The sequence below is a fragment of the Urtica dioica genome, chromosome 8, assembly GCF_054948205.1.
Source record: "Urtica dioica subsp. dioica isolate 48M chromosome 8, U.dioica_male_clone48M_v1_H2, whole genome shotgun sequence".
NCBI lineage: Eukaryota > Viridiplantae > Streptophyta > Magnoliopsida > Rosales > Urticaceae > Urtica > Urtica dioica.
The window spans coordinates 6,204,819-6,348,997 of NC_142763.1; the positions used below are offsets into that span (position 1 = coordinate 6,204,819).

Sequence of the window (144,179 nt, forward strand, 5' to 3'; positions counted from 1 at the left end):
CCTCCGGAGGGAGCGGAGAGACTCTCCGCCTTAGATGGCAGTGACTCGTCTTATGAGCTCGAGTCCCATTCCCCTCTTTTTTGTGATGGACTAACGGCCTTATCGCCCCTTTTTTGTATGTGAATTTGGGCAAACTTTTATTCGTCAGGATTTTTCCTTTTGATGGCGCGGTCGGTTGTGCGTCTCTCAAGACCCGTTGTGTTTTTTGCGGGCCCCGATTTTGGGTATAACTTTGGCGAATGGGCATTTTCCCTTTTTGCACTATAAGCTGTATGGGCTATCGTATAGTATATGTAATCCCTACGTCTCTTTTACTTGTTGTGTTTGCGATTTTCCTTCTCTGTGTAATTATGTGATGGAAAACGTCTTCGCCGTTTTTTTTTTATATTTTTTATATATATATTTTTTTATCCCCTGTTCAGCGTCCTCGTCTAGCCGAGCTGGTCACCCGCTAGTCGAGCTCGTCACGTCGTCTAGTCGAGTTCGTCTCTCGTCTGGTCGAGCTCGTCTCTCGTCTAGTTGAGCTAGTCTCCAGCTAGTCGAGCTCGTCACCTCGTCTAGTCGAGCTGGTCACCCGTTAGTCGAGCTTGTCTCCTTATCTAGTCGAGCTCGTCATGCAGTTCGTGATGAGCTGGAATGACTTCGACACTTCGCCCAAACGTCTCCCTCTTTTTCTTTTTCTTTTTTGTAGCCGCGGGAATGGTTTGTGTAACCCCCTCAGTCGAGCTTGTGAAGCCGAGGTCGAGCTCATGAGGTCGAGGTCGAGCTGAGGCCGAGGTCGAGCTCATGAGGCCGAGGTCGAGCTGAGGCCGAGGTCGAGCTGAGGCCGAGGTCGAGCTGAGGCCGAGGTCGAGCTCGTGAGGCCGAGGTCGAGCTCGTGAGGCCGAGGTCAAGCTCATGAGGCCGAGGTCGAGCTCGTGAGGCCGAGGTTGAGCTGAGGCCGAGGTCGAGCTGAGGCCAAGGTCGAACTCATGAGGCCGAGGTCGAGCTCATAAGGCCGAGGTCGAGCTCGTGAGGCCGAGGTCGAGCTCGTGAGGCCGAGGTCGAGCTCGTGAGGCTGAGGTCGAACTCATGAGGCCGGGGTCGAGCTCGTGAGGCCGAGGTCGAGCTGAGGCCGAGGTCGAGCTCGTGAGGCCGAGGTCAAGCTCGTGAGGCCGAGGTCGAATTCATGAGGCCGAGGTCGAGCTCGTGAGGCCGAGGTCGAGCTCGTGAGGCCGAGGTCGAGCTGATGCAGAGGTCGAGCTGAGGCCGAGGTCGAGCTCGTGTGGCCGAGGTCGAACTCATGAGGCCGTCTAGTCGAGCTCGTCATGCAGTTCGTGATGAGCTGGAATGACTTCGACACTTCGCCCAAACGTCTCCCTCTTTTTCTTTTTCTTTTTTGTAGCCGCGGGAATGGTTTGTGTAACCCCCTCAGCCGAGCTTGTGAAGCCGAGGTCGAGCTCATGAGGTCGAGGTCGAGCTGAGGCCGAGGTCGAGCTCATGAGGCCGAGGTCGAGCTGAGGCCGAGGTCGAGCTCGTGAGGCCGAGGTCGAGCTCGTGAGGCCGAGGTCGAGCTCGTGAGGCCGAGGTTGAGCTGAGGCCGAGGTCGAGCTGAGGCCAAGGTCGAACTCATGAGGCCGAGGTCGAGCTCATAAGGCCGAGGTCGAGCTCGTGAGGCCGAGGTCGAGCTCGTGAGGCCGAGGTCGAGCTCGTGAGGCCGAGGTCGAGCTCGTGAGGCTGAGGTCGAGCTCATGAGGCCGAGGTCGAGCTGAGGCCGAGGTCGAGCTCGTGAGGCCGAGGTCAAGCTCGTGAGGCCGAGGTCGAATTCATGAGGCCGAGGTCGAGCTCGTGAGGCCGAGGTCGAGCTCGTGAGGCCGAGGTCGAGCTCGTGAGGCCGAGGTCGAGCTGATGCAGAGGTCGAGCTGAGGCCGAGGTCGAGCTCGTGTGGCCGAGGTCGAACTCATGAGGCCGTCGAACTCGCTTGGGGGTCGAGTTCGCTTGGAGGTCGGTCGGGGACTTGGTGGCGCAAGCCCCCTCATCTCGGGTCGCACGGAGTTGATACGTTCGGGGTTTCAACGTTGCGAAACCCCATTTCTCGAACTCCGTGGACGCAGTTGAGGTCGGTCGGGGACTTGGTGGCGCAAGCCCCATCATCTCGGGTCGCACGGAGTTGATACGTTCGGGGTTTCAACGTCGCGAAACCCCATTTCTCGGACTCCGTGGATGCAGTTGAGGTCGGTCGGTGGCTTGGTGGCGCAAGCCCCCTCATCTCGGGTCGCACGGAGTTGATACGTTCGGGGTTTCAACGTCGCGAAACCCCATTTCTCGGACTCCGTGGACGCAGTTGAGATCGGTCGGGGGCTTGGTGGCGCAAGCCCCCTCATCTCGGGTCGCACGGAGTTGATACGTTCGGGGTTTCAACATTGCGAAACCCCATTTCTCGGACTCCGTGGACGCTTTGAGGTGCGTTTGGGGCTCGATGCTGCGATTGCTATGTCTGTATTCCTGCATTTTCACATGTATGCATATATATATGTATATGTGTATATATATATATATATATATATATATATATATATATATATATATATATATATTTTTTTTTAAATTTTTTTTTGCGTTTTGCATGGTGCCTTGGTGTTTGTCTTACTCTATTAACCCCCCAGTTTTTATGCAGTTTTGTTTAAATTGTATGAAAAGTTAGGAGCTAAAGATTTGCAAACTGAATGCGAATTTCGACTTCATTCATTAATTGGGCGCATGACCTGCTTTTGAAAATTTCAACGTTCATTGGGGCCGGTGGCCGCTTTTGGAAAACTAAAAATTTGAAAGGACTTGATTCGTTTGTTCAGGTTTCGTTGCTTGCTAACCTTCAGGTGCCTTGGCGCCCCGGCCTATTGGTAGTACTGGCGGAGATGCTCCGCGTTCCACGGGTGTCTAATCTCCTTGACGTCCATCTCGTCGAGGTGGTAAGTTCCGTCGTGTACCACCTTTCGAATTCGGTAAGGCCCTTCCCAGTTCGGCCCGAGTACCCCTGCTCCGCGAACCTGGGTGTTTTGGAACACCCTCCTTAGGACGAGGCTTCCTTCGGCGAAACGACGGATTTTGACCCTTGAGTTGTAGTGCTTCTCAACGACCCTCTTCTGTGCGGCCATGCGGGTGAACGCTTCAGCTCTCATTTCCTCGATCACGTCGAGCTCCATTCGGAGGGCTTCGTTGTTGCTGTCTTCGTCGAAGGTCTCTGTCCGAAATGACGGCGCCTCGATCTCAACGGGGATGACGGCTTCGACCCCGTAAATGAGGGAGAAAGGCGTTTCGCCTGTGGCGGTCCGCGTGGTTGTCCGGTAAGCCCACAACACAAGGGGGAGCTCGTCGGCCCATGCGCCTTTCTTTTCTTCCAGCTTCTTTTTCAAAGTCTCCTTGATCGTCTTGTTCACGGCCTCAACTTGGCCGTTTGCCTGTGGGTGGCGTGGTGAGGAGAAGGTCTTGCTGATCTTCAATTGTTCGCATATCCTTCGGACCATTGCGTTGTCGAACTGGCTGCCGTTGTCGGTGACAATCGAGGCGGGGATGCCGTGGCGGCATATGATCGATTTCCACATAAAGCTTGTAGTGTTTGCTTCGGTTATTGTGGCCAGAGGCTCTGCCTCCACCCATTTCGTGAAGTAATCGATGGCGACTATCGCCCAGACTCGCTGGCCATACGCCATTGGGAGTTTGCCTATGAGGTCCACCCCCCACTTCGCGAATGGACGTGCCACGAGGATCGGGCACAACGGGGCCGGGGCCTGTCTCGGAATATGCGAGAATCTTTGGCACTTGTCGCATTTTTGTGCCCAACTGAACGCGTCTTTCTTCATCGTTGGCCAGAAGTAGCCTTGCTTGAGTGCCTTCAAGGTCAGGGATTGACCTGAGGAGTGATTCCCGCAAATTCCTTCATGGATTTCCCTCAAGACGTAGTCGGCTTCGGCCTCGTCCAGGCATCGGAGGAGCGGTTGCGAATACCCTCTCTTATAGAGTGTGGATCCTCGCCATACATATTTGTGTGCATGATACTTCACCTTCTTAGCTTCAGCCTGGTCGGTGGGGAGGACGCCATCGCGGAGGTATCCGATGATCGGCGTCATCCAGTTCGGCTGGGGTTCTTCTTCCATCAGGTTCACTTCTTCCTTGGTGATGGACGGGAGCTTTAAGGTCTCGACAAGTACCTTGCCTAACTCCTCGTTGTCGCAGCCAGAGGCCATCCTGGCCAGTGCGTCGGCCTCAGCGTTTGTACCCCTGGGGACCTGCACGATCTCGTACCAGGAGATTGCCTCCAGTCGGAGCTTGGTTTCCTCCAGGTACGCCGCCATGTTCTCTTCCTTTGCATGGTACTCTCCCTTGACTTGGTTGACGATGAGGAGCGAGTCGCAGTGGATTTTAAGGTTTTCGACCCCGAGCTTCCTGCCTATGTCGAGTCCGGCTAGGAGGGCTTCCTATTCGGCCTCGTTGTTCGAGGTTTTGAATTGGAAGTGGATGGCGTACTTGAGCTTTTCTCCATCCGGGTTGACGAAGACGATCCCTGCCCCTGACCCACGGACATTGGACGCTCCGTCCACGTGCAGGTTCCAGACCGGCCCATCGGGGGCGGCCTTCCTTTTCTTTTTCGGACCTTTGTCTCCCGCGGTTTCTTCTTCTTGCTTGTCTCCCTCGTCTTTGCCCAGATCCACATTGTAAGTGAATTCGGCGATGAAGTCGGCGACGGCCTGTCCCTTAATTGCGGCCATCGGCTGGAACTCCACCCCGTATTCTCCTAGCTCCTGGGACCATACGGCCATCCTCGTTGAGGTGCCCTTCTGCAGAGCTTTCTTGACTGGGTATTCGGTCCTCACTATGACTTGGTGTGCTTGGAAATATGGTCGAAGCTTCCTTGCGGACATCGCCAGAGCAAGGGAGAGCTTCTCTATCTCCGGGTATCGTGTCTCAGCGTCCAGGAGCGCCTTTCTTACATAATACACGGGCCATTGTATCTTCTCTTCTTCTCGGACGAGGACAGCGCTGACCGCCCTCGTCGACACAGAGAGGTACAGGCAGATGGTCTCGCCGTCCTTGGGCTTCGCTAGGAGCGGTGGCGTGGCGAAGTATGTCTTCAAGTCCTGGAATGCGGTTTCGCATTCGTCGGTCCACTTAAAGTCGGCTCCTCCTTTGATGGCTCGGAAGAAAGGCTGACATCGGTCGGTGGCCTTGGAGACGAACCGACTCAGCGCGGCCACGCGTCTAGTGAGGCTTTGGACTTCCTTTGCCTTGGTTGGGGACCTCATGTCCAGTAGTGCCTGTATTTTTTCGGGGTTGGCTTCGATGCCTCGCCGGTTGACGATAAATCCCAGGAACTTCCCTGACTGTACACCGAACGCGCACTTGTTCGGGTTCAACTTCATCTTGTACTTTCGGAGAAGGGCGAAGGTCTCCTCCAGGTCTTTGACGTGGTCAGGTGCCTCGAGGCTTTTAACGAGCATGTCGTCGACATAGACCTCCATCGTCTTCCCGATTTGCTTGGCGAACATTTGGTTTACCAAGCGCTGATAAGTGGCTCCGGCGTTCTTCAGCCCGAACGGCATTACCTGGTAACAGAATAGGCCTCGATCGGTGGTGAAAGTGGTCTTTAGCTCGTCCGGTCCGTACATTCTGATTTGATTGTATCCCGAGTAGGCGTCCATGAAACTCAAGAGCTCGTGCCCTGCGGTGGAATCGACCAGCTGATCGATCATTGGCAGGGGGAAGCAGTCCTTCGGGCAAGCCTTGTTGAGGTCGGTGTAGTCGATACAGATTCGCCACTTCCCGTTCGACTTTTTTACCATGACCACGTTAGAGACCCAACTAGGGAACTTGGCTTCGCGGACGAATCCGGCGGTGATTAGCTTCTCGACCTCCTCGTTGATCGCGAGATACCTTTCGGGGTTGAACGATCTTCTTTTTTGGACTTTTCCCTTCTCTCCAAGGAGTACGTTGAGCCTGTGGGTGATAATCTCCGGGTCGATCCCCGGCATGTCTGCGTGTGTCCACGCAAAGACGTCTTTGTGTTCTTGGAGGAACGCTCCGAGTCGATCTTTTAGTTCGGCTGGCAGGTGTGCTCCGATCATGACGACCTGTTCGGGGTTGGCTTCGTCGAGTATCACAGGTACGAGGTCGCTCGACGCCTCTACTTTTTTGGAGTCGTCTTCTTCTCGCGGATCCAGGTCCTCGAGTGTTTGTGCCTTGCCGATCTCGCCTGGGAGGAAGTCATATGACACTCACCATGGCGTCGCCTTTCCTGACGCGGGATCCTTGGACGTGGCATGCCCTAGAGTCGGCTTGGCTTCCTCGCATCGCCCATACTCCCTTGGGTGTCGGGAATTTCATGAGGAGGTGATATGTTGAGGTGACCGCGCGCAGCCTGTTGAGCGTTGGTCGCCCTATGATGACATTGTGAGCGGAAGGTCGGTCCACAATTAGGAAGTCCACCAGGCGCGTGACCTGGGCTCCCCCCTCCTGTCCGAACGTGACCGGGAGGCTTATGGAACCTTCCGTGTAAACGCACTCTCCTGCAAACCCGAAGAGCGGGGTCTTGATCGGGGTTGGACGAACTTCTCCAAGGTCCATCCGGTCGAGGGCGGCTTTGAAATACGATGTCGGCCGAGCTCCCGTTGTCAATGAGAATCCTCTTCACCATATTGTTTGCTACTTGCGCCTTGACAACGATGGCGTCGTTGTGTGGGTGCATCACCTGGTGGGCCTCTTCCTCGGTGAAGTGGATTGTTTCGTATGGCGTAATCGGGCATGCGCTCTGGGTGAGGTTGACATGGTGGGAGGGACCCTCTCCGTTCGCTGCTCGCGCATATTTCCTTCGTTCGCGCGCAGTATCTCCCATTTCTGGCCCTCCGAAGATAGTGGTCACCAAGTTGAGCGGGGCGTTGGCTACGTTACCTCGGGTGTTGTTGTTGTTGCTTCCACCTGCGACAACTTCTTTTCCACGTTCCTGCCGCCTATCGTTTTGGGGAACCTGTCTCCTTGGCGCGGGGTCTGGATTGGCGACCATGGCCATCACGAACTCCTTCAGCTCGCCATTTTGGATGTGACTTTCGATCTGCTTCTTGAGCTCAAAGCATTCGGCGGTGAGGTGACCGTGGTCTTTGTGGAAACGGCAGTACTTGTTCTTGTTGCGCTTTGATGGGTGCATCGTCATGGGTCGGGGCTCGGTGAACATGTCCCCGTGTAGGGCCAAAATTCGATCCGGCGTAGCTTTGAGTGGCGTGAAGTCGACGTTCCTCTGGAACTTCTCGACCAACAGGGGTCTCTGTCTTGGCGGGGGTCGGACGCTTGAAGCCGCGGCGTTGGCGCCCTGGCTCTTCTTTCTTCGTTGGTCGTTGTTGACCTCATCCTCGTCCCTGCGCCGGTTCCCCCTCTCGCGGATCCTCCGACTTTCGTAGTACTCCTCGACGGAGATGTGCTGGGTAGCTTGGGAGATGAGCTCTGTCATCGTAGCGGGCCGCTGCTTCACCAGTGATGTTAGAAGGTCGCCAGCCCGTAGACCGTCGATGAAGGCATAGACAGCGTCGCCGTCCTCGTAATCGTCCACCTTGTTGGACTCCTCGATGAACCGGTTGAGGTAGTGTTGGAGCGTCTCGGAGCTGCCCTGTTTGATTGTTAGGAGGTATGATTTTTCCTTTCTCCGGACCCGTGAGGCGGAGAAGCGAGTGAGGAACCTTTCCTGGAGGTCTTCGAACGATTGTACGGACCCTCGCCCGAGCCTTTGGAACCACTCGAACGCGGTACTGGTGAGGGTGAGACAGAACGCCTGGCACATCGTCGATGGGGACTGTCCCGCCATCCTCATGTTGGTCTGGTACTGGTGGATGTGGTAAAGATGGTCTGTGCTTCCGTCATAGAGCGGCATGGTGGGCGGACGGAAGCTCCCCCCGGTGTCGTTAGCGAGGACGTGTGCCGCGAATGGCGAAGCCATGCCCTCGATCATGCTTCTCACCAAGGGGGTTCTTGTCCGGGCTGCCTGTAACTCTCGGATTTCCTCTCTCAACACGTGGAACATGTTAGTTACTTCATCATTTCCGGCATGTATGGCGGTAGGCGCAAATCTGGTGGTACGCTCTCTTTCGTTTGATGCTTGATCGATCAGAGTGACATGTGCCGCAGGCGGCGTTCCCGTAATTGGAGGGGCGACTTCTTGTGGTTCGCCTGTTTCGGGGACGGCTTGGCGCCCCGGGATCTCCCACCGAGAGTTGAGGTGACGTCGTAGATCCACGTTGGGCCCTAAGCGTCCTGGTGACCCCGTACGTCACGGCGGAGGAGATCTTCTGACGTCTCCGCTATCTGCTACCTCTTCTCCTTGGCCCAGTCTATCGAGAGCAGACCTTCGCGATTCGGCTCCGGTTCCTGCAACGGAGCGGGCGGCCTGAGGGATACTGACGCGTTGTGGGTCGGTGCCTAAGTTCTGCGGTCCATGTTGATCTAGCCCCCGAGCGGTTCTTCATTCTGCCCGGTGGTGGCGGTCGATGTCTCGAATACTTGGGTCAGGGTCGCCGTCTTGTCTGCCTTCGATGTTCGCATTTTGCGTTTGCCCTTGTTCGCGCCTTTGACCCCCAGAGTTAGCGTTCTGCGGGCGCCCTTCTCTCGCATGGGCGTGTAAAGTCATGACCCTTTCTTCTCGATCTCTAGCGAACTCGCTTGCTAGTAGAAAAAGACTGTTCTCGAGGCGCTCCATGCGGTCGTCTCGTTCGACGAAGACAGTGTCGAGGGCGGGACTTCTAACGCCGGTGGTATTTGGGTGTGGTAGAGGCGCGGCGCCTGTTGCCGGGACGACGCTTGGCGGCGAGGTTTCTTGACCGTGCCTAGCTTGAGTTCGGGCCCGTGTGTGAAGTGCTACGCTCTCCGCCTGTTGAGGGGCGCTGCTCCCAGAAACGGCGATGCGGTTGGACATCTTGCAGGAGATTTTTGCCGGAGGAATCTTCCGGTTACGATGATTTGGCGGATTAGTCCTCCGGTCTTGAGACTTCCGGTGGAGGATTTCTTTTGGTTTTGAAAAGAGAAGATCTACCAGGGAGTCTTGTGATGGTCCCGTGGAGGAAGGTGGATTTGCCGGTGGAGAACTCGTGGTTGTTTTCGAGACCCCCTCCTTCTAGCGCCAAAATGTTAAGCCATTTTTTGGGTATAACATTCGAGGACACGTGGCGTGCCTGGAATAGTCACGTGCCTAATATGGGGTCGGCCCAAATTACTTTTCGAGAGTCCAATGAGCTCAAGGAAGTTCGGGACAAAGCCCAAAGCGTCCAGGAGCTTTAGAGGGTCTCAGAATCGTAAAGAGGGAAACGATGCTTTGTCTTCTTTTTCGTCGGGAACGAGTTCTTCATCTTAGATTCCTGGCCTGGAGGTCGAGCTCGCCTGGGGGGTCGAGCTCGTCTAGAGAGTCGAGCTCGCCTGGAAGATTGAGCTCGGCTGAAGGTCGAGCTCGGCTGGGGGTCGAGCTCGCCTTGAGGTCGCCCTTATCTGGGGGTTGAGCTCGGCTGGGGGGTCGAGCTCGGCTGGAGGTCGAGCTCGCCTTGAGGTCGCCCCGCCTGGAGGGAGCTCGCCTGGGGGGGTCGAGCTCGCCTAGAGGTCGCCCCTACATGGGGGTTGAGCTCGCCTGGAAGATTGAGCTCGGTTGAAGGTCGAGCTCGCCTGGAGATCGCCCCTGCTGGAAGTGAGCTCGCCTGGGGGGGTCGAGCTCGGCTGGAGGTCGAGCTCGCCTTGAGATCGCCCCTGCCTGGAGGGTGAGCTCGCCTTGAGGTCGCCCTGCCTGGGGGGTCGAGCTCGCCTGGAGGTCGTCCCTGCCTGGGGGATGAGCTCGCCTGGGGGGTCGAGCTCGGCTAGAGGTCGAGCTCGCCTGGAGATCGCCCTTCCTGGAGGTTGAGCTCGCCTGGGGGTCGAACTCGGCTGGAGGTCGAGCTCGCCTGGAGATCGCCCCTGCTGGGAGAGTGAGCTCGCCTGGAAGGTTGAGCTCGCCTGGGGGTCGAGCTCGCCTGGGGGTCGATCCTGGCTGGAGGTCGAGCTCGTCTGGAGAGTCGAGCTCGCCTAGTGATCGCCCCTGCCTGGAGAGAGAGCTCGCCTTTGGGGTCGAGCTCGGCTGGAGGTCGAGCTCGCCTTGAAATCGCCCCTGCCTGGGGGTGAGCTCGCCTGGAGGTCGCCCTGCCTGGAGGGAGCTCGCCTGGGGGGGTCGTGACCGTGCTCCTCGTGAGGTGCATACGTACCCGCCTTGCGGGATCAGGTCATGACGTAGTTCATGGGATTCTTGGTTCAGGCTCTATTCCAAAGTGGGGAGTGGAATCTTTTTGAGGTTTAGAGAGTTCTTGGGTTCGGAATGAATCCTGGACCTTTTCCCCCTTTAGCTCGGCTGGAGTACCGAGTTTGGAGTCCTCTTGAGTTGGGAGAGTATTTGGCTGAGTGAGTTCTGGGATTGAGAGTCTCTGGGGTTTTTTGAGAGCTTTTGAGTTCGGGGGATCCTTTTTTTGTTCCTTTGAGTTGAGAATGAGTGTATTATTTATAGGAAAAGAAACCGGTGCTTGATGCTTGGTTGATGCTTGATTGAAGCTTGGTTGGCGCTTGGTTTTTGCTTGGTCGGTGCTTGATTGAAGCTTGGTCGGTGCTTGATTGAAGCTTGGTCGGCGCTTGGTTTTTGCTTGATTGAAGCTTGGTTGAAGCTTGGTTTTTGCTTGGTTTGAAGCTTGGTTTTTGCTTGGTTGAAGCTTGGTTGGCGGCTTTGGTTGAAGCTTGGTTTTTGGCTTTGTTGAAGCTTGGTTGGCGGCTTTGGTCGAAGCTTGGTTTTTTGCTTTGTTGAAGCTCGGTTTCTGGCTTTGGTTGAAGCTTGGTTTCTGGCTTTGGTCATGCGTGTTTGACTTAAACTGTCCTTTTATATCGTAACGTCGTTTTTGCAATTGGGGTGTCGTTTTTACCATAGGAAAAAGACGGCATAACAGTCTTATATCTATATTTCCCTTATCTTCGCTTATTAAGCAAAAATTATAAGTAGATGGCTGGAGGATTAATTATCAAACAGAAGGAAAAAGTTTCGTAACATATCAGATATTTTTATCTTCAAATATCATTGATTAAAGGATTCAAAATTAAGTTTGAACTTATTTGAACCCTGATTGAGTCCATAAGGAAAGAGGTCTTCAGGTATTTATTTTTAATGAATAAGTCACTTAGTATGATGATGACACATCTTCTGCCAATGTACAGGTAAATGAAAAACGCTTAAACTGTCTCTCCTTGGATTTCAAGATAATATAAGTAGTGTCACTTTCCAAGCCAAGTTTGAATTAACCATGGGCCCGTTTGGTTCAGTTTTTCAGGGCCTGTTTTTGCTTTTTGAAAAAACCAAATTGAATATGAGCGTTTGGTGAAAGCGGCTTTTCCTAAAAATTTCAAAATCGTTTTTCATATTTGTACATAACTGTCGAAAGCTACAATTCTTAGCTTTTGCTAAAAGCGATTAAACATCTTGAACCACAATTACTGAAATGTCCTCAGAATTTAATCCCCGAAATTATTTCCTAATAATCCTCTAACAAACAGAACTTACTGACCAAGGCTGCGTTTGTTTTACCAGAACAATTGGTAAACGAATATCTGCTTAAATTTCTCAACAGAATAAAAAATAATTGTATAAATAAATTAACAGATTATCAGAAAATACAAACAGTTTCGAATACAAAAATGAAAACCCGTAACTACTTACGTATTCCATCACTCTGTTCATTAAGCTGGGGAGGGGAAAAATCTGAGAAGAAATTTTTCAAGGTTAGTCTATTTTTTTTGTTTGTTTTTCCAAATAATCTTAGTAGAATTTTAATAAACTGGACACTTTTTATTTCTCGGTTTGAAGACATAAAACATACCTATTTTTCGGTATCAATAGACGTCATCGAGTCAGCCCGGCCGTTCGTCCGTTTCTCCGCCCGCTCCGCGTCGCCGACCACCTCGGCGCCTGGTCACCCTTTTTGTATCGCAAACCCTCTCTTCTGATACTCTAATTCCGAGCTTAGCTCAATGGCTTGAGAAACAAAAAAAAAACAGATCAAAACCCTAATAACAATCCCGATTAGAAATCGATGGCGCTACAAATCAAAACCCTAATAAATTAATCCCGGATTTGAACTCAAACCAGAAACATATCAAAACCCTGAAACCCCTAAAATCAAAAACCTAGAAATCCCCTAAACCAGGAAACCCAGAAATCAAATACCCCACACTTAAAAATCAGCTCAACGATTTGAAGAACAAGCTAGAGCACAACGGATTTGAAGAAATAAATCAGCTAAACCCTCATTTTCCCGGCGATGTAGGCTCGCTAGCTCGCTCTCTGTCTCTCTAAAAAAAATGTCGCGAGGTTTTGGATGTGGGGAAACAGAAAAGAAAAGTAACTTCGGTTAAAGACTCATCTGTATACTTCGGTTATAAAGCGGTGCATGTGTTAAAAAATTAACTCCGGTTATAAATTAACTCATCTGTATACTTATATGTTATATCCCAAATTATTGTATTATTAATTTATTATATATTAGTCAAAACAATAATATAGTTCATTTGGTAGTAATATAATTATATAGATATAAATAAATTTTAAATGTATCTGCCCTATATCATTTGGTAGAAGGAAAAAAGTTGTATATTTTTCTTTCTTTATGGAATTTATGAATGTATTTTTTAATAGAGTAAAACTATTTTTTTCCAATCTTACTAGTTTATTTTCATAGCAATTACTTTGAGTGACCTATTTTCATTTAAAGCTTAGAAAATCCTTATGATTTTATTAACTTTATATATTAATTAGGTCTGTCAATTTTTAATTAACAGCTTCAATTGATAGTTTTATTTACATTATATACATACATAGCTCTCCATAATATTAATGCATAGCTCATTATTTTTCCTTCTTTTGTTTACCCTTTTTCTAAGTATATATTTTCTTTAATATTATAATGCGAAAATACGTGCGAAGATATTTATGTAGTACAAATAACTATTTTTTAAATATTATTTTATTGCTTTAGTAAAAATTTATTTGAATTTAATGTATACTTGTAGATGACTGAAAATCAAGATACACGACCTCGAACAAAAGCAGTATGGGATAATGATGCGGTTGAAATCTTATGCGATGTCTGTATTGCGGAGATTGAAGCTGGAAATCGACCGGGAACAAGCTTCACCAAAGTTGGATGGGAGAATATGGTGAAAAATATTTCCGAGAAAACACAGAGGGGATATGATAAAGCTCAATTGAAAAATAAGCTGGAGTTACTGAAAGGTGAATGGAAGCTCTGGAAGCAATTGATCGGAAAAGAAACTGGCCTTGGATGGAATGATAACAATAATACTGTTGACGCAAGCGAAGAGTGGTGGCGTAGTAAAATAAAGGTTTGTATCGAAAATCAAATCAATTTACAAACTTAAAATTTATATTATAACTAAGATACCACTTTTTTGTAGGAGAATAAAAAATTCGGAAAATTTCGCAAAGAAGGCATTTCTCCCGATTTCGAAGATAAACTGGATACGATGTTCAAAGATATAGTTGCAACTGGAGCGTATGCATTTTCTTCTACAACTAACCCTCGTCATTACGGTGGTAATGAGGCATTTCCTAGTGCTGACAACTTAGAAGAAAGAAGTGATGAATCGGAGGATCCTGTATGTCAGCCGAATCCTCAAAAGAGTTTGAATAACAACAACAAAAATCCCCTAGACATCAATAATTTTCCAAAGTTTAAAAAGGCTGGTGGACAGAGCAAAGTTAGTGGAGCGGCTAAATTATCTTCTCAAATCGAGCGTCTTGTGAAGGCAACAGAAGAGCGTAGCGACACCGTATACGTAGTACGCAAAGAGATGCCTGGTACTAGTATCGCTGAAGTAATGGAAGTTGTTTTGTCACTGCCTGGTATTGTAATCGGAGATCCAACGTGGCTTTTTGCGACCAAACTATTTCAGAGTCGCGAGAAGAGAGAGATGTTTGCAACGATGAAAGATCCACATATTCAAAGTTGTTGGCTCACTTACGAGTATGGTCTACTTTATGGCTCTAATCCAGGAGCAGCTCCAAATATTTCGCGCGTTTGAATTTTTAATCAATTGTATTGAATAAGTGTTCTTATACGAGAACAACATTCATTGTTTTGCATTTGTTGTTTATTTTGTTTTACTATAATAATCAAACAATACGAGAATGTTAGTCTCGTTTATATTCCTTGGTTACTTATTTTTTTTAGCATAAATAATGTTTACATTGAATGTTATTTAATCTTATGATATCACATATTCGTTTTCAGGAACAAATGGATACCACATCAGATGATGAGTTTGACATTGTTGCCAAAAAGGAACATAACGAACACAGTGTTCTTATACGGAAAATTGCTCATTTGATGCAAATTTATTATGATACATACATACATAAAGTTCCTTGTATGGATTAAAAAAAAAACGGGGCATATTTTTCTTCAAGAGATATTGAGGGGAAACAGAATTCGGTGCCAACGACTGTTCAGAATGGAAAAAGAGGTTTTCACAAGTTTGTGCAATAACTTGGAAACAAGTTACGGTTTCAAAGGTTCAAGACTACGGTTTCAAAGGTTCAAGACATATGACTGCATTGGAGATTTTAGGAATGACTCTAATGATTCTAGGACATGGTCTAGGAAACCGGTTAGTGCAAGAGATGTTTCAACATTCTGGTGAGACGATATGTCGATATTTTTCGGAGACGTTGGATATTTTATGTCTCATGGGAGCCGATGTCATAAAACCTGCTGATCCAGAATTTAAGAGTACTCTCAAAGAAATAGCAAACGATCCAAGATATATGCCACATTTTAAGGTATTATACTCATATTTTTGTTATTTATTTTCATCGATACTCTGTATAAATTAATTGAGATATATATTTTTTTTTAAGGATTGCATTGGTGCTATAGATGGTGTTCATGTTCCAGCTTCTTTACCTCAAGCAGATCAAATACCGTTTATCGGTAGAAAGAAGATTCCTACTCAAAATGTTATGGCTGTATGTGATTTCAATATGAAATTCACTTTTGTGTATGCTGGTTGGGAAGGTAGCGCTCATGATTCAAGGGTATTCTCTGCCGCTCTTCGTGATACTGAGATTAACTTTCCAAAACCTTCAGAAGGTATGACTTTTTTTTTAATAGCTTTGTCTTGTATACAGTTTAAACTAAATCATTATATTCAACTTGATATGTCACAAGAAAGTATTATCTGGTTGACGCTGGTTATCCTAATTTGCCTGGATATCTTGGTCCGTATAAAGGTCAAACATACCATCTGGAGCATTTTCGTGCAAGAAGAACTCAACCTACTACAAGCAAAGAAATCTTCAATCGTGCACATTCTTCTCTGAGAAGCGTCATCGAGCGGAGCTTTGGAGTGTGGAAAAAAAGATGGAGAATCCTGAATGTCATGCCGAGTTATCCATTCAAAAATCAAGTAAAAATAATTATCGCAACTATGGCACTGCATAGCTATATTCGAATGCATGCAAGACAAGAGATGGATTTTGAAATATTCGACGAGACAGAGGGCGATGGCGAGGGGGATGAAAACGACACAACTGGAGATCAAGATGAAGATTGTCAGACTTCTTCGAGTAGTATGGACAAGTTAAGAGATGAGATTGCTGCAAGTTTAGTAGAAACGATAAATTTGTAGTTTACATTTTTGTCAATAATTAAAAAACTTTATATTAAAAATAAAATAAAATTGTTTCGTTCATATTTTTCTAGTTTGTAATTATAATTCATATATATGCATATAAATAAGCATATAAATAATTATTATTTAATTTATAAGACCATGTCTATTTTAGTCTTTTGACCATAATATATTTATTTTACCAAACGCTAAATCAGCTTTTGTTACCAGCAACAACTGTTTTATAAACAGTTTACCAAACACCTGTCAGTTTAAAAAAAAACAGTTTTTTTTTTAAAACAGAAACTAAAAGCACTTTTTAAAAAAACAAAGCTGTGTCAAACGGTGCCCATACCCCAAATCTAGATGTTATTAGGCTATACTCAATTATGGGATTATAAAAATAATTCTATAACATTTTTATTTTTTATTACCAGCCCAAAAAACTTCATTGAAACTGGGTACCTATTTTTTTTTTTAACTTTTTACATATTAAAGCCCACCTTTTAACTTAATTTTAAACAACCTTATCGGCTACCACAACAAGCCTATTGTTTTGCCCTTAATTTTAAATTTATGAAATTAGCCGCAAATCATCTTTAACCTACCATCAACTATATTAAAACTCTACGCCCAATTTATATGTTACTGAAGATTTTTAGCTCACACCCATCTTCACCAACTTTCAAATACCTAATCCTTAACAACCAAGTCATAAATAATTCTCTTTACTACTCGAGGTAGAATGATCGAATCTGAATCTCACACATTTACTTATGTATACTTACTCTGAACCAACAATTTAGTACCAATACACAATTATTTTTTACTTTCTTCTGCAGACACCCTAAACATCTTCATAATCATTATGCTCATGGGGTTCACGGGAATTTAATAAACTTTTGGTAATCAGAATTCCATATTCCTACTTTATTTCTTTACTTATTTATATAATATTTTTACCTTATTACTTTATTCCACATTCTGCTTATGTATATTTTTTTTTTAATTTTTGGCAATATATACACTTTTCTTTTAATAAAAAAAGACTTCTCTTTGTTCCTTTGTATCTCCCGATCTATATGGAATGCAAGGAATAAAAGGATCTTTGTAAACATTAAGAAAGGCCCTTACTAGATTACCTCGTGGACGTCAAATTTTCTTCTTGAATTTCAGTCTGCCCAACCCAGACGCTCATCTTCTGTTAGCTTGCCGAGTGGTCCTGACCACAAACAGGACCGCTCCCAAGCAAAATGGGTACCCCCAAGTTGCGACCTCTACAAGCTCAAGATGCCTCAATTCCAAAATCTTCTAACTTTATTGGAGTTTGAGCTGTTATTCGCAACTCTTCTGGACTGATTATGGCTGCATTGGCTCAAAATCTCCCAGGCAAATTCACGACCAAAGAAGCTGAAGCTCTCGCTCTCCGCTACGGCATATCTTGGGCTTTGGACGTGTTTCTCGCCTATCCACTTTGTGGAGTCAGATGCTAAGACGGTGGTGCAAGCTTTGGAAAGGAAAACTTTTTTCAAGATTGAGTTTGGTTCCATTTTGTCTGATGTATCTAGTTTATTGTCTAACTTTCCAGGAGTAAAGTTGTCTCAGTTTTATAGGGAAGCCAACTTGGCAGCCCATGGGTTAGCAACTTACGCTCTTTCCATGAGTCTGCAATTAATCAGGAACGTTTGTGATTAATAATAGATTTCTACTTTTCAAAAAAAAAAAATCCTTAAAATATCGCTCAAATATTTTGATTCCATGAATGTTGATTATTGTTGGGCTCTCTAAATATATAGACATATGAAAATTCATATTTTGTAATATAGTCAATCTTTGATAAATTTTAAATAAATAGATGCAAAATTTTATTAATAAAATAGAAAATACATTAATAGTCGTAAATATTCGTTAATAATTATAAATAACCATTACACTCAAATGAAATAAATGAAATGCTTAAAACGTCCAAACAATGATACATCACTATAATAGCACTATTTATTTAAAATTTATAAAAAATCGACTATTTAGCAAATCTCTAAATTTTGATGGCTTAATTATTCAATTAATTGATTATTCTTTGCGTTTAGGAAATCCGGAATTTATTATTATAAGCTTCAGATTTATAGGATACGGCAGCATCTCTAATCTTACTCCATAGTTTATTTTTGGTTATTTTAACTAAAAAAAAACTACTGTAAAGAGTCATATATTTCCTCAAAAAAAAAAAAAAGAGTCATATACGCTTTCTACTTCAATTAACATTTATTATTTTAAAATTTTATCTATCTATCTCGCCTTTACCACACTCATAATTATAATTAAAGCAATATTAAAAAAGATTAGCGAGTGCTCTCTATTACAAAAAGAATAGATAAACACCCTATATTAGGGAGAGCTCTCAATTTTATTTTCAAGTTTGTAAAAAAAAAAATAACTGCCATTTAAAAGCGTGTGTATTCTATTTTATTTTTAGCAAGTAATTTTTGAAAAGTCTTGGAGAAGAAGTTTGAGATTGGGAATATCATCAAAGCCGATATCACGGATACAGCCGTCGTTGGATTAAAAAAACGTTGCCTTTAATCTAACGGTCTAAATCTCACGCGATTAGCAGAAATCCCAACGGTATGATTTATGATGTTATATATACGGACAGTCCACCCAAACTCACCCGCGTTTCTCAATCTAGGGTTTTGTCATTCTTCATCAATTGTCCCTCTTTTTCCCATCGCCGGAAAGGCCGCCGCAAGGCCAATCGTCACCGTCGAAGAAAGCTCTGCTCGACACCGCGATTCTTCCATCCATCGGCTTTCTTTGGGGATTTCGGATTAGTTCTGTACCCTCTCAGGAACTGTATGTTTTTTTACTGATAAGGTTCGCAACATGGATTCGCAATTGTTTTCTTTCTTGTCTTGTCAACGTCGAAGAATAATTATCATACCAAGATCATAACTATTTATTTTCTCGTTCTCACAGCTTTCTCCTCTGGTGTACGGGAACGGCATGGACGGGCGGTCTAGGGTTTGCGACAACATCGGTATGTAACCTTTCCTTTTTCTTTGAACACAAAGAATGATCCTTTTGATTTTGGAGCTCAGAGTATCAACAGTGAATTTTTTAATTTTTTTTTTCTTATTCTTATTTTGAAAATTGTGGTATGGGCTTCAAAAACCTTTTTTCGCACTAAAACATACGAACGTTCATACACAAAGTAGAATACTACGGCCACAAAGATCGTTACGATGTGTCCCTAGAATTCCATGGTGAGTCTCTTGCTTTGTTGCTGTCCCGACCGCCCTTACGGAATCTATGCACACTGTTATCATCACCGTTGTGGCCATCTATGTATGCTCTTCTACATGCGTTGTGAGCAGAGCCTACTCTTTGGCGGTGATGATGCGGAAGAGCATCGTTGCAGAGACACCGTGGCGGTCGGGTCAGCGACGTCAGTGACTCATTCTGGAATTGTTGGTTGGTCTGTATTTTTATATTTGAGAAACCCCTTTCTTAAGTAAATTGTTCTCTTTTTAACTACTGTTTAGCATATTTTAGATGCTTGGTCATGATAGCCTTAAGGGTCGCTGCACACTGTTATCATCACCGTTGCCGTTGTGCTCTTTTACATGTGTTATGAGGAGAGCAGATCGGAGGTGGTGGAGATGTGGAAGAGCAGAGTTTTGAAGGCACCGCGTGGAGGTGATCGGGCAAGCGCAAGAATTTTTTAAAACTTTTTTAATCTTCAAAAACCTCCTTTAAATCTGAAAAAGCTCTATTTTTTCTACAGTTTTTAAGAGGGCCTTGAACTTTTATCTATCCACCATTATTTTCAATCTTATTTAAAAAAAAAATTATGGTCTATGGCTTTTTAAACCCGTCTGAGCCATTATGCATATAGAAACTCGTCTCTTGCAAAACTTGCCTGGTCATGATCGCCTTAAGGGTCGGTGCACACTGTTATCATCACCGTTGAGGCTCTTTTCTACATGTGTTGTGAGGAAAGTGGAAGCGGAGGCGGTGATGATGCGAAGGGCAGTGTTGTAGCGTACCATAGGGGCGATCGAGCCAGCGCATCGATTTTTTAAAATATTTTTATCTATAAAAACCTTTTTTAATCTGAAAATGCTCTATGAAAAAATTTGCTCACTATTAATTACGCATTATCTTCAACAGCCCCCCAAAATTAATGGGTTTTACAAAGCAAACTAAAGGATCTTTTACCATGATAAGCTCTCAAAAATTTGTTCACTAAACAATATGTATAATGTTTTCTTTACTTTCTTTAATCCGGTCTAACTTTGTCTATTCTTTTTTTACTTTCTGCCTCTCTCTCTGTATAACCACCACGGCCATGGGTTCATGATGATCTACACCAAGTTGGCCAACTCACTTCCAAAGAAGGCTCTGTTCGACATCGTGATTCATCCATTTATCGCCTTTCTTTGGGGTTTCGGATTCATTATCTACCCACTCAGCAACTATATGCATTTTGAGGCTTTGGCTGGTAAGCTTCGCAACATGGGTATGTAATTGATTTCTTTCTTGTCTTGTTAACTTCAAAGAATAATTATCATTCAATGATCATATGTATTTCCTTTTTCGTTCTCACAGCTTTATCCTGTTGAACGTATTTAGAGGCTTTTCATTAGTTTTCCATATCTATCAGAATTTCCTTTTCCTTTTTTTCGGATGTGCGCTTTTATTTTAGAAGTTTTGGTCCGTCTGTATAGGGCTTCAAAAAACATCTCCCTCTAAAGAATTCGAGCCTTCATACATAAAAGTAACATTGCCACAGCTATAAAGGTCGTCACGATGTGTCCATGAAATCCCCATCAAATTCGCAATGGGTCTCCCGCGTAGCTGACCTGACCGTTTCCACGGTTTAGGGCCATCTCAATTTCAATACTCAAATTTGGTTTTGGTGGGGTAGGTTTTTTTTTTTTTTTTTTTTTTTTTTTTTTGGTGATGGATTTATTTGTACATGTTGTTAATTATACAGATGATAGCAAGAAGCATACTTCAGTGGCTTCAACATGAGACGGAGGCAAAAAGAGATTAGCAGCAATGTTCTGGTGATGACTGCCTGGCTGCGAATCGAGAAGGAGATGGCCAAATGATTTTTGGGTTTTTTTTTTTTTTAATATCGTTTATTCATATAGTTAATGTGCTGTGTTATATTGTAATCTTAACCACTGGTTGATGATATGCAGAAAGGCAACTTCAAATGCACGTACAAGGTAAGAAGAGATTAGCACCGTTCTGGTTGTGACTGTCCAGCAGCGAGCTGAGAACGAGATGGCCAGATTTCAGTGTCGGTTTGTGAGCTGCAGAGGTTGAAAACTAAATTCGACTAGTGAGTTTGGTTTATCTTTTTTAATCTTTGGTTAATCTTATGGTTGCTGTGTTGTCTTGTATTGTACTCGCTTGTTGATGATCGTTTTTGTCTTCTCTATCCCATGTGCAATGGATGCTCGAGATGGGTTCGTGATTTGATACAAAACTCTATAAAGTCAGTATCTAAATTGAACAACGTGGAACGTTCAGTGGGCTTCTTCTGTCCAACTAATTGCTCAGGGTAATCCCTTACCTTTGATACTTCAGTTTTCGTGAATACTTTACAGGGCTGTTTTTTTATATGCTATTATTGTGTGCGTGTGTTTTCCTTCATTTTCTTTTTTTTCCTTCTTCGGTAAAGGAAACTATTATTCATGGTAAAGGACAAAAGGTTTCTGAAAGAATGAAACATTGTTTTCGGTTACAATAAAAGAGTTTACTCACAGCAGTCCAACAGGTCTAGAGCCATGCTTTCCGTGGGAGTGACATCATGGATTGGGTATGTAGTTGTTTTTATCCGTTTACTGTGAATTTTCTTCAGTTTCTTCATCTTTTTATCTTACCTTTTCTTGTCTTGATGTAATGTCTTCTTTTCCAGATGTTCTCCATTATATCATGTAATTGCTCCTATCTTGCTTCTCTGAGCATTTAGGACTTAACCTAAATGGAAATCAAAACTTCACTCTTTTTATGTTGTTTCATGTTATTTAGCTCTACTCCTTAGTTTGACCACATTCTTGGAATTCGATGAATAGTCATATACAAAATCTACATCAAATAATGTGAATGTGCATGAAAGCAATGGAAATACATCTATATAATGTGGTGTGCATGAAGGTTTATGTAACAACCTAATTGTTTTTATTGACATAGACTTGCTAGGAAAGTAAGAAGGGTTTTTGATTTGCTGATTTTTTTGCAATGTCATTTTGATCTGTGTAGTTGTATTGTTTAGTTCAATGGTTTATTTCCCATTATCTCATAGCTTAACTATCGCTTACATCAAAATGTATGTGCACATATTATGCTTCCCGTGTTGCTTTTTCATAGATTAATTTCTTGGTTATCAGCAACGTGAGCTATGGCCTTTTTTCTTTTTTCTTGTCTTCATGTAACTGCTTTTTTCCTAGTCAATGGGGTTAGTCTTTATGTTCTTCTCTCAGACAATGTCAAGGAGTCCCCTTGCCAACATAAAAATTTATGGTACGTGTTCCATTTGTTTGATCATTTAAGGATTTATGATTGCTTAATTTTTACTTGGAATTTTTTTAGGTGTAATATTATTGAAGGACGGTGCTGATTGTCCTCGCTGTGACGTTAAGGGAAAAAGAGATATGCTTCTGGTGATATTTTTCTTCTGGAATTGCTTTTCTGGTCAGGAGTAGATGGATTTTAACGAAGCCTAATTTAGAAAAAAATAATTTATATGCACTTCTTGTTACTTTTCCGTTTTCTCCTGCTGATTTTGATACTCTAGAACGCTGATTTTTTTATCAGGAACTTTGTTTTGATTGTCTTTCTGGAGACACAGGACACATCTTTTGAGATATGGTAATTTTAGAATAGATAAGGCAGTGGTCGTAGGAGTACCATAGCTCGGTAGATTCAATCTGGTTTTCTATCTTCTGTTCTTTTTATTTTTCAATTTCATGTTAGCAAGGTACTATGTTGATATGAGTTTTTTCTTTCTTTCCATCAATGTGTAGGTATCCCAATATGGGCATGGAACAGAAGGGGATGGGAGAGAGGGTGTAAGGGAAAGGGAACGATGTCATTTGGGGGCATTTAAGTAAGGTGTAATATAATTAGAGCGATTCTGTTAAACCGTAAATGTCACTTATTTATATATTTATTTAACTGAAATTTTTGTCACTTAAAGAAAAACATAGCCACGAGGCTGATAAGGATGGATAAGATGACAAAAGTCCGAAGAATGCAAGCGAAATATATGAATCTGGGTCCTCAGTCAAAGACACAGATCCGAATTCCAGGGAACTACAAGCAAAAAATTATTTGGAGGTAAGAACCAAATTTAGTGTTTATGGGTGGTGAGGAATGTGTTGTTGAGCATCAGGCATTATTTGCACAATTTCTCTTTTACTTTTCTTTTTCTTTCTTTTTGTCTCTTGTTCTAGACCCTTTCTGTAAATATCCTTTGGAAGATTGAGGTCTAGGACTGTAGGGTCAGCCGAGTTCAAATGGCATGAAGAAGCTTTAGAAATTGGTACTCAGCTAAATTGTATTTTGTTTCTTGTTCTATACTCTCTGTGTCTTATTTTCTTAACTATGTTTTGGATTATAACGAACTGTCTTGCACATCCACTTAACGTCTATGTGTAATATATTTGTGCAATTGCTGTGGAATTGTCTAGGAAAGTTACTTAGGGTTTTGATATGCTCTTCTTTTCATAATTTTTCGATGTAAAATATTAATATTATCCCTTCTAATTAGTAGATATATGATGGTACCTTTGAAGTTACCTTTTAATTTGTAGTTTTACTACTGAATGTGTTAAAAGTCTCTTCTAATACATGTCTTGTTATTACTATTTTGAATGTTGCTTCTTTTTTTAATGCCAGCAGTTATAAAGCATCGACATTTGCACGTTTTTTCTTGTTGCATGATTTCACTTTTGCGCATAACAATTTGATTTTCAGCCAACCTTTTTTCACAAGTTTATTCTTTGCAAATTTGACTTTGATTTTTAAGGTAGTGAGTAGAGGAAATAAATTTTACTTTGATGTTCTTCTTATATCTTTAGCAGCCGAGAGTCATTTTTGACAGACTATGTATGTAAAGTAACAACGTGTGACTTCTGAGTAAGTTTTTTATATTATTTATTTATTTATATTTATCGAAGCATATTCTGGATATTCTGAGTAAGCCATTTTCAAGATGTACTGCCCTGCATATTCTGGTCCTCCAGAGCTGCAAAGAGGAAGCTCAAAGCATGCATGTCATTTTGCAAGTCTCTAAATTGGGCTATGAAGCGCAAATCATCTTCTTTTGTCTTTTATGTCTGTCACTCATAAGGCAAAGAACAGATCACAGATGGGTTGGGAAAACGATTTCTTAGTGTCAGTAAGATAGATTCTTGCATTTCCTCTGCTATGTCGTACATATACTTTTTTATTTTTTTTAATAGAAACTATTTTATATCAATAGTTAAAGGTGTCTGGCAATTCCCAAGAACACTTGTATACACCAATGGCGAACCAGGTTAGGTCGTACATATACCGAGTCATAAATAGAGAGTAAGTTTTTCATTTTGCAACTCCGTGTCTTTTTTCTTCTTCTTTAGAACTTGCCTGAAATTCACCATTACTTTGGAAATCGTTGTCATTATGGTCTAGGTTGTCAATGTCTGCCAAGAAGGTCGTGTTTCTGTGTAGCTGCTGCTTTTCTCGGTCAATGGAGATGGCCGTCATATTTATGGTATGTGTTTGATTGGTTTGACCGTTTAACGATTTATGCCAAGAAGGTCTTGTATTTTCTTTATTTGGATATTTTAGGGCTAATATTACTGACGGACATTATTGATCTTCCTCGCCTGGAGGTTAAGGGCAAAAGAGTTCTGCTTTTGGCAATAAATTTTCTCCCTTTTGTGGATTGGTGTTTTGCTCGGTTATAGGTGGATCTCTGTTACTGGTCTGGTGTAGAATTATTTTGAAGGAAGGTGGAAAAAAATACCTTAAACAGTCTCTTAATTTCTAGTCCGGTTTCCTTTATGTTGATTTTGATATTCTGGAGGAAAAATTGGGCACCATGTTTGAGGTATGGTACTTTGTGAATAGATGAGGCAATTGTCGTGGGACTACCATTGTCAAGCTGGTTTTCAATTTCCTTTTAACAGAAAGTACTAGTGCTATGTAGATCTGATTTATATTCCCACTTTTTAATTTCTTTCTTTCTTTTTTTCAATCCAACCAGGTATCCCAATTTGTGCTTGGAAGTGCAAATCCTCCGGCGAAGAAAAGACCAATAATGGATTGTGAAACTATTCCAAAGGTTCAGCCACAGAGTCTTATGCCTTGTAACTTCCATTGTATGTTGTCTATCCGAAGAAAAGAAGCAGAAATTTTTTTTATTGCAGAAAAGCATCAAGACCTATTCAATGGCTTCATTCATAATGCACTTGCTCCAAATGTGGATTCTGGGTCCTATTTCCCTTGGCTTGCTGACACCATTCGTCGCCGCCGCTGAGCCGTCTTTGGGGGACATTATATCCATCAAATTTTCTCGAGATGGCCATTTTTCAAGTTCACCGAGGTTCAAGTTGGCACTTACCACCAATTATGCAGGTACTTTTGCTTTGCTGTTTTTTTTTTTTTTGAAACAAGAATGGTTATATTAACAGGCTGAAAGCCACTTTACAAAAAGGGAGTGCAAAACGCACTCCAGACCAAATCTTAACCTCCCACAACAAACCTTTGCTGTTTTTTTATCATTCAGGATTGTATTATCTCTCTCTAGTGTTTTAGTCTACTTGTCTGCCTTGTGAGCGAGAAGATCTAGTCAAAGGGTTTAGTTGTCCAAACACGTGATTCTTGGAATTGGGGACAAAGGTTTCCATATCCTTAAAATTGTCTCTTCGTTGAGCAATCTAACTATTTCCTTCTGAGTTAGATAATATTGATTAGGAAACGGTTACAAGGCTTTGTTAGTTCTAACAATAATTAGTACTATTCTTCTGTGGTTGTTGCCACCAGGACACTTTCCTTCACTTCACTATTCCTTCAGTTGGAGTGCGATGGTTTCTGTCTGAGACTTGTCAAAAATTAAAATCTTCACTATCCTTATGTAGGCAGTTTCTCTTTACCTTTCTCTTTCTAATCTTCCTTTGTTTTCTACGTTTTCTAACTATTTGCCTGCTATTTTTATTTGGAAGACTGTGTTCTAGGCAGGGGCAGAGACTGAAACTTAAATTAGTGGGGTTTGAGAATCAAAATAAAACTTCCGTGGATAAAAATAAAATATAAAATTTTGGTGTAACAAAATGCTCAAACTAAAAAGGAATTGAAAATAATTTTTCATACAAATTTTTGGTATGGAACTTGATGTAAAACCTCATCTTGCTGTAATTTACAAATTTTTGGTCGGCTTCATGTCCATGAAAAACCTCAACAAGAGTGTTTCCATATCCATAAAAATTGTCTCTTCCTGGAGGTAGACAGTCGATTCTTAGTTTTTTAATTGAAAGGGGACTAAACCATCTGTACAAGACTTATAATCCTTTGGTATAAGATAATATTGATTTGGAAACAGTTACAAGGCTTTGTTTGTTCAAACAATAATTAGTATTATTCTTCTGTGGTTATTCAATTTTCTGCCACCTTTTTATTCTTGGTTCATTCTTTCCAATCATTCCTTTGTCTTTCAAGGCCAGTGAGTGACTGGAGATCTGTAGAAATAAATTCAGTTAATGATCATTCTGCTTACGTTATGTCGCCGTTAACGTTCCATTATTAATATTCAGTACATTTTTCATGACTTTTTTTTTTTTACTTACATGTCACGGGTGTCTATTATGTTGTTTTGTCTTGGGGCTTGGAGACCCCTTTGTAAAATACTTGGAGAATACTAGAGAATTAAGACCCGTAATAAAAAAAATATATATATATTAAAAAGAGAGAAGTATGGCCTGGTAACTATTTCTCGAGTATTTATGTCTAAAAAAATAACAATTTCTTGAATACACAGATTTAACAGCTTTTGTGACTTGTCCTTGTGTATCGAAGAACAACTGAGCAATTTTTATTATCACTTTCATGTAAATGGCCTCAGTTTTGGTACACAGTTTCCTAGTCTGGATCTAATTCTGTTTATGTGTTCCCTATATCATGACGATACAAGCATTTTACACTCGAAGTTCATAATCGTGAGTTGGGTAATGCAAGCTTTATGTCACTAACTTGCAAGCCATAGAATGTGTGGTGGTTTTATCTCTCTGATTTTGTTTGAATTTCCTTGGTCAGGACTAGTTACCAAAAGGCTAGTTGCTTTTATTTGTTCGTTATAATTGCATATTTTGTGTTGTTTCTTTCAAATAACCCTTGTTTATTTTTATTTTATTTATTCGCTCTTTAAGTTTGCCACAATAAGATTATCTCATTTTTGTGAGTAAAATATGAGAAATTGCTCAAACTACCACCTTATCACTAATTTTTTCCAAAAATCCACAAAAGTATAATTTTGGCCAAAAATACAAGTTGGCCACTTGTGAAAAACCAAGTTTACCCCCCATTTTTATTTTTTTTTCAATCTCACACCTACCCTCTCATACCTCATTTAATACCATCATTTAATCCATTCTGAATTAATTTTATTTTATCTCACTCTCTCTCTCGTCAGAAAAGAGCTCAAAGCTCAAAACCAAATTAAAAGAGAACCAAAACCCTAGATTTGAGCTCAGTCAATCATTGCCAAAGTTGAGCTGACTCAAACCCTTGGATTTGAGCTCCGACACGCTCAAGGAATCACGACCAAAGCTCATAGATCCGGTCACGACGAAGACCGTAGCTCCGACCAAGCACGTAGCTCCGATCCTCGCCGAAGGTTAGTTTTGTTTTTTGTTTTATCAAACTTTTCTTTCGTTTTTGTGTATGTTTATTCTGGGTATGTTTAAATTTGGGGCAAAAATAAGGTTTTCGTGATTCTGGGTAATTTTTGAAGTTGTTTAGCGAAGTTCGTAAGTTTCGCAGATGTCAACAGTTGACGTCAACAATTGATGTCAACAGTTGACATCAATTGTTGACATCTTATGTCAACAGTTGATGTCATCTGTTGACATATATTGTTGATGTATAATGTCAACAGTTGACATCAACTGTTGACGTCAACTGTTGACATCTGATGTCAACAATTACTAACTTTGGATTTCTTCTTGATTTGTACAGTGATGGCAGAAATTTATTTATTATTCAAGCACGGTGGTACTTTGGTTGAACCTGGTCGGTATCATGAGAAAGGATCTTTCGGAATTATGGTGTCGTCCGAAGTGAACTTCGCTGGTTTTGTTCAATACCCTTATGCCATCGAATCCCCTTATGCCATCAATACTCGAGGAGGGATGTGATTCGGTTGACATATATTGTTGATGTATAATGTCAACAGTTGACTTCAACTGTTGACGTCAACAGTTGACATCAACTGTTGACGTCAACTGTATGTCAACTGTTGACATCTGATTCAACGATTACTAACTTTGGATTTCTTCTTGATTTGTACGCAGTGGTGACGAAAATTTATTGAGGACGTCACTGTAATGGAGAGTTGGCTGAAGAAAGACGAGGAAAAGCATTGGTACAAGCCACTAGAAGATAAATTATTATAGGGATGGAATTTCACAGAAGTTGAAATCAAATTGAAGACATTTTACTATGAACTCTGGACCGAAGGAGAATGGCTTGGCGATCAGGTACGACAGTCAATTCTACGTTTATGTCTCACGGCTTAGATCTGCAAGATGTCAAACAAGAGGAGATGTACATGCACCGGCAAAAGTTCACGATCGACTTATACCGGACGGGGCAGTGAAGTTAGCGACCCATGTTGGATCGGACATGGAGATTTATGACAATCAGGAAACAATGTAAACAATAGATAGCAATGTGTTTCATGTACTACTCTTATCTTAATCTTTTGGTATGCTTTTGATAGCAATGTTGTTCACGTACTACTCATATCTTAATCTTTTGGTATGCTTTTGATAGCATGTTTAATGAATATCAACAATATATCAATTATCAATATGTAGTTGTTTTTTTAATGGTTTTGACGTCAATTGTTGACATCTGTGATTTATGAGCTCTCTGTTTATTGACATTGATGTCAATAATTGACGTCAGCTATTGACATTGATATCAACAGTTGACGTCAATTGTTGACATTGATGCTGTTGACATTGATGTCAACAATTGACGTCAATTGTTGATATCAACGTCAACAGTTGAGGTCAACAAGTAGTCTGCACAAAAGAGATTCTCTTTAACAAAAGTAGTTTGAACAAAAATAATGAATTAAATAAATAGACTCTTAAACAAAAGTAGTATGAACAAAGCATAATAAATTAAAAAAAGTAGCCTGAACAAAGTATAAAAAATAGTCATCCAATCCTAATGTTGAACGAATTGACGATTCATGAGTTGAGACCGAATCACACCCCTCCTCGAGTATTGATGGCATAACGGGATTCGATGGCATAAGGGTATTGAACAAAACTAGCGAAGTTCACTTTAGACGACACCATAATTCCGAAAGATCATTTCTCATGATACCGACCAGGTTCAACCAAAGTACCACCGTGCTTGAATAATAAATAAATTTCTGCCATCACTGTACAAATCAAGAAGAAATCCAAAGTTAGTAATTGTTGACATCAGATGTCAACAGTTGACGTCACCAGTTGATGTCAACTGTTGACATTATACATCAACAATATATGTCAACAGATGACATCAACTGTTGACATAAGATGTCAACAATTGATGTCAACTGTTGACATCAATTGTTGACGTCAACTGTTGACATCTGCGAAACTTACGAACTTCGCTAAACAACTTCAAAAATTACCCAGAATCACGAAAACCTTATTTTGGCCCCAAATTTAAACATACCCAGAATAAACATACACAAAAACGAAAGAAAAGTTTGATAAAACAAAAAACAAAACTAACCTTCGGCGAGGATCGGAGCTACGTGCTCGGTCGGAGCTACGGTCTTCGTCGTGACCGGATCTATGAGCTTTGGTCGTGCTTCCTTGAGCGTGTCGGAGCTCAAATCCAAGGGTTTGAGTCAGCTCAACTTTGGCAAGGATTTGGTGAGCTCAAATCTAGGGTTTTGGTTCTCTTTTGGTTTTGAGCTTTGAGATCTTTTCTTACGAGAGAGAGAGAGTGAGATAAAAAAATTTAATTCAGAATGGATTAAATGATGGTATTAAATGAGGAATGAGAGGGTAGGTGTGAGATTGAAAGAAAATTTAAAGTGGAGGGTAAACTTGGTTTTTCACAAGTGGCCAACTTGTATTTTTGGCCAAAATTATAATTTGGTGGATTTTTGGAAAAAATTAGTGATAAGGTGGTAGTTTGAGCAATTTCTCGTAAAATATTCACACTTTACATTTCCCATCCATTCTTGTAATAACACATTTATACTCCGTGTTTTAGTGAAATGTCGAGTTTAATCCTCGATTTTCAAAAATGTCGAGTTTATACCATCTGTTTAACTAAAATGACGAAATTATACCTTCTGTTTAACTAAAATGACGAAATTATACCCTAAAATAGACAACAGTATCACGAATATTCTTTTTATTGACTTTTCATTGACGTTGACTATAATATTTATATATAAACACCAATTATCTTTATTCATTTGCGCCATATATGTGATTTATTTAAAAACTAAAAAATAAACAAGTCTCTTAATCGTGAAGAACACAGAAAGAAGCAAATGGGTAAACATTGATAGTTGATAGTCATCAAAATCGCATATTCGAACAGAGAATCCAGGATTTAGAGTTACAATTCGAACACGGAATGAAGTCATTTATTAGGAGGTATGAGTTTTATTATTTAATTTCAATTTAAAGCTATTTTTATTTCAAAATTCAAAATTTGGAAATTAGGGCACTGATTTAGATTTGATTTGGTTTTTTTTTATATAAGAGTTAATATCAATGAAAGGGAAATTTGTGACGTTGTTATTAATTTCGGGGTATAATTTCGTCATTTTAGTTAAACAGATGGTATAATTTCGTCATTTTAGTTAAACAGAGGGTATGAATTCTACATTTTTGAAAATCGAGGGTTAAACTCGACATTTCACTGAAACACAGGGTATAAATGTGTTTTTTTTATAACCATATATAATAATTTTTTTAAGATAAAAGTAAACCGCCACCCAATAATAATTTGCCACTGAGACTGATCGGGTCGAGTATGGGAGCTTTGTCAGTGACGCTAAAGAATTGATCCTCGTCCGAGGGGAGAGAGAACTTTATTTTACATTGAAAATACGTTTACATAATACCCTTATTTTTAGGCCACACGTTAGAAGCACGTGGCCATTTTCAGGCTATTTTAACGTTAAACTTGACAGAAGGACTAAAAAGAAATTAAAGTCTAACGTAAAGGGGGGAAAATGCATTTTTTTTTAATTTCGGGAGACAAGTTGTTAAAGTCGTCATCAGGGAGAAAAAATATCATTTTATTGTACCTAATATTTGGTAAAATATCACGAATAACCGATTCTTTGGAAAAAAAAATAATATGTCAGAACAAATATGATTTTGAGAGTATTTAAACCTAAAATTCTTTAAAAAATCTATAATCTTTTATAATTTATGATTACTTTTTTTTCGATGGTTTTCAATGATTTTCGAAGATAGATATGAGTTAAATAACATCCAAGCATCTAGTTTAGATAACACTAACTCTTATTTGTGAGGTCTACTCGTGCGTGAGAATATGGATTCAAGCCATCGCAAAGACAATATGCAAATTATTTGTAATATGAGCTTAAAATATTTCACGTAATCAAATATAAAATATATGAATGAAAATATAGTAAAAATAAAAAAATTTAAACTATCATTTTCGTCTTAAAAATGAAAAAAATCTAATTTCATATATTTTCGGAATAATATATCTAATGATTTTTGTTAATAATGAGGTTCATTGAAATACCGGGCTTACCGGAAGAAAACCGGTCGGTATGCCGGTTTTTGGCACTTGTTGATAGCGGTATGAACAAAACAGTTAGATACCGAGAATACCGCCGGTAACCGGAAGAAAACTGGATTGATTATCGAAATCCAGAAAACTAGGTCAATTTAAAAAAAAAAAAAAAAAAAAAAATTGGGCTAATTTTTTAAATTTTAAAAAATTTCAACCAATGATCGTGGGTCGACTTTTGAAAATTTTGAAATTTTAAGTTCATGATCGTGGGTGTTAAATAATAGAGATTTGATTGCTCCAATGGGTATGTTGAAATGCAAAACGTGATGTATTGTAATAAAAATATTGTAGATTATTTACATTTTTATCATATGTTTAAAAAGAATATATATATATATATATATATATATATATATATATATATATATATATATAAAATGATGTGTTCACTGGATACCCCTCGGTAAATCCGGTATTTTTTGGTAAACTACGCCGGTAACGATAACTTCATCGGTACAGTTTACCCTTATCCTCACTTGATACTCTGGTAAACCATTGATATCTTCCGGTAACCCAGCAAAATATGAGTCACGGTACGATATTGGTAACGGTATTTCAATCATTGGTTCATACAATGAAATTTTTCTTACCAATTTTATTTTAAAAATACTGAATTTATGACTACTGGAAAAAATAAAATAAAATAAATGATAAAAAAAGAATTGTGTGGAGGAGAGTCCCCAAGATCTAACGAACCTGTTCCTCGGTGTTCGTGGGAGAGGGTACGTAGAGGCGAGCGGAGAGAGGGGTTTCTCCGGCGGAGGAGATGATGACGTCAGACGAGACGACTCCGGTGAGGTCTTCGACGGAGGGAGCCACCGTGTCAGTTTCCATGAATCGCTCCACTCGGCCGTCCTTGTAGATTTTCAGGAGAGGAGACAGATCTGTGGCGAGCTCTTCCATTGTTGTCTTGCTTCGGAACGAAGAATTACGGAAAAAAAATGAATAGCTTGTGAATTTGTGAATCTGTGATACGTTATGGATTGTGTGTGTGTCTGTGTGTGGACTCTTTATCTGAGAGAGAGAGAGCAAAGCTTTATTTTATTTTTATGTCATTGGGTGAATAAATAAACACAACAAAAAGAAAGAAAAACAAATACTCCATATCAGGAAATATAATAGACAATGAAAAACAGTAAAGTGCAGGAATTCATAAGAGATCCACGTGAGAGTAGAGACACAGGAAATAATTAGTAAACGTAACTTATTATTTACTTAAAATCCGTTTGAATGAGAGAAGAAAATAGATTTAATGTATCCATAAAATAAATAAAAAATTAATGTAGAATATTACCATTCTAACTCTTAATTATTTAGGAAATCTTTCATCCTAAAATTGTTATTTTCGTAATTTCCGTTAAAAAAAGGGCTATTACCATTCTAACTCTTAAGTTAGCAGGCTACAGTCCAACTCGTTTGGCCCATTCTATTTTATGATGATAAATGGCCCAAGTCCAATCACGTCTCTCTCTCTCTCTCTCTCTCTCATTTTTTTAAAATCAGTCTCTCATATTTTTTAAGTTTGAAGCTCTGCTAAACCCAGTTCTCAGGTCTCTCTCTCTCTCTCGTCATTTCCGAAACGACACGATCGACCGAGAGAGCGAAGACAATGGGACCTCCGAAAACCACCGTCCGTACGATCTCTCAGGAGGCATTTGACGAGCTCGTGAAGGAGAATATCGACGATCTCGGAATGGACCCCGACGAGGCTCTCAGCGACGCCGTCCCCTCTCTCTCCAGGGCGTCGATCTCTCTGGTTCGCCGCCGCTAATCTCATATTTTTCCAGTTATTTCTTACTCCGCTAGATATTTCCCCCGAAAGTGATCGATATGTTTATATAGAAAATTCTCTCAATCGCTCTCTCCGGTTGTTTTAGAAGGGTGATTAGAGTGTATGCTGAAAATTTAGGAGCTCGGCATTGTTAGGGTTGAGATCTGTGAGAGCTTGATCTTGCAGGGATAGTCACGTGCGTTCCGGGGGAGGGTGGTGCGAAGAACAATCTATTGCGAAAGAAGATTTGGAGACGAAGAAGAAACTGAGACTCAGAATCGAGCTCAAGAAGAATTTCTCATTTTGAAAATAAAAATGTCTCACAAACAATCAAACAGTACAAAGACTCTTTTTAAACAAAAGAGATACAGACAAAGGATAAGAAACGACAAGTCTTTTTCACCCAGTATACTAAAACGACAAGAATTATTTAAACCAAGCAAATTACTTGAACGACAAGTAATCTGCCAAAACACAGAGAATCGCTGATCTTCAATACGCCCCCTCAAGATGGACTGAAAAGATTCTTCAAGTTCATCTTGGATAACAAGTGGGACATCGCCGGCCAAGCCAAAGGCTTCGTGAAAATGTCAGCAATCTGATGGTGTGAGCGTATAGGAAGTAGCTTAACTAAACCAGACTGCAGATGATCTCTAACGAAATGAAGATCTATCTCTATGTGTTTTGTTCTCTCATGAAATATTGGATTCGAAGCAATGTGTAAGGCTGCTTGATTATCACAATAAATCACAGACGAGCTTGCAGATTCCAACTGAAAATCCTTCATAAGCTGTTGCATCCAAATGACTTCACTTGTTGCTGCTGCCAAGGATCTATACTCAGCTTCTGCAGAGCTCCTAGTCACAATGGTCTGCTTCTTTGATTTCCAAGCTACCAAAGCCTCACCTATGAATACACAATAACCAGTTATGGATCTCCTAGTATCATTACATGTGGCCCAATCAGCATCAGAGAAGGCCCTAATTTGAATAGAAGAATCTGAGGAGTAGAAAAGGCCATAGCCTGGTTTAGCCTTCACATATCGCAAGATGCGATGAACTGCTTGTAAATGAGCCGTCCTCGGTTCCTGCACAAATTGACTCATAGTATGTACTGCATAAGTGATATCAGGCCTAGTAATAGTCAAATAAAGCAAGCGACCAATTAACTTCCTGAACTGAGAGGGATCATCTAAAATATCACCATCAGTCAGAGATAAGGTAACCCTGGGATCCATAGGAGTTTTGGCTGGCTTACAGTCCAAGAAACCTGCATCCTCTAAAATTTGAAGGGCATACTGACGTTGGTTCAGCACAATACCATCTTTAGACCTTGCAATTTCCAATCCAAGAAAGTATCTCAGATCACCAAGGTCTTTTAATCTGAAAGCTGCACTCAAAAAACTTTTGACCTCAGAGATAATTTGGTCATTAGGACCGGCAATGATGATATCATCAACATATAACAAAATGGCAACAAAAGTAGAACCAGATCCTCTTGTGTATAACGAGTAGTCACTCTTAGATTGAGTAAAACCAGCTGTCTTGACAGATTCAGTGAATTTTAAATTCCACTGCCTAGAAGCTTGTTTCAGTCCATAAATGGACTTATGTAACCTGCAAACAAGCTTATCCTCACTAACAAACGTCTTAGCCTGTGGAACATAGCCCATAGGGAGATCCATATAGACTTCCTCATAAAGATCACCATTTAAAAAAGCATTGCTAATATCTAGTTGAGATAGAAACCATTTTTGAGAAGCAGCTATGCTAAGTAAAAACTTTAGAGTCACAAGCTTAGCAACAGGTGAAAAGGTATCTATAAAGTCAACTCCCTGTTTCTGAGTATATCCCTTAGCTACCAGGCGTGCTTTCCTTCTAGCCAAAGTGCCATCTGAATCCAGCTTATTCGTATAAATCCATCTGCATCCGATGGAAGTTTTCCCTTTCGGAAGTGGCATCACTGTCCAGGTCTTGTTGTTGTGCATTGCTTCAATCGCTTCCTCCATAGCTGTTTTCCATTCTGCAGACTTGACTGCTGTATGGTAATACTGTGGAGCAGGGTTGGCTGAAACAGATAAAGCAAAACACTTAAAAGAACTAGACAGGTTCTCATAAGATAAGTAAGTGTCAAGAGTGTATTTGGAAGAATAACTTTGACCTGTCTTGATGAGGTTACAGTGATAATCCTTGAGATAAGATGGTTGAATTTGCTTCCTTGTTGATTTCCTTACTGGAATGTCAATTTGAGCTGATTGTGGAATCAACCTATCCTCAGGTATAGGATCCACTGTAGTAACCTGGCTATCACTTTTCTCATGTGTTGACTCATCATCATGTATAATAGGATCATTGAACTTATCATATGAAGGCACATCATTTGAGGTTAAAACAGGAAGAGGTAATTCTTCAAAAGGTTCTACCTGGGACTGATTATGATTATGACTTTTATCTTGAAAAGGAAAAACTAACTCATAAAAAATAACATCCCTGGAAATAAAAACTTCCATATTGTTTATGTCAAGAAGTTTGTAACCTTTTACACCTTGTGGATATCCCAAAAGAACACATTTCCTTGCCCGGGGCTCAAACTTGGTTCTTTGTGCCTTGAGAGTTGAGGCAAAACAAAGACAACCAAAGACCCGAAGAGAATCATAATTGACCTGTTTATTGTATAACAGCTCGAAAGGAGTCTTATTATCTAAGACATAAGAAGGAGTTCTATTGATAATATACGTAGCAGTCAGCAAGGAATCAGTCCAGTAATTGACAGGTAAACCAGATTGAAAGAGTAAAGCTCTGGAAACATTTAACAAATGTTGGTGTTTTCTCTCCACAACAGAATTTTGTTGTGGGGTTTCAACGCTAGAAAATTGATGAACAATACCATGTTTAGAGAAATAATCTGAAAAGACTAACTCCCTAGCATTATCAGAACGAAACATTTTGATGGATTTATTGAACTGATTAGTAACATAAGCACAAAACCGAGGTATGATATTATGGACATCTGTCTTATGCTTCATCAAGAAAATCCAGCAAAATCTAGAATGATCATCAACAAGAGTAAAAAAGAAACGATGACCTAAACGGGAAGCAACTTTATAGGGTCCCCAAACATCACAATGAATCAAGTCAAAACTAGAAACAGAAAAATTATTTGCAGAATTGAAAGGTAGTCTATGTTGCTTAGCAAGAGGGCAAATACAACAAGGCATTTTATCTACATCATGAGGCTTAAAACCTAACCGATGTTTGAGAGTATCCAATCTTTGGAAAGATAAATGTCCTAGTCGTTGATGCCACACTTGAGCTGAGACTTTATTCACATATGTAGTAGAATTGATGAGGTTGTCTTGAGTCAGTGTGTAGAGGCCATTGCATCTCCTACCCTTGCCAATCGTCCTCAATAGATTGGAATCCTGTATAATATAATAATCATTCATAAAGATAACAAGCATGTTAGATTCCTTTGTTAAAGCATTGACATATATTAGGTTTACTTTAAAACTGGGAACAAACAGGACATTGTTAAGAATGAAATCAGGACTCAATCTAACATCTCCTATAAAACCTACACTAATGACAGTCTTATTAGGAAGAGTCACAGTGGAATTATATAGGGGACGAAGACCACAAAAAAGATTCCTATTAGCACATATGTGCCTAGAGGCTCCTGAATCAATAACCCAAGCATTACGAATAGGAATGTAAGAAGGTATAGAGTTGACCAAACCATGTAAACCTGTTGGCAATGAAGTCATAGTCATATTGACTTCATTGGAGGACGATGGTTGACTCATTGTTGAAGCAGAAAGCTGGTTTGAGAGATGACTGATGAGTTGGTGGATTTGATCTGCTGAAAGACCTGTGGAGGCATCAGTTGAGGTGACATTCCCAAAGGCTCCTCCATTATTTGATCCTTCTACATTGTTGGCCGAATTCTTTGGTTTGAATTTGTAGCCAGGTGGATAGCCGTGTATCTTGTAGCACTTGTCTACTGTATGGCCAGTAATCTTGCAGTGTGTACAGATCGGTTTATCTTTCCCTTTGAATTTCTTTTGGTCATCACGCGCTGCCATGGCGAGGGTGTTTGACTGATCAATTGGAGCAATTGAATCCATTCCGACAGACCTCTGAGTCTCTTCTTGAGTGAGCATGGCGTAGACTTTGTTGATAGGAGGAATAGGCTCCATAAGAAGAACTTGACCACGAGCATGTGTGTAGTTCTCATTGAGGCCCATGAGGAACTGCATCACATACTCAGATTCTGCATATTCGCTCAGTTTAGCCTTACCTCCACACGTACAAGGACAGGTACACTCAGGTTTGAAATCGCATAGATCTTGATGAACAGACTTCAGTTTCGTGAAATAGACGCCAATAGATTGCTGATCTTGGGAGAGATTCACGAATTGACGCCTTAATTGGAAGATTCTTGGTCCATTCGATTGCTGAAAGCGATCTCTCAAGTCATTCCATATATCTCTAGCGGTTCCTCCAAACAGGATGCTCGATGCAATTTCTTTGCTGACAGAATTCATGATCCATGCGATGATCGTTGAATTGTTGCGACTCCATAAGCGCAAGAGTTCTGGATCTTCAGGTGATGGTTTCGAGATCGTTCCATCTATGAACCCTAACTTGTTCTTGGCTTCAAGAACAATGAGCATGGATCTACTCCAAGGCATGTAGTTAGTACCTGTCAGAACGTTGGAGACGAGGCTACCTCCAGAGGAATCGGAGTGGTGAAGATAGTACGGCGAGGATTGATCTTCAATCCTTGACCTAGGTTGAAGATTTCCGGCGACGTTGGTTGAAAGAGTCGAGTTCGAAGAATCTTGAGGCGCTGACATCTTGACAGAGGAAATTCAAGATCTAGATCGAACAGGATGAACAAGAAAACAGAGTTTCTCAGCAGGATTGCTCTGATACCATATTGCGAAAGAAGATTTGGAGACGAAGAAGAAACTGAGACTCAGAATCGAGCTCAAGAAGAATTTCTCATTTTGAAAATAAAAATGTCTCACAAACAATCAAACAGTACAAAGACTCTTTTTAAACAAAAGAGATACAGACAAAGGATAAGAAACGACAAGTCTTTTTCACCCAGTATACTAAAACGACAAGAATTATTTAAACCAAGCAAATTACTTGAACGACAAGTAATCTGCCAAAACACAGAGAATCGCTGATCTTCAATACAATCCAGTGATACAGTGTTTGGATAGATTGAAGGAACTGGACTGTGACTCCTTCGAGGATCGAAATGTCGGATATCGTCTCGATTCGATCGAGGAATCTCTGGCTGAGCTCGCCGAGCTCTGTTGCGAAGAAGGATCCGGGAACGCGGCGGCGATAGCGACAAGGAACGGGGCGCTGGAGTTGGTGTGTTCCTTGTGTCGCAAGATTCGAGTCGAGCATAAAAAAGCTCTTTTTTCGGCTTTAAAAGCGATGGCGGTTTTGCTTCATGGTATGTGATCGTCACTTTTTCCATTCAGTCTATGGACAATGTTCCTTTTTTTCTTTCACAACTAGTTGTTTGGATGGTGATATTTATGTACATAAACTAGTGTTTGAAATAACCACTTAGATCTAGGTGTGTGGAAGATATGAATGTGGAAATAGGAGGTGGTTTTGGGGCTTGGTTTTTTTTTCCGTTTATAATATAAATTTCGAAGACATAAAATTGCTGCTCAGACTGTGTGAGCTTGTTCTTGGTGTTGAATATGTATCCTTATCCCATTCCAGATCTCCAAAGCACGGAAATATTCCGGGCCAGTGGTGGGCCTTCAATCGTGGTGGGTATTATGAACGACTGTGCCCAGAATGTAGATATCCTCGATGCCGGTTTTGCTGTGGTTGCTGCGGCTTCAACCGGAAATGAGGTTTTGAAAGAGTCGTTCGTGGAGCTCAAAATTGACGTGCTAATCATGGGAGCGTTTGATACGCACGGCAACGGAAGCGTCCAAAGCTTGTATGATGCAATACATGTTCACTTACCGCCCGACGATAATCGTGTTGTGGCTTCACAAGTAAGACACTTTTTCCTTATAACTAGGGTGAATTAAATGTGCTGCTTTTTCACTATTGAGGCTTTGTTCTTGATCCGGTAGATTAGATATGGATTGGTCCTGCAAAAGAAAGATCGTGATAGTTTTTAAATTACAGATGTATGGCTATGCAAGGAAGTTTGCTAAGATAGGAATAGCAGGAGCGCTCGTGGGTTCATTGCAGGTCAAGCTTAGCTCTCCGAGTTTGGTTTCAGCTAGCACTGCTTTAAGGGCACTTTCTGTTAATGTAAGCGAAGTGAAGGGATCTAATGGCTATTGATTGATTACAGTAGTATCAATTCTTACCAAATGTCTATTACCTGACCATCCTTCTTCTTAACGGGGCCTATTTTTTTTCTCAGGAAGAAATATGTAAATCCATTGCAGACAATGGTGGCATTGATGGTTTGCTGTTCTTTACTCTCCAAGGTTTGAAAAAAATTAATAATTTTTATTACGTAGCACAATGGCACAAAATAGTGATTTTTATTTTACCGCTCAACAGCCGAGTAGATTTATGAACTTCATATGAACCTTATAAAATGAAAATCTGTTAGATGCGTATAAAATTCTTCCGTTTAATGGTTTGTGAATCTCAATCTACGTTACAATTTTTCAGTTGGCGGGAAGTGATGCGAACAAGAATATCATTGTTGAGAAGAGAGGCCTCGACAGACTTATCAATCTCTCTGCCAGATTTTCTGATGACCCTTCCGTTATACTAGAGGTAAAGAAGAAACTACTGAATCTCGATGAGTTTCGTTCACTAGGGTTTATTAATATTCCACGTTGCGTCGCAGATCATGTCAATCATCACTGTATTGTGCTTGAGATTACCGGAAATCGCAGCACGGGCCGTAGAAGCCGGGGCCGGAGAGCTTGCGATCCAAGCAATGCAAAGGTTTCCGGTGGCGCAGCTCATGCAAAGGAACGCATGTTTCATGATCCGCAATCTTGTTGCGAGGAACCCCGAAAACAGGCAAGCCTTTCCTTCGATTCCCTTCTCTAACTGAAGTTCTCACTTTTGTGGCTTTGTTGCTAAGGAAAAAAAAAGAATCACTCTGTTTGTTTGTGTTATGAATTAGGACGCTTATGTTGAACCACGGCGTAGAGAAGCACATAAGGAGGGCCAAGCAAAACCACGAGAGCTGTAAGGAAGCCGCCACCGATGCTTTACGGGATTTAGGACTCGATAACTATAACTTGTGAATCAATCTCGTTCTGTACCGGTAAATTAGGATTCCTATTTATTCAATTTACCTATTTCTTTCTATTTTGTGTGAGTCTCATTTTTGCCAGTCTTCTCTTGTACACGGGTCCACTAATATTTATGTCTGGTCGATATGGTTTTGACCTCTGCTAGAGTGAAGGAGACAAAAGTATGTAGATTTTCAATGTTTAGTGAAAAAAGAAAGGAAGCAGGGAGAAGTTATGTGCTTTTGTTCATTCAAAGAGTTGCGACGTGCTTTTGTTCACCAGGCTGTGTTTTTGGTGATCCTGTAAATCAAATTCAGAAATTTTCAAGAAGTAATACTAATAATCGAAGGTAACAAGAATATTCTTGACAGCCTATTTGGCTATTGCCCCGGAAAGTTCTGGGTTAAGGAAAAATAAATTGAGCCGAGTGTCCTTTATTTGGGACATCTAGGAAGACTAATTTTGGGCTATGCTTTGTTTTAATTTTGGTTTCTAAATTGTAACACAATCTTGAAATCGTTTCTAAATTGTCTTGAAACAGTTTTGAAACCGTCTTAAAATTGTCGTAAGGATACTTTGGTTTAAAAGTGGAACAAGTCTATTTTAGATAAAATGCAAGTCTAATGGTGTATAATGTATATATACACCTACTGAGAGGTCTATATAATGAAATTTCTTGACCTTATTTATCAGAAATCAGAATGGTCAGGAATCTGACATAACATTTCAAACGCGAGTTGAAACTCAGTGATTATAAAACTCGAGAAAAATATTGTTAATCACTCTTTTTGCTCAAATATTGTTAATCACTCTGGTTGGAAATTTTATTATTTATATATTGGAAATATGAATAATTAAGATTCCCGTTTTATGGCTAATAACATCCAGGTCCTAACATAATAAGAGTAACAATTGAACATGTAAAATAACCATTAAATGAAAAGCTTCACGAAATAATAGGTCCAAAACTTTAATTCAATTTATATACCAACAATCTTGCCAAAGATAAAATTCTCAAAAGTTAATACCAACCAGTCAAAATTCACGAGTTTTGCCAGTTCTAACTACAACACTTCTCACAGAACAAAAGGAAAAAAAAAAAAAAAAAACGAAAAAGAACTGTAACTCTAATTAGATTTTTTTGGTTCAAGCCTCAATTTTTTTTACAGTGATAATCATGTGGGGGATTTAGCTGTTTCTCCTTTAATATTGGACAGCCTACAACAACATTTTAAAAAAAAAAGATCAGAAAGTACGGGGTTATAAAGGTTAATAGACGACAAGAAAACAAATAAAATCATCAAGGTAAATGCCAGTATGTAAAACTGAAAATCAATTACCTATATGAATCTCCCTCCAGAAGGTCAAAAAGTAAACCAAAAAAGCCTGAACCAGTTGACTCTAACTACAAATACGTTCATGATACTATGGCATTTTTCCTCGAAATTTGCGGGCATCCTGTGAGTCAGAAAATAATATCCAGTTAATTACTTGACATTCAAACAAAACTTCTGTTAAATGAAAACATTGTGTGTATACCGGCTAACTGTAAAATTGTTATTGAAACATCTTGTGATACGCTTTCCTCTCTAGATCGCGTCTATCAGCGATCTGTGTGGAAAATCATCGTTGTGTTAATGATAATAATAGGAAATTATTTGCCAAAACAAGAGCACTAATTTATGTTATTTTCAAAATAAATCCGTCGCAAGTTTTATGATTGATAAACAGACCCTCTTCTTTGCCGCAGCAAGCTCCTTTTTTATTCCAGCTGCAAATAACCAGAAATGAGCTTTAGCAAGTCAACACATATACCTTAGCTATTGTAATGCCAGCAAATAGACCATTCAAGTTATTTCAACCTTCCACAACAAAATAAGAAGAAAAAGAAATAGATAAATAGCACGGTTTCTTTATTTCTTTCATTATTTATTTAATAATTTTTTGGTTACTGATAGCGAATTAGACATACAAACAAGGACCCATATAGCACAATCTCACTGCGAACTAATTCATCAATATTATCTCGTAATAATGGTCATGGAGTTTTTTTTCTCTCTTATCACAGTCAACCAAGTATATCAAACTTTCGAAGCTGGAATGACCACATTGAGCGGGCTTATGATACTAGGCTTAACAAAAAAAAAAAAAAAAAAAGCTTCGTAATTTTCACTAACCGTCATTTGGCTCCAACTCCGACGCTTTCATGAAGCTCTCAACTGTAGAATCAATGTCATTGAGCAACATATGTGCCTGACCAAAAGATAGAACGTACCCAGTTAATTCTGATTTGAAAAACACTTAAATTAAGAGTCAAAAATAAAAATAAAAAATAAAAACTTCATTTGAGAACCCAAAAGAATAAGTGCGATCAAAACAATTTTAATACGGTGCTGAGAAGAGTAACTCTGTGGATAAATAATTTTCTAGAAATACAATGAACTTGAATATGGCTATCAAGAAATTAACTACTTATCTAGGAAAAAAGTAAAAATACCCACCTGACCTTGGCAAAACAATGCATCACGCATCGCAAAGTCGGTGTCTAATAAAGCTCCTTTCAGATCTCCCAATTTCAGCTTACAAGCCTAAACACAACGCAAATTGTTGACAGTTCAAATATAATATATCTGAAGATGCTAAAATAGGGAAACACATTTAATTCAGGAATGGCTTGACACATTTACAAAAGAAGCAAAGAAAAAAAGACTTCACAGTTAAGTTCAACTACACACTGGGGCTATTTATTGTGGGACGAACTTGTTTCAGCATTCCTTAAATGGTTACCTCAATTCAAATTCTGTGATACAAAACCATTTGAACAGAAACAATGTTAATGAACAAAAACTCGCAGCGCTGTTTGTGAAAATCTGCGCCTTTGTCTTTCTCAAAATCGTACTCCTCTCTGCAGAGAAGCAAGGAAAAAAGAGAAACTATAAGATCAAACCCGAACCATGATGCATTGGGTTACTTTTAAAAGTTAGTTAAATCCAACAAATTTATATCTGCCTTTCGACAAGGAAAGTATATAAACTACCTTCATTGATACCATCTTTCTCCCAGCAAACATCCAGATAGCGTAAAGCCTTTCTGTACTTCCTAAGCGCCATCTTGTAGTCAAGCATCTATTACCATAATGAAACAAACATCAAACTTTAAGCATGAGTTGTATTATTTAACATGAATAATTGGTAATACATCAGCCTATAAATTGATGTTAGAATCAATCATTTGGGGTGGAAAAATAGATTAGAGGGAAGCTTAGGATTTTGAAAGAGTTCCAGGTCTCTCAAAATACCCGGGTTTATCTTATCAAACTGTATGCCATTAACAAAAATAACAAAACTGCAAGCTACAACACAAACACCACATCTTATAATTACCTTGTAGCTTTCGTTCCCCAACGCCTTAATCGAGTCCACACAAGTCATCCACCAAGATAGTTCTTCGGGAGTCTCGTCCAGGTCAGCGGGCCAGTCTGGGTACGCATCGCCGTCCTTAAAGAAGTTACAAGTCCCGTCCTCTTCCCCCTCGGGAATCTCGCCGCAGTCCGCGATGGAGACATCGACGGCCGGGATATCTCCGGCGGCGAGCGCGACGTGCTCCATCGATCGGACGACTCCCATTCCCTTGACCACCTTCGCGAACACGACATGCTTCCCGTCCAGATGAGAAGTCTGGGTCGTGGTGATGAAGAACTGAGACCCGTTCGTGTCGAGGCCAGAGTTTGCCATCGACAACATGCCTTTCCTTTCGTGCTTCACATCGAAATTCTCGTCCTCAAACTTCAGGCCGTAGATTGATTCTCCTCCGGTGCCATCTCCAGCTGAAATGTCGCCGCCTTGAACCATAAAGCCTTTGATGATTCGATGAAAACGAACTCCCTAATAATATTCACAGCAGAGACTACTCAGAATATGATATCCAAAATGATTTTACTTTTTCTCTTGCAATCTGGTTTCAAGATTAAAACCTAATTCACAATCGCAAAAAAAATCACACTGACTCTGCAACAAAAGCTACACTTCTTAACAAATTATCAACACTCTAGTACTCCACACAGGAGCGAAACTATAATTCTATTTTTTTTTTAAACAATTTGATTCTATCAAATCCGAGAATCAAGATACCAAAAAAAAAACAGATTTCGAGATAGAAAGAAAAAATAACAAAATGAAATGTCGAGTCCTGTAGTTTTCCTCTCTAAGAAATCACATTCATGTCCAGACCGTACAAAAATGATCAAATCAACTTGTCTAAGTAAAAAATTAATAAAAAAATCAACTCACTCACGGCAAAAAGCTACACAGCATAAACATTTCTATTTAATTTCTCGTAAAATGAACAAAAAAAAGCAATGAAATAGACAGTATAACAAAGCTATTTGTATACACATATATAAACGAACCTTGTAGTGGAGAGGAACGCCAGTGTTAGGACCAATGCCTTTCTCGCCGGTACAAAGAGCCCTAAAATTATCAGTGGTTTTGGGAACGACGTCGTTGTAAAGCTCCACAACAATCCTTCCCTCCAGTTCTCCTCCGATGCCGACGTCGAGAAAACAACTCTGCCTTGTCGCCATTGTCTCTATCTAACTCTCTCTCTCACTCTCTCCTTTGTATGTGTTTGTATATACGCGTGTATATATTTTGGGTATATGACTGAATCTCTGTTCCAGACCCCGACGGAGCCGGGCTCGATCCGTGGCTCAACGCCCACGCGGACCTCAGCCGCGTCGTCGTCACCGGAGACAGCGCCGGCGGGACCATAACCCACGATATCGTGTCCCGGTTCGGCCGGGCCGGGCTACCGGGGGTCCGTATCTCCGGGGCGGCCATAGTCCACCCTTACTTCGCTGGGACCCACTACGACGAGATGATTATGTACATGTGGCCCGGGAACAAGGCCGGCACGGGCAATCCTACGGTGAGCCCGACCGCAGAGGATCTGGGTGGGATCGGGTGCGAGAAGGTTTTGGTGTTCGTGGAGCGCTACGTGGAGGAACTGAGGAAGAGCGATTGGCCCGGGAGCGTCGAGATCGTAGAGACTCTCGGAGAAGGTCATTGCTTTCATTTCGGTAATCCGAAGAGTGAGAAGGCTGTGGAATTGTTCGCTAAGCTTGTAGCTTTTATCAAACAGGACTAATAATTAATAAGGAACTCTATAACGGAATGTTATTTTAAATTAAATAATAATGATTCCGATTCCGTTTCCCAGCTTTTCTTCGCTGGCTGCCCGTGCTAATTCGCTGCGGGTAATAGTTTACAATTGTAATGAGAGGATGAATGGAATATCAGATATGTGGTGATTTTAATTGCATTTCATGAAGTCCGAAGGTGTATCTCTCTAAACCATGTGACATGAATATTTTAGCCAGAATATTAATCAGCTGAACGTTCAAACTTTGTTACTTAGACGATCTCCAATGCACACACTAAATTGGATGTAACTTTTACACCAAATATTTTTTTTGCTCCAATGATATTACGTTTTCATCAAGAATATTACACCAACTTTGGTGATATTTTAAGCATATGTTTTTTATTAGGCTTTTTAATCTAAGATATTTTTGGATTAAGTGTCTTACTATTATAAGGCGGGACAAGTGGGAGGCGGGAAGTGTATGAAGAAGATGTTGCTGTGGAAAAGCATTGCGATGCAGAGGATGAGGCGAAGAACAAGTCAACGGCGATGAGAGGGCAAGAACAACCCGGGAAGAGAATGAAGGTGCTCTTGGAAAAGCTTCGCGGAGCCAAAAACACGACAAAGACAGGCACGACTGTGAATGAAAAAATCACAAAGGTTCTCAAGAACAAGAAAGCCGAGAACGCCAAGGTCCACCGGCTCTTTTTTCCTCATTAGTTAGCTAATTATTATTTGGTGTTGTTTGTTTCTATTCCATTGGATATATGGTTGTAATTGTAAATACAAACTGAATGTTAAATGTTGAGAGTTAAGTGGGTGTCAACCTAGTTGGGATGTGCTCAACCTCTCATATATCATTCATTTCTTGATCAATATCAATGAAGTATTATTTTTACAATTATTTAGCAAAATAACCAACTCAAACCTTTAAAATTGCTAAATAGCAAAGGTTTTGTAAATACTAAGTAAATAGCCAGATATCATTTAATACACTCCTAAATTTACAAAAACGCCCAAATGATTCCCGCCCATAAGTCACAGCAGTTGACTTTAAAAAAAAAACGTGATTCCGAGATTTGAGGGGAGTAATAACTGCAAATTTAAAACCTATCAACTCACAACCTCTTATCACACGGCAATTAAGAAAAAAAAAAAAGATTTCTCCCAAATTTTTTTTTCAACTCGCTTCACTTTCTCCGACGAACTGCATCCATCTTGTCCGACTACCGATTTCAGCGATGGGATCTCAAACATGTATGCATGTGTAATTCATTCCGATTGTAACTCGTATTTACTAATGTTCAACATCGATTTACCCATTAAAACATGGAAAAAGTGTTTTTTTTAGGAATCGGTTATGAAATAAGATGGTATTGCTTATTATTCTTCCTCTGTGTAATGAATCAATGGATTATTGTTCATTTATCCGAAAAATTTCACAAAACCCTAATCTTCACAATGTATTTTGGGGGATCCGACTATTGTGTTTATAATACACCTATGCATGTGTCATTTAGTGATTGTAAATATGTTAAAATTATAGGGGAACCTGGTTAACGAATATATTTTCTTTTGATTTCCATTTTTAAATGTTTATTGTAAATCTTTTTTAAATGTTTAAATGTTGGTGGTTTGGGTATGATGTCTACAACTTGATGTGTTATATCTAGATCTTGTTGAGTAGTGTATTGATTCTGTTTTAATGTGTGTTAGTGTATGAGTAATACCATTGTAAATGTGTTTGAAGAATTGGTGTCTTTGGATATTAGAAGGAAGTATGATTGACATATTTTGCAGTAAATATGTGTAAATTTCAGACACGCCCAGATTATTTGTAAGTCATTATTTACACATAATACCATTGTAAATGAGTTTAAAATTGGTGTTTTTGGATTTACAAGGATGTAGGTCAAACAAACAATACTATATCGGGTTTTGTTAGATCTCTGGACCCTGAATTCAAAGTTACCCCGAAGTGCAATCATGCTCATAGCCGCCACAGGAACATCCTTTATGAGCGTTATAATAGCATGTAAATATACGTAAATAACAGCATGTAAATATACTGCATTATAACAGTATGTAAATATACGTAAATACATTAATAAACTGGGATGAACCTGGCGTGGAAGAGAGATATAACAACGTTTGAAATATATGTGCATTAGAAACAAGAAATTTAAATAATAAAACAAGACAAGATAAATCATGTAGTAAATATAAGAAAATAATATAATAGTAAACAAATAAATTGCAACTGCCACGTTCAAATTAGTTCCTAAAATAAAGGGAATCATTAAGTTGACTAAATCATGTTCACACTTATATGAGGAATTTAAATTAAAAAAAAAACGGGAAGTTATATAATCAGAAATTTCATAAAAATTCGAAATTCAAACGCAAAAGGGGTAAATTTTGGATATGAAAAAACATATTATTCGGTCACGTCATCCGAGTAGCTATTTACTTAGTATTTACAAAACCTTGGCTATATAGCAAATCATAAAGTTTGATTTGGCTATTTTGCTAATTTACCCTTATTTTTATTCCATTTTTACATTCATGTTTTTACTACTTGATTATTTATCATTTTAATTTTAATTTTAATTTTTTTTGTTTGCATCAATAGATAATCATATACAATTAATATGCCAAAACGTAGTTTAGTTTCTATAGATAGAAATAAACTGGTATAGTTCACAATGAAAGAAGAGTCCAAATAACAGTAAAAAAAAATAGAAAGAAAAAAAAATGGAAGCATGCTAAAACGTGAACATGCTTATACTATTTCCTATTTTATTTTGCAAGTATGGAAAAATGATCAAGACAGTGTTTCTTAGTCCTTCACTATACGAACGTGCTTTCATGCTAATAATAAAAAATAAAATAAAGAAATAAAATATCCCTCTTCCCCCTTTCAACTCATAAACACCCAAGGGAAATGTGGTTCCTAAGGAGACAAATAACTAATAATAGTGGCAAAAATATTAAATTTTTAGACAAAACAGTAATCAACTCAAAAAGAGTTTTTGACTTTTGAAGAGGTGAAAATAGGAAACAAAACTGAAAAATGTGTTTGGTAAGGTGTTTTCGGAAATTTTTTTTAAAACATTTTGAAGTTGTTTTTGTAAAAAAGTAAAGAAAACTGAAAACAAATAAAAGGTGTTTTTGGAAAAAAAAAATTTCTTCTCTTCTCTCTTCCTTCTCCTCACCCGCGTGCAAGACTTGAAAAAATAAATAAATAAAAAAATCCGGCCATCTTCTTCAATCACCACCGAGCCTCACCATCGCCGCCAAATAGTTTTCATTTTTTTCATTTTTTCAAAAGGTGTACCAAATAGTTTTCATTTTTTTTTCATTTTTTCAAAAACAAAAATGAAAACTGTACCAAACAATTTTTTCAGTTTTTTCAATTTCTCAAAAACAAAAATGAAAACTGTACCAAACATCTTTTTAAAAATAACTGCAAAATAATTTTCAGTACAACTACAAAAATTAGAAAATAAAAAATAAAAACTTTTTGAGTTAACTACCAAACAGGCCCCTTATATACTCATTTTTTTTTTGCAAAAATACCACATGTTACTATTTAGTAACGCCGTAACTATTTGCACCGTTAAGTTCAAACATAAATTTTAACGGCGAAAGTATTAATACATAACTAAATTCGTCGAAGATATTAAGTTTATCGAGTCCAACCAAATTCCGCTCCCAAAGTACAAGACCACCGGTGGGTGGTAAAAAGAGGTATACCATGCATGCTTGTCAAATATAAGAGTTCTCTTTTTTTTTTTCTTTTTTTTTGGCCGGCTAAACAACTAGCAAAAACAACACCCCTACTTTAAAAGTATAGCCCAACTATTAACATATTTAGGAAAATAGCCAATTTATCATGACAACATTCTAATATTCCAATAGTACCCTTAGATTAATATTATTAACTATCATAGTAAATAATATCGTCCATAACAAAAAAATTAGTAAATCTACTTAACAATACCAAAAACTACAGTAAATCATATTTGTTGTAACAAGAACGACAGTAAATCTTATTTACCGTAACAAGAATAATAGTAAATATTATTTACCATAACAAGAACAAAAGTAAATCTTTTTTACCGTAACAAGAATAAAAGTAAATCTTATTTACCATAACAAAAACGACAATAAATCTTATTTACCATAACATGAAAAGTATCAGAGTTGAGAATTAGTTAATCTAACAGTAAATACGATTTACTTATTATTTCTGTGAACAATTGATGACAATAAATCTAACAGTAAAAGTATCAGAAATGAAGATTAGTTAATCTAACAGTAAATACGATTTACTTATTAGTTAGTCTAATAGTAAATACGACAGTAAATCTTATTTCCAAAATCATTTCATCCAACCAGGCTTAGTACAAACCAAGTACGAATCTCCAACCATTCTTTCCCTTGTTTTTTTTTTTTTTTTTTTTTAACTAAATAGCAACACAGCCTGATATAGAAGATATAGAAGAGAAATTTCATTTTGTAGACTCAAAAGTTATGAAAATATCCCAATTAAACTCACTAGTTCAGAAATATCTAAAATTAGACTTTTGTACCAATTTCGGATAAAAATACCCTTTCAAGGTAGTATAACCATTTTTCATCTCTCATTCTCTCTCATTTCCTCTCGTTCTCTCTCATTTCCTCTTGTTTTCATCTTTTTCGAGTATCCAATTCGTTCAATCCCGTCGAAATGGGTTAGTATGCTCATTCATTCATCTTTTATAGTTATGTTGATATAGTTTGTGTAGGAAAAAAAAAGTTGGTTGATTTAGGTCAAAGAACCCGGAATTTAACGTTATTTCCGATGAAATCCGATAGTCTAGGATGAAATTTAAGTACTATTTCCGATGAAATTCAAGCTGAAATTCCGACAGGATCCGACCGGATCTGGCAAGATCCAGAATCCGACAGGATCTGGCAAGATCTGGCAGGATCCGACCGGATCCGACCAGATCTGGCGGGATCTGGCGGGATCCGACCGGATCCGACAGGTTGCCAGAAAAATGAAAAAATCCGGTATTTTTTTATTTAATGTATTCATGTTCAACAAAAAATTTCCAGAAAATTTGACAACCCTAAAACTTAGTTTTACCTCTAAATCACATATAAATCAACTTAAATAACTACTTATCTTGTATTATATCATCCTACACAACTAAAACCTTGAAAAAAACATAAAAAAAAAACCTTTTTTGACATTTATGGTGGTGGTTGAGTTCTTGAGTTCTTGAAGATGATGGTGGTTGAAGATGATGGTCGGAGACGGTCGGATTTGTGGATGTGGTGGTTGGGTCTCGTCGGATTTTGAGAGGAGATCGTCGGATTTTGAGAGGAGAGGGGGGGCGGTTTTTTTTTTAGAGTGAGAATAAGAAAGAGAGATGTTTTAATGGGTTGGAGGTATTTTTGTCCGATATTGGTACAAAAGTCTAATTTTAGATATTTCTGAACTAGTGAGTCTAATTGAGATATTTTCATAACTTTTGGGTCTATAAAATGAAATTTCTCATATAGAATAGTCGTTTGATTTGTTCTCTTCAGGTTCATCCCAAAGACGCGTCTATTTCAAGGATTTTATTAATTATCATAATAATTAGTAATAACCAAGAGACAACGAAACTTGATTTCTCTTCTACCTCTTTGACGCCTGATTAGCTTTTTTTACCTACCACTGCACATGACTTGTTTTGTGTTGACCTGGAGAGCAACATTACTTTATGCTCGTTGACTAAGACATAGTTCCAAATGTTCAGTAAAATCTAAGGGCTTGTTTGGTAACATTTTTGTTTTTTGTTTTTTGTTTTTTATTTTTTGTTTTTAAAAAATAAAAAATTGACCGTTAGGCAAAAAAACGTGTTTGGTAAAATTATTTTTGTTTTTTGTTTTTTAAAATAGGAGAGAGAATAAAACAAAAACTGGAGAATAAAAAAAAATTGTTTTCAAATTTTTAAAAATAAAAACTCTCGATCGTCTCTTTATTTTCTTAAACGAAAACAAAAACGAAGAGGTCTCAGATCTGGGGTGCTCGGAGTCGGACGACCCAGACCTTGGGTGGTGCTCGGAGTCGGACGACCCAGCCTGGTGGTGTTCGGAGATCCTCGGTTCCGTCGCGGGCGGAGCTCTCAGTTTGAGGTGGTTGCTGCGACCCACCTTCTCGCGGCGGCCACGACCCGCCTCCGAATCTCCGGCCCGGTTCGGAACCAGGTCGAGATCTGGCCCAAAAAGGCCGACCCGAGCGAGGGCTCTCGGTCCGGGCTGGCCTGGAAGAAGAAGGCGATGCAGGTCTTGTCGGTGAGGGACCCGAGCTGCCACGCGTGGGTCCCGCCCTCGCCGGTCTCGCCGTCGTCGACGAGGCTGTGGCTCTTCCGGAGAGAGACGCAGGGGCCGAGGGCGCCGGAGATTTTGACGTCCGCGGTGGTGACGATCTCGGCGGTGGCATCGAGGAACATCGCGAGCTTTTTTGGGTCGTTTTCGTCGAGCGCGAAGACGTGGGAGAGGCAGCCGCGGAGCTGTGCGGAGTCGAAGGAGTCGGACAAGAGCATGAATCCGCCGGAGCGCTCCACGGCGTGCTTCATCTCCGCCGCTCCGGTCTGGTCCAGCGAGCAAGCGAACACATAAAAAAATAAAAATGTGATTACCAAACATGTTTTTGTTTTTTCGTTTAAAAAAAAAAAAACAAAAACGCAATTACCAAACATGTTTTTATTTTTTAAAAATTAGAAAACAAAACAAAACAGAATTTGTATTTTGAAAAACAAAAAACAAAAATGTTACCAAACAGCCCCTAATCGTTGAAAAAACAAATGCAAAGCATATTTTTTTGATTCTGTTGTACTTGATGAGCAAGAGGTCAAGCAAAATCTAATTGTTTAACATGTTTTGAAAGAACGCAAAACAACAACAAACACAACATCAAAAAATGTCTGGAAAAAAAAAAAAAAAAAGGGGGAAGCACTAGTCTTAAACCTTGAAATATTTTCTGAAATGTCTCTCTTTTTAAGGTAAGTTATTCGGGAATGAAACAAACCAAACCGAACCGAAACGGGGACGGCATGACGATGGTGGCGGCGAAGAACGCCGGCGTGACGATGTCGGCCACGGGGACGCCGTGGGTGCTGGGCCCCAGCGGCGGTGAGCCGAGTTCGGGAGGAGCCTCAGGAGCTGCGCGATCCTAGGGTTTCGCGCGATCCGCGACGACGGCGGAGAGCCTCTCGCGGGATCCGATCCCGCCGGAGACTAGGAGTTCGCGCTGGGGCTGAAGAGCCGCATGGTGTGGACGATCAGCGCGCTGATCGCGGCCTCGGCGAGGCACTTCTTGCTGATCCTCTGCCATTGAGCGTCGCCGATCTCTCCGGCACCGCCGAGGCTGAGCACCAAGACTCTCCCGCCAGGCTCTATCTCGTCGGAGTCACAGCTACGCGAAGCATGACCACACGACCACAAGATTCGGATGTGAGCGATCGGCGACCTTGCGAGGGAAGAGGAATGAAGAGGAATCGTAAGGATTTTCGTTATGGTGGTTTAGGGTTAGGCTAGAGTTTGTTGCAGGGAGAATAAGCATTTGGGGATTTGACGCGTAGAAGACGAAGAAGAAGAAGAAGAGGTGGGTCCGGAGAAAATGAACGTACGAATTGTAAATAAAATTGGGGGTAAAGGACAATTTTGGAAACTCAAAATAATTTGGGCTATTTCCCTAATAAACTAATAGTTGGGCTATTATTTTAAAACTTCTCTCCTCAAGTGGCTAGTTGTTTACAAATTTTTTTTTTTTTTCTTCTAGTCAAACCATTTACAACTACTTTTTCCCATCTAAATAACAAGCTTAGATTTTTGTCCCACGATAGTGCTTCCCAAATCCAAAGCTTACTAATCGCTCGGTCAGCACTAACTCCTATAGTTGGTTGATGCCATAACTTATTTATCATAATATGCCCATTCATTTAATGATATTTATTAACCGTTTGGATTTTCCGATGTTATTTAATTATGTTACAAGCATCGTATAGAATTTATCCAAAAATGCTCATCCTTTGAATATTCTATTTAAAAATAATAATTACCGATGCTTTTATTTACTTGTTCAATTATTAAAGAAATTTCGCGTATTAATCTTTATTTATATTTATTTTTACAGGAAATAGCTTCGTCAAAATTTGTGGCTCCTAATAAGGAGACAATTAACTAATAATAGCGGCAAAAATATTAAATGTTTAGACCAAACACTACTTATATACTAATTTTTTTTTTTTGCAAAAATACCAAATGTTGCTATTTACTAGCGCCGTAACTACTTGCACCGTTAAGTTCAAACATAAATTTTAATGGCAAAAGTATTTATACGTAACTAAATTTGTAACATCGGGTATTTTTGCCCAAGAAAAAAATGAGTATAAATATCGATTATAGCAAACTTTGAGCATTTTTGCCGTCATCTTTTTTTTCAAATGTCATAAAAATTTAACAAAGCACATCCGTGACAACTAGCCACATCCCACCTCACCCCTCACTCTTTTCCCCTTATAAAAAGCAAGCCTTGCATTCTTTTATTTTTCATTCAAACCATCACTCACACTTAGACAAAGTTCTAATATCCTCTTTGAAACTCTTTTTTCCTTTACACTATTCCCGTTCTTATTATCTTCGTCGAAGATATTAAGCTTATCGAGTCCAACCAAATTCCGCTCCCAAAGTACAAGACCACCGGTGGGTGGTAAAAGGAGGTATACCATGCATGGTAGTCAAATATGAGAGTTCTCTTTTCTTTTTTTTTTCTTTTTTTTTCTAGTCAAACCATTTACAACTACTTTTTCCCATCTACATAACCAGATTTTTGTCCCATGGTAGTGCTTCCCAAATCTAAAGCTTACTAATAGCTTAATCAGCTCTAGCTTCTCACTTTTATACCGATAAAAATCTGTTAACAAAAAGAAAGAGCCTTCCTAAAAATAAATTTAAAAAATCTAAGTCAAAAAACACAATCGTGTTTACTCTTATTAGTTCGTAGAAAACACATCCTTCGATATATACAATAACTAACTGAAGCGAGCTTTTTTTTCGTTTCATGTATTTAATTAATTACTGGAATTTATTCACAAACCACTAATTTCGTGGCTTCACGTACTTATTATTTTGTTGTTTTCCATTGCTTGATTAGAAACCTCAAGCTCAACCACGTATCGGATTAAATATGATTGAAGAATAATCTAATTTTTCGTTTTATTTCGTAATTTCTAGCTATGCATGTTTAGTTCGTTTCGTAATTGTTGTTTCTATTTGTTTCTTTATTATCTCTGTCTCCCTAGCTTTTTTTTTTTTTTTTTCCTGCAATCTCGTATTTACCAATATAAGATTTCATTATGAGATCATTCTTTCATAATCAGTTGTCTCTCGCCTTCTCTCTCTCTCTCTCTCTCTCATATCAGCGTGTCACATTTCTGATCCAAATACTGAATCAGCAATGTAAAATCTTCGAAAAATATATCATACGAAACAGCCAAACAGAAACCGCAGCTCAAAAAGCAGAAGAAGAAAAAAGATATATGAAGTGAAACCGAGAGATCTCTGACCTAACCGAAAGGATGTATTTGAGTTACTAAATAACTATTTTTAGGGAGACTTAAGTAATAAACAGTATGCTCAAAAGACACACAAATAGATGCACAACTTAGAGGATAAATAGGATTTTTCCCCCTAAACATAAAGTAATAATGTTCTTTTAATAGAAAGGTCCGATAAATTTTACATTCGATGTCCCTCAACCTCATATTTTGCAATTTGCATTCACCTTAGAAAAACAATTTACTATGTATAAGCCAATTTTAAAAAGTTATCCATGTAAATATTACTCAAATTATTAGGATTCGTTCCCCCTCAAAATTCCACCATTTATATAAATCTTCAATAAGTCAAAAATATTTATTACAGAATGTGTAATTTTTTAATATTTTTATATATCCAATTTTAGATTAGATTTTATACGCACTCCCCAAATATCGACATTGATATTAATTAGGTCACTCTTCAAATATCCAAAAAGAGTTGTACCAATAGTGATAATTTATTAGTTTTATTTTTTGTTTTACATAGCACACTGTTTTTTTTTATAAGGTCAATGATCAATCTATTTTGTTTAACATGGTCAAAAAGTTCTCATAAATAGCCCAAAACGAAAAATAATAATAATAATAATAATAAAATAAAATAAAATTGAACTACCAATTCGATGGCCTAAGTTATTATTATCCTGTTCAGGTTGTCTCAGGGTCGCTGGGGATGATGAAGACGAATTTGATGGAGAAGATTTTGACGACGAGTTTCCAGTTAAGAATATATCATCTTCAGCTTGATCACTCAGATCAGAATCCTCTTGACAACGACTCGGTAAAAAAAAAATATTATTTTCCGGAAGATCTATTTGAAGACATTTTCAGGACAATTATAAATAATTATTTATTTTACAGGACGGTGGAGACAACCATAACAATAATAACAGTAATCAGCAATGGCAGCCCAATGTTCACGCTTTCTCTGTTGGAGGAAGTGGTAATTGGATTTCTTAATTGATTTCAAATATATATATATATATATACATATATATATATATATATATATATATATATATATATATATATACAGACATTCAATTAATTGCGTTGCTGTGATTGGAATGTGTAGTTGCGGGTAAGGAATTTGAGGGAGAGAGAAGGTTATGGCAATGAGTCCAATGAGGAATGGAAAGACAGAGTGGAAAAGTGGAAAGCGAGGCAAGAAAAGAGAGGAAATGTGCTCAGCAAAGACGATGTAAACAACGTTGAAGCCGATGAGGATGATTACATGCAAGTCTCAAATCACCTCTCAATAAAAGAATAAATAAAAATGACTCACAACTGAATAACAAGAGTAGGCCAATTTTTATTTATTATCGAGCTATGATTAAATGGACAGTCTTAACATTAAAGTTGTGTACTTGAAAAAGAAAGACAAGAAAGTCACCAATAATCTCCACAAGAGCAATTCCCATCTTTATGATACTAACTGAAGAATAGAAGTAAAATGAAACAAGGTGTAGTATAATTGTTGAAAGAAATTACCAATAATCTCCACAAGAACAACCTCCATCTTTGAAATGGTGAAACCTACTAGCGCCCCTGAGAACGATTTCTCTCCCGGCGACCAAAGCGATCAACTTGATCGCGGAGTGGCAATCGCCGCTGACCCGATGACCCTGCGCAATCTGCAGCGGCGTCCCGTCGGAAGTACTGATGATCCCGAACGAGATCGCGAGTTTCTCGCTCTGGTGCGACGAGCGTTCTTCGCGTTCGTCGAGCACAGAGCCTCGCTCGGGGACGTACCCGAGCTCTGTGATCTCGGCCGTCAGTTCCTCGAGTTTCCGGTAGATTCTTTCGGTTTCCGCATGGGTCTTGTCTCCAGACCGAAACACGTGAGCCTGTTTCTTCACCTCTATCCAAGTGTACGCCGGGAAAATGCTCAGACCCTTCCTTTTCATGGTCCGAAGCACGGAAAAAGCTTCCTTTGCCTTTCCTGTGGCCTTGTATATGTTCAAGAGGACTAGATAGCCGTTGAGCAATTCCGGCTCCATTCCGTAGATCTTCTCGGCGGCGATTCTCCCGAGCTCCAAATCCCCGTGGACCCGGCAAGCGGTGAGAAGCGCGGCCCACAGCTTGACCGTGGGCTCGAACGGGGTTTTCTGTATCATCTCGTGGGCTTCTTCCAAGCAGCCTTCTCTCCCGAGCAGCTCGATCATGCACGCATAGTGCACCGCCCGAGGCTTGACCTTGTGGTCTCTGCTCATCGACTCGAAGATCGCCCAGCCTTGATCGGAGAGGCCCGAGTAGGAACAAGCCGAGAGGACCGCGAGGAACGTGACATGGTTGGGGATAGTCTTTCGGTTGTTCTCCCTCGTCATCCTCTCGAAGAGCTCGATGGCCTCGCTCCCGAGCCCGTGGTTGCCGTACGCGTTCCACGTGATCACGTTCTTGAGCGGCATTTTGTCGAACACGTTGCGGGCGTCCTCGGCGCGGCCCCACTTTCCGTAGAAGTCGATGAGCGCGGTGTTGGCGACGAGGTCGAATCCGTAGCCGTGGCTCACGAGGTCGGCGTGCGCCAGCGAGGCGAGCCTCGAGCAGATCTTGAGGACTATTTTAACGCCCGAGTCTCTCATCTCGTAGTACGAACTCAGGGCTTCCTCGGTGTGTCCGTGGAGCACGTTCGCTGCGATGATCGAGTTCCAAGCCACCGTCGTCTTCTCCGCCATCCTGGAGAACACGAGCCGAGCTTCTTTAATGGAGTTGCCCTTGCTGTACATGTTGATCAGAGCGCAGGCCACGAAGGCATTGTCCACCAATTTGGACTTGATCGCGCAGGAGTGAATCTGCCGTCCGATCGTCACGATTCCGAGGCCTGAGCAGGCTCGGATCACGGTGGTGAATGTGTGGGCTCCGATCTCAGAGAATTTCTCGTGGATCACGACGAACAGACTGATCGCCTCGGCAAAGTGCCTCGAATCCACGAGGCCCGCGATCATCATGGTGGATGAGACCAAGTCCCTCTCGGGCAATTCGTCGAACAGTTTGTATGCTACTTTCATCATCCCGCACCTCACGTGCATATAAAGAAACCTCTTCCTCATGTGCAAATCCAATTCAAGGCCAGTCCTGGAAACGAATTCAGAGAGATTTTTCACTTCTCTAACGGAGTTCAATCCGATGCAAGCCCATACCAGTGAATCGAGAGTACTGGTCCGGATTCCATTACAGCCAGCGATCTCCAAAACCCCGAAAAGCTCGAGTGCTTCTCCGTATCTCTTCCCCGAAACAAGCATCTCTATCTCATTACAAATCCCACTCATCGACCTCGTAGCCACCTTCGGCTCCTCGATCGATGCCGTATTTTTCCTCTCGCCAACGTCCACCGCGAAACGTTTCGCCTCCGGGCGTGGCTGGAGAGAGCACTTTGCGCGGGGAGCCACAGCCTTCGGCGGCGATATCAGAGATCTCCGGCGCTCGAAGGACCGAGTATCGGAGGAAGAAAAACCGATGACGCAAGACATTGTGGCGGTTCGAGATCCGAGCGAGATTTCCATGGCTATAGAGATGAGATCGTAGCTTTGGAAACACACGCAGAGAAGAAAAATCAGAGCGAGTTTCGTTCGGAGATTTGCTTCGGAGAGTACGAAGTCTGAGACCAACTCTATTCACCCGATTACACCATTTTCAGCTTGATCACTCAGATCAGAATCCTCTTGCCAACGACTCGGTAAAAAAAAAAAAAATTCCGGAAGATCTATTAAAAGACATTTTCAGGGCAATTATAAATAATTATTTATTTTACAGGACGGTGGAGACAACCATAACAATAATAACAGTAATCAGCAATGGCAGCCCAATGTTCACGCTTTCTCTGTTGGAGGAAGTGGTAATTGGATTTCCTAATCGATATCAGAAATATATAAATAGACATTCAATTAATTGCGTTGCTGTGATTGGAATGTGTAGTTGCTGGTAAGGAATTTGAGGGAAAGAGAGAGAAGGTTATGGCAATGAGTCCAATGAGGAATGGAAAGACAGAGTGGAAAAGTGGAAAGCGAGGCAAGAAAAGAGAGGAAATGTGCTCAGCAAAGACGATGTAAACAACGTTGAAGCCGATGAGGATGATTACATGTAAGTCTCAAATCACCTCTCAATAAAAGAATAAATAAAAATTACTCACAACTTAATAACAAGAGTATGCCAATTTTTATTTACTATTGAGCTATGATTAAATGGACAATCTTAACATTAAAGTTGTGTACTTGAAAAAGAAAGACAAGAAAGTCACAAATAATCTCCACAAGAGCAATTCCCATCTTTATGATACTAACTGAAGAATAGAAGTAAAATGAAACAAGGTGTAGTATAATTGTTGAAAGAAATTACCAATAATCTCCACAAGAACAACCTCCATCTTTGAAATGGTGAAACCTACTAGCGCCCCTGAGAACGATTTCTCTCCCGGCGACCAAAGCGATCAACTTGATCGCGGAGTGGCAATCGCCGCTGACCCGATGGCCCTGCACGATCTGCAGCGGCGTCCCGTCGGAAGTACTGATGATCCCGAACGAGACCGCGAGTTTCTCGCTCTGATGCGACGACCGTTCTTCGCGTTCGTCGAGCACAGAGCCTCGCTCGGGGACGTACCCGAGCTGTGTGATCTCGGCCGTCAGTTCCTCGAGTTTCCGGTAGATTCTTTCGGTTTCCGCATGGGTCTTGTCTCCAGACCGAAACACGTGAGCCTGTTTCTTCACCTCTATCCAAGTGTACGCCGGGAAAATGCTCAGACCCTTCCTTTTCATGGTCCGAAGCACGGAAAAAGCTTCCTTTGCCTTTCCTGTGGCCTTAAATATGTTCAAGAGGACTAGATAGCCGTTGAGCAATTCCGGCTCCATTCCGTAAATCTTCTCGGCGGCGATTCTCCCGAGCTCCAAATCCCCGTGGACCCGGCAAGCGGTGAGAAGCGCGTCCCACATGTTGACCTTGGGCTCGAACGGGGCTTTCAGTATCATCTCGTGGGCTTCTTCCAAACAGCCTTCTCTCCCGAGCAGCTCGATCATGCACGCGTAGTGCTTCGCCCGAGGCTTGACATTGTGGTCTCTGCTCATCGACTCGAAGATCGCCCAGCCTTGATTGGAGAGGCCCGAGTAGGCACAAGCCGAGAGGACCGCGAGGAACGTGACGTGGTCTGGGATGATATTCCGGTTGTTCTCCCTCGTCATCCTCTCGAAGAGCTCCATGGCCTCGCTCCCGAGCCCGTGGTTGCCGTACGCGGCGATCATCGCGTTCCACGTGATCACGTTCTTGAACGGCATTTTGTCGAACACGTTGCGGGCGTCCTCGGCGCTGCCCCACTTTCCGTAGCAGTCGATGAGCGCGGTGTTGGCGACGAGGTTGAATCCGTAGCCGTGGCTCACGAGGTCGGCGTGGACTTGCTTGGCGTGCGCCAGCGAGGCGAGCCTCGAGCAGATCTTGATAACTATGGAGAACGTGAATTGGTTGATTTTAACGCCCGAGTCTCTCATCTCGTAGTACGAACTCAGGGCTTCCTCGGTGTGTCCGTGGTGCACGTTCGCTGCGATGATCAAGTTCCAAGCCACCGTTGTCTTCTCCGCCATCCTGGAGAACACGAGCCGAGCTTCTTTAATGGAGTTGCACTTGCTGTACATGTTGATCAGAGCGCAGGCCACGTGGACGTTGGCCACCACGTTGGACTTAACCGCGCAGGAGTGAATCTGCCGTCCGATCGTCACGATTCCGAGGCCCGAGCAGGCTCGGATCACGGTGGTGAATTTGTTGGCTCCGATCTCGGAGAATCTCTCGTAGATCACGAGGAACAGACTGATCGCCTCGGCGAAGTGCCTCGAATCCACGAGGCCCGCGATCATCATGGTGTATGAGACCAAGTCCCTCTCCGGCAATTCGTCGAACAGTTTGCGTGCGTCGATCATCATCCCGCACCTCACGTGCATATAAAGAAACCTCTTCCTCATGTGCAAATCCAATTCAAGTCCAGTCCTGGAAACGAATTCAGAGAGATTTTTCACTCCTCTAACGGAGTTCAATCCGATGCAAGCCCTGACCAGTGAATCGAGAGTACTGGTCCGGATTCCATTACAGCCAGCGATCTCCAAAACCCCGAAAAGCTCGAGTGCTTCTTCGTATCTCTTCCCCGAAACAAGCATCTCTATCTCATTACAAATCCCACTCATCGACCTCGTAGCCACCTTCGGCTCCTCGATCGATGCCGTTTTTTTCCTCTCGCCAACGTCCACCGCGAAACGTTTCGCCTCCGGGCGTGGCTGGAGAGAGCACTTTGCGCGGGGAGCCACAGCCTTCGGCGGCGATATCAGAGATCTCCGGCGCTCGAAGGACCGAATATCGGAGGAAGAAAAACCGATGACGCAAGAAATTGTGGCGGTTCGAGATCCGAGCGAGATTTCCATGGCTATAGAGATGAGATCGTAGCTTTGGGCAGAGAAGAAAGATCAGAGCGAGTTTCGTTCGGAGATTTGCTTCGGAGAGTACGCAGGCCCGGCCCTATAGGATAAGACGCGTTGTTTGAGTTCGTAACAAAAAGTATGTGACCTATCCTATAATTATCTTCTATGCAAAAAAAATAAATAATAATAATAATAATAAATAAATAAAAAATAAATTTGTACCAATAAATTATGAGAGATGCTATTTATCACGGGGTCACGAGCCTAACGATCCATACATTCATCGACACCTGACAATTTGTTTTTTGTGTTTAATACTTTGGTGGGAGTCGTGCGAATCGTACTCGGGCTGAAAAGCATTTCTGATAAATTATTGACCAAAATGATGAAAAAAATATATATAGAGAAAAATAATAATAAAAAGGAGCAAAATGTTATGGCCTCATTAAACTATAAACCTAGTGATCAATAAAAGAATTAGTGATGACTAAAATGTTACAATGATAAGAGGTTATGGACTATTTACATTTAAAAAAAAAATAATGTCTAATTATTTATTTTCTCTTAAGGCCTCAGTATGCCTTGGGCCTGCCCTGAGACCGATTGTGATACGATATATTATATGCACACAAAGTACGTGGATCCATAATATAGAGGCGAGAGATACAGAGAGAGTATAAGTGTCAGCTTTGTTTATATTTATTTTAAGAATGATCCAACCACATCATTGAATATGTGGGTTGAATGTCAATTTCTTTCCTGATGAAAATATAAACACAACCAAAATAAGCAAATACTCATATAAGGAAATATGATAAGACAATGAAAAACGGCAACAGTTCATGAATTCATACGAGATACACGTGGAAGTCGAGACGCAGTAAATAAAGACTAGATAATATAGCATATTTGGTCAATGGACGTAACTTATTGTGAGTTGCGTCTGAAAGAAGTTTTTATTTTATTTTATTTTGGTTATTAGTAAAAGCGTGGTTATATTTGCTTTGAATCCGGTTCAGTGAAAGAAGAAATCGATATAATTTAGGATACAGAAGTGAAAACCTACCATCCGCGTTAACTTATATATATAAGAAGCTCGATATAAGGTCAGACGAAATTTTGAACTACCAACCTTTCACTCCCATGTTTAATTTTCCCTCTTTTGAATTGTTATAAGCATTTGAGTTCTTATAAATGTTTGTATTTCTCGATCTGTTCATTGGCTAGAATGGAAGATTGGTTAGTCATTTTCACTTTTTTTTTTCCTTTGTCCCGCCTTTTATTCAGGATCAACAAACTGGACTGTGGAGTTTCGAATTCTCAATTGAAAATTGTAAAAAAAAAAAAAAAAACTCGATATGTTTTCCTTGAGAGTTGGGACTCTAAGCCATGAATTATTTAAGCCGGAACTTTTACAAACCTACAGATATAACAAAGAAAAACACATTCAATCCAATAACAGTACACAGAAGCAGCCCAAATTGTTTTAGAGCCAACACAGTACTTCCATATATATATATATATATATATATATATATATATATATATGTTACTATTACTTTTCAACGACCTAATGAAAGCCAAGGCTCGAGGAGGAGGAAGTTGCCATTAAAGCACCACAGTCCTATCTCGATGATTCTCTTGCACATTGTTTTGGTCAGAGAACTTAAATCTGATGACGAAAACACAATGTTTTAGATGCCAACTGGATTCGCTCCACCTGCAGAGTGTGGAGATTATGAGCTTAAGGGTGTCAATATGTAATTACATATATTTAATTAATAAATCTCAATTTATTAATTGAGAATATAATTTTATATAAAAATGACGGTTAAAAGTAGGATATCAGAATATAAATCTCAATTCATTAATTGAGAGTATAATAAACGCGAGCATATCGAACGGCACAAACTGAAACCAAACATTTCGGCCGATTAGCAGAATCTTATTCCAATTTGTACCTAAGAGCATCTCCAATACATTGCACAAAACTCTATAAATAGAGTAAACACTCTTCAACGATAAAAACTCTAAAAAAATTTATTTGGTGTAAATATTACACTAAATATTTAAGCATTATTTTAATCTTATAAGTACATATTTTAATTAATCCAAATTCAATCAATATGTTTGTCGGCTCATATTTCGGAAAACCCAAAGGAAATGGGGTTCAACCAAAACAAAAAGCACCTTTGCCTCTCTGCCAGCTGCCAGACCTGCCTGCTAACTCCCCATACATGCAAGAAGAGTGCCGCCCACTCTCCTTGCTGCTTCACGCCCAAATGGGCTTGGTGAGCCCGCCCGTGTTTTGCCTTTTTGTCCGATAACGTCATCCGCTCAAATGCTCACACCAACACAACCCAAACATTATAAATACCCCATTCACTTCACCAAATTCTCTCAAGAAAAGAAAAACCTAGGCAAACTCATGCCAAATTTCTCTGGGAAATTTGCGTCAATGTCACAAATTCGTCGGGTTTTTGCATTTGTGTCACAAAGTTGTCAAAATTGCATTTGTGTCACGTATTTACATTCGTGTCATATGTGCAAACTTCAAATTACTCTCTCTCATCATTTAATCTTTTTATTAATTACTCCATGTCTTCTGAATTTTTACAATACCTCATTAAAAATCACTTCATCTTTCGCTAAAACTTTCTAAAATGTTTGCGTGTGACTTATTTGCAATTGGATTGCCAATTTGTGACATAAGATGCAAATACCACAATTTCTCTCTCACTTCTCTCGCTTGATTTTTCTCCCACAATAACACTTAAGATCAAAATAACAACACATGAAAAAGAGAACCTATTTTCTCTAATCTCTTTCACCCAAAATAAAGAGAAATAATCTACTTCCATTCTCTCTAAAATGGAAGAAAAAATATTTACCGTCTCAAAAACATTTTTCTCACAAAACAAGGCCGATCAAGCCAAATTAGACTTCCCTCTAAAAATGTTCAAGAGTTTGAAAAATCAATTTTCATGCTCTTCACTTAATAAGAGAAAAATCCCGTCGACAAGTGATACGATTCAAGATTCTTCTAAAGCTCTTGGACACGTTGGCCCTTGTCCTAACTTTCCTCGAGCCCTTTGGAATCTTGAAAAAAGTGATTTCTCCTCCCAAAACACAATTTAAAAACTCATCTCAAGCTCTCGGCTACTTTGGGCATTGTCTTAAACTTCCTTGAACCCTTTGGAATCTCAAAGAGTGATTTTGGGTCCATCAAAGATTAGACACGTGACTATTCCAAGTACATCGAGTGCCAATAAATGTTAAATCCAAAAAACGGTTTAACAATGTTTTAAATTGTTTGGAGCTTTGTTTATAATTCAAGTTAATTTCTTCAATTCCACTTAAATTAAATCAATAATTAAAAAATTATATATTTCAAACCAAATTAAACCGATAATTAATATTAATAATAATTTATAGAAATTTATTCTCTAAAAAATGTTGTATTATTTATGTGATTAAATTGATTAATTTTCACTTTTGTTAATTAATTTTTTTTTATTTTTAAATAATTTATTATTGATTTATAATACACATAATTAATAAATAAAATACAATTACATTTTTATATATGTAATTAGACTTTACAAATAATTAATAATAGTAAGACACTAAATCCAAAAATATCTTAGATTAAAAAGCGTAATAAAAAATATATTCTTAAAATATCACCAAAGTTGGTGTAATATTCTTGATAAAAAACATAATATCATTGGAGCAAAAAAAAAATATTTGGTGTAAAAGTTACACCAAATTTAGTGTAAAAATTACATCCAATTTAGTGTGTGCATTGGAGATGGTCTAAGTAACAAAGTTTGAACGTTCAGCTGATTAATATTCTGGCTAAAATATTCATGTCACATGGTTTAGAGAGATACACCTTTGGACTTCATGAAATGCAATTAAAATCACCACATATCTGATATTCCATTCATCCTCTCATTACAATTGTAAACTATTACCCTCAGCGAATTAGCACGGGCAGCCAGCAAAGAAAAGCTGGGAAACGGAATCGGAATCATTTCATTATTATTTAATTTAAAATAACATTCCGTTATAGAGTTCCTTATTAATTAATTATTAGTCCTGTTTGATAAAAGTTACAAGCTTAGCGAACAATTCCACAGCCTTCTCACTCTTTGGATTACCGAAATGAAAGCAATGACCTTCTCCGAGAGTCTCTACGATCTCGACGCTCCCGGGCCAATCTCTCTTCCTCAGTTCCTCCACGTTGCGCTTCCCGGGTCACCGAGTGCCCAGAGAAAATAAAAAGGTAGATAAATAGAAAGTACCTATGGATTGAGATGAAGATCCTAATTCTTTCACCGAACCCTTCTTGAATAAATTCAGACTCCGATATAGGAATGTAGAGAAACTGTATACGAAGCTACAATTTGGATCATAACCAATTGGATTTATGTCCAGGCATGAGACATCATGCTCCAATTGCGCATGCTTGACCTCAGTCAAAACCCCCCATCACTAATTTTTAAGTATACCAAATGATTCAACACATACACGAGTTTAATCAGCAAAATCACTAACAATTTTATAATTTCGTTGTCTCCAAATTGAATAGGTTCAAGTTGAACTGAACAATACATGTGAAACCTAGATCCCAAATTCAATACCAAACTTTAATCAACAGAGAAAAATAAAAAACCAAATCCAAAAGAAAAAAAAATTAAAAAAACACAAAAAAAATGTCCATACCTTGTCCTGACCCCCGACATCCCAAACTGTGAAGCTAATGTTCTTGTATTCTACCGTCTCAACATTGAAGCCTGAAAAAAAAAGATGTACAAATGCTTTACGATTGTGATTCAATATAAATAAGAAATTAAAAATTAATAGAGTGCATTGCTTATGGAACATGGTCTTCTGTATGTCAAAAACAAATTTAATCAACCCTGGAAATCTAAATACAACTCATTTGTCTTCTGATATTATTACATGCACTAAAAAAAATAAAAAAAAAATTGCTTCATGGTGGAGCGTTACGGAGACAATCTCAGACTGTAAAAATCTTTCTCACTTTCTTCATCTTCCTACGGCGAATGGGACAAAAACCAGACTCCTCTGCTAACATGTGTTCACAATATATTCCATATAACCAATTCAAATACTGCCCAATTTTTCTTAAAAAAAAAATATAGCAACTGACTGATGGATACCTTGTTCCGCAAGTAAAGCAGGCTGCGTAATGTCCGCAAGGAAGAAAGAAACAGTCTCTGGGAATCGAAGCAAATAACACAGAGCCGGTGACGATTGGCATCGTTGTTGCCGTAGTTTTCCCCGTCCACCGCTGCCTTGCCGTCCAAGCAATCCTCTTCTTCGGTATGAGCAACGGATCTCTCTCCGGTGCCACGTCATCCGACCGAAACCCTCCCGCGTTACAAAATTTGAAGGCCAACAACAGGACCACGATCAGCGATTCTGCAAGACCGAAATCAAGGCAATTAGATAGGTCAATCGGTACAAGCTAGGTCAATTTAAAGAAAACTTTACCTGATCTGATTAGATAAGTGAGCCATTGTGGTCCATAATATAGCTTGACATACTGGTCATCATCCATAGGAGAGTCCTAGAGGGAAAATGGCACATGTTCGGACTTGCATCGAGTGGTAAAACGAGAAAAGAGCTTCATGTTTACCTTGTTATGAGGAGCAGAAGTTAGCAGAGCTGTTTTTGAGCGGAGAAGAGAAAGTTTAACACTACACACGTGCTCGCCAAGTAAACAGCGGTAATACGCTTGGCTTGTGTTGTACACAAAAGACTTCATTACGAACTTGAGCTCAACCTGTATACCATCACCGTCGTGCCAAAAAAAAAAAGATGAGATGAGATGTTATTTCCATGGCGATGATAGATGGTAGATTTACGAAGCTACCTCGACTTCCTCAGAGTTTAAATTCCCGACCGCTATGTAGTAAGCGGAGGAAGACATAATTTCTTGTTCGATCTTACCGCTTCCTGTGAAGAGAGTCTAAACAAGCAGCTGATAGAAAATCGGACAAGCTCTATATACTGAAGAAATGTTTTCCCAGTAATTCTTACCGTAGGTTATATTCCATGACAATGTTGTGTTTGGATAGGAAGGGTCATTTATCCACTCAGCCAGGCTTTCTCTACCTGCCGAATTCAACCCAAATAAAGCACTTAGTCATGTGGTCATAACTTTCCAGTTCTAGTATTTCGAACTTAATCACCTTTGGCAATTGTGAGCAAGAGAGGCGCAGAAGTTTGAGACTAGATAGTGTACTGAACACGTATAATAGACCCTTTGTTCAGAAAGTACATCCTCTCCTGTAACAAACAATTATTGCTCTTACAATTCAGTCTTCGGAAAAAAAAACAAGAGATGAGATATCTTGCCCTGTGAAAATTTGTGGGCACGGACGTGTTATGCGTTTCATTCCAAGCGGTCTCCACGTCCATCGGAGGTAGTTCAAAGAAGCCGTATAAAACCGTTGATCAAAAAATGGCACCACCTTCTGTATGCTGTCATAGTAAACCAACACCAATAACTTGTGGATCTCACACTACAAAAAAAAAAAAAAAATTTGCCTCGCGTTATTGACTGTACTTAAGAAACAATACGGCACATGTCTGACAAAACCCAGGCTACTCACTGGGGTATAAGTATTTCTTAGGATCCAACTCATTTTCAATATAAGCATGAAAGAAACTCTAGCCCTTACTAATACAACTCGTTTTTCTTTAATATTAATTTAAATAAAAAAACGAGAAAAAAACGCTTGTTGAGTTGATGTCTTTGCCAAAGCGGGACTCATAAGCAAACATCGTCGACTTCTCTTTCGACTTGTCTCGACTCTCTGCGGTAGTGTGTCACTCTTTCTCTATCCCGTCACATTGATGTGTTTGCTTCCGTCGTTCAGCAACAAGTCCACCTCCTATTTCCACAATGACAAAGGAAGGACATAATTAAACAAATATATAAAAAAAAACAACAGTACCTAGAAGTGTGTCTTGGTAAAGGAAGTACCTACAAAACAATTTATAATAACATGACTTACTGTTCACATACGATCCCAATTCTGTTTCAAATTACAGTGGCTCTACGATGCAATCAATTCCTCGTCCGAGCTCGTCTCCGGGCCTCGGTAGGTGATGATGTGGTGTTTTTGAAATAGCCGCGAAGGACACCACAGCCTCCTCGTCCCTCTTGTACCAGATTTTTCTCAAGTCTTCCATCATTGGTTTTGTGGACGAATTTTTTAATCCTTTAATCTCAGTAGCTGCCAACGATTCTACACATACATGAGTTTAATAAGCAAAATCACTAACAATTTTATAATTTCGTTGTCTCCAAATTGAATTGGTTCAAGTTGAACTGAACAATACATGTGAAACCTAGATCCCAAATTCAATACCAAACTCTAATCAACAGAGAAAAATAAAAAAACCAAATCCAAAAAGAAAAAAAAAATTAAAAAAACACAAAAAAAATGTCCATACCTTGTCCTGACCCCCGACATCCCAAACTGTGAAGCTAATGTTCTTGTATTCTACCGTCTCAACATTGAAGCCTGAAAAAAAAAGATGTACAAATGCTTTACGATTCTTATTCAATACAAATAAGAAATTAAAAATTAATAGAGTGCATTGCTTATGGAACATGGTCTTCTGTATCTCAAAAACAAATGTAATCAACCCTGGAAATCTAAATAGCATATAGATTTGGAAATGAATGCTTTAGGGTTGTGATTGAATCGTACAGTAATGTGCTTTGACATGATTTTAGGAAAAAGTGTACCTGAAAACAAACATTAAAAACGCTTTTGCCCTTGAGAGGAATAGAAAATCTCTTAATCAATAGCATACACAGGTTTCAGAAAGTCCCGGGAAATTGATAAATAAATTTTATAAAACTCCTAACATTTTAACATTCCGAGCCAGATCAAAAACAGGACACGCCATAATAGGTTTAACAAAAATGTCAATTGACTCAGTGACAACGACTACCTCACCCCATGATAACATTAACAAAAATTCCAATTGACTCAGTGACAAGGACTAACTCACCCCATGATAACATCCTCCGCCAGAGTAGAGTTCCGAGCCGCCACAGTCTCCTCGTCCGAGGTCGTCTCCGGGCCCCGGTAGGTGATGATGTGGCGGGTGTGAAATAGCCACGAAGGACACCACAGCAGAGCCGAAGGGAGAGATAAAAGCCTCGAACTAAACCCTAGAAAACCGAAAAAGATGAAATCGAATAAAAACCCTCAAAATCGACAAATATCCATAACATTAAACACTTACCTTCTCCAATTCCACATTCCGCTGAAGATCTGACTCGGTAGGACCCGCGATCGATGTTCTCGAGCCCGATCATCTCATAGTCGGTGAGTTTTTTTGGGGCGCTATAGAACCGATTGCAGCGACCGTGCTAGGGCTTCGGTGGCAATGGTGAGGAATCGCGGTAGGCGAGGAGCGGCGAAGACGGAAGATAGTAAGAGACTCACAATAAAAACGGAAGAGAGAGAGAGGAAGATGAGGAGCGGCGAAGAAGAAGGGAGGTGTAAGAGAGAATAAAAACGGAAGAGAGAGAGGAAGATAGTAAGTGACGTGTCGAATTACAATTGGGTTAAAACAAAATGAATAGTCTATGAATTCATAGTAAAGTTATCATTCTGACTTATTATATTATATAGATATAGATATATATCTACTTTATACTTAGAAATCAAAATGATGGTTTACTGTTCATGTACTGTTCATAACATAAACCAATTATAATTTTACACGTATATAAGTTTTATCCTTACCACGTTCTCAATTGCTTCCTCAATTTCTTCTTCTCCATTCTTCCTCACCTCACCTCACCTCACCGCTCTCTTTCTCTTCCTTCTTCTCTCACTGATTCTCGCCCCCTCTCTCCTGAACAACGCCAGCACCCTTTCCCCGTCTTCCTCTCTCTCACCCGCTCCCTCTTCTTCGTCCTCTCTTCCTCTCTCCCGCGCGAGCGCCAACCCCGACTGCGCGCGCGCCTCTACCGATCGCGCGACCAGCGACCAGGCGCCGCCATCTCTATCTCTCGCCTGTTGTCTCTCTGTCCCCGCGCTCACCCGACACGCGCTTCCGACGTGAGCACAGCGCGAGTGCCGACGAGCTCCGAGTCTTCTGCGCGACTTGACAGGACTCTTCCTCCTCCGCCGCGCCGACCTCTGCTCTTTCCTCACTGGCAACGACGCTTCCGAAGAATCTCGGTCGCCCGATTCCGCTCTCTTCGTCGTCGGCCTCCAGAGTTTTAGGTTTGTAAATTAGAGTTTTTTTTAATTGTTATTTCTAGGGTTTGAAATTGGCACCTGATTTGGGGATTCCGAAATCGTGCTTGTTTTGATTGATTTCGTTGTATATTATTGATTGAATTTAAATTGAAGCTTGTAAGTCTGATTTTGTGAGGATTGTTAGTGGTCATTCAATTGCCTTTGCCTATTGTTGCTTTAACTTAAAATAAATTCCCACAGATTGATTTAACAAATGGTTAATGCTTCTGGTATCCAGTTGTGTTTTAGCAGTTCTAGATTTCTTTAATGGTTATGCCAGGTCTGAGTCTGTGGCTTCGTGTGTAGCTCTGTGACGTTTCGTTTGTGCTTTTGTTCAGGACCATCAGAGAAGGCGTTTACGCACTTTTGGACCACAGATTCATGCCCTGTTACGGTCAAGGAATTGGCTAACAGAGCTCCGTTCGAAGAGACGAGCTGACGTGATGATGGTGAGACGAGCTGACGAACTGATGGTGAGATGAGCTGACGAACTGATGGTGAGATGAGTTGACGAACTGATGATGAGACGAGCTGACGTGATGATGGTGAGACGAGCTGACGAACTGATGGTGAGATGAGTTGACGAACTGATGATGAGACGAGCTGACGTGATAATGGTGAGACGAGCTGACGAACTGAGACGAGCTGACGAACTGATGGTGAGACGAGCTGATGAACTGAGACTAGCTGACGAACTGATTTTCTACACTCCCCCTCAAGCTTGATTTGGTATGATGAAGAAATCGAGCTTGGATTGCACAGTTCGAAGAGGCTCGTCACTTGGATAGTCATTGATGGTGAGATGAGCTGACGAACTGATGGTGAGATGAGTTGACGAACTGATGATGAGACGAGCTGACGTGATGATGGTGAGACGAGCTGACGAACTGAGACGAAACAAAAAAATAAAATTATGAGAGGTTCTCAATTGTTGCTTTTTGCACAGTGCGTGATTGACATACCTTGGCAGTGAAGGTACTCCAGTGCAACAAGTACCTCATAAGCATAAAATCTACAATAACATCATCCACAAATTGTGATAGATTTTATAAATGAATAATAAATCAATCAAAACATTTTAATTTAATTAGGGATTATTATCTCTATTACCTCACAGCATCTTCCTTGAGGACTTTTGTTGGTTGTCGGTCAAGAAGCAAGAACAGCTCTCCGCCCGGGCAGTAATCGGTTATCAGACAGATATGCGTTTTCGTCTATGAATTTTTCAAAATGAATTAAATATCTTTTAAACTTGAAATCAGAACTCAATACATATAAATTAATACTTAGTTAAACACGTGCGTTAGCACGTGGTACAAGCTAGTATATATATATATATATATATATATATATATATATATATATATATATATATATATATATATATATATATATGTTTGTCTAGTCATAGCAGTTGATGAATGAAATTTAATGGAATTTCGCAGGGCTCTCAGTGTCATTGCCGTGGGGTACAAGGTTAAGAATCGCAATCGGAGCAGCCAAAGGCCTCGCGTTCTTGCACGGAGCCGAAAATCCAGTCATATACCGAGACTTCAAAACCTCCAATATCCTGCTTGATTCTGTATGTCTAGCCAGTAATATATCAGATCAAATATACGCTACTATGTGCTCATCATCACTGCAATTTCTAAAATGTTTAACTTTATGTCAATAGGATTTCACTGCAAAGTTGTCGGACTTTGGACTAGCGACAATGGGTCCCGATGGCTCGAACACACACGTCACCACAAGGGTCATGGGTACCTATGGATACGCCGCCCCCGAATACGTCTCTACCGGTATAAGTTTTTTTTGTTCATTTTACGAGAAATTAAATAGAACTGTTTATGCTGTGTAGCTTTTTGCCGTGAGTGAGTTGATTTTTTTATTAATTTCTTACTTAGACAAGTTGATTTGATCATTTTTGTACGGTCTGGACATGGATGTGATTTCTTAGAGAGGAAAACTACAGGACACTGACATTTCATTTTGTTATTTATTTCGATGGCAAACTCTGACCTCGACACAAACGGGTCTCAGTTCTTCATCATCACGACCCGGACTTCTCATCTGGACGGGAAGCATGTCGTGTTCGCGAAGGTGGTCAAGGGAATGGGAGTCGTCCGATCGATGGAGCACGTCGCGCTCGCCGCCGGAGATATCCCGGCCGTCGATGTCTCCATCGCGGACTGCGGCGAGATTCCCGAGGGGGAAGAGGACGGGACTTGTAACTTCTTCAAGGACAGCGATGCGTACCCGGACTGGCCCGCTGACCTGGACGAGACTCCTGAAGAACTGTCTTGGTGGATGACTTGTGTGGACTCGATTAAGGCGTTGGGGAACGAAAGCTACAAGGTAATTATAAGATGTGGTGTTTGTGTTGTAGCTTGCAGTTTTGTCATTTTGTTAATGGCATACAGTTTGATAAGATAAACCCGGGTATTTCGAGAGACCTAGAACTCTTTCAAAATCCTACGCTTCCCTCTAATCTGTTTTTCCTCCCCAAATGATTGATTGTAACTTCAATTTATAGGCTGATGTATTACCAATTATTCATGTTAAATAATACAACTCATGCTTAAAGCTTGATGTTTGTTTCATTATGGTAATAGAAGCTTGACTACAAGATGGCTCTTAGGAAGTACAGAAAGGCTTTACGCTATCTGGATGTTTGCTGGGAGAAAGATGGTATCAATGAAGGTAGTTCATATACTTTCCTTGTCGAAAGGCAGATATAAATTTGTTGCATCATGGTTCGGGTTTGATCTTATAGTTTCTCTTTTTTCCTTGCTTCTCTGCAGAGAGGAGTACGATTTTGAGAAAGACAAAGGCCCAGATTTTCACAAACAGCGCTGTGAGTTTTTGTTCATTAACATTGTTTCTGTTCAAATGGTATTGCATCACAGAATTTGAATTGAAGTAATTTTAAGGAATGTTTGTTTCATTTAAGGAATGCTGATCAAGCTGAAGATGATTCTTAACTGGAAATTCGTCGTCAAAATCTTCTCCATCGAATTCGTCTTTCATCATCCCCAGCGACCCTGGGACAACCTGAACAGGATAATAATAACTTAGGCCACAAGTTTTCACGAAACTTTCTCAGCGCATAGATACAGAAATGTACGTAGTATCGCACACCTCTGTGGTGCTTATAACCAGTGTTGCACTGAGGACAACATTGGTTTCTGTCGCTGCGCTCGTAGTCGTAGCACGGCCGGCACACTGGAAACTTGCACACGTGGCACGCCGAGAACACCTCTCCATTCTCGTTGCACCCGATATCTCGTCCCCGCACACACGGCAAGTGCTCTTCGACAATACGATAAAAATTAATTGTCCTACTAATAGACTAGTTTATAAATTTTACATTTGTTAAGAAGCCTCAGTATGTCTTGGGTGATTAATTTACTTTATCCTATACCTATACATTATAGAATAAATTTAAATCTTACTTATATTTATCTTTATCATATTTAAAAAGAATATGTCGAACTCTGTAACAAATAACTATTATATTGCTATGAGATAATGAAGTGAATAATGTATTTGTAATTCTCACCGTAACAATGATTTCATTAAGATATTATAAGAATTGTTTGAAAATATATTAGGAATAATTTAAAAGACAAACTCGTTATACATTGCTTTGATATTTTTTTTTACCAAACTACATTGCTTTGATATTGCACGTTGAATTTAAAATTTACAATACGAATAATCCAAACTATACAAAAGGACACTAAATAATGTATGATCATAACAAATTAGAAAAATAGTCCTTATGCACTAAGAATTAAGACTGTTTAGAAATATCGTGAATGTTTGTGACCCATTATTTCTGAAGCCCACAATGTGAGTTGTATGTGTGACACTACTACAAATGTTGGATTATACAACCCACTTTCTACAACGCTTAACATAAGCGTTGTAGAAACTAGGGATTCTACAACGCTTAGCATAAGCGTTGTAGAAACTTAGTGTTTCTACAACGCTTATGACTAAGCGTTGTAGAATCCAAGTGTTTCTATAACGCTTTTGGATAAGCGTTGTAGAATCTAGGTTATTCTACAACGCTTATGTAAAGCGTTGTAGAATAACTTAAATTTCAGATTTCCCACAACGTTTACACAATCCGTTGTAGAATCGTCGCCGCGGCGAAACCTTTCTACAACGCAAGACAAAAGCATTGTAGAAGGATGGATCTCGCCGCGGCACGATTTGAACCTCGCCGCGGCGAATCTTTCTACAACGCTTAAATATCCGTTGTAGAAGCTTAGTTTCTACAACGGATAATTAAGCGTTGTAGAAAGCTGTTGGATTCTACAACGGATTTTTAAGCGTTGTAGAAGCTTCTACAACGCTTGATAAGCGTTGTAGAATCATTCTACAACTATTTTTAAGCGTTGTAGAATCCTAGTTTTGTAGTAGTGTGAAACAATTATGACCCAAGTGTATTAATACCCATTAGTTCAATAATGAATAAGATAAATTCTATTGGTTAATAAATAAAAGGTAACTTCTCTTTGTACTCTAATCGTGAGTCTATTTAAAGCTAACTCTAGGGATTGGTCATTTTCTCAATTCCTAATATTCTGTGAAAATCATCTAATTCTAAGATCTTTGTTCCATAATTCTCTTCGTTCCCATAATGTACGTCAATGGAAGAGCTCGCCACATATCTGTCTCCTCTCCTGAAAATGCACAAGGACGGCCGAGTGGAGCGACTCATGCGAACTGACACGGTGGCTCCCTCCGTCGACGACCTCACCGGAGTCGTCTCGTCTGACGTCATCATCTCCTCCGCCGGAGAAACCCCTCTCTCCGCTTGCCTCTACATACCCTCTCCCACGAACACCGAGGAACAGGTTGGTTCGTTAGATCTTGGGGGACTCTCCTCCACACGATTCTTTGTTTTCATGTATTTTATTTTATTTTTTCCAGTAGTCATAAATTCAATATTTTTAAAATAAAATTGGTAAGAAAAATGTCATAGTATGAACCTCATTATTATCAAAAATCATTAGATATATTATTCCGAAAATATATGAAATAATATTTTTGTCATTTTTAAGACGAAAATGACAGTTTAGGTACAATAAAATGATATTTTTTTCTCTGTGATAACGACTTTAAGTTTAACAACTGTCTCCCGAAATTTTTAAAAAATGCATTTTCCCCGTTTACGTTAGACTTTAATATCTTTTTAGTCCTTCTGTCAAGTTTAATGTTAATTAGCCTAAAAATGGCCACGTGCTTCTATTGTGTGGCCTAAAAATAAGGGTATTATGGTAAACGTATTTTCAATGTAAAATAAAGTTCTCTCTCTCCTCGAACGAAGATCAATTCTCCACCGTCACTGATAAAGCTCCGCTACTCGACCCGATCAGTCTCAGTGGCAATGTGTCACCATCACAACTTTCCTCTTCATCTTTGATTTTCAGTCTCTTCATCTACACTATCTCAGAATCTCTTCATTTGATTTTCAAATCCCTACTTATTCCATGAAAACAAACCAAAAGGCGTATGATTTTAGGCCAATGTTTCATTGAAAGATCTCGCAAAAGGCGCGATTCTGTTCTCGTCAGTATAGTCTCACTGGACTCGCCGATAGTATCCCTTACGACCACATGATTCTGTCTCTTTCTAGTTCTTCACCGGTGAGTTAGGGTTATTTTCATGCTTACTGAATCAACTAGAGCTGGCCGTCGTTAGGATTACAAATTGGTTACAAAATTTGAGTTAAATATCGTGGAATCCAGAAAAAATGATGATACGGAGTTACGGACTTTAAAACTTGAGAAGGACAGACATATTTTTTTTTTCATTTTTTTATTTATAAAAATAGGGAAGAAGAGTAATAAGGACAATTTGATAATTTGATTCAATTTAAAGACACGTGATTGGCCTATTTAATTGATTTTTTGACGGAAAACTTGATAGAAAAACTAAAAAAAAAAAAAAAAAAAAATTGAGGTCTAACATAAAGGAGGAAAAATGCCAGTTTTCAAAATTCCGGAAGATGATTGTTTAAATAGTCATAATTCAAGGGGGCGAAAATGTCATTTACTCTATTAGATGTATAGTTTGAAATTTCTTATGAATAATGGGTGGCGGTTTACTTTTATCTTAAAAAAAATTAGAAAAAATGTTACTTTTGCCCCCTGAAGTTTGGTGGTGCTGTAATCTCCCCCCCCCCCCCCCAAACTTTTAAAACTTGATGTTTTCCCCTTAATGTGTGAAATAATTTCATTTATGTCATTCCGTCTAATAATCGATGAAGTTGGTAGTTAAAATAGGACATGGGGTCTGACGTGCTATTTGAGAGAAGGGTGTTATTGTTGTCAATGGTACCCACAAGAAGAGTTGTAGTCTTTATATTGTACATTTGATGTAATAAAGTCACATGCAGACTCTTGCTTTTAATTGCTTATTCATTAATAAAAAGTTGAAACATTCATTCATTCCCCCTTGTGTGTTTGAAGCTTTATGATAAAACAGTCTTTAGTCCATAAACAAACCTAACAACTTACGAAGAGACAAATGTAGATTTGCATGAACAAACTCTACAATGGAAGCGGAATATGTGGCTGCTTGTGAAGCATCCAAAGAGGCTGTGTGGCTTAAAAAATTCCTTAAGTATTTGGAAGTTGTTCCAAACGTCGACGAGCCCATGACCCTTTATTATGATAATAGTGGGGTTGTCGCTAACTCAAAGGAACCTCGAAGCCATAAGCGCTCTAAGCATATTGAGAGGAAATACCATTTGATTCGAGAGATCGTGCAGCGCGGAGACGTGGAAGTGAAGAAGATCTCAATGGTGGACAACCTAGCAGATCCATTCACCAAGGCCCTAGCGAACAAGGTCTTCGACCAATGTTGAGAGGGATTAGGCATGAAGGACTACACATATCTTCTTTGAGTCAATTGGGAGTTTGTTGTCAATGGTGCCCACAAGAAGAGTTGTAGTCTTTATATTGTACATTTGATATAATAAAGTGTCATGAAGACTCTTGCTTGTAATTGCTTATTCATTAATAAAAAGTTGAAACGTTCATTATGATAAAACATTAGTCTTTAGTCCATAAACAAACCCAACAACTTACGAAGAGACAAATGTAGATTTGCATGAACAAACTCTTCGTAGTTTGCTTAAAAAGATATATTCGCAATCTAAGGGTCAAAGGACTATTGACCTCAGTACGATTGTTAGGAGAATCTATGATGTCTGGTTATGGGGCATTGAGAGTTGGAGACTCTATAGTTCTTCTAGGTATCTTCCGAAGGTACTGAATTGACCAGTGCACTTCTACAGACAAGATAAGAATAAACCATTTAACCTCTTATGTCTCAAAGTTACTACGTATGAATTGCATCGTGCTTACCTTAATCCTGAAATGAGACATGCCATTTCACACCTTACGTATTCTCATTTGAGAAAGTCAGAGTTTGGACTCACTATGTGATTCCGAACAAGGCATATTGATGAAATACTAAGTTGTGAGAATGTCATGAGTAACTTTGTGAAGTTCTCATAGATATGGAATTCATTTACAAGATTGCTGAAATGCAATGTATATCACCTCATGCTTTGTTCCTTGGAATGTGAATAAATGAACTGGCCAGTGTCCAAATTGAGTCTTGACTCTTTTGGATGAAACAATGGGACTTGTTAGCTCCTCGTCAATACATTGTTTCTAACTTATTCACAAGCTACAAAGGAGTTGAGGAAATAACAGGTAGAAGGGTAAAATGATAATTTTGTAAATCCGGACTTGCTGATGATATTCATGAAGGGTAAACACTGATAATATTTTGTGGATCCACTCATTACAATTAGGTTTAATTCTTGAGTAGAAAATAAATTCATTTGAACTGAGAGATTTTCAGTGTCAACTCTTTAGTGGAGTCAGTTGCCATTAAGCTAAACTTGGAAACGGTTTGTGAACTTTTGAGTCCAAGTATTTAGCTCAAGCTTTGTTCATTTGGATCCATGAGGTCACTGTCCACATCGAGTAGGAATAGTTAAACTAGAAGCTAAGTCAAAACAAGAACGAGACGAGTTTTACGAAAATTGTCAAAATGGTATTTTTGTCTTTTGAGACATAGGACGAAATGAATATCAATAAATTTTTTGATAAGGTCATTTAATGACGTGTATCACTCGGCCAATATTAGTCTTATTGGTCTTTATGGATTAATTTCATTTCATAAGAATTTTATTGAAAATTCTTAATGGGCCTTTTTCATGTTGTCATGGACAAATGGAAAAGCTTCTAGAAGGCCTTCTAGAGACCATTTGGGCGCCTACTACCCAAGAGAAAGAGAGAATATTTTGTGCATAAATGTATCAAGATACTTGCCAAAAGAAAAAGAGGAAACAAATTTGCATATGGATGCACTAGGGAATTCGGCCAAGCTAGAGAAAGGAATAAAATATGAAACAAATCAAGGCTTCTAGAATGCCTTGTTGGCCGTGTGACTTAAGAGGCTAATGGGCAATATTTGCTCATAAATATGTGATATTCTATAGAAGAGGAAACTACCTTATTGAAGGTGAGACCTCTCATATAAATAGGAGCCTCATTCTCCACATTTCATTCATCCAAGTTTTAGAGATTTGAGAGCTTCTCTCTCTAGAACATTGGCCGACTTCTCTCTCTCTCTCTCTCTCTCTCTAGTCAATTTCGTTTTTTTTTTGTTTTGGCACCGAGGTCCTCATTTGAGCTAGTGTTTAGCTCTTCGACTTCAAGACTCGTTCTTAATTCGTAGTTTTTAAAAGTGCCCACATACTGATTTCTTTTTCTCTCGAATGATTTAGTGATGGAAACTTTCGTGGTTACTCGAGTTGCTGAGGAAGGAAGAGAGACGTGCTGCGAGGGGAGACGAACGTTGCAACATTTTCCAAAAGCTTCTCAACGTTCAAGCTTCTAAGAATGTTAGTAATCTTTAAAGCTTATATTAGTTTTTATTTACATGTGCTTGCTCTTTGTCTAGGTTAGTAAAAACGTTTTACTTGTCCAAAGAAAATTTTTAAAATTACGCCGCTTACCGAAGCGTTAAACTTTTTCTTAAACCCTAGATCAATTCCAACAAATGGTATCAAAGCTATGGTCAAAGATATGCATGTACATGTATTTAAAAATATGAGCTTGAAAATCGTTTTCGAAAGTTTACTAATTTTGTGACAAGTTAGAATTGTTTTCTTAGATTTTTTTAATTTATTGCTATTGCCTTTAAATTAAAAATCATGTTGATTTTCTATGAGTTTTGGGATGATATTAAAACACATTAGAATCTGTTCTAAAAGTTTTTATTTATTTATAATAAAAAACGTGTTTTTAAGTTTGAGAAAATTTCGAGTAATTTTTGTGACTAGTTTTCTTGTCTTACTAGTTTGTTTTATTTACTTGAATCATTTTATGTTTGTTATTTCTTTTATACCATGTTATTACCTTGCTAATAAAATACAAATAAAAGCTTTAACGACTTCCTAAAACGTTCCGTTACACTCGATTCTTTTTCGCACCTAAAAAGACCGAACTTTAATTATTTCTTTTTCTTCGAGCTGGAGTAAAACCCGCAGTAAAAGTGGCATAACTCTCTGCTCAAAATTGAAATTTAATGATTCTTGAATTTAATTAAAGCTCTGTCTGTCCTCTTTCCAATGGCACCGGTTTTAGGTCAAAAGGACATTGGAGCCACCAGGTATGACAATTTTACTCCGATGTGCGCGGCTGTTCCGAAAGTCCAGTTTTTTAGAAATCCGGATTTTCAGCCCCACTACCATGAGTTATAGAACTCTAATGAGAAAATTTTCTTGAGCAAAATGTTTTTTGTAAGATTATAAACATGATGTGAAAGATTAAAATGTTTTGATTTTTGAAAGTTTAATTGAAATTGAATTTTACAAAACTAGTTTGAATCTTGAAAATATTTTGTCATCCAAATCAAATAAGTTTTCAAAATGTTTTCAAAACTATATCTATATCACATATGTTCAAAATCTATATGCTCTTGAAAATACGAGTGGGATGTCTCCTTGTAGACAAGCCGAAAAATAAAAAGATGTGTAATCTCAAACTTTCAAGTGTTCGAGTGAGTTGAAGTTCACACTTCCCTCATGCACTTTCCCGAAATAGAAAATAGGAAAAGATCCGAGTATTTCCCTTGTGCCTTTATGCACTAACACTGCTCTGAACATGAAGATCTAGGATTCTCTTCTAGTTGTCCGCTCTGTCGCTCTCTAACTCGGAAATCCGTTTCCGAACTTATAAGTCGATGTACCAACTCCAAAAACTAAGTGGGAGGGTTATATTTGTTGTTTTGTAACCCACAATCTCCAACACTAATGAAAAGTACAATTGTCGCCAGACTAAGAGTTACCCTCGTGGCCCTCTCTTAAATGAGAGTACTCAAGGGCGCTTTGCACTGATCATTGCTCAATGAGCTAAGTCCGAAAGTGAGACAATGAGACAAGACCTCCCCTCGGTGGATTGTTTTTCAAAATCGATCTTTTGGACTAAGTAGTTGGTTACACACTTAGACTCAATCCCTAGTAATCCTCCCTCGAGGCTCTGCGAAAGGATGTGAGTGATCAAACCAATTTAAAAGGTGGCTGGTCAAAATTGGTGTATTGACATCTTGACTAAGTATTAATGATGTGTCATTTACTTATAAATGAAGATTTTTTGCGGCCTTCCCTCGAGGGAGTAAATTATCGTTTGGTTTATAACACATTTGGATTTTATCAAATGTTTAAATACTTAAATCCTTAACCAAAGACTAATCATAAACTTGTTTCAACTTTTATAGGCAAAATGTCTCCCAACCCTCTCTCAACCATTCTTTCCTCAAACAAACTCGAAGGCGACAATTATGTCGACTGGAAACGTAACCTCGACATAGTCCTTACTTTCGACAAGCACAAATGGGTTCTCACCACCCCCTGTCCTCAAGCGAATGAAGATTCGACCCAAGAGAAAAAAGACGCCCTGGCGGCCTGGCTCCGATCCGATGAGATTGTGAGGTGCTATATTTTAGCATCTATGAACAATGTGTTGCAACAACAACATCGTGATATCGAGACTGCCGCCGACATGCTCTACAATCTCCACGAGATGTTTGGAGGGCAAGGATGTCAAGCTAGGCAACAAGTGGTCTGACAGTTTATGAACTGTCGTATATGATGCTGATCATTAGTTATCTAAATGAAATGAAGATTCTTGGATCCGAAATTGATGAGGAGACTAAAATAGACATGATCTTGGAAACTCTCCCCGAATCTTTCGATACCTTCAAGCTGAACTACTCCATGAACAAGCTAGAGTACACTGTTACCGAGCTTATGAAGGAGCTTCACACCGCTGAGGGACTCACTAAGAAAAAGAGGGCTCTAGGAGAGGTACATGCTACTGCCTCCACCTCTGGATCTAAGAAGAGACCTCGCAAGGCCGAGAAGAAGAACCAACCTAAGGTTCAAAGGAAGAAGAAGGCGCCAAAGGCTCCAAAGGTGGACAAGTCTAATGACAAGTGCCACCATTGCAATGAGTCTGGTCACTGGCGAAGGAATTGTCCTGCCTACCTCAAGACCAAGGAAAAAGGTATTGTTCTTATAACCAAAGCTTGTTTAGTAGCTGATAATGTATCATCGTGGATTATTGACTCCGCTGCTACTAACCATATTTGCTGCTCCTAAATTGGTTTTAGGAAAAGCAAAAGCTTAGAGGATTGCGACTTCTGCTTCAATTGGGGTGATAGGAGTGTGGTGTCTGCGAAGGCTGTGGGATCTGTGACGCTATCTTTTGAAGATCGCACTTTAAATTTGAATAATGTTTATTATGTTCCTTCCTTTGGGAAAAACCTAATATCTGTTGCTCAACTTTTCGAGCAAGATTATTATTTAAAGTTTATAAAGAATGGAATTCGTATTTCTTGTTCTAATTCTTTTGTCACTGATGCATGTATGAAGAATGGTCTTTTTTACATTTATCACACTCAACCTTCCATATTAGACACCGAAATAGATAATGATCTAATTAGGGAGCCAAAGAGGATCAAACTTTCTGAATCCTCCGATCTAACAAAATCAACACACCTATGGCACTTAAGACTTGGTCATATCAGTCTAGATAGGATTAAGAGACTTATGAGGGACGGTCCACTCCAAGCATCTGCAATAGGTTCACTACCTACTTGTGAATCCTACATAGAAGGAAAAATGACTAAGCGACCTTTCGCCGATAAGGGTCGAAGAGCCACTGAGTTGCTGGAGCTAGTACATTCTGATGTTTGTGGTCCGCTCAGCCAACACACACGTGGAGGATACGAATACTTCGTTACCTTCACCGATGATTACTCGCGATATGGTTTTGTCTATTTGCTCAAACATAAATCCGAGAACTTTAACGTATTTAAGGTCTTTAGGGCTTTAGTGGAAAAGCAAACTGGCAAAGTGATCAAAACACTTCGATCTGATCGAGGTGGTGAGTAATGTCTGGAGAGTTCGATGACTTTCTTAAAGAAGAAGGTATCGCTTCTCAGCTTACCACACCCGGCACACCTCAACAAAACGGAGTGTCAAAGAGAAGAAACCGAACTCTTATGGAGATGGTTAGATCAATGATGAGTTACTCATCACTCCCTCTTTCCTTTTGGGGATATGCCCTCGTCACAGCCGCTTATATTCTGAACCAAGTTCCGTCCAAAACGGTTCCTGGTACTCCTTATGAACGATGGACTCGTCGTAAAGTAAATCTGGGTCACATCCGAATTTCGGGTTGCCCTGCACATGTGCTAAGGCAAAAGACTAGCAAGTTGGCTAGTAGGTCAGAATTGTGCTTGTTTGTGGGATATCCAAAGGAAACCAAAGGTTTCATCGTCTATAGTCCCGAGGACGATAAGACTTTCGTTAGCACGAATGCTCGTTTCCTTGAGGAGGACTTCATGAAGGATGCAAAACCTAGAAGCAAAATTGTGCTTGAAGAAAAGTTGGGTGAGGAAGCTTCTACCTCATCTGTAAGAACAGTTCTTACCCCAACTGAAACACAACCTAACTCTTCAGAATCTCGTCAAGTAGTACTTCGACGTAGTGGGAGGGCTACTCAAAAGCCTGAAAGGTACATGTCTTATGGAGACTCTCTCGTAGCCGTCTCTGACATGGATGATCCTATTTCCTATAGCCAAGCGATGGCTTGTTCTGAATCAAACCTTTGGCTTGATGCCATGAAAGTTGAGATGTACTCGATGTATGTCAACAAAGTCTGGAAACTTGTAGACCTCCCTGAAGGGATTAAACCCGTAGGGTGTAAGTGGATATACAAGAAGAAAATGGGTCCGGATGGGAACGTCGAGACATTCAAAGCACGACTTGTGGCGAAGGGTTCTAACCAACAAGAAGGGATTGACTATGAAGAAACCTTCTCGCCAGTCGCGATGCTTAAATCCATTCGCATACTCCTATCCATAGCTGCTCTCGACTATGAGATCTAGCAAATGGATGTCAAGACAGCCTTCCTGAATGGCAATCTTGACGAGCGCATTTACATGGCTCAACCAGACGGTTTCGTGGAAGAAGGTCAAGAGACCAAGGTTTGTGAGTTTCTTAAATCCATTTATGGACTAAAGCAAGCATCTAGGTCATGGAATATTAGATTCGATGAAACTGTGAAAAGCTTCGGCTTTGAACAGTCAATAGATGAGCCTTCTGTTTACAAGTTAATACACGAACGCAAAGTTGTGTTTCTGGTACTATATGTCGATGATATATTACTCATTGATAATGACGTGGGTAAGTTATCTGAGGTTAAGGTCTGGCTGGCAAAGCAATTTGATATGAAGGATCTAGGAGAAGCCGCGTACATTCTGGGGATCCAAATCTTTCAAGATAGGAAAAACTGGACACTGTCGCTCTATCAAGCATCTTATATTGATAAAGTGATGGATCGCTTCTCGATGCAAGACTCCAAGAAGGGCCAAACACCCTTTAGGCATGGAGTTTCACTCTATAAGGACCAGTCTCCCAAGACTGCACAAGAGATTGAACACATGAGAAAAATTCCATACGCCTCTGCCGTAGGAAGCCTCATGTATGCTAAGCTTTGCACCAGACCTGACATCTATTTCGCCGTTGGCGTAGTTAGCCGTTTCCAATCCAACCCTGGACTCGAGCACTGGATTGCTGTTAAGCATGTTCTTAAGTATCTTTGAAGAACTAGGAACTTGATGCTTACATACTCAGGTACTGACCTGACTATGATGGGATATACTGACTCCGATTTTCAAGCGGATAAGGATTCCAAGAAATTCACTTCGGGATCTGTGTTCATCCTTAATGGTGGAGCTGTCGTGTGGAGGAGTATTAAGCAATCACTACTACAAAACTGGGATCCTACAACGCTTAAAAACAATTGTAGAATGATTCTACAACGCTTATTAAGCGTTGTAGAATCCAGCGTTGTAGAAGCTTCTACAACGCTTAGATATCCGTTGTAGAAGCTTGACTTCTACAACGCTTACACATTCGTTGTAGAAGCTTCTACAACGATAGAGTTCCATTGTCCAATTTTTAAAAATTCCAGAATTTCTCGCCGCGGCGAGATATTCTACAACGGATAAGATATGTATTTTGTCGCGACGATGTGTATTTTGTGGTCGTCTTCTAGTTTTTCTTTTACCGCTACCGCTAAAACTAGTAGTAATGGATGACATAAAATCTAAAAACCACAATTTCAACTAAATATCAAATGCAAACTCAATTCCAACAAAAATATCAAACAAATATGATGTTTCAACCTAAATTATATCAATCCATGCTCTCAATTCTAAACAAACACTTATTTTCAACCTAAATTATACATAATTCTCAACCAAAAACTAACCCGGAGTGTAGATGTTGGGCATGGAGGTGTGGAAGAAAGAGAGAGTCGGAGTTGTCGCCGGAGATGCCTAGGCTTGTGTGAGTTTGACATATGGTGGTGGAGTTTATGGGTTTGTGGTTGTGACTTTTGTTGGTTTGACGTTTGGGTTTTGTGGGGACGGAGAAGAATAGTGAGGGCGGAGAGAGAGTAAGGGAGAGAAGAAGAGAGCGAGGGCGGAGAGAGAGAGAAGTGATGGCGGAGAGAGAAAGATAAGTGAAGGTGGAGAGAGGGTGAGGGCGGAGAAGAAGAGTGATGACGGAGAGAGAGAGAGAGAGAGAGAGAGAGAGAGAGATGGGGAGAGCGAGGGGGTGGAGAAGAAGAATGAAGAACAATGAAGGATGAAGAAGAAGTAGAATAATGAAGAATAAAGAAGAAAAATTGACTAAGTCTGAAATTCGGGTGGGCCTTTTGAAAAAATTTAAATTTTTAGGTTTTAAAACGCTTCTACAACGCTTAGAGTAAGCGTTGTAGAACTCTCGCCGCAGCGAAGACTATTTCTCGCCGCGGCGAGGCTACTGAAATATAAGCCCAGAATTTTCTCGCCGCGGCGAGAGATAGCCTTCGCCGCGGCATGAAAAAATCTTCTCCAAAAAAGGCTTTCTGGAACTCTTCTCGCCGCGGCGAGAATCCTTCTTCACCGCGGCGAGGACCTTCTACAACGGATATCTATCCGTTGTAGAAGGTTCTCGCCGCGGCGAAGAAGGATTCTCGCCGCGGCGAGGTCCATTAGATTTCACTAATCCTACAACGCTTAGATTATCCGTTGTAGAAAGTTCTCGCCGCGGCGAGAAAAACACGTCGCCGCGGCGAGGCTTCTACAACGGATAGTTTAAGCGTTGTGGGAGATCTGAAATATGGTGAAATTTTACAACACTTATAGTAAGTGTTGTAGAAACACCAAGCTTCTACAACGCTTAGCCATAAGCGTTGTAGAAATATCAAGCTTCTACAACGCTTAGCCATAAGCGTTGTAGAAACACCAAGCTTCTACAACGCTTAGCCATAAGCGTTGTAGAAACACCAAACTTCTACAACGCTTAGCCATAAGCGTTGTAGAAACACCCAGTTTCTACAACGCTTATTTTAAGTGTTGTAGAATCTCCAGTTTCTACAACACTTAGCCGTAAGCGTTGTAGAATATGGGTTGTAGAATCTAATATTTGTAGTAGTTAATCTTGCATTGCTGACTCCACAATGGAAGCGGAATATGTGGCTGCTCGTGAAGCATCCAAAGAGGCTGTATGACTTAAAAAATTCTTTAAGTATTTGGAAGTTGTTCCAAACATCGATGAGCCCATGACCCTTTATTGTGATAATAGTGGGGCTGTCGCTAACTCAAAGAAACCTCGAAGCCATAAGCGCTCTAAGCATATTGAGAGGAAATACCATTTGATTCGAGAGATCGTGCAGCGCGGAGACGTGGAAGTAAAGAAGATCTCAATGGTGGACAACCTAGCAGATCCATTCACCAAGGCCCTAGCGAACAAGGTCTTCGACCAACATCGAGAGGGATTAGGCATGAAGGACTACACACATCTTCTTTGAGTCAAGTGGAAGTTTGTTGTCAATGGTGCCCACAAGAAGAGTTGTAGTCTTCATATTGTACATTTGATGTAATAAAGTCTCATGAAGACTCTTGCTTGTAATTGCTTATTCATTAATAAAAAGTTGAAACGTTCATTCATTCCCCCTTGTGTGTTTGAAGCTTTATGATAAAACATTAGTCTTTAGTCCATAAACAAACCCAACAACTTACGAAGAGACAAATGTAGATTTGCATGAACAAACTCTTCGTAGTTTGCTTAAAAAGATATATTCGCAATCTAAGGGTCAAAGGACTATTGACCTCAGTACGATTGTTAGGAGAATCTATGATGTCTGGTTATGGGGCATTGAGAGTTGGAGACTCTATAGTTCTTCTAGGTATCTTCCGAAGGTACTGAATTGACCAGTGCACTTCTACAGACAAGATAAGAATAAACCATTTAACCTCTTATGTCTCAAAGTTACTACGTATGAATTGCATCGTGCTTACCTTAATCCTGAAATGAGACATGCCATTTCACACCTTACGTATTCTCATTTGAGAAAGTCAGAGTTTGGACTCACTATGTGATTCCGAACAAGGCCTATTGGTGAAATACTAAGTTGTGAGAATGTCATGAGTAACTTTGTGAAGTTCTCATAGATATGGAATTCATGTACAAGATTGCTGAAATGCAATGTATATCACATCATGCTTTGTTCCTTGGAATGTGAATAAATGAACTGGCCAGTGTCCAAATTGAGTCTTGACTCTTTTGGATGAAACAATGTGACTTGTTAGCTCCTCGTCAATACATTGTTTCTAACTTATTCACAAGCTACAAAAGAGTTGAGGAAATAGCAGCTAGAAGGGTAAAATGGTAATTTTGTAAATCCCGACTAGCTGATGATATTCATGAAGGGTAAATACTGATAATATTTTGTGGATCCACTCATTACAATTAGGTTGAATTCTTGAGTAGAAAATAAATTCATTTGAACCGAGAGATTTTCAGTGTCAACTATTTAGTGGAGTCAGTTGACATTAAGCTAAACTAGGAAAAGGTTTGTGAACTTTTGAGTCCAAGTATTTAGCTCAAGCTTTGTTCATTTGGATCCATGAGGTCACTGTCCACATCAAGTAGGAATAATTAAACTAGAAGCTAACTCAAAACAAGAACGAGACGAGTTTTACGAAAATTGTCAAAAAGGTATTTTTGTCTTTTGAGACATAGGACGAAATGAATGTCAATAAATTTTTTGACAAGGTCATTTAATGACGTGTATCACTCGGCCAATATTAGTCTTATTGGGCCTTGTGGATTAACTTCATTTCATAAGAATTTTATTGAAAATTCTTAATGGGCCTTTTTCATGTTGTCATGAACAAATGGAAAAGCTTTTAGAAGGCCTTTCTAGAGACCATTTGGGCGCCTACTACCCAAGAGAAAGAGAGAATATTTTGTGCATAAGTGTATCAAGATACTTGCCAAAAGAAAAAGAGGAAACAAATTTGCATATGGATGCACTAGGGAATTCGGCCAAGCTAGAGAAAGGAACAGAATAGGAAACAAATCAAGGCTTCTAGAATGCCTTGTTGGCCGTGTGACTTAAGAGGCTAATGGGCAATATTTGCTCATGAATATGTGATATTCTATAGAAGAGGAAACTATCTTATTGAAGGTGAGACCTCTCCTATAAATAGGAGCCTCATTCTTTACATTTCATTCATCCAAGTTTTAGAGATTTGAGAGCTTCTCTCTCTAGAACATTGGCCGACTCCTCTCTCTCTCTCTAGTCAATTTCATTTTTTTTTTGTTTTGGTACCTAGGTCCTCATTTGACCTAGTGTTTAGCTCTTCGACTTCAAGACTCGTTCTTAAGTCGTAGTGTTTTAAAGTGCCCACACATTGATTCCTTTTTCTCTCGAGTGATTTAGTGATAGAAACTTTCGTGGTTGCTCGAGTTGCTGAGGAAGGAAGAGAGACGTGCTGCGAGGTCAGACGAACGTTGCAACCATTTCCAAAAGCTTCTCAACGTTCAATCTTCTAAGAAGGTTAGTAATCTTTAAAGCTTATATTAGTTTTATTTACATGTGCTTGCTCTTTGTCTAGGTTAGTAAAAACGTTTTACTTGTCAAAAGAAAATTTTTAAAATTCCGCCGCTTACCGAAGCGTTAAACTTTTTCTTAAACCCTTGATCAATTCCAACAGTTATGGGTAATTCCATTAATAAAAAAAAATTGAAATAAAGGAATTAAATTAAGAAGTAAAAGAAAAGGAAAAAACTTTGTTAGAAATCAAACAATCGATCTAAAAACCTAAATTCGAATTTGTAAATGGCGACATCGCCTGGGAATGCTGCTCCAACGCGTTCGTCGCCGCGGTTGAAGAACAAAACTTCTTGTTCAACATCAAAATCTCCGGCGAATGGTGTCTCGAAATCTCCGACGAAGAGAAAATCGCCATGGAAGAAAAAATCGCCACCGAAAAGGAAATCGCCAATGAAGAGAAAATCTCCGACGAAGGCTTCTGCACAGAGACCTCATGACGAAGGTATTTTCCGTATGTGAACTTTTAAACATTGATATTTATATTCGATGTTTATTTTGGGGACCACACAAAGACATAGGTTTTTTATCATTTTTATTTGTCGCTTCCTTTTTGTGTTGTTTATTTGTCGGTAAACTTGAAGGGTTGTGGGTCCTGTTGGTTGGTTGTTGGACAATAAAAGGTAGTCGTATTTATTTTGTTTTAAATTTAATTTTGCAGAAGCTTTGCTAAACAACTTTGTACTCAATATGCACTATGGGGGTGCAATGGAGTTTGAGTCCGGTGGCTGGAAGTACCTCGGTGGGCAAGTACTTCGTTTGAAATGTGTGGATATCGACAGAATGTCCATGGTCGTATTGAATAACACACTGAATAGGAGTCTAGGATATCCTGGTGTAGAATTTTATTACTTGAGGGATCCATGGAGTAAGAAGGTGATGGTTGTTGATAACGACGAGGCTTTGTTGGAAGCTATTGGAGACACATTGAAGACCAAGTGGGAGGTTGAGATTTTTTGTGAGCACCCCATGGATGTGCGTGTGCGTGTAAATGACAGTCAGGTTGTCCTGGCTCCACCGAATATTCAGGATGAAGTTGACATTGACGATCACCCTCCAAATATGGAAGAGCAAACACAAGACGCTTCTGATCCAGAAGAGCAAACACAAGACGCTCCCGATCCAGAAGAGCTTATTCAACAGGAACAACATGAGTTCATGGCAGAGACGGTGACACAAACACAAGATGAAGTGCAGCAAGATGCGGGAGATAATGTGCAGCAAGACGCGGGAGAGAATGTGCAACAAGACGTCGGAGAGAATGTGCAGGAGGATGAAATTGAACCTGATCAAGAGGCAGTAGAAGATGTCCAAACAAGAATCTGGGTTTGAGTTAAGCGACGATGACATTCATGTCGATGGAGACGCCGTTGATATTGGTCTCTCAGTGTTGCGTGGTAAACGGAAGGCTGTTTTGAGCGACACAGACACAAGCTTGGACAGGGATGCAGAAATTGGCGTCGAATCCGATTCCTCAGAAGAAGAAGTACCGGAGATTCCTAAAAGCTCAGGAGCCAATAAGTTCAGAGACTATAGAAATTTGAAGAAGAAACTCTCATCGTTCACAGAGTTTAAAGAGGCAGATATGCAGAATCCAAGCTTCAAGTTGGGACTGGTGTTCAAAAGCTCAAAACTGTTCAAACAAGCCATCAGAGAGTACTCAATCAAATCCTGTAAAAATATATACTTCAAGAAAAATGATTCAGACCGTGTAAGAGCAGAATACAAGGACCCTAACGGCAAGTGGACGTGTTACGCGTCTGTTTTGGGTGACACCGGTACGTTCATAATTAAAACATTGAGGCCTGAACATACTTGTGCTAGGGTTAACATTAACTCGTTCGCCACTGCAACCTGGCTTTCAAAGAAGTATATGCAGCAGATCAAAGACAGTGACTCGTTGACGGTCGCAGATATCATGAATCCAGTCCAACAAGACTTTGTGCTTGAATGTTCGAAGGAGAAGGCTTATAGGGTTAAAAAAATTGCTAAGAAGGCTATCGAGGGTTCGTATAAAGAATAATATGCTGCTCTTTGGAGCTATGGTGCTGAACTGAAACGCTCAAATCCAGGTTCAACCATTCAATTTGAAACTAAAACTGTTTCAGAAGGTCAGCCAGTTTTCAAGAGGATGTATGTCTGTTTTCAGGGCTGCAAATCTGGGTTTAAACATTGTAGACCTGTGATTGGTTTTGATGGTTGCCATATCAAAGGTCATCACACCGGTCAACTACTAACTGCAATTGGTATCGATGGGAATAACGGTATTTTTCCGATAGCCTACGCAGTCGTTGAGTCTGAGTGCAAGTCTTCATGGACGTGCTTTCTAAAGTTCTTGAGGGAAGATCTAAGTATTGTCAACGGCCATCACTGGACGTTCATATCTGATAAACAAAAAGGTCTACAAGAGGCATTGACGGATATGTGGGAGGAAGGGTCCGTTCAAGCAGAACATAGGCATTGTGCTAGACATTTTCAAGCCAATTTCATCTAGGTAATTTAGATATGCAAATTTGAATTTTAAATGCACATAAACTACTGTAAATAATATGTTTAATGCAAATAATATGTTACCATTCTTAATGTACATAAACTACAAAATTCTTGGTAAAATTTCAAGAAGATATATAGAATAACACATGAAATTTAATCCAGAATAGTCTAACCATTTGGACACTAAGTGATATGTTTCAAGTAACAGAGTTTTAAGTTCCCGTCATCATATCTAAAATTAACTAAATGTAATATAAAAAGAATCACATTTAAGTACTCGTAATCTGGCCTAATTATAAGGACAACATATATATATATATATAGTAATGTAATAAACTAAGACAACTTCTATAAATTTTTCATTTATCTCTTAGTACAATATTTACTCTCATAATACACTCAATATCGGGGTAATATGCTTTCTTCATCAGGTTTTCAGGGGACAATTTATGAAGACCAAGATGATGGCGGCGGCAATGGCTTATTCTACTAGTAGGTTTGAATCAGAGATGGATGACATTAAAAGAGAAGACCAGGCAGCCTACAATTGGCTTATTAGCAAAGACCCTCAACAATGGGCGAGATGTAATTTTAGGATTGCTCCTAAATGTGAGATCGTGCTGAACAACCTCTGCGAGAGCTTCAACGGCACACGAGCGATCCTAATGGCAAGAAAGAAGCCAATTTTATCAATGCTCGAGTGCATACGACTGTACCTGTTGTAACGCTTCTCAAAACAGCGCAAGGCCTGTGAAAAATGGACCGGTGCACTGGGACCACGCATTCACAACATTCTTGAGCAAAACAAAGTCCACAGTGCTCAAAATATAGCTTATTGGGCAGGTGGTCAACTGTTTCAAGCTACTAACATGTACGGTGCCATGTACAGTGTCAATTTGGCACACCGAACATGTTCATGTCGCCGTTGGGACTTATCAGGTAATGAGTTAGTGCAATTGGTTATGTCTAACTTAGTTATGTGTCTTCAATATCTAACGTAGTAACCATGCCAGTAATTCCTTGTTCACATGCCATTAGTTGCATATGGCAGAAGCATGAAGAGCCAGTGAATTACGTGTCAGACTGGTATAAAAAAGATTGCCAAATTAAGATTTATGAAAACATGATCCAACCAATCAACGCAATCAAACAATGGCCAAGGACAGGTTTGAATCCTATGTCGATGCCACCGGAAAGAACTAAGCCCGACAGACCCAAAAAGTTAAGACGAGTTACACATGACGAGGTCGTTCCTCGTACAGGCACAAGGTTGACTCGGCAGTATGTAACCACAAAATGCTCAAGATGTGGTAAACATGGTCACAACAAAACAACATACTTTAGAAGAGAGCAGGAACAAGAGGTATTTGTGTTGACTAATTTTAATTTTTAGGGTTATTTTACAAATTTTTATAACATTATTCTTACAGAGAAATGAACGAGCAAGACCTACAACTAGAGGAGCTACACAATCGACGCAGTCAACTCACACAAGTGAAGGACCTCAAACTTCGCAGCCAACACAGGGTGAAACTCAAGAGGACATGCTTAGGGTAAAAAAATTTGTAGTACTTGATATTAGATTGAAATTAACCTAAAATAATGGAATACATGAATCTGATTTATTCATATATGGTATTTACAGCGTAGCCCTTGGTTTTATACTCACACCGGCTTGCGAGGAGGGCAAATGGAGCCGCACAGTTTATTCCGAGATTAGAAGCCCGGGTTTATTGCTATGACTATGTTATTAGTCTTTTTTGGTTTATGAATGATGTATATGCGACTTGAATGTGTAAACCAAGTCATTTTGGGAGTCTTTAACTTTAGAAAGTTAATAGTAGAATATGACTTGAATATGTAACCCATGTCCTTTTGATACTGATTTACTTTTTTGAATATGTTAATAGATTCCCGAGCATTTTGAATGTGTTATGTATTTTGAATGTTTTATGTATTTTGATAGTCTTACATATTTTGAATGAGTTACCTATCTCATTCTGTTTCCCTATCTTCATTCAGTGTCAAACGCAAGATGCACAAAAAAAACACCAATTTTCTTCTAATAACAACACAACATATATTATCTTCATTCAGTGTCAACCACTACTGCATTACTTGAACAAAAGCAGACAAAGAAAGAATACAACAACACAGAGCAACAACTTAATTTTCTTGGATTCACTATGCATCACGGCTATAACATCTTCAGTTGAGAGATTCAATCTTGATTTATCAGTTGATACATTCAGTCCAGAATATTGTCCATTATCCATCGAATCTTCAAATTCCCATTCTTTACCAACGTTTTCATATTTGTTGATTTTCTTCAGTAAACCTGCAATGATTTTCTTTGCCCTCGGACACATTATTGGCGGGTCCATCCATTGAAAAAAATTGCACCCTCTATCGTCCTTACTCTGATACAATTCATAGACAGAAAGAGATGGAAAAATATTGAAAATCCACAAATTACATAATTAAAATACTGAAAATCCAGATTCAAGTCCAAAAATTCCCGAACAACCAAAAATTCACTTACCTTATATTTTGAACATCCAAAGAAGCGTCGTCCTGGATTATCCCCTGTCCATGCGGTCCGGATTTCGCTCATACCACAATTACAATATGGGTGTCGCTGTTCATCAATGGAGCTGCGCTGTTTCTTGCGACTTGAGGAGATGCTCACACTCCTGTCCATCGCGAACAAGGAATGAAGGCGAAACGATGTTTGATTTACTTGATGAAGAAACAAACACGATTTGGGTATTTTTTTTTTCGAACCCTAGCTCATCATTTTTTCTGACGAACATGATTTGGGGCTTTCCTGTTTGATATCATTTATACCTGATATCATAAAATATCTCATTTATATTTTGAAATGGTTTAAACTAAGGGTATATTCGTAACTTCTGGAATAATGGTAAACTACTGACGTTTGCTCGAAATAATACACGGAAGGCCTAATTCTATTATAACATCTGATATTAAGGACTAAAAACTGAGTTTTTGTAGTACAAAGTACTGTATTCTCAACACCACCGAAATTCAGGGAGCAAAAGTAACATTTTTTTTTCAAAAAATTATTGTATATGGTTTTAAAAAAATTATATCTTTACATCAGCCTTTTAAAGAATTTGGGTTTGACACGTGGCACATTTTGAATTTTTTTTTATCTCCTCCACTGGGCCCAGCAGAAGCTCCTCCTAGTGGTCGTCTACTTCCACGGCGGTGCTTTCCTCATCGAGTCAGCCTCTTCTCCGACATATCACACCCTCCTCAACTCCCTCGCCGCCGTCGCCCCCGCAGTCGTTGTCTCCGTCGACTACCGCCTCGCCCCCGAACACCCCCACCCTGCCGCCTACGACGATGCCCTCGCCGCCATGCTCCGCTGGCTCCCCTCCGCCGCCCTCCCCCACGCTGACCTCACCCGAATCTTCCTCGCCGGAGACAGCGCCGGCGCCAACATCGCCCACCGCGCCGCCCTGCTCTCCGGCGGCGGCGGGATCCGCGGCGCTGTGCTGGTTCACCCTTACTTCTGGGGCTCCGACTCCGGTGTGAATTCGGAGATGGTGGATGGGCTGTGGATGGCGGCGAAACCGGGACGGAGGGGATCGACGACCCGTGGATCAACCCGGAGAAGGACCCGGATCTCGAGAAGCTCGGGTGCCGGAGGCTCTTGGTGTGCGTGGCCGAGAAGGATATTCTCAAGGGAAAAGGAATCAGTTATGTTGACGCGCTTAAGAGAAGCGCGTGGGGTGGGACGGTGGAGGTCGTCGAGTCCGGTGGCGAAGATCACGTGTTCCATCTCCGCCAGCTCACGTGCGATAACGCGTTGGAGCTGATACGCAAGATACGCGCTTTCATCAACTGCGACGACGATGCTTGATGATATTTGTGAGATTAATAAGCTTAACTTGGTGAGCAAGTCTTTACAAACTTGGGGAGCAAGCAAACTTGATGAGCAAGGATACTTGATGAGCAAGGATTTTAATGTAGTATTTCATTTCCTATAAATAGCCATAGTTGTATGCATTTCATTTTAAACTCAAAAACTTGTATTTGACATACTATCTTCTAAGCAAAGAGAAAGAACTTTTCTCCCAATATAGTGTTTTCCTTATTCTCCTTTCAACTCTTTATCATTGCTTTGGCAACGATCATATATTTGGAACCAACATTTGGTATCAGAGCCGATGCCGAAGTACATGGAGTCACCTAGCAAATCCACCGGAGGAGACACAACGGCGACGAAGATCGGGAAGGAAGGAAACGTGACGCTCAACTATCCGATGCTCACGAAGAGCAACTACTCAGTGTGGGCGTTGAAGATGCGGGTGAATCTGCAGGCGCAAGACGTTTGGGAGGCCTTAGAAGATGGAGTTGTCGAAGTGCGCAAGGATAGAATGGCTCTCGCCGCCATCTATCAGGGAGTTCCGGAAGATGCCCTTCTCATGATCGCCGATAAGGATTCCGCAAAAAAGGCGTGGGAGACGTTGCGGACGATGCACATGGGCGCAGACCGCGTCAAAGAAGCCAAGGTTCAAACCTTGAAGAGCGAGTTCGAGGTTCTCCGTATGAGAGACGGTGAATCTGTGGACGAGTTTGCCATGAAGCTTACATCCATTGTAACAGGTATCCGCTCGCTAGGTGAACAGGTGGACGAGACCAGCGTGGTCAAGACGTTCCTGAGAGTGGCCCCTCACAGGTACATGCAGATCGTGACGTCGATCGAGCAGTTCGGTGACCTCAAGACTATGTCAGTCGAGGAGGTTGTCGGTCGTCTAAAAGTCCACGAGGAGAGGCTTCGGGGCTATGGCGACAAGGAAGAGGAAAAGCACCTCCTGCTCACGCATGAAGAATGGATGGCCAAGCAGAAGAAGAACCATGGAGTCGAGTCTTCTTCCAGCTCATCGAGGCGTGGCGGGTACGGCGGAGATGGCCGACCACGTGGTAGAGGCTGAGGACGAGGGCGAGGTCGAGACATGCGAGGTCGCGGCAGCAGCGTACCCCATCAAGAAGGCACCACGACCCGAAGAGACAAAAGCACGGTGAAGTGCTATAATTGTCAGAAGCTCGGGCACTATGCATCGGAGTGCCGCAACAGGAACCACGGCGAGGAAGCGAATCTGATGAGTTTCCATGAAGACGAGCAACCCGCACTCATGTTCACCGAGCAGATAGTGAACTTGAAAGTGCGCAGAGACGAACAGGAGACGAGCATCGTAGGCAAGAGAGACGCCAAGCTCGGGCGAGAACCGGTCAGAGAGAAGACCGACCTGGAGGAGCCAGTCGATGTAGAGTCGAGCCCGGAACCCGAGCTGATGATGGCCGAGAAGAGGCCCAGCCCAGAGAAGACGGCCACCGAGACGGTGATGCTTGTCGAGGACAAGGTTATTGCAAACCTACTCAGAGACGGAGAAGAGAAAGTCTATACCGACGTTTGGTATTTAGACAATGGTGCGAGCAACCACATGACGAGAGATCGAGCTAAGTTTGAAGAGCTCGATGAAAAGATCACAGGGAACGTGAAGTTTGGCGATGAATCAATCGTCGAAATCAGAGGCAGAGTATCCATCCTGTTCCAAGGCAAAAACGGGGACCAACGTCTATTGACCCAGTTGTACTACATCCCGAAGCTGAAGAGTAACATCATCAGCCTTGGTCAGATGACGGAGGTCGGAAACACAGTGGTGCTAGCCGGCTCGTACTTAAAGAGGTGGAACAGTAGTGGTGCCCTGTTGATGAAGGTGAAGAGAACGCCAAACAGGTTGTACAAGATACTCCTAGAGATAGGCCAACCTGTCTGCTTAATGGCGTCCCTAGCAGACCCGGCTTGGTTGTGGCACGCACGACTTGGGCACGTAAACTTCTACGCGCTCAAGATGATGGGAGAAAAGGAGATGGCCTTTGGGGTACCAAAGATCGAACACCCCAACCAGCTGTGTGAATGCTGCATGGTCGCGAAGCAGGCAAGAGTGCCATTTCCGATCAAGGCCAAGTTCCGAGCAGAGCAACCCCTCCAACTGGTGCACGCGGACTTGTGTGGTCCAATTACCCCGGCGACCCTAGCCGGAAGTAAGTACTTTCTCCTACTTGTTGACGATTACAGCCGTTGAATGTGGGTATATACGCTCAAGGAGAAGAGTGGAGTCTTTGAAGTTTTTAAGAAGTTCAAGAGGCTCATGGAGAACCGGTCTGGACACAGGTTGAAGACTTTGAGAACCGATCGAGGTGGAGAGTTTACGTCCCAGCAGTTCGAAGAATTATGTAATGAAGAGGGAGTCGAACGCCACCTTACTGCACCGTACACGCCTCAGCAGAGCGGTGTAGTGGAGAGAAGAAACCGCACTGTGATGGACATAACAAGGAGTTTGCTGAAAAGCATGGAAGTCCCGGCAAGGTTCTGGGGAGAAGCAGTTAGACACGCGGTCTATCTTCTCAACCGCTTGCCGACGAAGGCGCTAGGCGAGTGCACCCCTTACCAAGCATGGAAAGGGAAGAAACCTCATTTGGAGCATTTGAAGGTCTTTGGGTGCACCACACATGTGAAGACTGTGGGGCCACACCTCAAGAAGCTCGATGATCGGAGTATTCCGATGGTGTACCTTGGCGCCGAAGAAGGGAGCAAGGCACACAGGTTTTACGACCCCCAACGCGGCAAAGTGCATGTGAGCAGAGACACCGTGTTCGAAGAGGAGAAGAAATGGGACTGGCACGATGAGAAGGGAGAGCCCGAACAAAACTCAGTGGAGTTCATCCTCGAAGAGGCAGAAGCGGTCGAGCAGGAAGAGGGGGAAAGTCCCAGCCAAGGACCAACAATGTCCAGCTCAACGGAAACTAGCTCCCTTGGAACCAGCTCACCACCAGGCTCGCCCAACCTAGGATCAAGGATGAGCACCCCGATACTAGAGAGTTCTAGCTTAGGAAGAACCATCTCGGGAGACTCGTCAATCAAGGACGGACCAAGAGGATTCCATCCCCTATCCGATGTCTATGGAGAAGCAAGAGAGCTTGAGTTGAGCCATGATGAGCTCTTGTTGCTTAGTGAAGAGGAACCAGCTAGCTATCACGAAGTAGCCACTGAGAAGGAATGGCAGGAAGCAATGGAGAGAGAGCTAGAGTCCATTGAGAAGAATCAGACATGGGAGCTAGTCGACCTTCCAAAAGGTCACAAGTCCATTGGTCTGAAGTGGGTCTACAAGCTAAAAAAGGATTCAGAAGGCAAGGTCCTCAAGCACAAAGCCAGATTGGTCGCAAAAGGATACGTACAGAAGAAGGGAGTTAACTTCGAGGAAGTTTTTGCTCCAGTAGCCAGACTTGACACAATCAGGCTGATCCTAGCCCTCGCAGCTCATCGAGGCTGGAAAATCCATCACCTGGACGTCAAATCGGCATTCCTAAATGGTGAATTGGAAGAAGAAGTCTACGTTGGTCAGCCAAAAGGCTTTGTAGATCAGACTGCAGAGCACAAGGTGTACAAGTTGTCAAAATCCCTGTATGGATTGAAATAAGCACCACGTGCATGGAACACTCGACTCGACAGGAGTATGAAGAGTCTTGGGTTCAAAAAGTACTCTCAGGAGCAAGCAGTCTACACGAGGAATAACGGAGAGGAGGCCCTCATCGTCGGTGTGTACGTCGACGACCTGATCGTGACTGGATCTAGTGCAGAAGGCATAAACGGATTCAAGGAGCAAATGATGAAAGAGTTCGAGATGAGCGACCTCGGACTACTTTCATACTACCTCGGCATCGAAGTCGATCAAAAGAAGGAATGCATCACGTTGAGACAGACGGCCTATGCGAAAAAGATCTTGAAGCAGTTCGAGATGGCGGATTGTAACCCGAGCAAGTACCCGATGGAAGCAAAGTTACAGCTCGGGAAGGATGAAAAAGGAACACTAGTGGATCCCACGGAGTATTGGCGTGTCATCGGGTGTCTCAGGTACCTAACCCACACCCGGCCTGACATCTCATATGCAGTGGGCATGATGAGTCGTCACATGGAGAAGCCTACTAGTCTACACCAGCAGGCGGGAACGACGAGCTACGGGATCCAATATGGAAGAGGAAGTGAAGCTGAAGAACTGGTTGGTTTTACCGACAGTGATCTAGCCGGTGATGTCAATGGCAGAAAAAGTACCGGAGGGATGGCATACTATCTCAACGGGAATTTGATCACTTGGCAATCTCAGAAGCAGCGAACTGTGGCTCTACCTTCCTGTGAGGCTGAGTTATGGCAGCAACTGCAGCAGCATGTCAAGCGTTGTGGCTGAGAAGTTTATTGAGTGAAGTGACTGGAGCCGAGCAAAAACCAGTGACTCTCTACGTGGATAACAAGTCCGCAATCGCATTGATGAAAAACCCGGTGTTTCATGGACGCAGTAAGCACATCGACACCCGCTTTCACTTTATTTGCGAGTGTGTGGAGAAGCGAGAGATCATCGTGGAATTTGTCAGCACCAGAGAGCAACGTGCGGACATACTCACCAAGGCTCTGGCGAGAGTTAAATTCGCAGAGATGAGAGAGCTGCTCAGCGTGAAGAACCTCGAACCAAGTCAAGCTTAAGGGGGAGAATGTGAGATTAATAAGCTTAACTTGGTGAGCAAGTCTTTACAAACTTGGGGAGCAAGCAAACTTGATGAGCAAGGATACTTGATGAGCAAGGATTTTAATGTAGTATTTCATTTCCTATAAATAGCCATAGTTGTATGCATTTCATTTTAAACTCAAAAACTTGTATTTGACATATTATCTTCTAAGCAAAGAGAAAGAACTTTTCTCCCAATATAGTGTTTCCCTTATTCTCCTTTCAACTCTTTATCATTGCTTTGGCAACGATCATATATTTGGAACCAACAATATTGTCGTTTTTATATATATACATGTATTGTTTGTGGTTCTACCACCGTAGTTTTAAATTAATGTAATGAATAAAGAAAAACACTACACATTCAATAATATAACTAGAACAAGGCCGTCTAAATTTTCCTTTTACAATAATGCCATCCTCAACAATAACAATAATACCAAGAGAAAACATTGACACAAACGGTACGCACGATTATGGAGAAGAATGATTAACGAAACAGGCGATCTTGTTGAGCAAAGCGACGGCATTGTCGCAAGTGGGATCGGCCAAGTGGAAAACATGATCGGACCCTCGAGACTACAACATCTCGACCGTCCCGGCCCAGCCGCTCTTCTCCAAGGTCTCCTTGTAGAACCAACCCCTCTCCCTAAGCCCGTCCTTCTCCGCCACGCACACCCACCTCCGTGGAAGTACACCACGAGTGGGAGGAGTTTCTGAAAAATTAATTTACGGGGACTAAAACAATTAAGTCGGTATTCCAACAGTCCAATTTTCTTTTTGAAAAATAAATAAATTTATTTTATTAAAAAAATAATCTGTTTAGTCGAAATAAATTAAATTAACTCTGCTGGTCTATTTTTTTTTAATAAATAATTTTTTTCCTAAAATCTTAAATAAAAGTTAAGAGTGGCTAATTTAAACAAATTTGTATTCAAGGTAAAAAAAAATATTATTGAAATAGGGGTTTACATATTGTTTAATAATCATTTTGCATCTAAAATTCATAATTGTTGAGAAATTTAGATCTATCAATTAATAATTTTTATTTTAAAAATTACTGAATTATAGACTTCAAGAATAAACACATAAATTTTAAAAAAGAGCCATTAATAGTGTTATATAGAGAAATTTATTATAGAGATTTGTAAACAAGTAACCACTTAATGAGGGGTCTTTTAAAATAATAGCCAAAGTTTGTGTTTTATTAAGAAATTAGCCAAAAAAAATGTTAGTACCTAAAATGCCCTTGCCCATTAACCAGATCTGCGTAGAGTAAATCTGGTATATCTCCTTCAACGCTCCTCACATCTCTCTCTTCCAAACATGAATTCGGCGAGAGAATCTCTCCTTCAACGCTCCTCTCATCTCTGATATCTCTCTCCGAAGAAATCCGGCGATTCCGATCACATTCTTTTCTGACGCAGCGACAAAACGTCGGAGAAGTAATAAGAACGGCGAGTCTCCTCCGGATTTTCTTCGAGGAGGCCATCGGAGTCGGATTGTCCGACACGGCGGAGCTCGTTGAACTCGTCGGCAAACAGTCGTGGAGAGCGAAATTCAAGCACGATCGCGAAGACGGAAGTGGTGGAGTTCGTCGAACTCCTCGAAGCTCTCCGTCAAGCGCTGCTTCTATGTCGGCCACTCTGTCTCCGGCATCTTCGGAATCCTTGCCGCGATCCGCCGCCCTTACCTCTGCGCCAAGCTTGTCCTCGTCGGAGCCTCGTCGAGATCTGAAATCAATTATCATTTTTGTTTTGTGTGTTGTGCTTGTGTTTGGATTGTGAATCTGGAATTGCAAAATTAGGTTTTTGAACGACAAGGAGTACCACGGGGGATTCGAATTAGCGGAGATGGAGAAGGTTTTCTCGGTGTGGAGGCGAACTATGAGGCGTGGGTGAACGGATTCGCGCCGCTCGCGGTGGGAGCGGACGTTCCAGCGGCGGTGAGGGAGTTCAGCCGGACTCTGTTCAACATGAGGCCGGACATAACTCTGTTTGTGCGACGGTGGCGGCGCTGAAGAACCCGAGTTCGAAGATCGTGTACGACGACTACAACCAAAATTTACTATTAGAGTAAATATTATTTTCTACCAAAATTTCATTTATTTACTATCATTGTTGTATAAATTTATTGGTAAATATAAAGCCTGTAATAGTGAATGTTGATTTGGCTTTGGCTGTGTCATTAGTGAGTCTTGTCTATTCCCTTCTCAGACAACAAGATCTTCATGTCTTTTTCAATCTCTTACTTTCTAATTTCTCGTTTTTTTCCCTCTATTTATTCGTTCGATTATGATTTATAATGTAGTAAATTTTAGATAGTGGAAATGGAAGTGATTTACTCAATAGTTATTATGATTTACTAGAAAATATTATGTAGTAAATCGGATTTACTGGTATATTTACCATATAAATGAATGATTTACTCAATGATTAATATGATTTACTATCGGATTTACTGTTAGATTAACTAAAAAATGTGCTAGGAATTCTGTTGAAAGTGTTTGTCTTTGAATTTTCTAACAAATCAGTAGTAAATCGGATTTACTGTTATATTTACCATAGAAACGAATGATTTACTCAATGGTAAATAACATTTACTTTTGTTCTTGTTACGGTAAATAAGATTTATTGTTGTTCTTGTTACGGTAAATAAGATTTGCTGTTGTTCTTGTTACGGTAAATAAGATTTGTTATTGTTCGTGTTACGGTAAATAAGATTTACTAATTTTTTTGTTATGGATAATATTATTTACTATAATAGTTAATAATATTAACCTAAGGGTATTATTGGAATATTGGAACATTGACATGATAAATTGGCTATTTTCCTAAATATGTTAATAGTTGGGCTATAATTTTAAAGTAGGGGTGTTGTTTTGGCTAGTTGTTTAACCGGCCCTTTATTATATGATAAAAAAAACCCTTTCATGCAACTAAAAAAAAACCCTTTCATGCAACTAACGGACCTGTTCCTCTTTGAGGGGGGACGTAGAGGCGAACGGAGAGAGGGGTTTCTCCGGCGGAGGAGATGATGATGTCAGAGGAAGCGACGCCGGTGAGGGCGCGACTGAGGGAGGCACGGCGTCGGTGCCGATGAGGCGCTCCACTCGGCCGTCTTTGTGGATTTTGATGAGAGGGGACAGATCTGTGGCGACTTCTTCCATTGAATGAGACCGACCGACTGCACTCTTTAATTTGTGTGTCGTGTGTGTGTGGTTTATAATATAAGGCGGGTAAGGAAGTTAAAATGAGAGATTGACTGTTCAGTTTCATGCTAGTTAACTCTTTTATTTGTTTTTTTTTTATTTTTTAAGATTATCGAGAATGCAAATGTGAGAGACTATGTAGTAATTCTCCAAAAAATAGGGTATTATTAATTACAACCTTGATAACAATAAGTCAAATGGTTTGGGACGTGGGTGATGAAATATGGATATGACATAAAATATATATATATATATATATATATATATATATATAACTGAAATAACACGTGGCAAGAACCATGCCAAAGATTACCTGATTTCTGATGAAAGCTTCCCGTAAATTTTTATTTTAAAAAAAAGAATATATCAGACATATCCCTTTAATTTAATATAAATGATGAACTCTGTCAACAACTGATGAACTCTGTAGAGTTTAGACGTCAATTTCCCTTATCAGTTGTTGACATTAGATGTCAACAGTTGACGTCCATTGTTGACATATAATGTCAACAACTGATGAACTTTGTAGAGTTTAGACGTCAATTTCTCTCATCAGTTGTTGACATTAGATGTCAACAGTTGACGTCCATTGTTGACATCTAATGTCAACAACTAATGAACTCTGTAGAGTATAGACGTCAATTTTCTCTCATTAGTTGTTGACATTAGATGTCAACAATTGACGTCCATTGTTGACATCTAATGTCAACAACTGATGAACTCTGTAGAGTTTAGACATCAATTTCTCTCATAAGTTGTTTACATTAGATGTCAACAGTTGACGTCCATTGTTGACATCTAATGTCAACAACTGATGAACGTTGTTGACTCTAATATTGTAAAAAATATGCAAAAATGTCAGAAAAACACTCCATTGAATCTCCGGTGACAAGCTATGACGACTTCGAGCCCCGAAAGAGAAAATGTTCTAAAAATGAGGTACATTTTGATGCCAAGCAAATCTGATTTTTTGTTATTATTTTTTTATGATTGTAGACACTCATACCTATAATTGTAGACAATTAATAAAATTGTAGTCAATTGATGTTAATAAGGCAAGCGGATCGGAACTCGGTGATGCACAACTCACGGAGTTTCAAGAGCGAGGCTGAGTACATATGGTACTTGGATACTTTTTGTAGTGAGACTGAATTGGGTCCGATCATGTGTCTCGAAAGTGTTATGAAAGAAATCATCGGAGATGACTGAGAGACTCAGTTGAAGAACAAAAGGAGATTTTATGGAAGTCGTGCCCAAGGGGACACGACTGTTTATGCTGAAAATCCAGAGAGAGGAACTCCTCTACTATAGGAGGATGAGGATTAACAAAAAATGACTCTCCCGATGAATTCTCCACATCATTGGTCTAAACTTCGTAATATTTATGTATGGATTTTTATATGACTTGAATGCCTGAAACTGCTTAATATGTCTATTTACACTATGTTTTATATATGAACAAACTAGTCATTCACCCGCTTTGTTGGATTTTGCCAACCCTTGCTCTCTTTGAGCTGGGAGGTTAGGACGGCACGAGTCTTGTATGTCCCGTTGTTGAAGACGCTCGTGAACAATCTGTCTTCAACAACTTCAGTATAGTTGACAGCTTCGTAGTTGTCGACTATACGAAAACCCGTGATCTCCGCGAAATGGTGGATGGTAAAAGCCCGAGGTTCACCCCCGAGCTCAATGAAGAGCGTATCCTCACTCGCATGCCCTTCATACTGACCGACCCTCATAAACAAGTGGTTGATTATCTTGGACGACCTGTTGATCTTTGGAAGCTTCAAAAACTGGCTGAAGCAAGACTCTTGAAAAAGAGCCGTCTCCTCCGCTGTCATGTCAGCGGCTTCTTCAAATTTATCTAGTGAACCATAAAAACTAAAATTATGAACCACTATTTCCCCTTCGGGGACAAACCTCTCCCATCCCTGAAAACCATTACAAAAAAGAATGAGAAAATCAAAATCAACAATTAATGTCAACTATGATGGCAATTGTTGACATCTATACGTCAACAATTGATACAAGTTGTTGACATATAGATATCAACAATCGCCATCAACTGTTGACATCAAAGTCAACAAACATTGATGTCAACTGGTGATGGCAATTGTTGACATCTATACGTCAACAACTGATACCAGTTGTTGACATCTAGATATCAATAATTACCATCAACTGTTGACATGAAAGTCAATAAACATTGATGTCAACAGTTGATGGCAATTGTTGATATCTAGATGTCAACAACTGGTATCAATTGTTGACGTATAGATGTCAACAATTGCCATCAACTGTTGACATCAAAGTCAACAAACATTGATGTCAACTGTTGATGACAATTTTTGACATCTATATTCACACCATTTGTTGACGTATAGATGTCAACAATTGACATCAACACATCAATGTCAACAATTAGTTCAACAACAACAATATTCAATCAAACCATAACAAAACCGAGATAGCCCAATGCAAACCGAGATAACCCAAAACTAGTTAACCAAAACTAAACTGAAATTAAATCAAGTCTATCCCAAAATCAATCAAGGTCCCATCAATCAACAACAAATCAATCGAAAACCCCCAAACTAACATGAATATTGGCGGACTTGGGGGCTTGCTCTTCTTCCTCGGCGTCAGACGTGACATGCATGGGCTTCCCCTTCCCACGCCGAGGTTTCTTCGCCGAACTCTTCACCGGTTTGGGTGAAGCTGTTGTTTTTCTTTTCCGTGACGGTTTGGGTGAAGACGGCGACTCCTCCGGCGCCTTCGTCTTTGTCCGGGGACTCCGTCTAACAACTTCATTTTGTTTTTTCCCGTGTTGTTTGGGTGATTGAAAGTCGTTATCGTCGTCCATTTCCGGGACGGTTTAGGGTTAGGATTTGGGGGTTGGGTGAGAGAGGGAAATCGCGACTGAGGGAGAACGCGAGAATGAGAGAGAGCGCGAGGATGAGAAAGAGGAAGAGAGAACGCGACAGAGGAGAAATGGGGATGACGACGGTTAGACGGGAAATGAGGAGAAGTGGACGGTTTTAGGAAGAGAATAGGGGAGTGACCGTTTGAGGAGAGAGAGAATTTTGAGGAGAAAACGAGGGAGAGATATGAGCGGAAATGAGCGAAAATGAGGAGTGAGATGGGATATGAGGGAGAGTTGGTGTGGTTGTAAGAAAAATTTAAGGGGAGGGTAAAAAGGTAGGTGTACATTTGAGTTAGTGGCATTTGTGGCCAAATTATGACTTTAATGGAAAATTGGAAAAAGTTAGTGATATGGTAGTAGTTGTGGCAATTTCCCTACGAATTTAGAACTTGAATAAAATCTGAAAAATAATTGATTATAGTTTTCATTTTATTATTATAAAATAATAATTAGGGTTTAATGAAAAATAAAATCCATAAAATCGATATTCAGATCTTTATATTTACATTTTTACATAAACTTAATTATAAAATGTATTTTAAAATGACTTCTTGTTTGGAATTTTAGAAATGACTGTAAAAATATAAATCTAGAAATCATTTATGCAAATTAAAAGAATATAAATTAATATGTAAGCTGTTAGAAGTTGGAACCACTTGAATAACGTGTTTACTATAATATTGAAGAAAAAGCATGATTTGCTTCTAGTCTTATATTTTGTGACACTGACCCCTTGATTTTAATTACTTTTGTCGCCCTCAATCTTCGTACGTATAGTCTACAGTTTATTTATAACTTTCTTTAATCCGCATAATAGGCATAACTTTTTATTTTTAACACCATATCTTACAAATCCAAAACTCACCTAATGACGTATATAACGTCTTTTACACTTGATCATAAAAAAAACCTCAATATTTATGTTTGTTGTATAAACCTCTTTCGCATTTATCTTCCAATAAGTTTGATTTCGAATATTTTTAGCGCTTCTAAAATTTTCCGTTTATAATTTCAATGCAAACTTGCACATTTTGAACAAATGTTAATTTCTCAATGCATATTAATATTATCACTAATTATTTCATTACATATAATATTCAAATAAATTATGCTCTTGAAATAATTAATTATATCGCTAAATTATATAAAAACTTGGTCTCGGGAAGATAGAGCAGTTTTATTTTATTGTTTTTAATGTTAAAGGTAACATCAAAATCACTAAATTTTAGGAATGTTCATGAAAACCGTCGAACGAAAGAATCCGATCATACAAACGAAATCGTACTATTTTTTTAACTGCCTCATTAAAATATGATAAAGTTTGGGTTATATCCAATCCAAACCATAATTGTTTCGGGTTAGTTTGATTTTTTTTTATAGTCGTGAGATTGAGTTGAACAAAACCAACCCGATGGTATTTTTTTTATGATTGCAAATATTTTATTTGTACTATTGTTAAAAAAAAATATCGTTTTAATAATATTATAATTAAATACAAAAATACTCAATATTATACTTTATTATTTGCGAATACATGAATATTTGATAGTTAAAAATATGTGTAATTTGATCTAACGTATTAGATATAATATACAAATAATTAGCTGTTTAGCCATCTAAAATACTAGCAATTTGGTTTTAGCCAACCTTTCATTAATTTCCCGTAAATAGTCATCTTGCTTGCGTGGCAGCTTATTAATTGATCAAATTAGTTTTACCTTTTTGTCCTTACGCTATTTTAATTAGGCATTTTTTTTAAAAAAATTCGAATTAAATATTGAAACCGAATAGGGAAGTTTTCAAATTTGAATTTTGAGCAGATTTTGAACGTTCTCAGCCATTAATTGTTATGTATTTGGAAATTTTCAGCGTTGACTTTAGGTAATTAGTTTCTATTTTCGTTGCAATTCATTAGGTAATTTATTTCGAATTAATTCTTCATTCATTGATATTATTTTGTCTTCCATATATTCATAATTTCCAGAATTTTCGTGCTCAAAATATTTTCAGAATTTTTTCAGTTTATTTACACGAGTATACTGTAAATAGGCTTTCTATTTACAGTGAATATATTGTAAATAAGCTTCGTATTCACACGAAATATACTGTAAATATGATTTCTATTTACACGAACATACTGTAAATATGATATCTATTTACACGAATATACTGTATTAAAAAAAAACAATAAAGGAACAAGAATGAACTTGATTCCCATGTTATAAAGGAAAGCAATATCCTGAATTGAAATAAAATTCATCAACTTTGAACTTATTAAACAAACTACGACATAAAAAATAAAAATTAAAAAACATAAAAAAAACGCTGAAATTCCTGAAATTCTCCGGTGTCTCTTCGTCGGCGGCGCTCGGTCTCAGCGGGATGGCGCGCGTGAGGAAGTGAAGCTTGGGCTTGGGCTGGTGCTGGTGGCCGCGCGCAGAAGAGAAGAAGGAGAAGCAGACGGCGGCGCTCGGTCTCAGCGGGATGGCGCGCGCAAGGAAGAGAAGCTCGGGCTCGGACTGGTGCTGGTGGCTGCGCGCAGAAGAGAAGAAGGAGAAGAAGACGGCGGCGCTCGGTCTAAGCTTCTCGTTAGAGATTTCTGGGTTTTCAAATTTGGGTTGTGTGTTCTCCATTTTCTTATTATGAGAGAAAGATGGTTTGTATCGGTGGTATTAATTACCAAGCTTAATGATGCTCCTTGATTACCGCGACAGTTATTATCTAATATTGTGTTTTAAATGCATTTTATTTTCAGTATTATAGTGGGCGGGAACAGGTAAGGTCTTTTTGGTATTTTGACAGTGTGTAAATAAATGGGGCTGGCTATTAACACGAAATTAACCAAAAGGTGGCCAAATCCAAATCGGTCAAAATTGAGAGGCCATTTAGCTATATAACCCTATAATATATATATATATATATATATATATATATATATATATATATATATATGAATTTCATTCGAGTTATAAAGTCATTTGTCGATAATTATAATCCGAAAAAACCAACTCAAATCAACCCGATTATTTTTTTTTTGTTTTACCTTTCAATCGAGTTGATTTGAGTTTTATAACTAAAAAATTAATTATAGCGGTTCAGGTTGATAACACATGAAAATATCGATTAACCCAACCCAATTTAACCCCTAATCGAATTACAATGTAAAAAGGTAACTCTAAATCTCTGAAAGCTGGTCTGTTTTAATTTACTGCATATTCTAAGCTTGACGTAAAACAATTGAGTATACTGAGCTAATTTTTCCATCAATCATATTCGTTCTCATAATCCTTACCAGAGATTCTACCTGCTGTTTATAAAAAGAATCTACCTTTTTAATTAATTAGTTCACCACAGTTTTGAATAAACATCAGTTAATTCAACTCATTGTCCCTTATCACGTGATCATTATCATATTCTCACGCATGACAAGCTGAATTTATAATAAAACTACATGTTCCCGCTTAATTTATTTCCTTTTTTGTCTGTAAATCCTACAAAATCTTTTAATAAAATCATTTCATAGTGTAGAAAATCAGTTCGTCAGCTTGTCTCACCATCACCACGTCAGTTCGTCTCACTTCGTCATCTCGTCTCACATCCAGTTCGTCCTCAGTTTGGAATCCACCTCAGCTCACTCCGAACTAACCTCACCATCTTGGAACCAGCCGGTTCCTTGGAACTCTTCTCACTTTGGGAAAAGTGTTGCATTTATTTCTCATTCTATTTCCTATGTCTTGTTCTTTGTGTATATTTATTATTCTCTATTTCCTAGAAGTAGTTATTACGCACATTTATTGCACTGATCATGTATTTAGTCTAGTATAATGTATTCACCATATCTATAAATAGGTGATACAATTTCATATCAATAACAAGAAGAATATTTCTCAGATTCGACTCTCTCTCTCTCTCTAAATTTCAACATGGTATTAGAGTAGTAGAGCAGTTCGACCTCAAAGCTTTCGCCAACTCCGTCCGACGGCGATCGTCGTCGGGCGGAACACAAAAATACATATTTCACTATCACACAATTATATGAGCTTATTTCCTGGTCCAATACCAAAAGCTCTATCCATTTCATTACTCACATATAGTTCATTATATACTCTGGAAAATAACTCTGAGCTTATTTCACGGCCTCACGCCAAAAGCTCTTTCACACTTCCATATCTTCCAAATTCAGAAACATCAAAGGCTAATTTTTCCAAACGGCCTCCTATCCGCAAGAGTCTCATCATCAAGTCTCCTCATCACCGATTCTTCTCGTCGCCAAATCAGCTCTTCACCGAGCCTTACTTTGGTGACCTCTTCACTTAGGTGACATCTCCACTTGGTGACATCTTCACTCTTGCAGCCTAGTTCTCTCCGACAACTTCACAACCTCTGGTGCCATCCACAGCGGACACCCCGCAACGTCGCCAGAGATCCAAGAGCGAGTGCCACCTCTGCGACCGAGTCTTCTCTGATCTCTCATTCATGGACGTCTGTCGCAGCTCCGTAAATCAGCATCTCGACTTCGCCACTCGTCCCAAGCTCGACCTCGACTTCGCCACTCGTCCCAAGCTCGACCTCGACTTTGCCTCTAGTTCAAAGTTCGACCTCGACTTCGCCACTCAGTCTTGGACCTCGACCTCGACCTCAGTCTTGTTTGGAAAAGTGATTACGAGGTAACATTTCCATATATATATATAGCGTCCCACTTCCGATAGTCAGGGGGAGAACCAAAACAATGCCTATCCGAATGGTGCACCTTTGATAACAAAGTATCCAGTGTGAAGCCTATTTGTCAAGTGAAGAATTCCGAGTCTCATCATCACCACGTCTCAGCTTTGCACCGAGTCATCTCCTCTCTGAGTCACATCCTCACCGAACATATCAATTGGTGACCTCTCACTCAGCGAGCCCTCACTCGGCGAGCTATCACTAGGTGACCTTTCACTCGAAGAAATTCACATGAAAAGCTTAAATTGATGTACTTTGGATAGTCAGGGGGAGAAATGAATCAATGACTATCCAAAGTGGGAAATGGCACACACTGAGCACACATCATTGAGCTCATCGCAAAGAACTCTCCTCGTCGAGTTCATTGCAGACATTGAGTTCTCATCAACGTGTTTGCCTCACGAGCGAGCTTCTCATAGAGCAAGTGAGCTTCTCACAATGAGCTTACCACCGCGACCTCGTCACAATGCCGCGACCTCGTCACAACGAGCTCACCACCTCGACCTCTCCACAACGAGCTCGCCACCTCGACCTCTCCGCAACGAGCTTACCACCTCGACCTCTCCACAGCGAGCTCTCATCATCAAGCCGAGCTCTCCGCACCTCGCACTCATCACCAAGTCTTCTCGTCACCGAATCATCTCGTCACCAAATCAGCTCTTAACCGAGCCTTACTCCGGTGACCTCTTCCCTTCGGTGACATATCCACTTGGTGTCATTTCGGCCAGGACATTATTCCCCACTACATCGAGCTCGCCACTAAGAAGTCTTCACTCTCAAGAGATCATCTTTCTTCTCCACTTCTGATAGTCAGGGAGAGAACAGAATAACTATCATAAGTGAACGACACATTCAGGCTCTCACCAAATGAGCTCTTCACTTCATCACCAAGCTCTTATCCAACTAGCTCATCACTCAGTCAGAGGGAGAACTTGATCAATGACTATCCGATCTAGTCCCGCCAAGTTCTCACTCAGACACCGAGCTCATGATTCAAAGCTACCATCCATGTCAAAGCTGGAAGGATCTCTACGCTGCTCGGACAAGTCAAGCTCCAACACCACTCCACACAACAACATCAAGCTCCAAGACTCAACTTCTGTTCCGGACGCCTGTTAACATAGACCAGGTATACTTGGAAGTAAATAAGCTCCAAGACGCAACTCTAGAAACGAAGACCTGCAAAAGCGACAGGCATGCTTGGAGGAAAATCAGTTGTAGTCATGTGGAAGAAAATCGGAAGCTTGTATCACCGAGCAAGCATAATCCAACTCAGACTCGTCGGAGCTCTTCTCACAACAAGCTCTCAACACAAGTTGTAGCCCAACTCGCCGAAGTTTTCAGTTGTCAAGATGGAGCCGAAGTCCTCGAAGCTCGCATGTCAACAGAGAAACCTCGTAACGTCCGAGCTCGTCCTCAGCCTCGTCCGCACTCACCTCACATTGAGACCAACCACGAGAAAGTTCAACTCACTGACTATCCAATTGACGAGCCTCTTCGAACTGTGCAATCCAAGCTCGATTTCTTCATCATACCAAATCAAGCTTGAGGGGGAGTGTAGAAAATCAGTTCGTCAACTCGTCTCACCATCACCACGTCAGCTCGTCTCACTTCGTCATCTCGTCTCACATCCAGTTCGTCCTCAGTTCGGAATCCACCTCAGCTCACTCCGAACTAACCTCACCATCTTAGAACCAGCCGGTTCCTTGGAACTCTTCTCACTTTGGGAAAAGAGTTGCATTTATTTCTCATTCTATTTCCTATGTCTTGTTTTCTGTGTATATTTATTATTCTCTATTTCCTAGAAGTAGTTATTACGCACATTTATTACACTGATCATGTATTTAGTCTAGTCTAATGTATCCACCATATCTATAAATAGGTGATACAATTTCATATCAATAATAAGAAGAATATTTCTCAGATTCGACTCTCTCTCTCTAAATTTCAACACATAGTGTTTTTAGCTACAAAGAAAAGACACCATGCAATAATTAATTTAGGCCACTATATTTTTAAAACCAACTGATACATCAAGTATTCATAACTAATTACAATATAGCCTCATAGTGTACCTAGCTGAAAATTACCAACTACCAAGCTCACCTCTTTAGAAACTCTGATAAACAATTAATAATGTGGATGTGGGAGAAATTAATTTATTTGTTTAGTTATTTGATAAAAATCAGGTAACTCTAAACATTGAAGATCTTATAGCTGTTTTTCTTCTTCTTCTGATAATTTTTATAATTTTGTATATTATTTCTGATGCACAATCAAGCAGGCATGTGGGAATTAAGTGTATTGAGATCAAGATAGGATTTGCGTCTGATTTTACTTTTTGTCCTTTTGGAATAGTGCTTATAAACACATATGTAGTGTTTCAAATAATGCAGGGATGAACAAATAATTATTCATAAGTTGTCGACATTCATATATTTTTCATATCTTAGACGTCACTACCACCTGTGACCTTTTGGCACATACTTACCCCAACTGGATGTTTATAAATTATTGTATTGATAAGGTTTTCTTTATTAAATACAGTCGAAAGATTATAATATCACTACGTATGGGAATATATTTAATATGATTAGACAGATTCGGCTCTATAAGTATAAAGCAGGAAATTATAGGGTTAATGATTTCGTTTATCTATTGTGTATTATTAGTAATTAAAACTAAGCAAATCTACTACAAGAAATAAGTCATTTGGCCATGATATCTGTCGTGGCTGTATCCTGAAATGTCGTGACTGAATCTGTTCTTGAAATAAGTTAAGCAATATTTTTTTTTTTTTTTTTTTTTGAGGAAACGTGGACGGAACCACGATGAAATAGATTAAAATCCTCACGTATGGCGGAGGAACACCGTGGTTACATAGAAGGAATATCTTTAAGAACTTCCCGGATGGCACATGGCGGGACAAGCCCCGACCACCGAACCTCCGAGTTAACACTAAGATCATACCTCGCCAAGTTATGCCGCAGCAAAATTACAAGAACGAGGGATAAACAAGAAAGAAAACTCATTAAAAGCAACTAAACTCGCCTTCATATCCTCCAAAATAGTGCCGAGTTCCGTCATCGGAGTGCTTCCGGTGTTGATCGCTTGAACCACATGGAGGCAATCGGATTGGACCACCACCCTTCTACAGCCCGTATCTCTAGCAAGAGTGAGCCCCCGAAGAATGGCGGAGGCCTCCGCAAGCGGCGGCTCAAGCCCTTGAGGCTTGACCATAACTTCCGAAGCTAAAACCGCCCCCCGGTGATCCCGGAGCAAACACCCCATCCCAAAGCGGCTGCTCCTAGAATCAATGGCCACATCCACATTGACCGCAACGACTCCGGGTCTCGGCGGTGGCCACGCCACGTCTTTAGCCTTGCTGCCCTTGGGGATACCCATCCTATTCGCTGCACGAAAAGCTTCAAGGAACCCACCGGACCATTCCACAAGCGATTCGGGAGACCACTTGATCTCGCCGGAAAGACTTTTGTTCCTATGGTTCCAAATATCCCAAGCCAAAACAATAAAAAATTCAAGATTGCTAACCTCAACGGAATCCATGACATTGGAGAAGATGGCCGACCCGACTCTACTCGTAGGGATGGCGAGAATGGCCTCCGCATCTTCTCGATCAAACATATTTCGGACCAAGGCTTCATTCCACTCTCCGTCATTGTTCTTGAGTTTCGCCACGCGCATATTATCGGGAATGAATGGAGAATTGAGAAGCGAGAAACTACTCGGCCGAGGGATCCATTTATCTTTTATAACGAGCACCGACTCCCCGTCTCCAATTCTCCATCTCGACCCCGCGTTAATAATCTTTTTTCCCCACACGAGCCCACGCCAAAGATTAGACGCGGTCGAGGGACAAGTGGCGCCAAGAAGATCTCCGTCCGGATAGTAGCTTTCACGCATAACACGCTCCAAGAGGCTGCCCGACCGCCGGAGAAGTCGCCACACACTTTTAGCAACGAGGGCTTGGTTAAAGAATTCCAAATCCCGAAACCCAAGCCCCCCCTCGCTCTTGTGTTTAGTAAGCTCCTCCCATTTACATCGATGAATTTTCCTTTCCTCGCCACAATTGCCCCACCAAAACTTCGCAACCGCTTTGTGAATAACGGTAATGAGGGTCTTGGGTAACCGGAAGCAACTCGCCGCGAAACTCGGAATGGCTTGGAGGACCGACTTTATGAGCACTTCCCTCCCGGCTTGAGAGAACCAAATGCCCCTCCACGACTTAATCTTCGCCCAAACTCTTTCCCGAATAAAGTCAAAAATCTCCACCTTCCGCTTGCCGGTAAGCGTCGGGAGACCGAGATAACGTTGGTGGCATTCCGTAATAGTCACTCCTAGATTCAAAGCGATCTCATTACGAACATCGTTCGGGACCTCACACCCAAAACTAATATCGGACTTGGCAAAGTTGACGAGTTGCCCCGAGGCCGCGGAGTAAGTCTCAAGGCTGCCCATTATCGCGCTACTCTCCTCGGTACAAGCACGGAAGAAGATGAGGCTATCGTCGGCGAATAGCAAATGCGAGACCCGGAAGTCGCCACGGCCGAAACGGACACCGATAATATTTCCCTTCCTTTCCCCCTCTTTGAGAAGACACGAGAGGCCCTCCGCGCAAATGAGGAAGAGAAAAAGGGAAAGTGGGTCCCCTTGACGAAGCCCTCTTTCCGGCAAAACCCTCTCCCGAACCGACCCGTTGATGTTGAAGGCAAAACTCACCGATGTAATGCACCGCATCACTTTCTCCACCCATTCTCCGGCGAAGCCTAACTTTAGCATCATCGCTTCAATGTAGGGCCACTCCACCCGTTCGTAAGCTTTGGCCATATCAATCTTAAGAGCCGCGGAACCCCCATTCTTGAATCTTCCACGTTTCATCGTGTGGATTCCCTCGAAGCACACCATGATATTATCGAATATTTGGCGCCCCCCACAAAAGCGCCCTGGTTTTTCGAGATAACCTCCTCCATGATGTTCTTTAGTCTCGACAAGACACCGAGACACCACCTTATAAATAACATTACAAAGACTAATGGGTCAGAACTCACTAACCTTAGTCGCGTTGCCGGTTTTGGGAATCAAGGTGATTATGGTATCATTAATCTCCGAGACCGAATCTCCATCGTTGAAAATACCCAAGCACACCTCCGTCACCCAAGCCCCCACGATCTTCCAATTCTTTTGATAGAAAAGTGCCGGAAAGCGATCACTCCCCGGGGCTTTGATGGCCCCAATCGAGAACACCTCCTTCTTCACATCGTCCTCCTCTAAGGGTCTAAGCAAGTCGTGGTTCATGGCGGGCGTAACGTTTGGCTCGACTCCTTCCACGGCCTTGTCAATACATTCCGCCGGGGGTCTAGAAGATGTGAAAATCCCCCTAAAGTATGAGGAAATCACCTCTTCAATACCCTCGTCTCCATCCCTCCGAACCCCATAATCATCAATAAGGCTCCGTATACCATTCTTCTTTTTACGCGCCGAGGCTTTACGGTGAAAAAGAGTAGTATTCTTATCTCCGCACTTCATCCACGCGATTATACTCCTTTGTCTCCAATAGGTCTCCTCTTTCTCAAGAAGGGCGTCAAGTTGCTGTTGTTCGCGGCCAAGGTTCCCACGGTCGTCCCCGAAACTCGAATCTCCCGCTCTCCGAACCACTTCTTTTTGTTTATCAATCGTAGCCCTCAAAGCCAACTTCTTCCCCGAGCCCCAACTCCCAAGGCTTGCCTTGCACTTCCTAAGAGACTCAAGAAGAACCGGCAGCCCGCCCCCAACACACGCGTCCCAAGCATTCTGAATTCTTTGACCACATTCCTCCTCGCACCAAGCCTCTTCGAAAAAGAACCATCTAGGCCGACCCGGACATGGCCTAGACTTCCTCCCACGAGTAGCCATAAGAAGGGGCCGGTGATCCGAATTCCAATACTCGAGATGAAACACCCTCGCTTTCGGATAGAGCGATTTCCACTCCGGATTAGAAAGACATCTATCAAGCCGTTCTTCCATGCTATCCGGGTCCGAGCTGCGACGCCAAGTAAAACATGCCCCCTCAAACCCCAAATCCACTAGATCACAATCCTCCAACATATGCCGGAATGAGTCGAGAAGGTATGGTTCTCTAACTCTTCCATGACTAAGCTCCATATTTTCCGCAACCTCATTAAGATCCCCACCAACTAGCCAAGGCCCCTGATAAGACGACAACACACGACGAACTAGCTCCCACGAGAACTTTCTGTTGCCAGCCACCGGATCACCATAGAGTCCCAAAAATTTCCAGCCAATCCCCTCCTCGTCCGAGACCCACCCTTCAATATGAAACCTCGAAAACGACCCCAAATTGAACCGAATCGAGTCTCTCCAAAGAAGTAACAGCCCTCCACTTTTACCCACTCTCTCCACCGTAAAACAATTCTCAAAACCCAGCAAAATTCGAACCCTCTCAGCCGCACTACACTTAAGTTTAGTTTCCGACAAAAATATAAGGTCGGGCTTATACTTAGGGAGTGCGACTGAAGGGCCCTTCTCGTCCCGGGATTTCCCAATCCCCGGACGTTCCAAACGAGGGAAATCATTGCTCCCGGTCGCCCACAACCTCTTGGGGCGCCGCTTCAGATTTAAAGGAAACCACCGCCAAATCCAACGTCGACGAGTTAGAAATACCGGGGGACGGGAGGAGTGCTGAGGCTTCAACGGGGGACTCCTGCATTTGCCTCGGCGAAAACACAGGATGAGCACAGGCAGGGATGGTAGGCACATCTCTCAGACTACCCTCACTGACTAGTTCGCTCGGTCCCAACAGGAGCTTCTGATTCTGAAATTGACGTGCTTTTTTTTCCAGGAGTGTTTATCCGTCGTAGCCGATCTCAATCTTTTCTGTTTGCCCTCTCTCACACTCGGCCCACTCTGACCAGGGACCCCCCGCTCCGACAGTCCCACCTGGCTCTGGGACTCTGTCGTCGGAAACGACTTATCAGCGCCGAACTTGAACTCCGGAACGGGTACATCGCTGCGACCTGTCTTCTAGGTTTTTTCCCCCTCCAACACCGCCGGGCTCGTCGAGGCTAAGATCGACTTCGAAGAACCTTGGATATTTTGCACACCAATGCCAGTAGTAGGGTGTTTGCGCGTCGCTGGAGTTCTCAGGTTCGCTGAATGGTCCTCAGGAGAGATGGATTTGCCCATGGGCCCAAGAAAGACTTCTTTTGGGCTTTTAGTCAAATGGGCCTGTCCATTTAAAGTCTCAATAGTCTCTCTTATCCTCTGCGTGACGTGTCTCTTATGCAAAAAATCATCAGACTTCTTTTCTTCAACACTAAGATCTTCAGTGATTGGGTTATTGGAAACCCCCTCTTTCTCCGGCACCTCTAACCCCACGCTACCCGATCGGGCGTTATCCCTGGGACTCGCGCCAACATGAGACTTGTCCCTGGGACTTGTGCTATCTGAGGACTTGTTCTTGGGGCTCGAGTTCCCTGTGGACTTGGTAACACGCGCGGGTAGCGGAGGGCGGGTCGAAGATTGCATCCCACGCGCTTTCACTGAGTCCTCTCGGGTTGCCAACGAACCAGCCTTCGGCGCACTCGCCCATTCGGCCTCTAAGCCTTTCTCCGGGCCCAACGAACCATCCCCGTCTCGACTGTCCTCCCTAGCCGGCGCCGATCCTCCCTGTTGCCCAACCGAAGAGCCCGACTCAGATGGCCGCGAGGTAGCTGAACCTTTTTCTTCCTCCACGCACTTTCTTTTTCCTTCCTGACGCTCCGCCGCAATACGAAACACCGGAGCGTTGAATCGATTAGGGAAAGTGCCGGCCAAAAAGACTCCATAACCGAATCCCTCCTTGGGTTTCTCCACTGGAGCATTAGGCGCCGTGCACCGTTCCCACTGATGACCAATCAGACCACAATGGAAGCAGAAGATCGGCAGGCGCTCGTATTTGACCTCGCACCAAATCTTTTCGGCATTCCTTCCCAATTGGACTGGTATACCCCTACGGAGGGGTTTAGAGATGTCCAGCAAGGTCCGGACCCGAATGAAGCTGTCCCGAACCCGTCCTCGCCGGTCCGTGTCCACCTTGCAGACCGTCCCCACCTTGCTCCCCAAAATCTCCCCCATCTTTGCCGTCGTCGCCAACAGAGGGAGACCGTGGATTTGGGTCCAAAATTTCGCTCTTGTGAATTGCCCCGGACTCTTCGCCTGGTCTTCTGCCGGGTCCGACAGGCAAAGCAACGCCTTGTCAAACAACCAGGGTTCATTGTCCAGAACTTTTTTCTTCTCGTCGATAGAACCAAAACTAAATTTCAGAATGGAGTTTTGAAATTCAGTGATCTCCAGACCTTTCCTCACGTTCCATAGATTTCCAATAACAGCTTTCAAAGCCTTTTTGTTATATCCTTTGTCCGTTAGGAGTTTGCCGAGCAAAAGTTTGTCAGCTTCACCCCTTCCGTCGTCCAGTGTTTCTTCGTCAATAGCAACCACCACCTCATCCTCCTCAGTCACATTGAGGTGGCTCCATTTATCACATAAATCTTCCATGACCTTACACGAAGGAAAACCCACCAGGGGAAAACTCTACAGCTCAGGGAAAGCTCAGAGAAAAATATCTATTGCTCAGTTTTAGAAGCGATAGTTAAGCAATATTAAATGCAGCGTTTTTTACAAGTTTAAATTTGAAACAGTCGCGGTATCCATAATAATATTTAAATCATCGAATTGTTTAAGTGATCTTCAAAACAATTTAAAAAGTATGTGTGTCTTTCTCTTCCATTAACAAGTTTTTATCAAGTTTAATGACAAATTTTTAGCTGATACGTGAATTTTTAGAATATTGATGAAGCGAAAAATCACTTCACCATTAACAAGTTTTATCAAGTTTAGCGACAAACTTTTAGCTGATACGTGAATTTTTAGAGTATTGATGAAGCGAAAACTCACTTCATCTGCCAAGGGATGAATTCATAATTTCGGTCCTATTTAGATTTGTAGATGGGAGGAAAAAAGTAGGGTCTCGATTCTCGTCAATGGATTTAGATCTGCGAGAAGAATAATCAACAAATAAAAGAATGCATGAAACTTTATTGATGATGTAAAAAAAAACTACAAATGAGATTGTGAAAACAACAACGAGGGACGTAAAAATAAATGAGAATTTTTGTGGTATGCGGTCGAATTGTGATTCTAAAAACAAGTGTCGTTCTCCTCGGTTGGTAGGTTTATTTATAGATGCTCTTATGCTCCACATCTCCCGTAGTCTTCGATGCCTCGTCTCTACGATCGTCCTCTTTTATCGGGTGACTTTACACGTGGTGCTTGAATTAGTCTTCCCGCATGAAGAGAGGTTATCATTCTCCTTTGAATCTTTGACTTACCACGTGTTCCGATATTCGAGAGTACGATATGCTCCGTTGTTTGACAGTTAAACTTGTCATCTCGAATGACCGCGTCGTCAAGCTCTTGCGACCTCTTCTTTGGGGTGATCAGTTCATCACCTCTTCGCGGTTCTTTATCCGAGGTGTCTTTGGATGAAGACGTAACTTAAAACATTGAGTAGATTGCAAATATAACGTTTCACATGGTATAGTCTTTGAGATTTTTCAACATTTATTGCATTTTTCATAATGATTTGTACCATAAATTCCCTAGAAAACGGACCCAATTCAACGTGTTCCGAATGGAATGAGAATTCACTGCTAATTTTTCCTATATTCGATTCAAGCCCCCAAAGATTTTTTATGAAGATAACGGACATGATAAGATCTGTTGTTACAAGAAGTTGGCCCTTTGATTCAGGCTTGCTTATTGTCTCTCGTGGTGGTTCTAACATCTCAAAGAACATCTCTTGGTTAAAGTTGTCAGCTCGCGGTGAGGTCTTGCTGACAGCTTTATGTCTGGGCTCGCTCGATGCATGCCATCTGTCTCTGTCTTGGATCAGAGGACATTCATTTTGTTTGTCTCGTATATAAGACAATGCGAAACCCTGGGTAGGGTTACACACTTTCACGCCGAAAAACCTGAGTGTGCCAAAAAAAAGGTTTTTGTGTATTCTTCATTGTGTGAGTTTTGTTTTTCTGGGCGAAGAACAACACACTAATACACTGAGTGATTGTAAGGTTGAAAAGCGAGGGGAGCTCAAGTCTAGGGGGAGCCTAGACTAGCATCAAGCTACGGTTCACTGGGAGTTAGGAATAGTGAAAGGTTATCATTCATTATATTCCGATTAAACTCATTTTCCGTTAATGAAGTTGCTCTTTTCACCGGGATACTCATCCCTCCAGAGTAGGCTTTTAAGGCCGAACTGGGTTACCATTCTGTCTGTTCGTTTACTATTATTGTGTGGTGTCTTTACAGGTGTTACTACTGTCTGATACAACATCTTAGAAATAGTTCATACAGTAGATCTGGACTCTCAAGTGGTATCAGAGCGGACACCCAAAGTTACTGGGTGAGATTCGTTAGATCTAGCTGTTCTTGACCGAGATGGACACGTTCAGGGAAGGAGGTTCTATCTCACGAGCACCACTTCTTATGGGGTAGAATTACGCATACTGGAAAGCCAAGATTGGTGCGTTCATTAGGTCTATTGATCACAAAACATGGAAGTCTGTTGTCACAGGTTAGGAAGCACCCAAAAAGCTGCTGAGTGATGGTACCACCTCTGTGAAGAAGCAAGAAGTCGAGTGGAGTCCCACAGAAGATGAAGCAGCCCTGTACAACTCAAAAGCTCTCAATGTCATTTACAATGGTGTTGACAGGAATGTCTTCAGACTGATCAATACATGTGAAAGCACTAAGGAGGCTTGGGACATCCTGGAAAGTACTTATGAGGGCACTGACAAGGTCAAGAACTCTCGTCTCCAGCTTGTTACTACCAAGTTTAAGAACATGAAGATGTATGAGGAAGAGACAATCAGTGAGTTCTATGTAAGAATTAGAGACTTGTCCAATGAGTCTCATGCTCTCGGAGAACCCATGTCAAACGCTAAGCTGGTGAAGAAAATCTTGAGGTCTCTTCCAGAGAGATTCAAGATCAAGGTGACTACGATCGATGAAGTCCATGATACATCGGAAATGAAAGTTGATGAACTCATTGGGTCTCTTCTCACTTATGAAATGTCTTTCACTGACTCATCAAAGAAGAAGCACAGGGGTTTAGCTCTCAAGACCACGTCAGCTGAGCCTGAATCTTCGAAAATGGAAGGATCTTCAGAATCCTATGATGAATCCCTTGCCCTGATGGTCAAAAACTATGGGAAGCTGATGAAGAGGTTTGAGAGGAGATCTCCAAACACACCAAGTCAATCTAATCCCTCTCACAACCGAGAAAAGACTCCTCAGAACTACAAGCCAGGGAGTTTCAACAAGAAAGGGAGAGAGGATAGAAGCAACGCGTTTGGATCTAAAGCCAAGGGAATTCAGTGCAGAGAGTGTGAGGGTTTTGGTCATATCCAAGCTGAATGCCCAAATTACTTGAGACGCCAACAGAAGAACTTCAATACTACTCTCAGTGATGATGAGAGTGTTTCCGGGAGTGATGGTGGAGAAGAAGGAGGAAACAATTTCTTGGCATTCATGACGATGAACACTGAATCTAGTGAGGTCACCTCGGAGGAGAATAAAGGGAGTGCTCTGGCTCCTTCAGAGGGTTCTAATGAGTTCAAGTCTGCTAGCAGTGAAGAACTAAGCGATGAATTTCTACTCCATGCGTACGAAGTTATCATGTCTCGGACTGAGGCATCGAACTGCTCGGGGGGTCTCCGAGAAGAGGCAGAAGAGGAACTCAGTGATGAAGTACTCTTAGAGGCTTACAAGACTCTCTTTGTAAAATGGGCAGATGAGTTTAATGCCTTCCTCAATCAAAAGGCTAATATAGAAGAACTTGAGTTGATACAATCTAGTCTCCTGGAAGAAATCGCTGAGATGAAAAAGGACTCTCCTGAGGAGATGAAGAGCAGGATTGAATCTCTTCTAGAAGAGAAATCTCATCTGCTTGAGATCATTGGAAGTCTAAAGAAGGAAATCACAAGACTGAATGGCGAGCTTGCTAGCATGACCAAATATGTTCAAATGTTGAACTCAGGGACCTCAAGTCTGAATGAGATACTCAAGATTGGTCAATCCTCCTCCAACCACAGAGGACTTGGTTATTGTTCTGGGTCTCTTCCCTCTAAGAAGACTGTGTTTATCCCTGCTTCCCAGCAAAAACCTCGTTCAGCAGAAAAGGTATCACACACACCTCCTGCAACATCTGATCAAATTTTTCCAAAGCATCACACAAGACCAGACTGGAAATGTCACTTCTGTGGAAAAAGGGGACATATTCGTCCATTCTGCTTCTCTCTGTATGGAAGATTTCTTGAGAGGAAAAATACTGGTCAAAAGGTTCTGGGGGCTCAAAGTAGATTTCCCAAGAAAAGGCTTGATCTGGGAGAAAGATATCATCGTGTGTGGAGAATCAAGCAGGATCTAAGGGCACAGGTCACCTATACTTCCTTGAAAGCTACAGCGAGAGAGGACTGGTATTTCAACAGTGGCTGCTCAAGACACATGACTGGAGAAGGCTCCTTCCTCAACAATGTTAAGGGATGTTCCAAGGGACATGTCACGTTTGGAGGAGGATCTACTGGTACTGTTGTAGGGAAAGGGAAGTTGAATGTATCTGGTTTGCCGGTTCTGGATAATATTCTTCTTGTCGATGGGCTCAAAGCCAATCTTATAAGCATCAGTCAACTATGTGATCAGGATCTCACTGTCACCTTCACTAAAAATGATTGCAAGGTAACACGAGAAGACAACTCAGTATTTATGAAGGGGTTGAGGTCTCCAGACAATTGTTATCTGTGGTCTGGACCGTCTATGACTTCTGCTTCATGTCTCCTGAGCCAAACAGATGCGACTGATTTATGGCACAAGAGGCTTGGTCACTTGAATCTGAGAAGCCTGGGTAATTTGGTCTCCAAGGAGGCTGTCCGAGGTCTACCTTTTCTCAAGATCAAAGAAGGCAAGATCTGTGGGCAATGTCAAGTTGGGAAACAAGTCTGTGCCTCTCACAAAAAGGTTGATTATCTCACCACGTCTCGGGTGTTGGAACTCCTCTACATGGATCTTATGGGACCGATGCAAGTAGAAAGTCTTGGTGGTCGACGATATATCCTTGTGGTTGTTGATGAATACTCCAGTACACCTGGGTTGATTTCCTACGGGAAAAGTCTGATGCTTTTGAAGCTTTTCAATCCTTGAGCTTGAGACTTCAACGTGAGAAAGAAAACTCTACAAGAAAAATAATGAAAATTCGGAGTGATCATGGTAAGGAGTTCGAGAATGGGAAGTTCCTTGATTTTTGCAGCTCCCACGGGATCAAGCATGAGTTTTCTGCTCCTATCACCCCTCAGCAAAATGGGATTGTAGAACGCAAGAACAGGACTATTCAAGAAATGGCGCGTGTCATGCTCCATGCTAAGTCTCTTCCATATCGCTGTTCACACTGCTTGTCACATCCTCAACTGTGTCTCCATTCGCCCCGGTATGTCCTGCACCAGCTATGAAATTTGGAGGGGGAGAAAGCCAAGTGTCAAATATTTCCATATCTTCGGCAGTACATGCTTTGTGCTTGCTGATAGGGAGTCGAGAAAGAAGTTGGATGCCAAGAGTGATGAAGCTATTTTCCTAGGGTATTCCTCCAGTGGTGCTGCGTTCAGAGTCTTCAACAAGCGGACAAAATGTGTCATGGAATCGAGGAATGTCATTGTGGATGATGAAGACAAGCCGTTAGAGGAAGATGAGACGGGAGTCTCATCTGAAATTCTCTCCAGTGTTCCTGAAGATGTCTCAGACACTGAAGAAGCTTCCGTTGTTAATGAAGAGAATCCCTCACTTGATTCAACGGCTATTGTCAAGAAAGTCTCTAGTAAGATAAAAAAAAGAATCATCCCTCCGATGCCATTATTGGAGAACCAAATGAAGGAGTCGTCACCAGGAGGAAAGAGCCAGTAAACTACAGAGAAATGATTAGTAATGTGTGCTTCACTTCCAGAATCGAGCCCAAAAATGTCACAGAAGCTGTCAGTGACGAGTTCTAGATGAATGCTATGCAAGAAGAATTGGTGCAGTTTGAAAGAAATGAAGTCTGGAAACTTGTTCCTCGACCTGAAGATGTCAATGTTATTGGCACCAAGTGGATTTTCAAGAATAAGTCAGATGCCCTTGGAAATGTCACCCGAAACAAAGCTAGACTGGTTGATCAGGGCTACTCTCAGATTGAAGGTCTGGATTTTGAAGAAACGTTTGCCCCTGTTGCTAGGCATGAAGCCATTCGACTACTTCTAGGGATCTCCTGTCTGAAGAAGTTCAAACTCTATCAAATGGATGTCAAAAGTGCCTTCTTGAATGGATTACTAAACGAGGAAGTCTATGTGGAGCAACCAAAGGGTTTTGTCAATCCTAAATTTCCAAACCATGTGTACAAGCTGCATAAGGCCTTGTATGGATTGAAGCAGGCGCCTCGAGCCTGGTATGAGCGACTGGCTGAATATCTGTCCAAAAAGGGATACGTCAGGGGTGTTAAGGATCAAACTCTGTTCATTAGAAAGAGTGGATCGGAGATGATGTTTGCTCAGATCTATGTGGATGATATTATCTTTGGAAGAATGTCTCAGAAGATGGTGGATCACTTTGTGGAACAGATACAATCAGAGTTTGAGATGAGTATGGTTGGAGAACTCTCCTTTTTCCTTGGTTTCCAGATTAAGCAATTTGAAGGAGGAATATTCCTGTCACAGAGCAAATATGCTAAAGAGTTGGTCAAGAAATTCGGGCTAGAGTCAGGAAAACCAAAGAGAACCCCTGCTTCTACTACAGTCAAACTATCTAAAGATGATGATGGTGAGGGAGTTGACACCAAGCTGTATAGAAGCATGATCGGGAGTCTGCTATACTTAATCGCTAGTAGACCTGATATCTCGTTTTCAGTGGGAGTTTGTGCTAGATTTCAGTCTCAACCCACCACAACTCACCTTAGTTATGTCAAAAAGATCATCAAGTACATTCACGGTACTGTTGACTATGGTATATTGTACTCGTTTGACACGAACTCGTGTCTGGTTGGTTTTTCTGATGCAGATTGGGAGGCAATTCTGATGACAGAAAGAGCACCTCGGGTGGATGTTTCTTTCTCGGGAATAATCTGATTTCCTGGTTCATCAAGAAACAGAATTGTGTATCTTTATCCACTGCTGAAGCTGAGTACATTGCTGCGGGGGCAGGTAGCACAGAGCTGGTTTATCTCAAATCTATGCTTGAAGAGTATGATGTTCCTCAAGATGTTGTCACCTTGTTCTGTGACAACACCAGTGCCATCAACATTGCAAAGAATCATGTTCAGCACAGCAAGACTAAGCATATTGAGATTCGGCATCACTATATCAGAGATCTTGTGAATTACAAAATTCTCTCTCTAGAGCATATCAATACGAAAGATCAACTGGCTGATATCTTCACAAAACTTCTTGATATGTTGAAATTTGAGAAGCTCCGTTCTGCCTTGGGAGTGTGCATACCTGACTTATAGCAATTATTGGGCTGGCGAAGTCATTTATGGGCTATGACTTTGGCGCACAGAAGGCCCAATTGGGAAAATGTTGTTCACACTCTTTCTCTCAAAACGTAGCGTTTAGAGTAATTTGTTTGAATTACAACGTGGCGGTTTATTTCCCAAGAAGAAGTACGATTTTTCCAACTGCTATCATCATTTTCGCAGATCTTTGCCTCTTATTGCATCTCTCTTTAATCCCTTCTTTTCAGTTCTTGAAAAACTCTGTTTTATTCATAATCATGGTGTCCACGAGAAGAGGTACAGTGAAAGCCTCCAAGTCCACGGTGAAAGGAAAGGCCAAGGGTCTCTCTTCGTCCAAGACGGAGAACATTCTAGTGAACAAGTACGGTGTAAGAATCTGAAAACCTCAGCCCGTCAGAGTCGATGGTGAGGCAGGAGACTCTTCGTCTAGGGTTGAGGCTACTGACCTTCGTGGTCTTCTTCCTCATTTTCCTCAGGTATCAGTGACAGTTCTCCCTCATCCTGTTCCTTCCTCGGTTTCTAACCAAGAGAGCATGCATGTGGATGTCTCCTCTGAGCCTATCGGTTCTGAGAGGGAAACCTTGAGCCCCACAGTAGAGGCCATGGTGACTCTAAGAAATTCAGGAGAAGGAAATATCGAGAACACCTCCATGGACAACCCTAGTTCTCCCAGATACGCTGATAAATCTGATCCCCCTAATCCTCAATCTCAGGAGGCTTATGAAGTGGACAATCCACTCTGGCTTAGATGACCAGAGAACTTAAGGGTCAAGGTTCTGGGTCGGATGAGGACGTTTTAGGAGAGAATCGCAGAGAGCTTATCTCCCATGAAGACTTTGACCGAATCATGGATGAGGGTCTTCAACCAGACTCAGATGTGGTTCCCCCAGGAGACATGCCCAAAAAGAAGACTAAGAGGACCTCCAAGAAGGCTGCTGAGAAGTCCTCCATTGCGGAGAAAGTCAAGAAATCTGCTAGGAGGAAGAAGAGCAGAGTGGAGACCACTGAAGCGAATGCCATTAATCCTCAGGAGGAGATTGTGGTGGAGGATGTCAGAGACCATGTCACTAACATCGTCGAAGATGAAGAAGCTGTGGAGGAAGCAAGGTCTCGCGACAAGAAGAAGAAGTCGTCTAGACAGGATGTTCCTGATGTTCCAATCATAGGAATATCTTTTCACACCCTTCAGAATGCCAGTCGATGGAAGTACGTCATTCTTCGGAGTATTGCTCCTGAACATGTGCTCTCTTATGAAGCCATGGAATGCGCTGATGTCATTGAACTTCTCAAGAGCACCGGGCTTCTCTCCACAGTGACCTTAGTGGGCTCCTACCATGCTCAGCTTGTGAGGGAGTTCATTGTCAATCTTCCTGATCAAGTCGATGATGCTACTTCCCCTGATTTTCAAAAGGTGGTGATCAGGAACAAAATCATTGACTTCTCTCCCAAGGTCATCCATGAGTTCATGGGTTCAAATGCTCCCACTTCTGAGGATCAAGTGCCTTCAAGAATTGAGCTGATTTCTAAACTCACTGGAGGGAAAGACAAGAAAGGGTGGCCTGAGTCTGGGCTGTACCGTGCTTCTCTTCTCAGTTCTAAGTACTCTATTCTTCACAAAATTGGAGTCAAGAACTGGATTCCTACTGCTCACTCCACAGGTGTTTCTCTCGCTCTAGCTCAATTTCTCTTCATGATTGGCACAGGTCGTTCGGTTGACGTTGGGAAACTCTTCTACTCCCAAATTATCAAGCATGATGGCTCTGAAGCTATAAAGCTTCACATCCCTTATCCTGCCATGATCACTGGGATCATTTTGCGTCAACAACCGGATATTCTGTCACCAGAAGAGATGAAAGCTTGCAGCTCGACTCCAGGGAAGATCTCCTTCAGCTACAAACTTTTTCAGAAGCATCATGTGGCAGACATCAAGAAGCCTCCCCAGTCCAGTCTACCTCATGCTCGCTTCAATGATGATGATGCTTCTGCTGTTCCTCCCATGTCAGCTGACGTCAGGAAACTGATGGCCCTTTCCCTTGTTGATGAGATCAAGCATCTGGAGACAGTGATTGCTACCTCTATTGAGCGCAAGATGGCCCTTGAAGATGCTCTAGTTCGTATTCTCCCAAGTACCTAAACTTTTTTTCAAGATTTTTTGCGTGGCTCAGATACTGTTTAGCTGTTTTTCTTCCTTTTTGTCTTTGCTTGGCAAAAAAGGGAGTCAAAAAGTCACTTCTAAACTTGGTTATTTGGCTATATGTCTGTAACTTCTGAACCTCCCTCCTTCTATGTTGTGCTACGTTATAGATATATTTTGTTGTCTCCTCTGTCAGTCACTGTGACAAGAGTGATCTCACAGTTATATGTTCTGTTGTGTTGTGTGTGTGGTGAGAGTGCTACTTGAAGGTTGGCATAGTGTTTCGTTTTTGAAGAAGAGTTTTGCCTGCTCAAAGCCAAAGGGGGAGATTGTTGTTACAAGAAGTTGGCCATTTGATTCAGGCTTGCTTATTGTCTCTCGTGATGGTTCTAACATCTCAAAGAACATCTCTTGGTTAAAGTTGTCAGCTCGCAGTGAGGTCTTGCTGACAGCTTTATTTCTGGGCTCGCTGGATGCGTGCCATCTGTCTCTGTCTTGGATCAGAGGACATTCGTTTTGTTTGTCTCATATATAAGACAATGCGAAACCCTAGGTAGGGTTACACACTTTCACGCCGAAAAACCTGAGTGTGCCAAAAAAAAGGTTTTTGTGTATTCTTCATTGTGTGAGTTTTGTTTTCCTGGGCGAAGAACAACACACTAATACACTGAGTGATTGTAAGGGTGAAAAGCGAGGGGAGCTCAAGTCTAGGGGGAGCCTAGACTAGCATCAAGCTACGGTTCAATGGGAGTTAAGAATAGTGAAAGGTTATCATTCATTGTATTCCGATTAAACTTATTTTCCGTTAGTGGAGTTGCTCTTTTCACCGGGATACTCATCCCTCCAGAGTAGGCTTTTAAGGCCGAACTGGGTTACCATTCTGTGTGCTCGTTTACTATTATTGTGTGGTGTCTTTACAGGTGTCACTACAACATTTACAACATTTACCGACGATTTTTTTCGTCGGTAATAACCCTAAAATCGTTGCTAAATGTATTTAGCGACGATCTTAGCGACGATAAAAATCGTCGCTAATTCGCCGTGCCTAAATATATTTAGCGACGATTTAATCGTCGGTAAATATTTAGCGACGATAAAGTCGTCCCTAAATGTTGTGACGAGAAGTTTTTTTTCATTTTGAAACAGACAATTAGCGACGAATTTGTCGTCGCTAATTACCGCGGGAAAAAATCCCGCGTCAATTAGCGACGACAAAGTCGTCGCTAAATGTTGTGACGAGAAGTTTTTGTCGTTGTGAAACAGATAATTAGCGACGACTTTGTCGTCGCTAATTGGCGCGGGAAAAATTCCCGCGTGAATTAGCGACGACAAAGTCGTCGCTAAAACGTTGTGTGGAATAATAATTAGCGACGATTTTATCGTCGCTAATTATTATTATTATAATTTTTTTTTTCGTCGTTAATTATTTATTTTTTACGGTTTTTTGGTTGTGAAATTCTAAAATGAAAAATCAAATAAAAACTAAATTATATTATCCAAATCAACAACTATATAAAATCCGGTTACGTACGTTTTCGGTTATCGAGAAATATGTAAATAATAAATACACAAAACAACTAATAAACCACTAGTCGCGACGTTTGCTTTGTCGTCCCGCCACTCGTTTTCCCCCTCCTCGACGAGAAACGCTCTTCTGCTGGCGCTGAAGTTCTGCAGGCTGCGGCGTCGGAGTAGACTGACTTGGTCCGCCGGGTGTCGTCTGCTGGCTGGCGTCGGGAGTCCTCTGCTGGCCGCCCGTCGGAGTGCGGACGTCGGGCGTCGGAGTCTGCTGGCTGTGGGATGATGGAGCCTGCTGCGAACTCTGCGGAAATTGGGACATGAACGAGCTAAGGTTGAGGCCGGGCACTTGACTCTGTATTGTCTCGGCGAACGCGGCGAGGGTCGATGTCAACACCTCCTGCGAGACATATCCTGGTTGCGACGTCCCAGCCTCCGAACCGTAGACTTCGGCGACTTCAGCCGCCATCCGTGCTCCCTGTGGCACCAAACGTACGACGCCGGTCAAGTGATCAGTCCGCGAACCCAAAATATCGCGGATCGCCTACTGCTCTAGAACGGAAATACCAACGTCCGCTCCTTGGTGCTCAGCCTCCGCTCGCAACGTGTTGAACCTAGCGACCAGTCGATCCTGATATAATTAACTAGTTAGTATATATTAATCGAAAAATAAGAAAAATAAATGTAAACTTACATAACGTGCGGAGGCTTCAGGAGTCAGCCATTCGGACTTGTCGGACTGATGTTGGCGCTTGTAGTTCGCAAACAAGCTCTCGAATGCGCCTGTCTCGACGCTCTTCTGCATGTAAACAAAACTTCAAGTGTTAGATAATTTTAACGATTTGATGTATCATATAAACATAAAACTTACGTTTTTCATGCGGTGGGTCGAGAACCCAATCGTCCCTTGTCGAGTCTTCGTCTTCTTCTTCGCGCGATTCGCCTTATTCTTCGCTTGTATAGCCTGTTGTAATATAAGTAAACGTACACGTAAATAACAAATTGTTTAATAAACATTCGAGTAACGTAAATGATTCGATATTACCTTAAATCCATCGCTCGTATATCGTTGTATCAGCGTCTCCCATTCGGTGTCGAGCTTAACGGTCTTCGGTTTCAGCGACCGCGCCACCTGTACGCTGCTCTTGCAGTCGATGTCGAACCACGACCGCAATGTATGCCTCCAATCGCGAAGACGAGTCTTCGCGTCTTGAATGATTGCCGCATCGACAATCGCCTTCTTCTTCCCGGTTGCATCACCATCGACTCGAATGTCGTACTTGTCTCGAATCGCTGCTCGGATCTCGGCCTCCTTCGCCGGCCCCACGTTCGCATTCGTCCACCTTGGGACGTAGGCGAGATCTTGTCTCGGACGACCAACCCGAGCGTGTTCGCGAACGTCGCGAGATCCGGATCCATCTCGCGCTCTGGCTGCAAGAACGACTGAAAGTCCTCGTTATAAATAACGACTTCCTTCACCCCGGGGCGCCGTGCACGCTCAGATCGAAGCCCGACCGTCGGCCCACGCACGGCCGGTTCGATATCCTCGTCTTCTTCTTCGACGCCATCACGTACGGGCGCCGACTGGCAATAATTCGGGAGACGGGCTAAGAAGTCATCCCCGCCTCCGCTGCCTCCAGCTCATGTAGCCGCAGCCATCTGAAATTCAAAAAAAAATTTATTTAGTTATGCATTCTTAATGATTTAAATCAGTTAATTTAGTAAGTAAATGAAAAACGTTATATACTATCAATCATCGTCGTCTGACAAATCATCTTCTTCCATCAAATCTTCGTCCTCAGTTTCTTCGTCATCGATAAACTCTTCTTCTTCAATATTTTCCAACAAGTTCACTGCGTCGTTGCTCACGGGCTCTGGTATCGCAGACTGATGACGCGTTGACAGTGAATCTAAATCTAACGGTTCTAGTGACAGCTGAACTGAAGACGAAGATTGACCAAGAATGAGGTCAATATCAGGAAGATCCCACACATTTCGATGATTACACTCTTCGACGATTCGCCAATCAAGACCATTCAAGTTATCTGCTTCCAAGTAGAAAACTTGTTTCGCTTGAGTTGCCAAAATAAATGGCTCGTCTTTGTACCATTCTTTTGCCACATACACGCTTGTCAAGTTATTCTCGTTGTGTGTCCTTTTCCTCGGATCTTGATCACCGAACCAACAACATTGAAATAAGACGACGCGACAATTGTTCTGATACGTCAAGACAATGACGTTTTCTACTTGACCGTAGAAGTCGTGACCTCCTTCACTTGGTACACATACCCCGCTATTCTGAGTCGTTCTTCTGCTATCACGTTAACGGGAGATAAATTTAACCCCGTTCACTACACAACACGGATACATCTGTGGTGCGAAATGTGGTCCCAATGCCAATGCATATAATTCGGAGGTAACGGATAATCCGTCTTGGCTCATGCGAAATACCTACATATAACCATTAACGAGTCGGTTATTAATTATCTCATATTCTTTGAGTTTGGTAGTCAAATACCTTTTCCCAAAACCACTTTGGGAACTCAAGTCGATGCGCTTCTTCAACATCTGGCCGACCTTCTAATTCCATGAGATCTATGTGTTCACTGAAATAAAATTCATGTTCATTTAATACATCACTTCGTATAAATATAATTCAAGTTAATTTATTTCACTCATTTACCTCATGAAATCGTCAATTTCGGGACAATTTCGTAAAATGTACCACTGAGCGAGCAATCGTATATTCTCATCTAAGCGTATCGTGGTCATCTTCCCGTAAGGCCGACAACTTGATGACTGAAACACCGATAACTCCCGTTCGACACCTTCGAAGTTAGACGCGACGTCTGTTCGTTGGGGCATGTTGAAACGATTCTCAACGCCTTCTAGATACCTTGAGCAGAATGTCAATGCTTCATCTACAACATAGGCTTCGGCAATTGAACCCTCTGGTCTAGCTCGATTACGCACAAAGTTCTTGAGCGTTCCAAGGTATCTCTCAAATGGATACATCCACCGCATATGAACTGGACCTCCGTTAATTGCCTCCTCCGGTAGATGCATTACCAAATGAACCATGATTGTGAAGAAATCAGGCGGGAAAATTCGTTCCAACTTACACAATATAAGCTTCACATCCTCTTGCGCCTTCTCAATGTCTGAAATTACCAGCGTTCTAGAGCAAATAAGTCTGAAGAAGTTGCATAGCTCTATTATGGCATCTCGAATTGTTCAATCCAGAAAAGGACGAATAGCAGGAGCCAATAGGCGCTGCATAATCACGTGACAATCGTGAGACTTCAAACCCGTCAACCTCCCATCCGCGGTAACATTCTTCTTCAAATTCCCCGCAAAACCATCGGGAAATCTGACAGATCTCAAGAACTCAGTAAACCGCTTCCGTTCTGAAGGTGTCAGAGTGTATGACGAAGGCGGTTTCATCCATCTATCTCCTTCTTGGTACAAATGAAGCTCGTGCCTTATGTTCCAGTCCGCCAAAGTCAACCGCGCCTTATCTGTGTCTTTCGTCTTCCCCTCGATGTTCAGCAAGGTACCCAGAAGATTGTCGCATACATTTTTTTCTATATGCATTACATCGAGGTTATGCTTCAGCGTAAGACTCGACCAATACGGCAACTCGAAGAAAATACTTTTCTTTGTCCAATTCAGCTCACTCGCATCGCGCTTTCGTTTCTTCCCGCCGAAGTCAGGGTGCTTCCCCGGGGTTGCATCTCCCACTAATCGCAATTGTCGAAGTATATCGCTCGCTGATTTTCTCACTGGTGGTGGTCGTTTCTCATTTCGTACCTTGTACAGTTTGCTCTTCCTCATCGGGTGTAACAACGGCAAGAATCGACGATGATCGCAGTAAACAATCTTGTTTCGAGCCTTGAAAGATGGTGTGTCGTTGTTACACGTCGGACAAGCAAGGTACCCTTGACCACTCCATCCCGACAAACTGCTTCTCGCTGGAAACTCATTCACCGTCCATAGAAGTACGGAAAACAACCTGAATAGCTCACCGGTCGAACCATCTCTCAACACAACACCGGTTTCCCACAATTCCTTCAGCTCATCAATCAGCGGTCGTAAGAAAACATCCATGTCTTTACCCGGCGCACTACGACCTGGTATAAGCAATGTTAACATCAAGTACGATGTTTTCATGCACAACCACGGCGGTAAATTGTACGCAGTCAAGACTACCGGCCACATACTGTACGATAAACTCATGTCACCAAATGGGTTGAAACCATCGGCGGCAAGTCCAAGCCGGACGTTCCTCGGTTCTGCCGCAAACATGGGATATTTTCGGTCGATCTCCTTCCACGTTGCTCCGTCTGCAGGATGTCGCAGTACACCATCCTCTTTAATGCGTTCATTCTCGTGCCACTGCATCTCTAGAGCTGTGTGCCGACTCGCGTACAGTCGCTTAAGTCGATCTTTCAGTGGAAAGTAGCGCAACACTTTATGCGCTACTTTTTTTCCACCGTCTTTCATCAGCCACCGGCTCTCATTACAAACTGGACACTCGTCTTGATTGGCGTTGTCCTTCCAAAACAACGCGCAATCGTGTTTGCAGACGTGAATCGACTCGTAACCCATACCAAATCGATGCAATTTCGCCTTTGCTTCATAATGTGACTCTGGAATCGTGTTGCCGATCGGATGAGATTTTTTCAGTACTTTCAGAAGCTGATCAAACGACTTATTCGTCCACTTGTTCATCACTTTCAAATGCATCAACGTGACAACAAATGAGAGTGACGAATACTCCGTACAACCTGGCCATAATTCTGTGTTCAGGTCGCTGAAAAGGTCATCGAACTGTCCACTCTGGTATTCTGCATTCGGGTGAATACTGTCATCGTCACCGTCTACGTCGTTGTGATCTAAGATATCGTGTACAGCATCAAACATCCCTTCTCCTCTGTACTCCGTCTGATACTGCATTACGTCATCTTCTTCCTTCCCGTGAAAGTTCCACCTCGTGTAATTCCTCTTAAATCCTCTGATAAAGAGATGATTCTCTATATCAGGAATTTTTTGCATCAACACGTTGTTACACCTCTTGCATGGACACTTAACTCGTCCTTCGACATTTACGTGTTGTCGGGCCATTGCCATGAACTCTGTCATGCCAGCCGCAAACTCAACGCTTAAACGTTGGTCCTCGATTATCCAATTCCTATTTGGATAACTCATTTTACCTATAGATTTAACATTTCAAAATTTAGTAGTTTTCGGATTTTATTTTATAATTTCACGATCGATCCTACCGAAATTTCGGCAGAACCTCCCCTATAAACTTAACAACCCGGCATCAAGCCTTTAACTTTAAAACCTGCATAGAAACATCCTAAAACTAACAATAAATCCAACCTCAGTGGTTCGATTATTAAAATTCATAATCCATCACATTTTTAATCATTTCTAACAACAATTAAATACAATTCCATTTAATTTACATAAACTAACTAATTGTTTTTACATAATTTTACCAAATATAAAATTTATAACAAATATATAATTCATTTATAATTTATAAAATTTATAACAAATATTTATAATTCATTTATAATTTATAAAATTTATATTTGGTATAACAAATATATAATTCTAAAAATATAAATTATAACAAATTTATAAACTACAAATATATAATTCATTTATAACTAATTTATAATTATATAACTAAATAAATTATATTAGTTATATATAACAAACATTTATAACTAAAAATATATAATTCATTTATAACTAATTTATAACAAATATATAACTAAAGTTTATAATCCTATAACTAATTAAAATAAATTTATAACTAAAGTTTATAATCCTATATATAATAATCATATATAACTAATATATAACTAATATATAAATAAATTTATAACTAATATATATTAATCCTATAACTAACTAATATATATATATATATATATATATATATATATATATATATAGTTTTAAAAAAAAACTTACCGATCGGACAAATTAGAGGGAGAGCGCGCGCGGCCAGAGAAGGGGAGCGGCGTCGGCGTCGGCGGCGGAGCGGCGGAGGAGGAGCTGTAATGGGAGAGAGAGACTTTAGGAGAGAGATGTGAGGATAGAGAGAGAAGTAGTGAGGAGAGAGACTTACCGGCGAGGCACACGGCGGAGGAGCGTCGGCGGCACACGGCGGACGAGGCACACAACGGAGGAGGGAGAAAGTAGAGAGAGAAATGGAAGTTTTAGGGTTTTTGAGCGAATGGGGAAGCTGGGTCGCGTTCTGGTATTTAAAGACATTTACCGACGATTTTATCGTCGCTAAATGATTTCAGTTCGTCGCTAAATGAACTTACGTTAACCAGACATTTAGCGACGATTAAATCGTCGCTATAAGTAAATTTCACACATTTAGCGCCGATTAAATCGTCGCTAAATCATTTCGTTTTAATTTAATGGGAGGGATTTTTCCCTCTTTAAAATTCGTCAAAATTCGATAACATTTAGCGACGATTATTTCGTCGCTAATTGTATACCGACGATAAAACAATCTTTAGCGACGATAAAATCGTCGCTAAATGTTTTCGTCTTAATTAAATTGGAGGGATTTTTTCCTCTTTAAAATTCGAAATTAATTCAATATTTTTAGCGACGATATTTTCGTCGCTAAATGAATTTTGAAATAATTAGCGACTAATTTATCGTCACTAATTATTTTCCCGCGAACTTAGCGACGACAAAAAAGAATTAGCGACGATAAAGTCGTCGCTAATTATCTTTGCCGCCAAACTTTAATACTTCTCGCACCAAAGAATTAGCGACGATAATATCGTCGCTAAAAGGGTTATTAGCGACGATATATTAGCGACGACTAAATCGTCGCTAATAGTGTCGTCGCTAAATGTGCTATTTCTTGTAGCGTGTTACTACTGTCTGATACAACACCTTAGAAATAGTTCATACAGTAGATCTGGACTCTCAAGATCAAAACTGAAAAGTTCATAGTATGGATCGATGGGCGGATAAATTGCAAGGGAAATTTACACTGCACCATTAAAAAGAATGAAAGTTTATTGTGTTATTAATTTATGTTCTAGATTAAACCAGTAACTCATAACTATAAAGGTTAGGATCAAAACCTTTAACATATTGAGTAATTTCAATAGCCCTTTATTAGAAAAGTTTTGCCAATTAAAAAAAAAAACTTGAGAAAACCTACTACGTAATTGAGAGACCTACTTTGAAAATAATAGTAGGTTTGGTTAGTATTGAGAAAACACTACTTTTGTCTATGAGAAAAGAAAATTATACATGTAAGTAAAAAATTAATCTCTTGAATTTTGAATTTTTTTGTGCCTTTCATTTTTTTTTTTTTTTAGTTTTTGGATTTTTTGTCATTTTCCAAATTTTGTTAGTCATTTTCAAACTTTTTTTTATGCCCTGCTGAAATTAATTATCACAATTTTATTGACGCGTGATCTTCATTATATAATTGACTACGTAAATTAGGGATACTTTGTTCCACGTTTTTCTTAGTGTAAATATTACATATATATATATATATATATATAATATATATATATTGTGAATTATATATTGGTAAATTGTTCAAATTTTCATTAATTCAAAACGTTTATTTCGAAAAACCACTTGTACATATAGAAAATGACACATACCACAACTAATTATTATTCATCACAAGAATTTGATACATCAAGCAAAACCACACACAGGAGTACATAGCATTAAGCAGAACTACTCATGTTTATATCTTCACTCGTTGTAAGCAGAAACATTTGGGGTTGGCTCAAAGTCCTTGGAAGATGATGATAACTTGTTGTTAGACTCGTCATTGGGATAAGCTGTGGCGTTTGGTGTCGGCTCGAATTCGTCAGTGAATTCATCGCTTCGGATGAGATCATGATGACCACCGGATTCGCGACACTTGTCTTTTTGATCGAACGGCTTCGAATCGAGGCCTCTATTGGCGGCCAAAACAAGGCCTTGAATCGCCTTTGGCATCGACTGATCTTTCGTCACAGCGCGCCAATACTCTCCTGCTTCAACTTTCCTTGATTCTATGCTGCTAGCAATTAACTACACCAATACAAAAGAGATAATAAATAAAATATTTATTATAGAATAATATCATTCTATGTATGACTGTGTACGAAAGAAAGAGATATAGCAAAAACAATATAATATTTATCAATTATTACACTTGTTTATAAGTTTGTTAAGGTGTTCTTGGTAAATGCATAAGGAAGAGTAAGACTTACTAAGAGAAGAGAAAAGAGGACTAAAACTGCTTAAGAAGATTTCATCATGACTATTAATTGAGACTTTGAGAGAGATGTATCTTTCTTTTCTTTTCTTTTTTTCTCTGGGTATTGATATCGTTAGTTACAATGTTCTACTTATAGAAAAAAAAAAAAAAAAGGAAGTTGCCATGAGATACAATCATTAATATTCATCATAGTGTTTTACCGGCAAAAGAAAAAACAAATTTCTAAGTAATCGAGTCAATAAAATTTTGTAAATTTCTAAATAACCAATTTTTTGTAAATGATCATTGGATGTGTCATCATGCAAATAATTAGACTATATACACCCCTTTGGTATTATGCAAATTCGAGTATCTACATAAATTTGACTATATTAATAAAAAAAAACATGACTATTTACTCATAATTAACGAAAGGTAAAATAGGCGTATAGAATTTTTATTATATTTATAAGGCTTACTTTTAAAATACAAGATTAGAGTGGTCTAGAGATTTTTTTCAATTAATTGAGTAACTAAGCCACTAAAGTTTGGAGATTTGCTAAGTAGTCAACTTTTTGTAAATTTTAAGTATATAGCTTATGTAGACTTGATTGGATGTTTATAGCATTCCATTTATGTCATTGGAGTCTGGTAGTTATATATAATTATTAATGAATATTTACAACTATTAATATCTTTTTGGCTTTATTAATAAAATTTCGTGACTATTTACTTAAAATTTACCAAAAGTTGGCTAGATGAAAAAACACGAGTTTTCATATAGCTATATATCTTGAGAGCCATTTTTTTAGTGGCAATTAGTACAATTGTCCAATATCCCACTCTCCATTTAAAAAATAGTAAAAAATTTCTTTTATTAAGAAGATAGTCCACCAAATCCGTAGTAAATTAAATAAATAAAGAGTAATTTAAATTAACTAAAAAGAGTAAATTTTTCTCTTTAGTTAATTAATTTATTGCGAGCTGATGAGCTATGTTTGTAATAAATTAAAATTTTGATTAGATTTTTAAAAAAAAAAAAAAAAAAGAGAGACTAGAGACTTAGCTAATTGCGACAAATTCATCTTTTTTTTTACCACTTAACTACTTAAGTATGCTTGATGCATAAAATGAAGAAAAAATTAAAGTGAATTAGATTTTAAATCATATTTGAGTTAAGAGTCTTAACAACATTTCAAATTTTGGAGCATTAAGATTCAAAATCATGCTTTAATTTGAACATACTTATATAGAATGCTTTAATAATTTTTTTTATAATTATCTAATTAAAGTTTGGAATAAAAATAACACTGCATTTTAGCTGATGTAATTTATTTGCTCTAGTTAAATGTGTATCATGATTGATGTTATATTATATGTGTTTTGTTCAAAGCATACTGGGATTTATCAAGTTCTGAACCTTATTTTAGCAACTCAGTGGGTGAATATAATTCTGAATGAACTACTAGATTATAAATAAAATAGAAAACCATTGAGCTAAGAAAAAAAACTGGGAAAAGATAGTTCAAGTGTTGGAAATTAATTAGGATGGGATGCTCTATAAGTTCTCTATCTAAGTAAATCTGCCATGGATTTACTTTGCCAAAGCCTGTAGCGACTCGAAGTTTTAAGATTAATTTTGTAAATTAAGTTAATCAAAGGACGAGAAAATTATGTAAATTAATTTTCTAAGTAGTATTTCCAGTATTTTGGATTTGAAATATATTAAGGTAAGGAGAAATCTCGGAATAAAATAAAGGATTTATCGAGTTCGTCGTGAATGATAAATTATTTTCCGATGAGATATTCCGGAATTTAATTTAAGAAAATAAATTCTTAAGGACGAGAATTATTTCCGAGAAACCTTGAGTATATTTGAGTTATTTGAGAACGAATGAGAATTTTCTTGGTTTTGAAGCTTTTAATTAGAGGTTCGATTGGTTACGGTTGAAGTCACAAAATTTTGTGACAAGGACGTGGTTGTCATGTTTTTCTGGGTCTATTTGAAATAAAACGTTGAGTTCGGGGTCAGTTTTCTAGAGATGGAAACAAGGAGGGGTTTATTTGCAAAATTGGAAGAACTTTCTACATTCTTCTCTTCCTTCTCTTTTCTTCTTCTTCGATTCACTTCCTCTTCTCTTCTCCATTTCTCTCGAGCGGTTCCTGCAAAGAAAAAAAAAAAAAAAAACAAAACCACGCAACCACAACGAAGAACTCCGGCCGATCCTCACCACTCCAACCTCTTCCTCATCTTCTTCTTCTTTCTTCTTCTTCAGCACCTCGCGCTCGGCCACCAGTTCCAGCCGAGACAGCGCGCGCCCGCTGAGGCCGAGAGAAGAACGCCGCGAGCTCGCCGTGGCCGCCGGCCGAGAAAGAACCACCGGGAGAGAGAGAACACACCCCGGAGAGTCCAAATCCACGAAAGAATTGGGTAAGAAATCAAAACCCAGGATTGATTTCGTGAATTCTAGGGTTTGAAGTGGATTTTGGGGCTTTTTGGATTTCGGGTTGTTTGGATAAAATTGATCGACTCTGATTGATTGTTTAAGCTTGGTTGTGATGTTGTTACTCGGATTCATGGATTAAGATTATTGTTTGGATTTTCTCTTGATTATTTTTGGCCGAAATCTAGGGTTTGTTCATCAAATTTGGGGATTTTGATTTGTGACTGTGATATGTGATTCTGAAAACTGTTATGAGGATTATTGGTTTGAATTGTGGTTGGGTTCGTGTTTTTTACGGGTGTTTGGACGAGTTTGATTGTTTCTTGCTTGGCCGTGAGTTTGTTTGGCCGTGTGATGTAGGTTTGAGTTTCTGGTTTTTGGTGATTAATGATTTGAGATACTTGAGATAAGTTATTGACGGTTTTGAATTTGGAAAAGAAAAGAATGATACTTGTTTCGCTAGAATTATTTTCAGATTTCATTATGGAAATGAAATTAGACTCGTTCAAGAAATGCGAATTTTGGACTTTATAGTTAGAAATGTCTTTGGGTTATACGATTATTAAATCGTACCTTTAAGTTTGAGTATTGTGGATTACTCATAAGATTCTGATTCAGGATCGGTTTGATTTACCGTGATAGGATTCAAGACTGAAAGTCGTTTAGAGGGTTCACGGAGTAAGTGAACGTCTGGAGCCTCGGTTTTAGTGAACGTTCAGGTTCACAGGACGAGCGAACGTCTCGTAGACGAGCAACTTAGACGCTTATTCTCGAGGTAGGTTATTATAACCCTTCTCTCCTAATTTTATGGTTTGGCCTCAAGTATATATTATTTTCGAAATGAAAATGATTGTGAACGTGCCACGAAACCTAAACCGTTCTTAGAAAATGTGGCGGAACTTCATCTCAGGATATCTGATCATGAAGTTGAGAATATTTTCGATATTATACATATATCCCGTATTTGCAAAATAAAATGTTTTGTATATCCTGATAGAGCCGGGAACGTATATATATGAAGCGGATAGTGCAATGGTATATATATAAGGGTGTGGAGAGTGCACCATTCTGATCAGAGGACTGTCACGGGTTATGTTGACAGGGGCTCAGGAAATAGTATACGCTTAAATGGGCGTAGATGCACATTTAAATTCAATTGCATCTCTTGCATTTACATTTCTAGCATCAGCATCCCGTCATTTAAATTTCTGTCATTTACATTTCTGCAATTTATATTTCTGCAAGGTATACTTGTACGTGTATGGTGATTTACACGTGACAAGAGTAGTATTATTATAAAGCTAAGTATTATTTTCGAAAATCTTTTACTCAAACCATTACTATAGCACCTACTGAGCCTGAGGCTCACCCCTATTTCCTCAAATTTTTCTTATAATCAGGAAACGAGAAGATGGGTTAGGACGACCTCGGAGTTTTACGTCGTCAAGTTTTTGAAGTTTTTAGTTTCGTTATCTAGCAGGTCTGTATATAAGCTTTTGGTTTATCAAAGTTTGTTTTTTTTCTGCATTCTGTTTTGTTTATCTTTGGATCTGTAAAGTGAATGACTGAGTATGCACTGTGGGATATTTAGTCACTCGTTTAGTGTTTAATAAAGTATGTTTAATATCGCTTATCTTCGCTTAGTTCACGTCTCGGTTCTCGGGACGTGACAGGTTTGGTATCAGAGCGTCTAGGTTATGGAATCTCTAGGGAATGCATACTCGGTTTGCTTTACACTCATGGTCCATTGATTTACTTTCAGAATGGCACGACGTGGTAGGCCGCCAGGTGCGAGACCACCTAATGTTCCACCATTACAAGGACCCGTGCCACCCCCTGAACCTCCTGAAGATGTGGCTGCTGTGATGTATCGCGCCTTTCAGGGGATGGCCGCACGTGCACGGAATAAAGTGCCAGCTGTTCCCTCAAGATCTGAGAGAGTTTCAGCGACTTCAGATCTTTGCATTTAAAGGTGATGCTGATCCAAAAGTGGCAGACCATTGGTTTCAGAACCTTATAATGCAGTTGGATACGATCAGAACTCCACTGGAGTATCGCGTAGAGTTTGCAGCTACTAAGCTCGAAGATCGTGCTGGCGTGTGGTGGAGGCAACTGAAGAGGACACATGACGTAGATGCCATGACGTGGGAAGAGTTTGAAGAGCTGTTTTACAGACAGTTTTTCCCACAGAGCTTCCGAGATGAAAAGGTTAGAGAATTCATCGGACTCACTCAAGGAAGCATGACAGTGTTTCAGTATGAAGCGAAGTTTAGTGATCTAGCTCGCTTTGCTCCTTCGATTGTGGAAACCGAGCACATGAGGTGCATAAGGTTTGAAGATGGTCTGAAAGCTTCTGTTCGAAGGCAAATAGTTGCTTTGGAGATCCGCGAGTATGCAAGACTCGTGTCAGCAGCTTTACGTGTCGAACAAGACAGCCTGGCGTATCAAAAGGAGCGAGCTGAGAAAGATGAATCTTCTGGAGGACCAACCA

General features: G+C 40.6%; 5 protein-coding genes, 6 long non-coding RNA genes and 5 pseudogenes across 14 annotated transcripts; 9 read left to right on the top strand and 7 right to left on the bottom strand.

The window, feature by feature from the left end:
• The first annotated feature begins 20,039 nt into the window (after positions 1-20,039).
• Positions 20,040-21,499, top strand: LOC149387626 (uncharacterized). The gene is made up of 3 exons (XR_016300558.1): positions 20,040-20,212; positions 20,690-20,814; positions 20,901-21,499. It is a non-coding gene; the product is annotated as an uncharacterized LOC149387626 (long non-coding RNA).
• A 646-nt stretch (positions 21,500-22,145) lies between these two features.
• Positions 22,146-22,606, top strand: LOC149387627 (uncharacterized). The gene is made up of 3 exons (XR_016300559.1): positions 22,146-22,227; positions 22,297-22,367; positions 22,522-22,606. It is a non-coding gene; the product is annotated as an uncharacterized LOC149387627 (long non-coding RNA).
• A 421-nt stretch (positions 22,607-23,027) lies between these two features.
• Positions 23,028-27,574, top strand: LOC149387628 (uncharacterized). Its single transcript, XM_089621846.1, has 7 exons — positions 23,028-23,043; positions 23,952-24,106; positions 24,191-24,279; positions 24,379-24,460; positions 24,956-25,033; positions 25,119-25,326; positions 27,377-27,574. Exons 2-7 carry the CDS (start codon positions 24,041-24,043, stop codon positions 27,460-27,462), a joined length of 609 nt encoding a protein of 202 aa, XP_089477972.1. The 5' UTR covers positions 23,028-23,043; positions 23,952-24,040; the 3' UTR covers positions 27,463-27,574.
• Positions 27,575-33,253: 5,679 nt separating this feature from the next.
• Positions 33,254-40,857, top strand: LOC149387629 (uncharacterized; annotated as a pseudogene). Its single transcript, XR_016300469.1, has 9 exons — positions 33,254-33,517; positions 33,719-33,757; positions 38,735-39,004; positions 39,283-39,566; positions 39,703-39,831; positions 39,947-40,013; positions 40,204-40,311; positions 40,385-40,563; positions 40,670-40,857. The product of XR_016300469.1 is annotated as an uncharacterized LOC149387629 (transcript).
• An 830-nt stretch (positions 40,858-41,687) lies between these two features.
• LOC149387630 (uncharacterized) lies at positions 41,688-42,354 on the bottom strand. The gene is made up of 3 exons (XR_016300596.1): positions 42,321-42,354; positions 42,122-42,239; positions 41,688-41,999 (listed from the first exon to the last, which is right to left on the bottom strand). It is a non-coding gene; the product is annotated as an uncharacterized LOC149387630 (long non-coding RNA).
• Positions 42,355-42,404: 50 nt separating this feature from the next.
• On the bottom strand, positions 42,405-45,758 carry LOC149387631 (peptidyl-prolyl cis-trans isomerase CYP40-like). The gene is made up of 7 exons (XM_089621917.1): positions 45,190-45,758; positions 44,165-44,665; positions 43,819-43,906; positions 43,634-43,686; positions 43,283-43,369; positions 42,959-43,034; positions 42,405-42,552 (listed from the first exon to the last, which is right to left on the bottom strand). The coding sequence occupies exons 1-7, from the start codon at positions 45,361-45,363 to the stop codon at positions 42,473-42,475; spliced, it is 1,059 nt and encodes a 352-aa protein (XP_089478043.1). The 5' UTR covers positions 45,364-45,758; the 3' UTR covers positions 42,405-42,472.
• An 11,290-nt stretch (positions 45,759-57,048) lies between these two features.
• On the bottom strand, positions 57,049-59,064 carry LOC149387632 (pentatricopeptide repeat-containing protein At5g50390, chloroplastic pseudogene; annotated as a pseudogene).
• A 139-nt stretch (positions 59,065-59,203) lies between these two features.
• On the top strand, positions 59,204-59,502 carry LOC149387633 (uncharacterized). Its single transcript, XR_016300470.1, has 3 exons — positions 59,204-59,237; positions 59,315-59,396; positions 59,477-59,502. It is a non-coding gene; the product is annotated as an uncharacterized LOC149387633 (long non-coding RNA).
• A 212-nt stretch (positions 59,503-59,714) lies between these two features.
• Positions 59,715-61,956, bottom strand: LOC149387634 (pentatricopeptide repeat-containing protein At5g50390, chloroplastic pseudogene; annotated as a pseudogene).
• Positions 61,957-66,979: 5,023 nt separating this feature from the next.
• LOC149387635 (E3 ubiquitin-protein ligase APD2-like) lies at positions 66,980-68,433 on the bottom strand (annotated as a pseudogene).
• Positions 68,434-71,691: 3,258 nt separating this feature from the next.
• Positions 71,692-72,550, bottom strand: LOC149387636 (uncharacterized). Of its 2 annotated transcripts, none has more exons than XR_016301024.1 (3): positions 72,369-72,550; positions 72,221-72,270; positions 71,692-71,893 (listed from the first exon to the last, which is right to left on the bottom strand). It is a non-coding gene; the product is annotated as an uncharacterized LOC149387636 (long non-coding RNA). The 2 variants fall into 2 exon arrangements; XR_016301023.1 differs by lacking the exon at positions 71,692-71,893 and adding an exon at positions 71,907-72,145.
• Positions 72,551-72,689: 139 nt separating this feature from the next.
• Positions 72,690-74,217, top strand: LOC149387637 (peptidyl-prolyl cis-trans isomerase CYP40-like). Its single transcript, XM_089622203.1, has 6 exons — positions 72,690-72,734; positions 72,934-73,057; positions 73,258-73,613; positions 73,871-73,958; positions 74,060-74,112; positions 74,209-74,217. The coding sequence occupies exons 1-6, from the start codon at positions 72,690-72,692 to the stop codon at positions 74,215-74,217; spliced, it is 675 nt and encodes a 224-aa protein (XP_089478329.1).
• A 1,699-nt stretch (positions 74,218-75,916) lies between these two features.
• LOC149387638 (putative carboxylesterase 12 pseudogene) lies at positions 75,917-96,188 on the top strand (annotated as a pseudogene). The gene is made up of 3 exons (XR_016300630.1): positions 75,917-76,123; positions 95,494-95,812; positions 95,869-96,188. The product of XR_016300630.1 is annotated as a putative carboxylesterase 12 pseudogene (transcript).
• Positions 96,189-121,733: 25,545 nt separating this feature from the next.
• On the top strand, positions 121,734-125,003 carry LOC149387639 (uncharacterized). The gene is made up of 4 exons (XM_089622205.1): positions 121,734-121,747; positions 122,115-122,179; positions 122,258-122,328; positions 122,385-125,003. The coding sequence occupies exons 1-4, from the start codon at positions 121,734-121,736 to the stop codon at positions 125,001-125,003; spliced, it is 2,769 nt and encodes a 922-aa protein (XP_089478331.1).
• Positions 125,004-128,083: 3,080 nt separating this feature from the next.
• LOC149387640 (uncharacterized) lies at positions 128,084-129,469 on the top strand. Its single transcript, XM_089622206.1, has one exon. The coding sequence runs from the start codon at positions 128,084-128,086 to the stop codon at positions 129,467-129,469; it is 1,386 nt and encodes a 461-aa protein (XP_089478332.1).
• A 9,166-nt stretch (positions 129,470-138,635) lies between these two features.
• LOC149387641 (uncharacterized) lies at positions 138,636-139,351 on the bottom strand. Its single transcript, XR_016300553.1, has 2 exons — positions 139,258-139,351; positions 138,636-139,075 (listed from the first exon to the last, which is right to left on the bottom strand). It is a non-coding gene; the product is annotated as an uncharacterized LOC149387641 (long non-coding RNA).
• Positions 139,352-144,179: the final 4,828 nt, after the last annotated feature.

Bases quoted from the DNA above. Each gene is read 5' to 3' on its own strand.
- LOC149387628 (XM_089621846.1), top strand. From the start codon at position 24,041: ATGTCTGTCACTCATAAGGCAAAGAACAGATCACAGATGGGTTGGGAA. The intron at 24,107-24,190 runs GTAAGATAGATT...TTATATCAATAG, and splicing joins AAAACGATTTCTTAGTGTCA to TTAAAGGTGTCTGGCAATTC. The intron at 25,034-25,118 runs GTTCAGCCACAG...TTTTTATTGCAG, and splicing joins ATTGTGAAACTATTCCAAAG to AAAAGCATCAAGACCTATTC.
- LOC149387631 (XM_089621917.1), bottom strand. From the start codon at position 45,363: ATGGCGACAAGGCAGAGTTGTTTTCTCGACGTCGGCATCGGAGGAGAA. The intron at 43,907-44,164 runs GTAATTATAAGA...TTATGGTAATAG, and splicing joins TGGGGAACGAAAGCTACAAG to ATGCTTGACTACAAGATGGC. The intron at 43,370-43,633 runs GCGAGTTTTTGT...CGTTGTGTTTAG, and splicing joins AGATTTTCACAAACAGCGCT to GCTTGTAAGCTGAAATTGGG.
- LOC149387637 (XM_089622203.1), top strand. From the start codon at position 72,690: ATGGAATTTCGCAGGGCTCTCAGTGTCATTGCCGTGGGGTACAAG. The intron at 73,058-73,257 runs GTATAAGTTTTT...TTTTGTTATTTA, and splicing joins CCCCGAATACGTCTCTACCG to TTTCGATGGCAAACTCTGAC. The intron at 73,614-73,870 runs GTAATTATAAGA...TTATGGTAATAG, and splicing joins TGGGGAACGAAAGCTACAAG to AAGCTTGACTACAAGATGGC.
- LOC149387639 (XM_089622205.1), top strand. The intron at 122,180-122,257 runs GTATCAGAGCGG...GGACACGTTCAG, and splicing joins TAGATCTGGACTCTCAAGTG to GGAAGGAGGTTCTATCTCAC. The intron at 122,329-122,384 runs GTGCGTTCATTA...GTCACAGGTTAG, and splicing joins ATACTGGAAAGCCAAGATTG to GAAGCACCCAAAAAGCTGCT.
- LOC149387640 (XM_089622206.1), top strand. From the start codon at position 128,084: ATGACCAGAGAACTTAAGGGTCAAGGTTCTGGGTCGGATGAGGACGTT.